Consider the following 125,000-nt stretch of genomic DNA (forward strand, 5'->3'; position numbering starts at 1 on the left):
AGGAGGAGGAGGAGGAGGAGGAGGAGGAGGAGGAGGAGGAGGAGGTGTAATTGAACCTGCCCATTCCATCCTCCTTCTCCTCTTCTTCCTTTTCCTCTCCCTTCTTCTTCTCTTTCCTCTCCTTTCCCTCCTCCTTCTCCTCTTCTTCCTTTTTTCTCTCCCTTCTTCTCCTTTTCTTTCCTCTCCTTTCCCCCATCCTCCTCCTCCTCCTCCTCCTCTTCCTCTTCCTTCTAGTCCTCCTCCTCACACATTTGTCGTCTCTGTGTAAGTGGTTTAGTTGCTTTATTGCTGTTGTTTTGGGTGTTTGTTGAGTCCATATCTATACTACAGCGACAGCAATGGTGGTGGTGGTGGTGGTGGTGGTGGTGGTGGTGGTGGTGGTAGGAAAAAAAAATATGTCGAGAAAAAAAACGTCAACAACAACAACAACAACAACAACAACAACAACAACAACAACAACAACAACAATAATAATAGTAACAACAATAAAAACAACGTAAATAAGAGAAAACCAAGAAAAGATTATCGAATGTAGAAGAAGAAGAAGAAGAAGAAGAAGAAGAAGAAGAAGAAGAAGAAGAAGAAGAAGAAGAAGAAGAAGAAGAAGAAGAAGAAGAAGAAGAAGAAGAAGAAGAAGAAGAAGAAGAAGAAGAAGAAGAAGAAGAAGAAGAAGAAGAAGAAGAAGAAGAAGAAGAAGAAGAAGAAGAAGAAGAAGAAGAAGAAGAAGAAGAAGAAGAAGAAGAAGAAGAAGAAGATGAGGAGGAGGAGGAGGAGGAGGAGGAGGAGGAGGAGGAGGAGGAGGAAGAGAAAGAGGAGGAAGAGGAGAGGGAGGAAGAGAGGAAGAGGAGGAGGAGGAGGAGGAGGAGGAGGAGGAGGAGGAGGAGGAGGAGGAGGAGGAGGAGGAGAAGAAGAAGAAGAAGAGGAGGATAACAGGTAATAATATGGAAGAAGAAAAAGAAGGGAAAGGAAAGATAAGGAAAAAACATGAAAAATAAAACAGAACGAGGAAAATAGAGAGAGAGAGAGAGAGAGAGAGAGAGAGAGAGAGAGAGAGAGAGAGAGAGAGAGAGAGATTGTTATAGATTTCACAGTGATGCTGAAATTTGAAAACGAAAAATAATTTGTTGTCTCTCACCCACTTCAGTCACATCTACACTCATTCTACTCTAACAAGTAACTGTCGACTGTGCTTTAGTTTGCAAATAGCGCGCCCGTGTGTGTGTGCGTGTGCGTGTGTGCGTGTGTGTGTGTGTGTGTGTGTGTGTGTGTGTGTGTGTATGCAGTAGTAGTGAAGGAGGCCAATCTTGTCTTCTCTAATCACTTTTCTTTGACGGACGAGACCCACCAGCCAGCCAGCCAGCCAGCCACACCAGGAACCCATTACACATTCACTGCTCACATCACTCACCTTAAAAATGAAAGAAAAACAAAGCATGCACACGAACAACCTATCACTCAACTTTAAAAGAGGTCACGGGAGAAGGAGGAGGAGAAGGAGGAGGAGGAGGAGGAGGAGGAGGAGGAGGAGGAGGAGGAGGAGGAGGATTACAAGAAGAGGCACAAGTTACAGTACAATAGTCACGGCCTGTACAAGCAGTGGTTCACCTGACTCCATCGCCTGCTTCCTGTCACGTTTTCTATTCCACCTGTCACTACAAAATTCGCTAAGTAGTATCTCTCTCTCTCTCTCTCTCTCTCTCTCTCTCTCTCTCTCTCTCTAGCTCTGTAATCTGCTTCCCCATAAATTCGTAATCAATGCCATTATTTCTCGACTCATTCCTTCAGGGGGGAGTTTTCTCTGCGGCAGTCCTTACTCTGTCGATCAATAGAATCCATAAGGTGTTATAGAATGCTTGGAATTTTTCTACTTCTTTTCTATTAAATACTGTTGTTTGTGTGAGCGAGCGAGCGAGTGTCTGGCTATCCATACAGTTTTAACCTTTGTACTAGCTATCCTTTACCTTTCTTTTTAGTTTTGCTGTATTGTTGTCTTTGTATCGTTACCTCTGTACACTTTTACTTTTTAACTCGTGTGGCAGTGTCGATTATCCATGTCCTCCCTGTGTTTGTACATCGGTCTGTTGGTAAACCTGAATGCTTTTCTTTCTACTCACTTCCCTGTCCATTTACATCACTGCTTATCTGTCCGTTCATGTGTATCTATTATGTCCTTGTAAGTTTCTCTGCCTCTTTACCCTAGAATCTATAACGTCTCTCGGTTTGTGTATGATGATTTTTAACCTCTCTTCTGCTTCTATTTTTATTATGTTTGCCGTTCTTGTCTATCTAATTACTCTCTCTCTCTCTCTCTCTCTCTCTCTCTCTCTCTCTCTCTCTCTCTCCACAACACAGCAGTAATAACGTCTAGTTCCAATGTAGCCATCTAATACTACTACTACCACTACTACTACCACCACCACCACCACCACCACCACTTACGCTCATATTTTAAGTTTCAAACCACTACACCATCTAATAAGGTTCGGGAGGCCTGCCTAATCCTCTCTGGTAATGCCCTGCTTCTGCTTCTCCTCCTCCTCCTCCTCTTCCTCCTCCTCCTCCTCCTCCTCCTCCTCCTCCTCCTTAGCCATTGTTCCTTTCCCCCACATTCGCTGTTCCTGCTACAGCATATGTAAACTATGCTGTCATCTATAATACCTCTCTCTCAATCTCTCTCTCTCTCTCTCTCTCTCTCTCTCTCTCTCTCTCTCTCTCTCTCACACACACACACACACACACACACACACACAAAGCAAGATTATTAAGTTTCATTACTCCACCGTAAGTTAATTTAAGAGTCTCTTTGTATCACTCTGAAGTTCCCTATTCCGTGTTAATTTTCCTTTTTTTTTTCTTGCTTTCTTACGTTCTTATATGACACACACACACACACACACACACACACACACACACACACACACACACACAGGTAACTACGCACATTCTCTTGGCAGTCAATCGATATCATAAATAATTCTTTTATATTAATTTCATAAACGACTTTCTGCCTACTTCTAGCTTTTTCGATTTATTATTATTATTATTATTATTATTATTATTATTATTATTATTATTAACTTAACACCATTCAATAATTTCCTCCTTCCGTGTATCGTGTTTATTTATTTTTTTTTTTTGCAGGAATTGTTGTTGTTGTTGTTGTTGTTGTTATTGTTCTTTTCCCTTTAAATTTGATTCTGACCAGTTAGATCCGGAGAGAGAGAGAGAGAGAGAGAGAGAGAGAGAGAGAGAGATGAAGGAAGCCCACACAAGCACAAAACTCAGCATAATTCTCTCTCTCTCTCTCTCTCTCTCTCTCTGTGTGTGTGTGTGTGTGTGTCTGTGTGTGTGTGTGTGTGTGTGTGTGTGTGTGTGTGTGTGTGTGTGTGTGTGTGTACCTGGGTTCCAATAGTTTTGATTCGTTAATTAGTTTCATGTAAACGCGACACTGAAAGAAATAATCAACATCTCTCTCTCTCTCTCTCTCTCTCTCAGCACAGACACACTCATTCTTACTGTCATTTCAAACATCTTTCCTTGGGACAAACCTGCAAACACCTTGTCACTTTCATTACTCATCCATACACTACTGAGGAGAATACTTTGAAACGCTTCTGTTTTCAAAGGCCACAGAGAGGACAGTTGGATTTTCATGGATGTTGCTTTCTTTTCATTGACGCAGAATCTTCGTTTAACTATCACGAGAAACACTAAAACATCCTTGTGAACCCCATTAGCTTCCACTCAGAGTCCGCTATAAGCAATCGAAATAAGGAGCCGTTCGAGAATGCGGTCCTATTCTTCACGAACCATCACTACCACCAGTTCACCAACACCACCATCACCTCTCCAGGAAGCGCAAACATACAACACTCGTACACACAACCACGTGTACCAGCACTTTACAACGTCGAAACAATTCAATACATCTCAGGCTTCACACACAGAGACGAACAAAACGAAGTAAGGCGATGTTATAATTCTCTTCCGTTGGTCAGTCCTCGCCTCCACGGAAACTTTGAAGCAGCGCAGACAAACACACTTCGAGTCGAGTTTCGCTATGTTTATAACGCAGCACCGTGAGGAAATGAAGTCATAGTTATAGTGGTGTTAATAGTTACTTGTTGAAGTGGAAGAAATTAAGTTTAAGAGGGAAACCAACCACGTGTCTTCTGAAGGGTATAGCGTCACTCACCGCCAGCCAGCAATACACCTCACACCCGTCTGTCGCCCCCACTGTCTGCTTGGCGCGGCGGCCCGGGGTTGTCGCGCGGCGGCAACCCCGCACCACCACCGTGCAATGCCAAATGTCGCCATACCTATTATATACTTGCCCTCCTCACATGCTTGCGCTCTCTCTCTCTCTCTCTCTCTCTCTCTCTCTCAGGTTTAACAACACACCACCTGCTTTTAGATCGAAAATCAGTGTTACTGAACTACAGTATATACTTATTTATTTACTTATTTATCTATTAAATTGTTTAATTATTTATATTCGCATGTATAATAGTGCTCTCTCTCTCTCTCTCTCTCTCTCTCTCTCTCTCTCTCTCTCTCTCCTGTCACATATATTTTCTTATATTAATACGAAATCATTGTTGTGTTTCTCTCCCTTTACTTCCTTTTCTCACTTGCTGTTTCGCCTCCCTCCTATTCCTTGCATGCCTTCACTCCTCCCGCGCTACTCACGCTATCCCATACTGACCTCTTCACGTGCGTAGACGCGCTTCCCTTGTTTCACCCAACCCACTCATTAATGTTACTTTCCCTCTTCCCGAAATCACGGCATTATGAGAAGTATGGACATATAAAAAACAATTATAAGTAATATCATGAAGGGAAAATGATAATAGTTGAAGAAATATTTCCTTCGACTAAGCCCTCGCTAATTAGGCGAAATGAATCTAACGGGCTATGTGGGGAAATCATATAGGAAGCAGTCAAACCTACCAAGAAATCATATAGAAAGCAGTCAAACCTATCAATAAATCATATAGGAAGCAGTCAAACCTATCAATAAATCATATAGAAAGCAGTCAAACCTATCAATAAATCATATAGAAAGCAGTCAAACCTATCAAGAAATCATATAGGAAGCAGTCAAACCTACCAGGAAATCATACAGGAAGCAGTCAAACCTACCAAGATGATTTTGTCGCTTATTGTAATAAAAGATACAACGTTGTTTACTGATATTCGTATGTCTTATTTTCTCTTTTCATTCTCTTCATTCTCCAAGTAAAGGAAGGGCTAAGGAGAAGTCAAATTCGCAATTGATAGTCTAGCACCATTTTCTCTCCCTCGATAACGTAAGCGTGAGGGTGAATTAATGAGTGAACCAGTCAATGAATGAATAGTGAATGTAGACCAAGAGGTGTATACATAGTGAGCTAAAATATGTTCCAGTGGTGTCGTTGTCCTCGATCCTGAAAATAGAAAGTCTTGAGAAGTCGTAATCGATGGGTCTGGTAATTTCTTCCATTCTTTTTTGTAGTTCCTTTTCGATGTATGAACGAACGAATGCAGAAAAAAATATCATTTGTGTAGTGAAAAATGTGCCTCTTGTTCACCTCCTACTGCCATTAAAAGAAAAATGAAGTCTCTAGCAGGTTAGTTTTTTTTTATTAAGTTCCATTGACATTCCTTTCCGTAAAATGTTCTAAAGGCGTAGGAAGCAAGGTGAAGTGCGTGTGGGGGAAGAGGAAGACTTGTTCCATGCTATACCGGTAAAGGTGAAGGGAGTGGGGCCGAGGAGTACGGGAGGTTTGTACTGTACGGTACAATACTCGAATTCTCATCCAACAGAACATGTTTACCACGCCACTATACTGCAACCATTCAAGTAAAACAATGATTTGAGAGGGATCAGTGCAGGTACACGGTACTGCCTGCATGTGGCGGTACCGTGATTGTTGTGTTATAATATATTATGTAAAGGACTTTACAGATAGGTAAATATCACTGCATTTTCAAATAAATATTCTACTATATCAAAGAAAAATAAACTTAGTATGCGTGAAGTATTCATACAACAACAATGAAACATTGCATACTTATTTTGCAATGTTACAGAAAAAGCTAATAGTATTGATTTTGCGGACTTTCTCCGCAGATATGTAGGTAGTGAAAAATAACATCTTTAATACAGCTGGGAGGAATATCGGTATATTGTGTACTCTTTTCGTGATGAAAATAAATATGTTTAAACCTGGGGGAGTTAATCCTACATGGCCCCTGTCCCGTTCTGCCCCTAGTGCAGAACTGTTCCTTCTCCACTGCCCGTGTTTCCACTCCCATCGCACTGCATAACAATCCCAACTCTCGCCCCTAAGCATCACAACTCTCGACCTGCCCACCCTCGTGGCGGCCTCAGGCGTCCACCCTTCACGCCAACCTGCCACCCTCCGCCTCAGTGGCCTCGACCGTATCTTTCTGAGGAAGACCAGCCAGCTGCCACGCCTGTGATAATGTCACAGGACTACTCCAGGCCTCATAAGAACCGCAAGGTCTTCATAGCCCTAACAACAGTAATATCAACTTAGTCCTACACACCCAGGCCTTACGAGTCACGTATCCTCAACTGGGATGAGTCGCGTCCTTCCGTCGCTCACTTGCCGAGTTTTTTTTTTTTTTTTTTTTTTTTTTTTTTTTTAGGGAAGGGCTAAGGGCAACAAAAAAAAATTAAAGGCTCACTTGATTGCAAGTTCCCTAATAGATTAAAAGAGTTAGCCAAAGTCTGGGACAAATGTGTTGAAGCCTCCCTCTTAAAATAAGTCAAGTTGTGGAATGATGGAAATACAAAAGTAGGCAGGGAGTTCCAGAGTTTACCAGAAAGAGGTATGAACGATTGACAGTACTGGTTAATTCTTGCATTAGAGAATTGGACAGAGTTGAGGTGAGAGGAGGAAGAAAGCCTTGAGCAGCGAGATCGCAGAACGGGAGGCATACAGTTAGCAAGATCAGAAAAGAAATTAGCATAAAAATAGCGATAAAAGATAAAACGGGATGCAACATTCCGGCGTGAGAAAGAGGCTGAAGACAGACGCCCATACAATGGTAACTTCAATTCACTTTTACCTACACAGCCATGCTAAACAAATGATATTTAAACACACACACACACACACACACACAATCAAGTGGGCCTTTTTTGTTATAGTTTTTCTTGCCCTTGACCAGCTTCCCCTCTTCCATAAAACACACACACACACACACACACACACGGCAACAAAAAATGAAAATAACAAACAGGATGTGAAAAATGAATATATTAGAGTAAGGAGAGAGGAAGAAAGAAACTTTGAGAAAGATGTGATGCGAAAAGGCGAAGATGAACCCAAGCTTTTTTACAAATTTATAAATGGTAAGATGAAGAATAAGGAAACAATAGAAAAAAAAATAATTAAAGGAGGTAAGACATACCAAACAGAAAAGGAAATGTGTGAAATAATGAATGAAAGTTTCAAAACTGTGTTCACTGTAGGAGAGGATTTTACAGAACCAAATAGGACATTGCATTGCCGAGGATTGCAGGAAATCATAGTGCACAAAAAAGATACTAGAAGATTATTAAATAATTTGGATGTCAGAAAAGCAATGGGGCCAGATGGTGTATCAGGCTGGGTGATAAAAGAATGTAAAGACCAACTGTTGGGTCCAGTTTGGGAAATGATTACAAGTTCATTAAATGAAGGGAGAGTTCCACTAGAATGGAAGAGAGCCAACATAATACCAATATTTAAAGGAAGAAAGGCAACTGAGCCATTAAATTACAGACCGGTGTCACTTACAAGTGTTATGAGGATTTTTTTTTTTTTTTTTTTTTTTACGTAGGGAAGAGGGCCAGCCAAGGCCAAAAAAAAAAGAAAGTTAAAAAAAGGCCCACTTGAGTGCTGGCTCTCTAAAAAGTGTAAAAAGTGCCAAAACCGTCAGCCAGAATTAGGGAAGCAAATGCCTCGATACTTCCCTCTTAAAAGAAGACAAGTTGTAGGAATTCGGAAATACAGATGCAGGGAGGGAGTTCCAGAGTTTACCAGTGAAAGGGATGAATGATTGAGAGTATTGGTTAACTCTTGCATTAGAGAGTTGGACAGAATAGGGATGAGAGGAAGAAGAAAGCCTTGTGCAGCGAGGCCGCAGCAGAAGGGGAGGCATGCAGTTAGTATGTGTGAAATAGTTATCAAAGAAAACATCTGGAAGAACAAGTTACATCGAACAAACAATTTGGGTTCAGGACTTGACTTTGTTTGGGCAAAGCATGCATTGGAAGGGAAGCCAGCCTGAAAGCTCTTAACCCACTAACACAGTTGTAGCATTAGTTTATTTATTTATTTATCTATACCATGTGGGCTTTTCACGGGAATTTATGGGCTAAAGGGGATATTTTTTGGGGTACCTTCTATCTGAAAGCCCACCCGCTAGGAAACCATTGCCTGAGTGAGGAAGCCCAACCTACACTCGGACCGTGGACAGGATTCGAACCCGTGCGCTTGGAGACCCATCGGACCCCAAAGCACACATGGTTCCACTGTGCCACTCGTTTGAGCATTATGAAGGGAGGGATTCCTAACAGGGTGGCCAGTTACACCCAGGCAATCTGGTTCCACTCTCTGCCCCGAGCAGGTTAATCACTTACTCGCTCATGAAACTTTAACAAATTTTTTTTATAAAACAGGGCTTATATATATATATATATATATATATATATATATATATATATATATATATATATATATATATATATATATATATATATATATATATATATATATATATATATATATATATATATATATATATATATATATATATATATATATATATATATATATATATATATATATATATATATATATATATATATATATATATATATATATATATATATATATATATATATATATATATATATATATATATATATCATTATCATTATTATTAAATTGCATACTGAGTCCGGTTCCACTCTCCGCCTTGAGCAAATAGAGACAGTTGAGCGTCATTGAAGAAAAGGGGACAGTTGTCTGGAAGGTTGTGTCAAGTTGTCAGGTGGATAAAAGAAGTTAAGATGTACAGTGTTAAACTAATTTCATTGACTAGAAAAGCATAATGTGGTATATAGATGGGGAAGAGACAGCTCAAGTTAGCAAGGTCAGTGACTTTAAAAGGATACGATGGTGTAATATAGTACATCCCTATGTTGGTTGACTATTTTTAGGAATTTTCCCAGAAAATCTCCATTTTTCCTTAGACTCGAGGTTTCCCAAATTTGGTCTATTTTGGGTCTCCCTCAGCTTACAATTCTGATAAATTCCCTTCTCCAAGCCCACTTGGGTTTTAATGACAATTAATTAATGTATGATCAGTAGATCATATTGTTAGAACATTTTTATTACATGATTATGTAAGGGTTGCCATGCTTCCAGACTTTCCTAGACATGTCTTACTCACACAGTTTTATTAGATAGGGTAGAATCAAAAGCTTTTCGTCTCATCAATTCCACTGTTGTGACTGACTTTCTTCAGCCTCTTTCTCAACGCTAGAATGTTGCATCTCTTTCTATCTTTTATCGCTATTTTCATGTTAATTGCTCTTCTAATCTTGCTAACTGCATGTCTTCCCTCCTCCTGCAGCCTTGCTCAAGGCTTTCTTCTTCATCTCACCTCACCATTCTGTTTGACTCGTTAATGCAAGAGTTAACCAGTATTCTCAATAATTCATACTTTCCTCTGGTAAACTCTGGAACTCCCTGCCTGCTTCTGTATTTCCATCTTCCTATGACTTAACTTTATTACAGAGGGAGGTTTCAAGACATTTACCCCTTTCTTTTTGGCTAAACCTATTAGACCTGTAAGGAGACTGGTAATTAAGTGGGGGTTTTTTTGCCCTTGGCCAATTTCCCTCTCTCATATGTAAAAAAAAAAAAAAAAGTCTGGAATCTATGTGTCAAAATCTACACCAGGGATTTTTTTTAATCCTTAAAATGTCTAGGATTTCAGATTCCATCATTAACTGTTTAAAAATACATCATATTTCTATAGGTTGAAATGTTAGAAGAGAGGAAGGGGAAAGAGTTTTTTCATGTAAGAGGGAAAAGCTGGCCAAAAGAAATATAAAATATAAAAAAGGGCCACTTAATTGCCAGTTCCCTTGCAGGTTCAAAAGGGTTAGCCCAAAAAAATATAAATAAAAGAAGGGATAAATACCTTGAAACCTCCCCTCTTAAATGAAGTTCTGTCGTAAGAAGTTGGAAATACAGAAGCAGGCAGAGAGTTCCAGAGTTTACCAGGGAAAGGTATGAATGATTAAGAATGCTAGTCCAGGGAAATTAGACTGATACCTGCAGCAAATTTGTAACAAGCTAAAAATGTGAGTATAACTAGCTGAAGTGACCAGCAATAACATTTCATCTGTCCACCCATGCAAGCTGCCAAAAATATGAGTCAATTTGGGAAAACCAAATCTATTAATAACTTTAAAACTATTAGCAGAAAATTCATGAAACTCAGATCTAATCAAATGTTTTTAACTGAAGGATTATAATAGGATAATTTTAGACACCTAAGACTAATTATTGATCCTCTTTGGATTTCATTACAGCTAATTTTGATAAAAAAATTTTAAAAATGTGGCCTTTTACTGTTTTACTTGGCCTTATGATATGTTGCATGGATATATGTAAGTTAGGTTTTTTATCTATAAGAAATTCATTAAACTAATTTCTTATATTCCTTCAATCACTTCTTTTAAGTTAACGAAATTATATTAATTGGGAATCAATAATTGGTTGATTTATTAAGAATCTACGAACTTCATGGAGGTGGGAGTTGTATTGTAAAAAAACAGAAAGGTAACAAATACATGTATATATAACATAAAGCATTGCAGAAGTGCTGAACTACTGAATCACTAATGTGTCCAGGAGAGCACTATACTTTCACTCATTGTCTATGCCATTAATTCATCTATATGCTGTGAAATGTTGCTGCATGCCTGGCCATGGCATCCACTGCATATCACAGTTCAAAGCATTAATAATTTTCTGCAGCCACAGTTTTTTTTTGGCATTGCACCTTGCAGCCACAAGAAACTAGCTTTAGCAATTTTTCATGAACAACTGGATTCTCAGTAAGTAGCTACTGACATTAGTTTATTTTATTTTTTTCATCAATTCCAGTTAGTTGCAGGAAGGATGTGACTTGTAGCTTGCTGCACTGCATGATATACTCAATCTGTATGAATGTTGCTTCAGTGCTGCAAATATAGGTGACAGAGACTCTAACTTGAATGTGGTTGAAAGATGTGAACCCCCCAAAGGTAGCACAATCTGTCCATACTATATATAGTGTTTCCTTTTTCTCCATTCAGTTGTGCTGTAAATGTTTCTTCCGCACTAGCAATTTCATCTACACGTGAGCTCTATTCTGTGAAAACTTTCAGTACCTCCAACATTTCAAGCTTTCTCTTCATAAAGCAATGGAAAACTTTTTTCTTTCCCTTATATACGGCAGATGTAGTGTCACAGCAAGGGAAACAATGCAGGAACAGGAGACCGCTCTGTGATTTTTTTATACTTTCCTTGGAGCTCTGGTATGTAATGCAGTACCACTGGGTCAGTTTTTACCATCACAGAGATGCTGTAGGATGGATCTCCAAGAGTGATGAACATAACAAGTAAGTTTGTATCATTGCCCACCAGCACCATGGGAATTTTTCCTATACTGGCTTCATCTATGACAGTAGATACAATCATAGCATCTGCATCTCCTGTGGCTTGTTTTACATGAATTCCTCTCCTTAACTAATGTGGTATCAGGTCTGTCAACAGTCTGCTTTCATCAGCATGATTTCTGAGGAAGGAATCCTTACTAGTAAAAATGTTCATGTCTGACTCAAAGTGAAGTCTACAAGAAGTTACTCGTAGTTTTTCACTCTCAGCAGATGGTTGTGGAATTTTGTATTGTTGGAAATATCATATCATAGCTATCAAGAACAAGACTATGGTTTTCTGCACAGTGCTGAACAACATAACTCATAGACTCCATACAATTTAAACTTCCCTGTATGTAGTATTAACTAGCCATCTGACTTTATGTAACAGGTATCCTCCATCATTATGGAATATTGCATAATTTAGACAAACATCAGTATGTGCTTTCTGTTCCCTCCTTTAAGATGGTACCCATTTCTGCTTTTGATGCCTTTCTCATCATACCTTGCTTGAATAAAGATGGTGGCTCAGAGGCAAGTTCATATGCAAAGAATGGTGTACCACAGAATATTTGGGTCACAGTCAACATGTTGTCCTTTCACTCTCACATTGTTTTTCATACTGCTGAAGGGGACATTTTTGTCTTTGCAATGGAGAGGCACGCTATATAGTATGGACAGGTTTTGCTACTTTTGCCAAAACAAGGCTATTGAGGATTCACATGAAGCTTTCAACCACATTCAAGTTAGACTCTCTGCCACCTACATTTGCAGCACTGAAGCAACATTTGTACAGAATATATCATGCTGTGCAGCAAGCTACAAGTCACATCCTTCCTGCAACTAACTGGAATGGATGAAAAAATAAAATAAACTAATGTCAGTAGCTACTTACTGAGAATCCAGTTGTTCATGAAAAATTGCTAAAGCTAGTTTCTTGTGGCTGCAAAGCGCAATGCCAAAAAAAAACTGTGGCTGCAGAAAATTATTAATGCGTTGAACTGTGATATGCAGTGGATGCCATGGCCAGGCATGCAGCAACATTCCACAGCATATAGATGAATTAATGGCATACACAATTAGTGAAAGTAGTGCTCTCCTGCACACCATAGTGATTCAGTAGTTCAGCACTTCTGCAGTGTTCTATGTTATATATTTGTTACCTTTTTGTTTTTCTACAATACAACTCCCACCTCCATGAAGTTCATAGATTCTTAATAAATCAACCAATTATTAATTCCCAATTTATTTCACTTCTTAAACTTCAAAAGGAGTAATTGAAGGTGTCTGAGAAATTAGTCTAATGAATGTCTTATAAATAAAAATAAATAAATAAATAAAAAAAACTTACATATTTGAAAGCAAAATTATAGAGCCAGGAAAAACAGTAAAAGGCCACATTTTTTTTTTTTTTTTTTTATTTAGCTGTAAGGAAATCGAAAGAAGATCAATAATTAGTCTTAGGTGTTTGGAAATGATCCTATTAGAATCCTTGGGTTAAAAACATATAGGCACAAGTTTCATGAATTTGTTTGTTTGTTTGTGGCTTTTTGACATTTTTACTGCAGCAAAGATAAATAGAGTTGTTGTTGTTGCTTTTTTTTTATTATTTACATGTTTTCTAATATTATATCAGGTGTTAATGAAGATGTCCTGAATTTTGATAGTTAATGTATAGTAACCCTAGATTACGTGGTAAAAAAAAAAAAGTACAAATAAATGAAATGATAAAAAGGAAATGCACAATTTTACAGGATATTTTAGTAGAAAAGGGAATATGCCTAAACGGTCTAGCTAAAGCCAAAGAAAGAAATGTGATACAATTGTAGAAATAGAGAAATAGATAAGTTATCCAGAGAAAAAATAAGAGACTCCGTTCTTTCTGAACATATTATGGTAGTACCATACACGAAACTGCTTAACTCTGTTTAGCATTAGTAGCTCAAAATGTTAACTTTTATGAAAAGAATGTTTAATAGATTGTTATGTGTATATAAAAATCTTCTGTTTTTAAACTATTTGAATATCATCAAATATATCACTTTTAAAAGTTCTATATTAAGCGTAAACACTGCCCACGCTATAAAATAATGATCGCTTTGCTGAACTCACACGCACATATATTGTAACAGGCTGAGTTCTATTGGTTGTCATGGAATAAGTTTAAATCTCTCTCTCTCTCTCTCTCTCTCTCTCTCTCTCTCTCTCTCTCTCTCTCTCTCTCTCAATAATTCCTGTTGATGAACGTAGTTACTTCTAAATAAGTACAGTTTAGACACAGGTATGGGACCACTACGGTGGATGTATTTGTCATAGCTTTTGCCACTTGCCTTTCAAGTTCACTAACCCACTTTTTTATTCATCTTAATAATTAAATTACAGTTAAAAGCACGTTATTTATCATTATTGTAAATGCTTTGAAGTTATTAGGTTAATAAACAACTGTGACATCGTACATCGCTACAGTAGCATACCTAACAATGAAGATGCTTACTTTCTTCTGACACAAACCAATAATATTTATGCACCAAAAATATACATTTCTACATATGCAGTATTTTTTTATAATAAAGTATAACATTGTATGGTTAATATATTAACAGTTGCTATATGATTTGTTATCAACATATCACAAGGAGAAAGCCTCAACGCAGATCGCTTATGGCAACACTGGTCCCTCCCCTCCCTCCCTCTATCCCTCCATCACGACTACCCTTCCCCAAAACGAAGGCTGGTTGGCTAGCTACGCTTCTTTCTTCTTCGAAGTGATTGCTTGAAGCTGTGTCTGAAAGCCCCTGTGAGATGAGGCAGGCTGTGGTTTGCACCAGTGCACATTGGAACACAAGATCTCATGTTCAATACAACCTTTTAAACTCCAGGATTTCTAGTCTTCTTAAACTGAGAGAATAGAAGTCTAAGAAGGCAGTTGTACAAGTAAGTTGATTAGTATGGATGATAAGAGTTAAATTTAGCATGCAGAGAGATTTAACCCAAAAGCTTGTCTAGTTTCAGGATTTAATGACTTTGGCAAGATTCTATTGGTCTTCCGACATTTTGTCGGATTTCCAAGATTTAGTCGGATTTCCGACATTTAGTCGCTTCTTCGACATTTAGTCGCTTCTCCGACATTTAGTCGCTTCTCCGACAGTTAGTCAGTTCTCTGACATTTAGTTGGCTCTTCAACATTTAGCCGGTTCTGCAACACTTAGCCGGTTCTGCAACACTTAGTCATTAGACATTTAGTCGGTTCTCCAAGATTTACCTAGTCTTCCCTGACATTTAGTTTGTTCTTCGACATTTACTTAGTCGGTTCTTCAACATTTACCTAGTTTGGTTCTTTAACATTTAGTTGGTTTTCCAACATCATTATTATTTTTTGCTAGCTCCCAGAACTAGTGATGAAAATGAGCGACAAATTAATTGTGTGCTAAACATGCTGAAATCAGCTAAAAAAAATATTTTACATTTTCTCAGATAATACATGCATGATAATATCATTGTTATCCAAAATCCTCTTTGGAAAGGGATTTGTCAAGAAAACAGTAATCAATGAATGCAAAACATGCCAAATTAGAGCAAGGGAAAATGGTTTCATCCTCATAAAAGACAAACATTGTGATCTCTTGATGCAGAATGTTCCACAGGCGTCACACTGCAAGACTGTTAGTTATTAAAGAAAATTTAACTAAACCTAACCTAACTTTATCCAAACCTTAGCAAATCTCACTGAACTTAACTTAACCTAACCTAATCTAATTTAATCTACAGGTTATGATATGAATACAAAAATATACATATGAAGATTAAATATGCTGAAATATAGCTGATAAGATGTAATATAAACACTGAGTATCATACAGTGTATGTATAAACAGTTGTTTTGTGTTTTCTGGCTACTGTTTTTGTATTTTATTGGTAATTTACACTCAACATTTGCATTTATATGTTCCCTTAAGATCTTGAGGCAATGAAGAATTCATTTTAGCAGATATGCAAAATATACATAAATGATGTTAACAATGACCAATCATCAGCTGTGTGTGTAGGCAGTTGTTTAGTGTGGTTTCATAATAATTGTTACTTTACCGTACCAGTCTATATGTTCTTAGTAATTTTTTTTTTTAGTAAATACCATGTGGGCTTTTCATGGGAGTTTCCTGGTTAAAGGAGGCAGCCTATCTGAAAGCCCACTGATTAAGGAACTGTTGCCCTGAGTAGCTAAGGAAGCCCATTCTACTCTAGAATTGTGGCCAGGATTCAAACCTGTGTGCTTAGAGTCCCCTCAGCCTCCAAAGCACACGTGCTTCCACCGTACCATGGCAGACCCTGATTTTTTTTATATTATTTAAAACTCTTTTGGATTAGTTATCTTCAGTTATTTATACTATATATATATATATATATATATATATATATATATATATATATATATATATATATATATATATATATATATATATATATATATATATATATATATATATATATATATATATATATATATATATATATATATATATATATATATATATATATATATATATATATATATATATATATATATATATATATATATATATATATATATATATATATATATATATATATATATATATATATATATATATATATATATATATATATATATATATATATATATATATATATATATATATATATATATATATATATATATATATATATATATATTAGTTTCATGAGCAACATCTATACAGAACTTTCATGATGAACTTGCCAATCATGAATGATGACCTTGAACTCACTGCCCAGTACCCTGTAAATCAGTTGATGTGAGGGTGGGGCATGTCAGGGAAGGGGGGTAGAGTTGCTATAGCAACTCCTGCTTCAGTCAGTATAGTCTTCCAAATCTAAAGGCTGCTTTCTAGCTGGGCTCCTTAGGGAATAGCAGGCCTTCCAGCTCTGCCAAGTCTACAAGAACTAGCAAATTAGAGCTCTGTTTACATAAGAAAGAGGCGTATAAAATGCTTTAACGAAAATCCAGTATCATCAAATATTAAAAGAAATTAGTTAAAAGAAAAATTAACATTCCACGCTTACGATATGCACATCACAATAACAAATACCGGCAGACCTTTGTAACAGTGTTGCTGTGAAAACGTTATAATCTTTATTCAACGTTCACCATAGTCCTTAATAAGACAAATGGTGCAACAACTGTGTTCCAAATACAATACGAATGAACATCTAAAAGAAATTAGGTTATTCATGTATAAGATAAAATATTTTTGACTCCATTCACGTGGCAACATTCATTACTGTCCAAGGCACAGCCTGCCTGCGAGACACAGTGGGGGCAAGGTCACGTGTCACGCTGGTAGATACCTATCCACACACACACACACACACACACACACACACACACACACACACACACACACACACACACACACAGTGTGAATTTAAGGATGGAAATTGAATATAGGAATAAGGAAGGATTGTCTTGGAGAGAGAGAGAGAGAGAGAGAGAGAGTGGAGGTGAGGGAGGAAGGGAGAGAGTGATAAATGAGAGATGGGTCAGGTCACACACTTAGCCATCCAAATTCTGGGTAAAACGTGGCAGCAGTGGAAGGCCTGCTATTCCCTAAAGAGACACGCCAAAAAACAACGTTTAGATTTGGAAGACTAGAGTACTCAAATTGAATCCATCAGGAAGTGGGAATTAACTCAGACATGGATAGTGAACAGCTAATAAGTGAAGTGTCCCTTACACCCAGTATTTGGGATGCATCATATGATAAAAATAGTGACAGGGCATTTGCAGCATTACAGAGGAAAAGAATAATTGAAAATTTTGGAGTTTCTGGTCAGTTTATTTCCATACATGGTAATAATTTCTCTCTCTCTCTCTCTCTCTCTCTCTCTCTCTCTCTCTCTCTCTCTCTTCCCCAAAAAAAAAATTATATGGTTTAGCCAAGGCACTGCTTGACAACGGAATAAATATGTAGAGTGAATTCCTCTCTCACTGTCTTAGCAATATTTGAATAACTTTTTTCCCCATGTGGTGGCTGAATGTTCTCTTCAATTTCATCACCAAAACTGTTACTTGATAATCTAACTCATTCCTCCTTTAGCATCATGTTATGTAAGACACAAACAGCTTTAGTGATAGCCACTGTTGTGTCAGCAAATGTTTCAATGGCCTTTGTTAGTATCCTAAATTTCGAAGTCCAAATTTCTGAAGTCCAAAAGCACACTTGACACATCTCGCTCTAAATCTAAGCTGTGTTTTGGGTATGGTCACATTAAAAGGGAAGGAGGGGACAGACTTCGTCACCCAGAAGCACATACGGCAAAGTTTGAGAAGAATTTGGAAGTTTACAGAAAGACAATGTAGCATCAGAGGATGGTATTCGCTTAATTGTTGCCTTTATTTATTTTGTGTATTCACACATTCTCGAATCTGGATAAAATATGGTATTTCATGATACTGTTTTCAAGTATCAGAAATTTTTGAATGCAAGCCCTGGTGTAAGTTGATAAATATTCGTCAAGTGTCAAGCATCAACTGACAATACGGATGGAAGCCTGTTGCCATGGTAACTCGCCTGATATTACTTTTAGTGTGGCCACTGAAATTCATCCACACTGGCTCACTCTTGCACTCGCCCACTTTCTCGTTCCCAGTGTGGATGCAGCCTAAGACCAATTGAATTATTGAAATAATTTTTTGCAATATCAAAAAAGGATAAACTACTGAGCAAGGCAAAGGGGGTGTCTAAGGGTCTCATAGACAAACTGCTTTCAGTAGCGGACAATTCACAGTAACAGACAACCCCTCATCCCTGAAGTGTGATAGATAGATAAACATAAATGAGAAAAATTATTGTTGTAGGTAGTCTAAAAACTTTTTATTTAAGTTGTAGGGTAAGACCTGTCTCACTTAGGTCAAAGTGGACCATAGTAACTTTTTACCATTACATACTTTCATTAAAACAAAGATGAATTGTTGCTTGAGATGATGTTCTTTTTTTTTTTCTGCTGTGTCAATCAGTGAAGTGTTACTAGAGTCACAGCAGATGAACAGTAATATGGAGAGTAATTTGGCCATATTTCTTATTATGGAGATGTATTGGTCAAGACCATGATGTGAAGAGAGAATGAGACAAGTTTGATAAAAATTTCCATGGTCATAAATCTATTTATTCTGAAATTCATTATTTTATGACCAGAGATCCACAGAAAATTTTCATAGAGTAAGCCCCAACACTTGGCGAATCTCAGCTTGGCGAAATTCACTTTTGGCGTTAGGGTGGCCATGGACCACCGAGTGCACGCTTGGCAATTTGAATTCAAACTTGGCGGCCACACGGCAAACCACGTGGCTCCCCGGTGATGTCAGACCTCTCTCTAAACCTATCACATCGCAGTGTGAGCATCCCCTTCAGCCATTTTGTTTGTGCTACCCTCTGTTCTGCTAGAGTGGGAATGAATTCTGGCGATTTACTACCAATATGGCCTCTACCAGCACAATAGGTGGTACCGGTGGGGGTAGGGACAATGGTGGTGGCGGCAAGGACGAAAGTGGGCTAGGGAAACGGGTGAAAAAACGGGAGTTACTGCCTTTATAATAATATTATGACTTATTAGCTTTATTTATTGTTTATTGGTCTGTTTTGTACATGTGTTCTAATATGTGAAGGCAAAAGATTTTATTTCAGCTCGAAATATGGTATTTTAGGGGTCAAAAAATGGACTTCGGCAATGACCAAAGACTGATTGAGGGATTTTTTAGACAATTTACATGGTATAAAGAATTCATGCTTGGCAAAATTCGCATTTAGCAGGAGTTTCGCCAAACTAATTAATTCGTCTAGTGCGGGGGCTTACTGTATTGTGGTTTGCCTTATGTGAAAACAAACTTGGTAGACTACAGCAACCATTGATATTTTGTGATGGCAGAGAAACTCCATGGATTGCACTATCCTCACAGACACCTCACCAAGCAACTGAGGGTTTTGTTCTTTCACTAAACTTGCAGTCAGCCCTTTTATCATCTTATAACCTTCAAATTGTGGGAGCCATTTGATGGGTCTTGTTAGGACAACCTTGGTGCTGTGCTATTGCCACCTCTCTACCATTACAAAATTATTTGGCTCATCACTGCACATTTCTTTCACTCATGCCAACAATTCTGGCCATATCCTTTGTGATAGTACAGCAGTGCAAAAGCAGTTGTTCATGTGTGAACCACGAAGAGTTGGGAGCACCTAAACAGGCAGCACATGGTGCATTGGTGTGGCCCACAAAGAGCAAGGATGGCCTCGTGAAACAGTAAATAGGCAGCACATTGTGTGTTGGTGTGGCCTGCAAGGAGCAGGGACAAAGTGACATAGCTGACAGACAAGGTAGCAGGCAAGCAGGCAGGAGATGAAGCTTGAACACTCCATCACATTGCTGTCACCATTTTGTACTATTGAATAATATCTTCTTGATAAAATTTAAGAGAATATGTTTTCAGGCCCCACTCTGACATAAGAAGACTGGGAGGAAGGACCTAGTTCCTTTCATCCTAACACAGGCAGTCAGGCTGGGCTGCCACAGTGCCTCTGCAAAGAGTCAGACTGCTTGTTTTGGACCATCCCCTGTCGTTAAACTTGCATGATTTAAGCTCTCTGGTTCTGCTCTGACAGGATGTTGAGGAGGCTGCCAATCAGTTCTGCCCCAATAGTGGGAGTCAGAGAGTGCTTGACTAAGGCTAATCTGGAAGTGATGCAACTGTCAGAATTACTTCAGCTGCAAATGTTGCTTTCACATTAGCAGTTGATGGTGGGCTTGCCTGCCTAAGACGTGTGGTGACAGGGAAAGAAGGCAACTGATGTCCTTGTCTATGGGTCAGTTTCTTTTTTGAGGGCCAAATGCTTGTAGCTGTTGAGCAGAAGGAGCAGGTTGCTTCTTGGCAGGCCTTTGTCTCCCAAATTCCTCATGGCTTAGCCTTTACTGGCCGTGGTGAAAAGGTTGTTAGAGAAAGGGGCTGTCAAACTAATGGAGGATTGTTGGGTCAGTTGCAATGCCTGCATCTTCCTTATGTTCAGAGTTACAGCAGGCTGCAGGCTTCTCGAACACTGTACTTTGGCTTTGCCTCCACATCTCAAGTTTTTACCAAGGTGATGGCTCCCATTTCAGCTTGGGGCCATCGCTGCAGCATTCCCTTGCTCCACTAGCTGGATGACTGGCTAGTACCGGCTCCCTCAAGTGCATCATGCATTGAGAACAGAAGGGCTCTGCTAATTCTATGTATTCAACTGGGAAGTCAGGTCAACTGGGAGAAGTCCAACCTAGTTCTTGGCCACCTTAGAGAGGCTGGTTCCAGGTGGTTGCCTACAGGTGCATTCCCTTCAGTGGTGACTGAATGGAAGGCAGCTTCCAACCAGGACTGTTGGAAAGTGGCTTCTAATTGCCACTGTTCCAATTGGATTGGAAGCAATTGGAAGCCGAAATTGACATCTTGAGTAAGCAGCCTTCACAACAGAAATTATTTCCTGATCTATAGGTTGAATGAGGGACATGGTGTTAGGCAGCAAGAATTTGACCCTTATATTAGGATCAAGGCCACTCATTATTGAAGAATGGCCTGGTGCATTGTCTAATATTAAGAGAATATTAAACATGATTATTATTCCTTTCACTGAATTTCTTGACCTCAGGAATGAAACATTCTTTGAGCCAGTCCAGAGAAAGTTGGGTTGAAACATATCCTTTCTTGGAGCTAAGCCAGTGCACATTTAAATTTTTCATGTCTTTATCCCCTCCTCCATGATAAGCGTCGGTGGACAAGTTAGGTAGAGACAGGAGAAATTTGTTTTGCCTTTTTAGTTACGTACACATGCATACTTAATCATTGCATGAAAATATGTAAAATAGCAGCAAAAGTTTATTTAGTATTCTTACCTTGGAGACAGACATTTTTGGCTAATGGTGGTGAATGGCAGAGGAAGAGGAGCGAAGGAGGAAAGGATGCAGGCATCATTCACATGTAAACATTTAACATAAATTAGAACTGCACTTTAAGACAAAAAAAAAAAAAAAAAAAAAAAAAAAAACCAGTAAATAGTTTGAAAATTATGAAAAAACAATCACACTGCATGAGATCTACAGGAAACACATAGATACTAGCTCAGCTAAGGCTAGACTGACGTGTTGAGTCGTGGGTCTGCGGCAACATCCCCAAGTATGACTCGTATCTCAAAAAAGTTTTGCTCACATCTCAAAATAAAAAAATGCCCAAATCATAGCTCGTACCTCATAAAACTCGTATCTCAAGCAGCTTGCATCTCAAGGTATTACTGTATGTATATATATACAGGCAACCCCGCTTAACGAAGGTTCACACAATGAAATTTCGCTACAACAAAGGTTTCCTTTTACTACCATCTGCTCGTTTAATTCACTCGCTTTAACGAAATTTTATCCTGGTAGTTTTTTTCAAAGTTTGAAAGCCTCCCCGTATCATGCAAGCCGACAGGCTTTTGAATACACCGGCACCTCTCGTGGACAAAACGCACACCACTCACTCCCCCATGTTCAAAACAATAACAGCGTCAGCAGTAGCTCGTCTTCCCTCACTCAACTTACCACCAAAACGCCCTGCAATGTTGCCTAGCATTGCTAAGAAAACCAGGAAGTCTCTTACTCTCGAAGTAAAGCTGGATATTATTAACAGACACGAGAGAGGCAAGAAAACTAATAGCATTGCTTCCCACCATGGCTTGACTCCATCTACTGTCTACCATTTTCAAGTCAGCAGACTCTATTAAGAAGGCTGGTGAGATCATACCTTCCTTGCAAGCTAAAAGAACTACCTGAACTCGTGACTCTGCAATGGATAAAATGGAAAGCCTTGTGGAAATGTGGTACATAAGTTGTGTATGTGATACAATGATGCGCCCTTTGTTTACATTCCACAGGTTGCCAGCTAGCGTATTTCCCACTCCACTCTCTCTCTCCCTTCATAAATTTAAGATCATCAACATTATAAAGTTACCATTATAATGACTTAGTCTTAAATTAAATTGCTTAAATGTTTAACTTCATAATTTCTACTTTCATTAAACCTTTCACTGTACTATGATGCACTCTCACTTTGTTATAATGTTATAATTGGTTCACTTTTTTTTTATACCATGTGGACTTTTCATGGGAATTTCTGGGCTAAAGGGGGTACTTTTTGGGGTAACTCCTATCTGAAAGCCCACCCAATAGGAAACTGTTACCCCGAGTGAGGAAGCCCAACCTACACTCGGACCGTGGACAGGATTTGAACCCATGCGCTTGGAGACCCCTAGGACCCCAAAGCACGCATGGTTCCACTGTACCACGGCGGCCCCTTTAACTCTTAACAAAGTTTCGCTTAACGAAGGGTTTTTTAGGAACGTAACCCCTTCATTAAGCGGGGCTTGCCTGTATATACAGTGGAGACTCAATACTGGAACGTCTAAATAGGTGAACTATTCAATAGCCGAACACAAAAGTTCGACTTAATACTCGAAAAAATACCTATTAGTAGAAAGTCCATCCACGTGGCTGTAAACAAAGGGTCTCTCCCTTCCCGCTGCCTCACGCGCCCCACTGGGCCACCGCAGCCAGTTGATCCTTTGCTGTCATAAGAACAACATTAGAAAGTTTTTTTTTTTTTGCATATGGAAGCTTACAATGGCACCGAAGAGGATTGTTAATGGTGAGAATAAACCTACAAGGAAGAATGTAGTGACAACCATCAAAAGCAAAAAGGAGATTATTGATAGATATAAGAAAGGAGGAAGAATAACCAATCTTACAGCTGAGTACTGTATGGCTAAATCTACAGTAGCCACAATACAGAAGAAGACAGCTCATTAAAAGAGCTGATGTGGTAATTGGTGTGAAAAGGCAATTTAAGCGACCTGCAGCAGTGGAAGAAATGAAAAGATTGTTGATTGGATAAGCCTAAAGGCAGATGGCTGGTGATTCTTTGTCAAAGGCCATAATTTGTGTGAAGGCTAGGCTGCTGGATTGTAATCTTACTTCTGATACAGGCAACCTCTGCTTAAGGAAGGTTCACATAACGAAATTTCGCTACAATAAAGGTTTCATTTTACTACCATCTGCTCATTTAACAAACACCAAACTTGCTTTAACGGAGTTTTATCCAGGTAATTTTTTCCAAGTTTGAAAGCACCGCCATATCACGCAAGCCGACACGCTTTTTAATACACCAGCGCCTCTCGTGGACAACACGCGCACCACTCACTCACCATGTTCAAAACAATAACAGCGTCAGCAGCAGCTTGTCTTCCGTCGCTCAACTTACCACCAAAACGCCCTGCAATGTAGCCTAGCATTGCTAAGAAGACCAGGAAGTCTCTTACTCTCGAAGTGAAGCTGGATATTATTCACAGACACGAGAGAGGCGAGAAAACTAATAGCATTGCTCACCACCATCTTGACTCCATCTACTGTCTCTACTGTTTTCAAGTCAGCAGACTCTATTAAGAAGGCTGGTGAGATCATATCTTCCTTGCAAGCTAAAAGAACCACCTGAACTCGTGACTCTACAATGGATAAAATGGAAAGTGTTGTGGAAATGTGGCGTATCATTGTATGTGATACAATGATGCGCCCTTTGTTTACATTCCACAGGTTGCCGGTTAGTGTCTTTCCCGTTTCACTCTCCCTCCCTTCATAAATTTAAGATCATCGACATTATAAAGTTACGTACATACATACATTAGTGTACATTATAATGACTTAAATTAAACTGCCTAAATGTTTAACTTCATAATTTTTACTTTCATTAAACCTTTCACTGTACTATGATGCACTCTCACTTTGTTTACTCTCAATGGAAGTTCAAGTCAGGGATTAAACTTGTTATAATCAGTTCACTTAACGAAGTTTCGCTAAACAAAGGGTTTTTAGGAACGTAATCCCTTCGTTAAGCGGGTTTGCCTGTACTACATCAGACTCCAATGATAATTTTAAAACAAGTAAAGGGTGGTTTGTGAATTTCAAGAAAAAAATTGGAATTCATTCTGTTGTGAGGCACGGCGAACCCCCAAGTCAGGAGTAAACATATGCTATACGTCACTGTGTCACCAACTCCCACGATGGATGGTGGGAGCGACAGTGATTTCACAGTGTCCGATTCCGCCACCTCTCCCATGCATCTTACTTCTACACCTCGAGTCTCTCACCATGTTGCAGGGAGACAACTTTTGAATGAGAGTGGTATCAGAAGGGCTTTGGAATTAACAGTTTCTACAATAATAGAGAGCGAAGATAGTGATGTATATGGATATAGGAGGTTCAACAACCAAGGGGAAGGACATTCCACCACCACTACCAGCAACTCCTATTGTATGTATTTTATATGTTTTTGCAAAATATATACAAACTGAATAACTTTGCGAACATTTTGACTCAGAGAGAGAGAGAGAGAGAGAGAGAGAGAGAGAGAGAGAGAGGATACAAAGGGCCCGTTTTCTATCGCTCTAGCCAAGGCCGCTGGACCCAATCGGACGCAAGGCCATGTACACCGATGATACTACCTCATTCAACCTGTGATATATTGGTAACCATATCATCTAGAGACTTCTGGTTTTTTGCATTGCAAAGAGGAAAAGTTGCTTGTGGGTAGAACACCATTTGTTCTCACTCATTTATTGAATTTCCAAGTGTAATCAGTATGTGAATACAGGCTATTTTGTGTGTTTCTCGCTAAACCTCCTGAGTTAGCGTGAACTAAAAATCCCAACATCCCAAATTTTAGGGGTGATGAAACTGGCCTGTTTTGGAAAAAAAAAAAAACTACCAAACATATTCTATATAACAAAGGAAGAGAAGTATTTGCCAGGACACAAGCCCATTAAAGACAGGCTAACCCTGCTTCTGTGCACCAATGCTAACGGCGACTACAAAATTAAACCGCTGCTTTTTTCTAAACTTGGGTTTGGCAATGGCTGGAACAAATTACCTGATTTATAGGTATCAATAGTCAAACTTTTTAATACTCGAACGGCAATTTGGAATGAAGTTCAAGTATTGAGTCTCCACAGTATATATATATATATATATATATATATATATATATATATATATATATATATATATATATATATATATATATATATATATACAGTGCTCGACAAGGAAGTACAAATGGGGCTGCTACTGTTCATACTTCCTTGTCCAAAATGGAAAGACCTTAGCAGGAAGGTAAGTGATGTGGACAAGGAAGTATGAATGGACAAGTGGGAGAAGCTAAGGGTAAGGTTTATGGTACATGCTACCAATCATCCCTCAGTTGCCTCTTAGCCTTCGTGGGGAGAATTTTTTTTCACGAGTGTTCCGACAACGCCACCTAGGCGGCCAGTGTTTTTTGCAAACAGATGTGCTTTCTAGCCTTAATATGGGCAAGAACAAGTATTTATCACAAGAGACAATAGCCCAGATCATAGCTTTACATAAAGCTGTTCACCAAACAAAGGAAATAATAGAGCTGGTTGGAGTTGGCAAGACGTCTGTGTGCAAGTGGGTTGCCATTTTTAAAAAGGAAGGGGACTGTGACACACTGGGTTACAAACCAAGGAAGACATCCCATCATGCTACTAATCTTATCAAGAGACAGTTAGAGCATAATCCATGTGTTACTGCCAGAAAATAAAAGAAAGTAACGCAGGACTCTTTGGGGAGGTTAGTGTACGAACTGTTAGCCGCCGCACACACAACCTGGGGTACACAAACCACCACCCAGTGAAGAAGCCTCTTCTCACCCTTAACCAGAAGTGCTGTAGGATCGAGTTTTGCAAGAAATATCTTCAGTGAGATGCTGACAAGCGACTGGATGTTCTCTGGACCAATGAGTCTACCTTTACTGTGGAAGGGGACTTAGGAGCCTTGTTGTACTACCAAAAAATGTAAAAGTGAATCAATATGTTTATTATGAACTCTTAAATTCTTAAATTCTTAAATTCTTAAATTCTTTTAATAGTTCAGGTGCTACCATCTTTCAGCAAGATCATGTCCCAGCCCACACTGCTCGTAGTGTTACTCAGTGACTTAAAGACTGTCATATACCTTACATAGCAGACTGGCCAGGCAATAGTCCTGATATTAATGCAATTGAAGACCTGTGGAACCATATTAAAAAGATCTGCAGGGTAAAGATACCAGCTCTGTGCCCAAGCTCGAGGCAGCCATTCACCAATCCTGGGCTAGTATAACCCCTGCACAGCTTGCCAAGTACGCCACTTCCATTTCAAACCGTCTTCGTGAGATCATCACACGTAAAGGCCACCCATCAAAGTACATATTAGATGTAAGGAGTGAGCTTTTCTTCATTGATTTATGACTTGTTCATTCTCCTCATGACTCATCTTTGCTAACCGTTCATACTTCCTTGTCAAGCGCTGTATATATATATATATATATATATATATATATATATATATATATATATATATATATATATATATATATATATATATATATATATATATATATATATATTTTTTTTTTTTTTTTTTTTTATGAAGACACGTAAAGAGAAAAAAGATGCTTTTTATGGGGAGGCTGGAATAGATCAATGGCATTTCGATTAACTAAATTGTCCGAAGTTAAGAGGTCTACTGTAGTTTTTATTTATTAGTACTTTTTTTCTTTTGCTTTTTTTCTGTCTAAAGCATGTAAAGAGAAAAAAAGGATATTTTTGGAAGGCTGGAAACAGATCAATGGCATTTCATTTAATTTCAATTGAGAAAATTAATTTTAATTGAGATACCAGCTCTGTCAAAGAATAAGTGAAACTCTTAAACTCAATGTACCACTGTATGTACACAGTTTTGTTCTGCAAAATGTTTGAGTTCAGTTGAAGAACATGTGTAAGAGGTTAGAGGCTGTGTCTACACTTAGTTGTGTGTATGTGAGTGTAAAGTCATCTGTGTAAGAAGCTATATAGAGGTCTTGGGAACACCCTCCAGCTGGACAAACCCACTCAACTGCTGAAGAGCCAAAATGGAACAACTTTTTGCTGGTCAGAAAGGAGACTTTCAGTGGGAGTCAAACCATCACACTTTACCCCTACAAGGTGTCTTAATTCTTTAATGTTTACTACTTTATTGCTTATGTATAGTGTTTTCAGGAATAAATCCTGATTATTCAATGAAACCAATAATCTGATGCACTCCTTGCCCTTTGCTCAACAGATTAATAGGTTTTTGCTGCATTATGAATTCCCTCTGGAATGTTTGTCATAATCATGCACTGCACCGTGCTTAAAGGTGTAGGATTATGCAAGTACTGTTATGGATTGATTCTTGGATGCATATCCTAATTAAGCAAATATACAGACACTGACATACACTTCATAGTGTACTGGTTAGTATGCTTGGCTCACAACTGAGAAGGCCTGGGTTCAGCTCCCAAGCATGGTGAGACAAATGGGCAAGTTTCTTAATGTGCATCCCATGTCCACCTAGCAGCCCATATGGGATGTAACCCAATGAGTTATGATCTCACATTCACAGTGTGTAATGTATGAGTGGTCTCAGTCCTACACAAAGTTTGATCACTATGACATCTGAGTTTCCATAAGGTAATAGCTGGCTGGGTAACCAGCAGACAGCCATAAGTGAATACACTTACACAAACACACATACATGTATCTAATTACTGCTACATTTTCAGGTAACTGTATGTTGAACAAAAGAAGCCTCAGTTTCCCAAGGAAGATATACTTGCAAAGACTCAAATATGGAAGAAGTTTCAGACTTTGAAGGTTTCACAATTGAAGACTGTTTATTTAGTATGAGGTTTAAAAGAAACAGTGAAGAAATGCTCAAAAGAAATTGTGTCAGCCATCACTCTTCCATCACTGAGATGAGAAGGGGAAGACCAAATAATCACACAATTAAGCGAGAGACCTGCACAGATATACGGAAATTTTGGCAGATCAAAGAGCAATACACATTTGACACCCCACACACAGTATGTGATCATGGCAGCTGGTTTGAAAAAATCACAGCTGATCTTTGCAATGATATCCACCAGAAACTTGAACTCAATTACAAGTGTTACAAAAAAGTTGTTAACTTGGAAAGTTGTGCAAATATAACTATGTTCCTTAATGACTGCAGTGAGATCACCACCCAGCGCTTGTGGGAGCATCTTGTTCAGCAGATCAAAGGCAGATTCACTAAAAGTTGGCTGGAATTAACACTGATAATAAGTCCTTTGTTCTTCTTTGATGATATTCACAAAGTCTGGAAAAGAAAAGGCATCAGTAATTGTGAAGGTAAGAATGTTATATATTCCAACCATAAAAAAAATTTGGTTTTAATTGTTTTGGCTTCATTTATTCTCAGAGTTGAATATCACACTCTTTTAGGATAATTTTATCAGCTAAGATTCACTGAATATATTACTGATTATTCTAGGAAAAAAGGAAATATACCCATTCATCCACTGGCTGGGTGTCCTGGACCAGCGGAAGGCATGGGCAGACCTTGGTTCACCGGAACAAAATGCAGAATTAAGGATGGAGACCATTAAGGCCATATTGTTAAAGCAAAGTCTCCTCACAGTAGAAGATATTGCCAAGATTATTTCCAGCACTTTCAGGGTTCCACAGTGTCAACAACTCACTGAAATGGTGCTCCTCACACTTACGTCATGCAAGATATTCTACAAAAGTCAAGATCAAGGTGAGAGGTATTTATAGAAAATTTTTAGCTGTAGGATATTTTTTCCCCATATATGTTATAGTAAAATGGCAGAGAACACCTTCAGTACATTGTTTTCCCTGTAATTGTGATTTCACCTCTTGTGTATTAGCATATTCTTACTAATGGCACTTATCTGCTTATTTTCATCATTTAGCACACATTTTTTTATCTGTGAATGAACAATGAGGAAGGCAGTGATCTTATAAGTGAAAAAAATCACTTTCATTTGAGAAAATGGAAAGAGTTTAATAGATGTGTAAGTTGATCATTGGCTAAGAATCTCTATGGTAAAGTTGGCAGCAGTAATGATGGATGTAGCCGAGGTGTTGTGACAGCATTATTGGTTCCCTTGTCTTAGGGACTCCATAGGAACATTGTTGGAACATTAAGGAATTGATCTGAGATCAGTAATCAAATCTTCTGTTCAGAAAAACCAGACAGTACCTCAGATGTTGGACCATAATGATTATCAAGTCCCAAGACTAGTTTGGGGCAATTGTCCTTTTAGTTACTTGTCACTACATGACTTTATTGTCCTTAAGACTGAGCTGCTTCAGAGAGAATAAGAGATCATCCACAGACATAGAGGTATTCAAGGTGTAATACAAGTCTCTATGTATATTGCTGCAGGTTAGAGTACATGTAAATTTAAGTTGAAAATGCTCTAAGCATATGTGTGTTTTGAGGCATTGTTAAGCTATAGTGTGAAATTCAAATGTAGCCTGGTGACAGATACGACAGCTGGGCCAGGTAGGTCTCCGTGGTATAATGCATAAACTTAGATGTCCATTGGTGAAATTGTACATTTTTCAGTCATGATTTCTAAAAGTGTTTGAGGTTTACAGTGATATCAACATAATGATGATTTACTGATAAACATTACACAATGGTGGTATGAATATAATGAACAACAAATAAAGACAATAGTGTACATGGCACCATCTACTGCCTGCCCAGGTAGGGAAGGGGAAAGTTAGTTGCAAATCAGCTGACTGCTAGTCAGTAATGTGCAGTTTTCCTCTAAAATAGTGACAGTAAATATATTCAGACTGTATTGCATAACTTAATGTGGAGAGTGTGAGCATAGTGTTTCTCCATCATGGCCTAGCTGTTGTATCTGTTGGCTGGCAAACACTGGAATTTCACACCATGGTTAAACAATCCCTCAAAATACATATGTGCACAGAACATTTTTGATCTAGATTAACCTGTGCTTTCATCTCTGGCAATAATTGCAGAAACTAATCCTGAACCCTGTATTATACCACAACATAGTATATTCCATTTTCTTTTAGGTTCAAGTTTTATCAGAAGGGTTGATCTTAAACCACAGACATATAGAAAGATGAATGTATTATATCTTATATCATTACACTATATTTACAGTGCTCGTCATGGCATTATGTGTGTGAACACCATGGCATAATGCTGTGATGAAAAAAAATGGCCTACCATACAGAGTCTTTTTCTGTCGGCATTATTCCAGGTACCAGCCATTAGCATGATGTTACTGCCTCCTAGCACACACCACAGTGCCCGCATTGCTGTTGTGTTAAGAGGAAGTGTTGTACCGTTGTTCTTTCATTCACTCCATCTTTTGTCCATGTTTCCCTTCATTTCTGGGTTACACCTTGGCAAGTGTGGGTAAAAGGAAGTCATTAATGCCTGTAACTATGGCTCAGATTATAGGGCTTCACAAAGCTGGGCTCTAGACAAGAGAAACAATGGCAAATGTTGATGTGAGAAACTTGATGAAGCATTTGAAGGACGACAGTGGTGTCAAGTTACAGTCTGCTAAACCTCGACCTGGCCCCAGTCAGAAAGCAGATGTGGCTTTTATTCTTTCAATTCTCTGGCAGTTACATTAGGTGTACTCTCTAGCTAGCTGCCTTTTGAGCATAATTAAAGAATGTACAGATGTCTTTGATGGGCCAGGCCGAGATTTAGCGGGTAACTGCTAAATCTCGGCAACGATAACTCAACATCATTGTTGTCCTTGGAACACTTCACCCAGTTTCTCACAGATCACTCACTCACACCAACATTCACCACTACTTCTTTTGTTTGGAGTCCAGCTTTGTGAAGCCCTACGATCTGAGTTGTAGTTACAAGCATTAATGACTTCCTTATGCCCATAGTTACCCAGAAACCAAGGGAAACACAGACAAAAGATGGCATGAATGAGAAAACAAAGGCGCAACACTTCATCTCACCACAACAGCCACGCGGGCACTGAGGCAGTACTGTGGTGTGTGTTGGGAGGCAGTGACGCCAAGCTAACAGGTGGTACCTGACATAATGCCGTGACGAAAAAAACCCTCATATGGTGGTCATTGTTTTTGGCATGGCATTATGCCGAGGCACTGCTGTGATGAGCACTGTAGAGTTGTAGCAAAAAAAAAAAAAAAAAAAAAAAAAATTACCAACTATAAACATTATTTGGTTTACAGCCATAAGAGAGACTAAAAAGCAGTACATTCTCTCGCCTACTACCCATGCCTGTTTCATCCTTGCTGCAACCATCCCATTTCACTATTCATATTTAATTCCTTACATTATAATGGTTCTTTGCAAGCTTGAAAAGAAGGAAAGATTGTTGTTATGGTGTTTGTTTGAAAGGGGTTCAGTAATCACAAAACTGAAAGGAAGATAGGAATATCAGAAGCAGGTGTCTTATAGATGGCAAAGGCTGCACTAACACTTGGTAAGAGAAAGGAAAACTCAGGTGAAAAGGAAAAAAGGTACAAGAAAAGGTAAGTTGATAGGATATATGTCTTGTAAACAATAGGAAGTGACAGCTGCTTCTAATCTTCCTATCCTCCTTCCACTCTCACAATTACTGAGCCCTTTTCTGAGCCCTCTACTTAATCTAACTTCCTAACTCTCAGGCAATCCCAAGACTAACGTAATCAGAATGTATGCTTGATCTTCATGTCAATGGCCAAGTGTGAGACAGCAATCAGCCAGTTAATCCATACAGAGTTGAGATTTGTCCGAGATAGAGGTCTTATCTAGTTATATTTTTTTTTTATTATTTTTTTTTTACCTTTAAAGTGAGAAAAAAATAATAAAATTGTTTGGTATGTGTATCATTCCCATACCATGAATGAAAGTGTGGCTACCATACGATTTTGATTCTCAGATTTTTTTCCTTTCTCAGGGCTCATGATATCAGGCTAGAGATGTGGAACTTTATTTTATGTATATTTTTAAACTTTCTATTTTCACCTTTACATACACTTTTCACAGTCCTATAGTGTGTAATAAACAAGTACTTTACATTACAAATATCTTTACATAAACAAATGTACATTCAACAAAATGATGATGTGCATGTGGCAACATCCCCCTATCTCAAGGCTGTGGCTACTACACCCCTAATTGTCAAAGAATAGAACACACTACGAATTTTACGACTTTAAGTTTTCTTTTTCCATTACACTGAAGCCTTGTTTTCTATTTACTATGCTTTACTGATTAAAGATTCAAGAAGAAACTTTTTGTACAAAATAATTGATGTTTTGATGTGATTTTTCAAGACTGCACTGTGTAGCCTAATCCTCAACAATTTCTGTTCACTCAACATTTATAACTGAAATCTTTATTCCTCTCTAATACCATACATTTGAATTTCATTATATTGCTTTGATATTATATGCATGTTGATGAAGGTACTGAAAAAAAAAAAACTAGGTAATCTCCAAGTATGTACTAAAATACAGGCCAGAAAGCTATTTGTGCAATTATTCAAGGTCTGAAGATTTTCTCCTCATAAGGCAGTTGTTCTCAATCTGTGTTTCATGGAACCCCTTCAAGGGTTCCGTGTTAAAAATCTATATACATTTGACAAACCTTACTTTTAGTTATTACTACAAACAGGAATGGATAAAATTAGATATGAAAGAGATTAAATCATTTGCATTTCAGTAGAAAGACAGAGACCAAGTGACTACGTGAAGTCTACATCCATTTAGCGCCTGTAATTACACATGGGGGGTTCTATCTATATTGGGTGATGGATATGTGAGAGGGAGGTTCTACCGAATATCAGAAATTTGAAAAGTTTGATAACCACTGCCATAGGGAATAATGTAAATAAACCTCTCATAGGACTCTCTCTGCTCTCCTCTTTCATCTTGCCTACATAAAGTTGAATTTTTTTTCTATGAATGACATTTACAGCGTTTAGTACAGGGTTGTCAATGAGCTCTTCTACAGTGAAAAGAGTAACCAGTCTCCTATGGGCAGGCATTTTTGTACACTCCAGCTGATCAGCTGTCCCAAGTGAAATGTACCTATACAACAACAGCCTTTTTGATCCTAACTAGTTTTGACTCCTGTGATGGAGTATTTGCTTAGACATTAAAAGGATCCTTTGGCAACATCAGTTGTTTTAATAGTATCTTTAATTTTTAATTATGGTGCTAATGATTAAATCAGCCATGGTGATTACACTTGACCATAACAAAACAGAGACAAGCAACTGATGCTTCTGGACCTTAGTCGGCCAGTGTCGGTTGGTTGAGGTCTTGATTTTGATTGACCTCCGAGGGTATTATTTATTGAATTTCTGGTACAAAATTGTACTAAATTGTATGAGATCCAAGAAGTTTGAGGTCTGAGGATCCATATATATATATATATATATATATATATATATATATATATATATATATATATATATATATATATATATATATATATACACACACACACAGTGGAAACTCAATACTCAAACGTCTAAATACTCAAACTTTTCAATACTCGAACGCAAAAGTTCGATTTAATACTCGGAAAAATACCTGATAGTCGAATGCCCACACATGTGGTTGTAAACAAAGGCTCCCTGGCGTCCCCGTTCCCCCTCCGCCAGTTGTATTCTATCTGTAGTTTTTCATTTATAAACTTACTAGTGGTGAAAATATCTGATAATCAAACGGCCACACATTTGGTTGTATACAAAACTCTGTCATCTCCCTTTTTGCAGCCGCTACTGTACCGTTCTGATACCGTACTACTGGTAATACTGGTATACCCCACGAACCCTGACAGGATATTGATACAGCATGTTGGCCGGGGCCCCACTATTCACTTGAAGGCGCACCGTCCCTTTTCCCTCACACTTCCACTCTTCATCGCTTATAGTGACCATGCTGACACCACCCTCTTTCCATGCTTTGCAGCACGACACATGCGCTGTACTCCTGGAACAGGACTAGGTAGCGTTTCACTCACAGACCGCCAGGAGAAGAGGGTGGCGCTGATTCCCTCTCTCTGCGCTGGTTTTCCCGAGCAAGCAGAGGCGATGTGATCGGGGCCTCCACACTAGAAGCATCTCACACATCACCGAGTGCTGCTTCAGCCACCACGCACTGCTCCTCTATGGCAAGCCAAACAATCCCTAGCGAGGTGATTCAGGCCCCAGCATTCGAAGTACAGGTTATTGGCAGCAGCCGGTGAGAATCCGGCTCCAGGACATGCCGCACCAAGGCACACTGCTACTGGCTGACACGGGCCATCATCCCTGATCACCGCCCTTGCGTGCCAAAATCTGGTCCAGCTCAAGCGACTCCATGCACAACCCAGCCCTCAGTAGCTGGCGGACGTCCTCTGGCAATCCAGCAACAAAGGCATAAGCAAAGGCCTTGTCGCTCATACCACCAAACAGTGATGAGAGGCGCCACAGCTCCGCCAAGTACACGTCCGGTGTTTCTCCAGTCTGCAACTTCCGGCCAATAAACTGTTCGTAAGCAATGAAGGGATTGACAGCAGTGCCTCTTTTATCTTCTTGGTGGATTTCTGGTCCTCAGACAGCTGCAGGTACACAACAAAGACACCACAAGTCAGGCGAAGAAGGATGACGCTTGCCACATCCTTGACATCTTGGAGTTTGCACACTAGCTCCAACTTCTCAAGCCACTCAACCACAGACTGAGTGGCACTACCATCGTATTCAGGAATCAACTTCAGGTCAACATAGCTTTCCCCATACTGCCTAGATAGCTTGTGGCAGTAATCAAAGCAGTCCTTTGTTTTCCACTTTATTATAACAGGGGGTAGGTGGGCAAACACAGAAGCCAGGCTTGGAGTAATGGTGTCAGCAACAGGATCAGCGACAGGGCGAGGTAGGCAGTTGGTGCTGTGGCACGGTCAGAGCTGCAGCCGAGGTAGTGGTTCTTCTCGCTCTTCTGCCTCTCAACCTCCGCCTTCATTCCTCACCTCCGCTTAAGCTCATATGAAACGGTAGCGCATCACTCGCACACTCTCCCCCAAATACTGTTACAATGATTTAAAAATATAGCTCAACATACATACATCCTAATGAACAAAGATTTCACAGAACCTAAAACGACATTGCTTTGCCAAGGTTTACAGGAAATCACAGTGCACAAGGAGGATATTGGAAGATTATTGGATAAGTTGGATGCCAGAAAAGCAATGGGGCCAGATGGTGTATCAGGCTGGGTGTTAAAAGAATGTAAAGAATAACTACTGGATCTAATTTTGGAAATAATTACAAGTTCAATAAATGAAGGGAAAGTTCCACTAGAATGGAAGAGAGCCAACGTAATACCAATATTTAAAGGAGGAAAGGCAACTGAACCACTAAACTACAGACCAGTGTCACTTACAAGTGTTTTGGGGAAATTGTGTGAAATAATTATCAAAGAAAATGGGTTAAATATATAGAAGAGGAATAAGTCATATCGAACAGACAATTTGAGTTCAGGATGGGGCAGTCATGTGTATCAAACTTATTAAGCTTCTACTCGAAAGTTATTGCAGGACTGGAAAACAGAGACGGATGGGTGGAGACAGTATACCTGGATATAAAAAAGGCTTTTGATAAAGTCCCTCATGGAAGACTGCTTTGGAAACTAAAAAACATAGGAGGACTGTGAGAAACTTTTCTAAAATGGACAAGAGATTATTTGAAGGATAGAGAGATTAGAACTGTGATCAGAGATACATACTTATCTTGGGGTAAAGTAACAAGCGGAGTGCCACAAGGGTCAGTGTTAGCCCCCATTATGTTTCAGATTTGTGTAAACAACATTCATATTGGGGTAAATAGTTATATTAATCTATTTGCTGATGAAGCAAAGCTCTTAGTTATCAAAACCAGGGAAGACTGTCTGCTGTTACAGGAAGATATAAATATGATATATGAATGGAGTAAGGAGTGGAAATTGGAGTTTAATACCAAGAAATGTCTTATAATGGAACTAGGAAAGAGCAGAAGACAGATATAGAACTGTTTGATAGGAGAGGAACAAATAATGAAGACTAAAGAGGAAAATCTGAGCCCCAAAAAACACATAAACAAGATATTTGGATTATCATATAAAATGTTGACTAACATAAGAGTGGCATTTCAATACATGGACAAAGATATGATGAAAAAAATCATCACAAGCATGATACTTTCAAGGCTGGAATATGCAGCAGTGGTGTGGTCTCCGAGCTTTAAAAAGGATGAAGAAGATTAGAAAGGATACAGAAGATTGCTACAAAGATGGAGCCGGAACTAAAGGACCTAACATGAAAAACGAATGAAAGAAATGAGTCTACCAACCTTACAAGATAGAAGAGAACGAGGGGACCTAATAACAATGTACAAGGTAGTCAATGGCATTAAAAAGATAGACAAGGAAGACCTGGTGCTGGTAACAGAAGATCATAAAGCCCAGGCCCTGTAAAACTACAACTAGGTAAATACAACTAGGTAAATACACACACACACACACACACATGCCACATGCAAGGTTGCTGTGAAAATTAGAGGAGAAGGGTGGTTTAAAAGGAAGCACATTGAGATGAATGGAAAATTATTTGAGAGGGAGAGAAATAAGGACGGTAGTCAAAGATATGAAGTCCAAGTGGAGAGCAGTAGAAAGCAGAGTGCCACAGGGGTCAGTATTGGCACCAATACTTTTTCTCATTTATATAAACTACATACCAAAAGGAGTGAACAGCTGCATAAATCTGTTTGCGGACGATGCGAAACTGTGCAGAGTTATAAAGCAAAAAGAGGATTGTGAAATACTGCAAGAAGACCTAAATAAGATCTGGGAATGGAGTAAAAAGTGGGAGATGGAATTCAATGTGGACAAAAGCCATGTCATGGAAATGGGAAAGAGTGAAAGACGACCAGTGGGAATCTATAAGATGGGAGATGGAGTAGAACTGGAGAAAGTAAAAAAGGAAAAGGATTTGGGAGTGACGATGGAAGAAAATAATCAACCGGCAAGCCATATTGATAGAATTTTCAGAGAGACATATAATTTGCTAAGGAATATTGGAATAGCATTTCACTACATGGACAAAGAAATTATGAAGAAACTGATAAGTACTATAATAAGACCCAGATTGGAATATGCAGGAGTAGTGTGGACCCCTCACAAAAAGAAACACATAAGAAAGCTGGAGAGACTACAAAAAATAGCTACAAGAATGGTCCCAGAACTTGAAGGGATGACATATGTGGAGAGACTAAAGGCTATGGATCTTCCAACATTGGAACAGAGAAGGGAGAGAGGGGATCTGATACAAGTTTATAAATTGATCAACGGAATGGACCAAGTGGACAATGAGTATCTGATCCAGAGAGAAGAATGTGCCAGTTGAAGAACAAGATCACATAGCAAGAAGCTGAGGAAGGGAAGATGTCTAAGAGATATTAAAAAGTATAGTTTCCCGCAAAGATGTGTTGAGACGTGGAACAGTTTGAATGAAGAAGTAGTGTCTGCAACGAGTGTACACAGCTTTAAGGAAAGATTGGATAAGTGTAGATATGGAGACGGGGCCACACGAGCATAAAGCCCAGGTCCTGTAAAACTACAACTAGGTAAATATACACACACACACACACACACACACACACACACACACACACACACACACACACACACACACACACACACACACACACACACACACACACACACACACTAATAAATAGTTGGTTTCCTTGAGTGCAAAGTGTGTGCAAAATATTCTTCACACAATGCCAGGGAAGGTTTGGTCAAATTGAGTAATTTGTTTTTAGGTGGTATCTGTCAGCTTTGGAAGAATAGATGCTGCTCCTGTGATGCCTGCACCCTCAGTGCTTCCTTGGTAATAGGAGAGGGTGAGTGGATGTTGAGCTTCAGCTTTACACCTTGCCTTACCTAATTATCAGAAGCCTGAATGGGTTCCAAAACACTCACAGATCGAGAATAGGGTCATATTCTAGTTCTAAGGGAAGAAAAGTCCCTATATCTGAAATATGCAGATGATTAGGACATGGTAGGACAACCATAAAAGAAGGCTTCTTGTTGCTGTGTTTATATCCTCTGTGACATATTCATGAGCTCTGTGTACATTTCCTTCAGGTTTTTGCCTGTCAAACTTGGGTTTTTCTTGACGGCAATCACTGACTCTGTCGGTGCTCCTTGAAGTCTTTCTCTTAGTAACTCCAAGGGAAGCCTTATGAGCAGGACTTAAATGTGCACAGCAACAAGAAGCTTTTTTACAATTGTTCTACTACATCCTAATCACCCATTGATTTCAGAGATAGTGACTGTTCTTCCCTAAGGACTCAAATGCAACCTTTTTCTGCACCTGTGAGTGGTTTGGGAGCCATGGTGGGTGTAAGGATAAGTTTGCAGTCTTGTGATGATTAGATAAGGAAAACAAGGTGAAGTGTAAAACTGGACATCAACATGCATCCACCCTCGTCTATTACTAAGGAAGCATGAGGGTGTGGACATAACAGGAGTAGCATGTGTGTTTTCTGAGTTGCCAGATACCACCAAATAACAAATGAACCAACTTAAAGGAAAACTTCCACAATATTGTGTGACTACTAATTTGCACACTTTGTGCCCAAGGGATCCAACTAAATTTGTTGTGACAGTACATTTTATATTAAGATCAAAGTACACTTTATATTAAACATATACAACAAACAATTTGTACTTCACATAGTTAATCTGCTGTGTGAGATGTGCTCTTTTTATACATAACACTCTAGTTGTCAAGAGTTAGCTTGGTCTGTAAGGAAACAACAGATTTTAGTCTTTATGGCATCTTTTCCTGTGTATTCAGTGTTTAAAGACTTTTCTTTCTTTCTTCAGAGGATGGAGTTGCAAACTCAGTGCACCTCCAACAGGTAGCTCCTCGATTGAATGAAACTAAGAGAATCTCCAAACCAAGCCAACACTATAGAAGAGCTGCTAGGACAGCAGCCTTGTATGAAGAACTAATGCTTGATGGCAATACCTCTGAGCCCCCGATTGACCTTGAAATGAAGAATTTTTGGTTGAAGAGTAAATGTGCATCTACTCAAAATTCATTTTGTGAGGAACCTGTTGAAAGAGAGAGAGAAAGTTGTCTTATGTGTGAAAAACATGAAGAAACTGAATCTAATTTTTTTCATAACCAGGCTTATCTGTTAACCAAAGGTGGCATGTTGAAAGAAGAATTAAGACAGGACAGTGACATAGTGCAGTGTTCAATGAGTAAATCACATAAACTCAACAACCACAGACAGTTCATGAATAAACGGTATAAACACACATTAAAAGTGTCTTCTCAAGATCAGGCCCCAAAAGAAGATCTAACAAGAAAAAACATTTGTCATAAAACTACACATAATAGTGAAAAGGATCTGTTTAATGATTGTCATCAGTATTTGCAAGGAGAGCAGGGAAAAAATTCTTGCACAAATGATAATGAACACTTTACATCAGATCAGATGAAAGTGAAAAATTCTCAAAAGTGTCAGCCTGAAGAAATTACAGATATGGAAGACTCGTTATCCTTATACTGTTCAGAAAGTGAACATGATTCTATGTTTTTGACAGATACTTCAGATGATGATTTTGAAAGGGAACAATCATTGCTGCTGATGGAAGATTCCAATTCTGAAATATCACAAAAGAACCCCCTCATTTCATTCATCCCATTGGTGAAGAGGTCAAGACAGTGTAAAGACAATGAGGAATACAGGTGCCCTCTCTTTGCAAGAACAAGTTATTACATATCAACTCCAAGTCAGACTCTGAAGGATGCTTTGCCAAACCAGCTGCACCTGGGGAGCAGGCATGATACTTCTCCACTGATGGTTGTTAAGAAAGATGGAGGTTTGTTGACACATCTCAAGAAATCTGATATTCATACCCAAAGTAAAGACACTGGTGCAGAATTTGGGAATATTCTCAACAAAGAAGCAAGTAAAGTTTATAATACTAAAATTGCCATTAGTAATAGAACTAATATGTTTCAACAGAACTCAGATACTGTTAAATCTACTTCTTCCAGTATTCATTCTGAAAGTATGCTACCAGTGAGTTCAAAAGGATCATTTATATCAGAGAGGTTTAACAAAGCAAAGAAGGGAGATGACTTACCAAGATACCATCCCCATGAATTAAATGTTGTCCCAAAGAGAGAGCTTCTTGAAGTATCTGAAGAACATCTTTTATCACAATCACAAAAGAATATTGAAACTTTAAGACAAAATCCTCTCCCTCAGGATTCTCCCAAAATACAAAATCTTACCAAAAACTTGAGAATGTTCAGAATGAGTAGAAATATTCAGTCTTCTGCATCTATGGAGTCATCACATTTGGTTAACAAGAGCCAAAATAAGGGGATCAGAGAGCCAAGTGACTCACACCAAACACTGTACATGTCTAAGGAGAATGCTGGAGACAAGCAATGCATAAGCCTTCCAAGCCAGAGAGATGAAATAATAAAAGATGCAAGTACAAAAATCTTATCAGGTCAACAATATGGGCCTAATGAAATTGATCTGAAAATAGAAAGTGAAGAATTAAAACAACAGAATACACATGCCACTGTGAGCCCAACAGAGGAACACTCATATGCAATGAACATTTCAAAGAAACCAGTGATGAAAAATAACTTGAATAGACAAAATGCTGTCAAAGAATCACTTAAGCAAAATGAACTAAGTAGAATTTTTGTTATTAAGGATTCAGAAGCTCTTGGTGTGGCTCAGCAGTGTGAGAAGCAGACTGTTAAAAACAGTCCAGAGGCATGTAATGTATCCCAAGAGCACTTCACAACCAGGTCCTCTGATCAACTATTTGCTGGTACCTCTGCAGTGAAGCAGCAAACAAATGAAGGGTATGTATATTTTTTTGTGCAATGATGTGTTATGTGTTTATTTATTTATTTATATACAGGTATTTCTCAATTTAAGTGTATTCAGATTATGCAATTTTGAAATAAACCTAGTAATTTTTTTTCAAATTACATGAATTATTTAGAATAACACGATGTCAAGATGTCTTGCTGGTATGGCAGATCTTGGGAATCACAAGATTCCGTTAGATGTTTGTTTGGACTGCCATATTGTCATCACAGCTAATTGCAGCACAGAGATGCCTCACCTTCAGGATAGCTGATGATGCATGACAAATGTCTTCAGGAAGGTCAGCATGTGTTGTCTTGCTGTCAGGTAGATGCTGTTACTATAGCAATTAGGTTGATGTAGTACTGGCTGAAGTATCACTGATAGCTCTTAATGTTGTCAGTGTCATTGAGTTGCTTGAGCCTGCAGAGACATGAAACAGGTTCATGTGCTGTGACTCTACACAAATGACAGCAGCCGTGAGGCAGTGTCTACCTCAGCTTTCATTTGCACAAGAGATATATTTTCAATGCACATATGTGTGTATGTGCGTACATGTGCCATTTCTTTAGTATTATTTATGTAATACAGTACATGTGTTAGTGGTAACAGGCATGCAAAAACAAGAAAAGAAATCTTGGATTGGCCTTCCCCCAATTGATCCAGCTTATGCAGTGGTTACTGTATGTCAAATTTTCTATGAAAATTGGGTTATAGAATATCATATTTCACCTTCCTTTGAGATCAAAGGAAAAGGGTAATAGGGTGCAAGAGTAAGAATTTGAATGGACCCCATTTTTACTCCCCTTTTCAAAATGTGTAACACACTCTTTTAGCCAGAGAGTAGTGCACACAATCACACACAGTCTTTTAGCCAGAGAGTAGTGCACACAATCACACACAGTCTTTTAGCCAGAGAGTAGTGCACACAATCACACACTCTTTTAGCTAGAGAGTAGTGCACACAATCACACACACTCTTTTAGCTAGAGAGTAGTGCACACAATCACACACACTCTTTTTAGCTAGAGAGTAGTTGCTCACTAATTTCTGTAAGCATGAATACACCATCTGTAAATTGTAATATCTCTACAAAGGTAGCCGGACTCTAATCTAGTTCTTATGGCAAGGCAGCTGAAGGGAAGCAGTGAGGATGCCATCACTGTGGCTGTGAAGAGAGTTTCTCACTGTCTCCTTCCACAAATTTTTTCTATGAGGTCTTGGAAATTTTACATTTTCCAATTTACATCTTTTTGCTATGTTGACATCATTCAAGATCTATAGTTGATATCACCAGGATTTATCTGCCTTGCATTCATCACTGCAAACACCACAACATGAACAAAACATAATGTTTCACTGTGAGAAAAAAGCTGATTATTTGTCACCAAAGATGCAATGAATGCTGGCACTGGTGATCAATGCTGGTTGTTGTTGCTATGGGTGTGAATGAGAAGAGATGAACTATGATTCCAAGAAGGCAACTTGTCTCAGCTCATTATTTTATGCTATTTGAGTAGTGTGTGTTATCACAGCACAAAATTTATGTTTGCTGATTGTATCATATACATATTTCCATTTGCAGTTCACATACCTCAGCATGCTATTTGTTTTATTTGAAAAAAACAATTGTTAGCAACAACACTAATCACATTGACTTGCATGTGAGAGAAGGGTAGAAGAAGGCTGGCAACAGTGCTGCCACATTGGCAGATGTGATAGCACTGCAGGATTGCCATGTCATGCCAGATAGGACAAAACCCTTACATTCACACATTTATGGGCCACGGGGCTGAAATAAATAAATATTTTTCCATTGTTTTCAATACCTAGAGTTTTGCAATCCCTGAGTTTAGCATTATGCCATCAGGAAAGAACATGTGCAAAGCTCACGCCGGTACTGTTGTGTCATTTCACGTCCTTCAAGTTAGTAGATTTGTTGAACCAGGAACATATTGTTTCAGTTGGTCTAAAGGCAACAATACAGTTTGACAGAACAAGCTAGAGGTACTGAGTTAGGAAAGATGTCAGGAATGTTAGGCACATCTCCAAGGCAGTTAGAAATGTGGGTAGAATGCTGCATTACTTAAACCAGAGGGTTTACGCCAGTCTGCGAGCGTTGTATACTGAACACAACATTTCACCTTGTACTGTTTCAGAAGTACCACTCCCCTCAAGAGACAGAGATGGAAATCCTTCAAACTAAGAGATGATTATGAAGAAATTGCTTATCAAATGAAGGTAAAGATGGTCAAGAAGCCAAAGACACAGCCTTTTGTTGAAGAAACTATGCAGAAGGTCAAGAAGCCAAAGTCGCAGCCTTTTGATGAAGAAACTATGCAGAAGGTCAAGAAGCCAAATATGGAGCCTTTTGATGAAGAAACTCTGCAGAAACTGAAGAAACCACTCCTGATGGGTAAGACATGCATCTGTCTGTCTATTGTTATCTGCCTCTAATCCTATTTTCATAGTGCACTCTGAAAACACAAGGCCATGTCCTTCAAATTATACTATTCTTTTTATTTATTTGTTTATTTATTCTTATTTCATCACAAGTACCTAGTCTTGTTTTGTTTTATTGATAAGTATTTTACTTTTCATACTAATGTAGAGAGAAACACCATATGTATTTTCATGCATTTACTGTGGTTTTAGTGAATATAATGAATGAATATGCTTCAGATATGGTTGACAGAGTACAGTGGTACTTCATTCAGTATACATTCTAAAACTGTTCTAAATTCTTGGAAAAATATTAAACAGGATGTACACCAAATAGATTTTTTCCCTTAAGAAAGATAAGGAAATTGATTAATTCGTTTCCACAAATTTTTTTATTATTATTGACATATTATACAGTATGTGAAGAAAGTTTTGACCCCCTGGGGTTGATGTCTTTTCTTTTCACAATAAATGGTAGAAGCTCACAACTACCTTCCCGGAAAGGCAAGATATTCTGATGCTTTTGGAACACTAACTGGTAACCTTTTACACTGTCCAGGGAGTAGGCAACAGTGTGTGTCACCTCAGTGAGCTATTCAGCTAATATAGACGAAGCATGGCTTGTTGTTTGGTGTGCCTGACAAAGAGTAACTGTTCTTATATTTTGCTTGCTCCTTAATATGCCTTAAATGACTACATGCAAGAAGAGACATAAGCTTACATTATAGAAGGCTTGCCACAACTTCCCATTTACTGTGGACGCCCGGAGCTCAAACTCCTCGGACCTCCTACAATTCAGAGTCCAACCAAAAGATTTAATAAACTCTATCACCAGAAGTTGACCGAAAATTAGATCTAGACGGGCTGACACTGGCCAATGGAAGTCAAGAAGCATCAGTTGTGCGTCTTTGTTTGTTATGGTCAGGTGTAGTCTCCTCTGACTACTTTGAAAAATACATACATAAAAAAAAATTCTGCATCTCTAGTTTGATACCACGAGCTCTGAGATGGGATAAAAACCAAAAATGAAAACCATATGGTAACCACACTTTCATTTTTGTATGGGAGTAATATACATATATATCAAGCAATTTGTTATTTTCCTCATTTTATTGGGATAAAAAATATGTATAAAATAATGCAACCTGACAAGACCCCCATCTCTGACAAAGCACAACACTGTATTGGTTAAGAATGAGGCACATGTTCTTGCTTCATCCCTGGATAAAGCCTAATAATGTTTATGAGTGTGAGTTTAGGAAAAAAAATTCATGACAATGATTAACTTCACTCCCTTACTGCAGAAGTTTCAATAAGTTTACCTTCATGTTTGAGGTATGCAATAAGATTTTCATTCATTTTGCATAATTTCAAGCAGTCTCTTTATTTTTGCATATCTACTGATCTTCATCTGTTTATCTTTTTCTTACAATAGCTTTGGTGTTAAATCTGGTTCAAGAATAGTTTGTGCATTTTTAGTCTTAGTATTGATTATTCTTCATTCTTCCTTTCTTTATAAATAAAAATACATTATATATATATATATATATATATATATATATATATATATATATATATATATATATATATATATATATATATATATATATATATATATATATATATATATATATATATATATATATATATATATATATATATATAGATAGATAGATAGATAGATAGATAGATAGATAGAATACTGGAATGACATTTTCTGAATTACCTGAACATTGCTTAAACTAATGAGTACATGATTTCCTATCAACAGGATGGATAAGGGAACTTGTACAGCGAAAAATCTGTTCTTCTTCTAATAAGGATGTCTATTACCATACACCCGAAGGAAAGAAGCTACGATCATCTGTAGAGGTTGATAGATATTGTGAGTTGTTACATTGTATAGTATATCAAATTATACTGTAAGGTAATTTAAATATAGGCTCTCAGGCTAAATCATTTACCCTTTCCTCATCAGTAATGCTTCAATCTTGCTGAAAAGCTTTCTTCAGGGAACTAGATTTCTCAGATGTTTCTTGAGTTATGTAGAAAGAGATCTTAAAACTGAAATGAATGGTGAAGTAATCTTTTATAAAGATATTTACACAGTCTATTTTGTCAGTATGAAATAACTGTGATAGAGTGTGGTCATCACAAATACAGCAGGTTTAGCTCTGCAGAAGCTCCACATCAGACACAATTCCCAACAGACTTATAATGAAAGTATTGGCAAAAAGTTACCACATTTCTAAGCATATAGCTAAGATAAAATAATTCACATGTCTCTTATACTTCAGTGGTTAGATTTTTGTAGGTCTAGAGATCATGTTACTGGTATGAATAACACCCAAAGCACCTCTGTTTGGCACTCTAGCTCCCAGAAATATTGATTTTTATAAATCATCAGATAATGGTTACAAATTAAGATAAAAATAGAGTTTTAACATTAATATAAAATCTGTTAGGTTATTCTTTTATATGGAGGAAGCAGTGAGGACAAGATGGATGTGTTGGTACATAAGCTATTGCTAGTGGTGTACTATTCAATGTAATGAACATATCTCCGTGTTCCTCTCATTAAGCGTGTTCACACTATTTCTCCTTTTCATATGTACTTCATAGTGGCGATGATGGGAATAATGGATCTGTCACGAGAAAACTTCACTTTTTTCCGTGCTGAATTGGGATTTGGAAAGCCCTTAGAAGTTACCCGTGATGCTGCTGTCCGTGATGCAAAACTGAAATTGAAATGCCTTCAACACACATCAGACAACCAGGGTCATACTTCATCCAGGGTAAGCTTAATGTTATATTTCTATGTTCTGAATAGATGGCTGTAGTTTATCTTTTGCCTTGACTAATTGTGGAAATCTGAAAAAATGTTAGTATGATTTTTCTTAGAATAACTAAGTACTGCTTCTGTGTCAAAGATCCATCTCTGTGTGCAGAGCATAACATAGATGATATTGTCTGACATGGAGGCATAGATTCGTCATTCTTTCTGTCACCCTAAAGATTCCAAACCTTGGTTTAACATATATGATAGAGAGATGGCCCACAAAGGGTATTTGAGCCTTCCATCGCCAGGGTTTCATGCACTTTATATTTCTTCCCAGAATATGCCAAACTTATTATACAACAAACAGAACTCTTCCATCACTAGAATATATCAAAATTTTCCTAGATCTGACACCCTCATGACTTGTGGCACCTTGCCAGAAATGTCTATAATAATATTGTACTTTTAATCAAGTACAATATCCAGTTTGTTAGTGTAATCTGTACACAGTATATTTGGTAAGTATAGATTTTGCTTTTATATATATATATATATATATATATATATATATATATATATATATATATATATATATATATATATATATATATATATATATATATATATATATATATAGCATGTTTCTCACACACCCATTTCATAGATGCACCTAAAGCAGGCAGGGGGTTCCAGAGGGACAAAGAATATTGGTTAACTGTTGCATTAGAAAAGTAGACAAAATAAAGATAAGAGAAAGTATTCTTGTGCAGTTAGGCTCTGAAAGGAGGGAAGGTATGATGTTTGTATGATCAGAAGAGTAATTAGCATGAAAATAGTGCTAGAAGATATTTAGATGCAGCCTTTAGATAAAGAAAGTTAGAGAGCAATTGTGAAAAAAATCAATGCTTTTGATTCTATCCTGTTCAGAAAAGTAGGTTCCATATTAGTGAAACATACTCAAGAAATGGTTGGATGAGGCCTCTGTATAAAATAAATGTGTGTTTAGGGCAAAGGGGTTGAGAAAAACTTGCAGAGATGGCTTAGAATGCCCTAATTCATAAAATCTTTGTTAGTAAGAGAACAGATGTGGAGTTTTCAGTTTAGATTCTTATTAAAAGACTGAGTAATGATGGTCAGTGCAAAAGAAGGGAACTACTGAATGTCAATGAAGAAGGGGGAATAGTTATCTGGCAGATTGTGTTGAATTGGTTAATGGAGGAATTGAGTTTCTGAGGAGTTGAATAACACTGTTTGTTCCATCCTGATCAGAAATTATAGACAGATCAAAAGTCAGATATTCAGTGGCTTAAATGCATAAGTTGTTTAATTCTTGAACATCTCAACTTCTTTGAATGGAAAAATGGCATATTCATAGTAATATCAATATAGATATCACAATAAATATGCAATTTATCTATAACTAATGCTATGTAGCTTGACCCATACTCTATCTTGGGTATAAAGTGACAAGCAGTCTGTCTTTAGATGCATCTCTTTGATCTTGTTCTTTTTACCAAACATTCATACTAAATATTCTGTATACAAATACAGCAAATCACAGGATTTTGCACATCTTAGAACTGTAGTACAACTTGGATTCAAAGATCTGGTTAAAAGAAATCAGAAATCGTAAACATCCATAGTTATAATTTGTCAATTAGGTCATGCTTATCTACTAAATATTATATGTATACTGATATTTGGAAATCCCATGAAAATGTTAGAAGAGTATTAAACCAATATTTCCAGAATTCAATTATTTTTGGGTTGATAATCTTTGGTTAACAACATTCTACCAAACTCTGTTATAGTAAAAGATTTCTTTATATTTGAGTTTCATTCTATAAAACAACTATTGACTTAAAGGAATTGTGCTTTAAGAGTACATGATAGTATTTGTGATGTACATAATGGGCAGATTATATGTTATGTTTTATGGTTCTGTTTACTCTCATGACTTGTCTCTACAACAGATACCTAAAAGACGGTTCCCAAATGACAACACCATCAACAGCAAAAGTAAGGTGGGGAAAACCTCACCAATTTGGACATACTTCCTAATGACAGATTCTGGATCACCTGCTTTGATGACTTGGACAACTCTATGGAGACAGGTAAGATGCAGTGCCATCACTGGCAGCCACATCCACAAATATTTTCTAAAACACAACTTTTGCTTAACATCCATTCATTTCATCAGATATTGTGAAAAAAAAAAAAAAATGGAAATGCTTCTGGGTGATTTAGTATTGTATTGCATTAGTGCTTTCACAACATTAAAATAGGTTTGTAATACTCCATGCTCCATGTGTCAGTCAGTGTTAGCACATTACATATTACATAAATAGAGTAAACGACACTTGAATACCAAACAACAACGAGTAAGCAATAAAAGAAATTTTGTGGTGTCATAATTCACTTGGGTCTGGCTGGTGCTGGCAACACTGCTTGGGATGTTGCCTCATCTGTCCAGATCACTGCTTATGAGTGATGTGAGGCTTCAACCTCTGGTGCAATGTTCAGTAGCATTGCTAACTGAAATACCTGAAAATTAAACAACAACAGGTAGATCTAACCATGAAAGAAAATAACAGAATGTTGATTATACAAAAAAAAAGTATTGGGTAATGTAAAAAACATGAGATAAGATATGATTATAGTTGCCAGATGTCGATTGTCAAGTGTTACATACATACAGTACATATGTGCAAATGATAATCAATGTCTCGTAAGTCTACTTATCATTATTAAATATGCCGTTATGTATTACCATTGATAATCAGTGTCTGACAACTTTACTCAGTCTTCCCCATCCAATGCCACATTACATGATGTTTTTTGTACAATTGACACTCGTTCTCTTGTTTTCTTTCATGGTTAGATCTACCTGTCATTGTTTATTTTTCATGTATAGGAGGATTTAGGTAGTTTTCTTCACACGGGCTGCCACGGGTAGGCCTGGCAGCCTCTTGCAGCTTTCTTAATTTTATTATGTTCATATGTTCTTATTTCAGTTAGCAATGCCACTGAATACTGCACTAGACCCACATGAAATATTGATTTTTTCATTATTTCTTTCCTCTTTTTCTTCCTTTTTCAATAAAGAATGTTTCCTATATATTTGTATTTATAAAAGCATTATTCACTGACATTGCAACACATCCACCAATTTAAAGGTATGCATTTTGAAATATGGAAGAGGAGAGGAGGGAGAGGGATAGCTTCATAATTGGCTGGAACAAATAAGCATTTTTTTCAGTGTTTTCAAGACCACAAGTTCTAGAATCTTCGAGTTTAGCGCTATATCTAAGGAACCAAACAAGTGTGAAACTTGAGATGTGGTTGCATATATAAATATACAGTAAACCTTTATCTGTCGCTAGTATTATGTTCCAGAACCTCTTGCAGTTGGTGAAAATCTAATACTTAATTTGTACTTAATTACCCTTTAATATAATTTTACAATTTATATACAATACAACACAAACCAATAATACACTGATATTACGTGTGATATCACATAAAATTTCCATTAACTACATAATAAATTCCATGAAGAATACAATAACGTTTTTTTTTTCTTCTGTTTCAGATACAACTGAAATTGTGAATGAAAATGGTGAGCTGACTGGTTTTGAGGAGTGGTCTGTAGATGGTGTGGTTCATACTAGTGTTGCTTCCACAAGTAATTCCTCTGTTCCTATATCTAAAAGTTTAAGTACAGTTACCACAGCTACCATAACCACTACGGCCAGCACATCCACTATGTATGATACTTTTACCACTCCTGGCACATCCACCACACCTAGTTCATCAGTTACATCTAACACTTTTACCAAGCCTAGGAGATCTACCAAACTTAAAACATTCACCAAATTTAAATCATCTTTCACACCAAACATAACAACTACATTGAACACACCTATCACACCTACAATATCCATCCCACTTGATATATCCAGCACACAAAACATACTCCCCACACAAAGTACATCCTCTACATCCAACATAGCTAATACATCAGCATTTACATCTAGCACATTTGTTGCAAATGGCACCATATCTGCTAAGCCTCACACAACCACCACACTTACCAAGACAAGTATTGCACCTCACAAAACCATTGTAACTAGCACATGCACTACACTTGTCAGCAAAACAAAATCTTGCAGTACAGCTACTTCCACTTCAACCTCACAGACTAGTATACCCATATCACTGATGTCAACATTTAGTACCATTACCACTACACAAGCTGGCTCCACAATATGTGATAGTATTTCTACATATGGTTGTAAAATCAATACTGTTGAGAGTAAAACCACTGCACAGACCTCCATACCCAAAATACATCGAGGTTTAACCAGTACTGCAGCAACAGCCCTTACTGTTGCTGCATCAAATATTGACCTTACCTATACATCTCCCACATCAGTATCACCAGACAGTTCCATCCATATATCTCCCTTAATATCCTCAGACAACACCACCCATACACTTGTTCCCATAGCATCTCCAAACACAACAATGGAAATTCGTGCCAGAGCATCACCTAGTAATACAACATCCATTGGTACTCTTCCTGATTCTTCTACACATACATTTTTTTCTATTCCACATAGTCACTCCAATATGTCTGAAGATAACAGACCTATCAGTCCAATCCCAATGTCCTTTGAACCTAAAATTCTTCAAGTGTACAACCCTGCTGATGCCCAAAAGCTGTATGACATGCTTGATTCTCCTGATCCTGACTCTAAGAAACCACACAAGAGTGTCTCTGTCATGACAAGTCAACTTTCTAACAGTGAGTTGGAAGGAGGAATTACAAAATCTCCTGACTGTACAAAAGCAGAGAACAAGTCCGAAAAAATGCATAAACAGACCAACATAGATTTTACATATGCAATTCCAACCTGTAGGATGGATAAAAATAGTGTAACAAAGATAAGGGTTAAGGATTATTGTAACTTGTTTCCACACATTTCAAAACCAAAGAATGCTAACAGTATTAGTCAGCCATCAACCACTTCAGATATGAACAGTCATCAACTGTCAACTCCATTTCTGGAGAACAAAAAAGAGGATATTTCATTTGCCATAAAATTCCTGCAGCAGCAGCAGCTTCAATATAAAAGAAACAATCAACAACCTACACAGATTAATAGCAACATATCACAAAGCTTGAAATACAGCAATGCCCAACAGTCAACACTCACTGAAGACCATGAACAACATTTAGTTGTAATTGACAACAAAGAGCAACAACCAATTTCAGTCTCTACTAACATACAAAGTTTATCTACGCTTAACAAAAGCAACTGGCCAGCATCGTGCAATATACAACAGCCGGTTGTACCCTTTGGCAGTAGTCAACAATCATTATCAGTAAACAGTAACCGGCAGCAGCAAATTTCAGGCAACAGTAAAAGCCAAAAGATACCAGAAGTCATTGGCAGCACTAAGCGACAATTCCTTGTCTTGAGTAGTAATGCACAATGCTCAGCATTGAACAGTAGTAACCAGCAGCCAACACCAGGCAACAACCAAGACTCAACTCCAGTTCCTAACAAGATTCAACAGTCAGCTCCGCTCATGAACAATAAGCAGCCATCAATTTCAGTTGTCAGTAGTAGCAAATTGTTAGCTCAACCCACAATTTGCAGACACCAGCCAACTCCTGTTACCACTAATAAACAGTTGTTAACTTCGCTTGGTATTGTTAAGCAGCAGTCAAGTTTAATCATCAACAACAAGCAACAGACCATCCCAGTCTTCAGTAGCAGGCAACAGACAGACCCAGTTGTCAGCAGAAGACAACAAACCACTCTAGTCTTCAACACCAGGCAACAGACTACCCCAGTCTTCAGCACCAGGCAACAGACTACCCCAGTCTTCAGCACCAGGCAACAGACTACCCCAGTCTTCAGCACCAGGCAACAGACTACCCCAGTCTTCAGCACCAGGCAACAAACAGGCTCATTTGTCAACAGTAGGCAACAAACAAACCCACTTGTCAGGACCACCCCAGTCTTCAGTACCATGCAACAGGTGGACCCAGTTGTTAGATACCTGTCAACTTCAGTTACCAGCAGCAAGGAACAATCAGCTTTACACATGAACTCAAGTTATAATCAACAGCCAGCCCCAGTCATCAGCAGCAGGCAACAGTTGACAGCTTCTCTAAGCTCCAAAGAACAGTCAACTCCAGGGACAGATAACAATCAGTTCATTCCAGTGATGAGTATACAGCAGTCACTTACAGATGTAAGAGATCAGGACCAATCTTTGCCATCTCCTGGTATAAAATGCCAGGCAAGTCAGTACAAAGTCAATGATCAGCAAATCAAATATGTTATGAGTAATTATGAACAGATGACTACAAACAGGAGTGATGACAATAAGACTTATCCAGACAACCATCATGTAATTAGAACCATAACTAAAATCCCCCATGCAACTTCAGCTGTGAGTAATCTCCAAGAATCACCTCCAGTGATGAGTAAGGTCCAACAAAAAAGTTCACACATGACCAGTGTTTATCATACCATTCCATTAGTGGGTGAAAACCAGCCAAAAATCTCACATACGGGTCATGTTGAGCCAATAATTCAGCACACAAGTATTGAATACTTAATTCCGGAGAAACAAATTATTCCCATCATAAGCAACACACAACTGACATCAATACCTACAACCTTGACAGAACCAGTACTGACTGTGAGTAACATGCAGCCTGATTCTTCTACAGTGCCACAAGTTAGCTATAGTATGTTAGCACCAGTAGTGACCTCACATACAAATGAAAGTCTTAAAAAACAATCTGCTTCTGCACCATGGCAATTTATAGCTTCACCTCATAGAAACACTGAGCCACAACAATATATGATGATTTTACCCAAGGAAATAGAACACAAGACACCAGAGTTAACAGTAAAGTCAATGGAAAAAGTGAAGTCAACAATGCATGTGAAGGATAGTACAAGTTATGGGAATAAAAGCAATCGTGCAAAAGTGGAAGGTAGACAAATTAAGCAGACTGCCAGGAAGTCTACAAAAGCCCGTCCCACCAAAAGTAAACTTGCTGCACAACTTGACAAGCTGTTTGTTGATGTTGGGATATTAAGCACCGAGACACAGCATTCCATGACAGAGAATAATGAGATTGTTTCTGAAGCTGACAGAATAAAAGGTGGAGTAACTGATAATTCAGCAGGTATGCCAATGACTTGGGATTTCTCATCAAATGAGACTAATTGTGACAAAAATAATTTTCTACAGCCCCAGGTATTGAGTGGCCTTCCTGAAATGGCAAATGCATCAAACACTGTACAAAGTTTCAATAACATTTCAGATAGCACCAAGGTCAGACCACCACCTCCTTTGAAGCAGTTCTTTCCCCAAACTAAAAGAAAGGTAACCAGGGTTACTTGTCCCCCACTAACACCTTTACATAAAATGACTAAGCTTTCACCAGAAGCGTCTGAATATTGGCGCTCATCCAGTACCAAAAAGACAGACATCATCTAATCTTTCTGACAACAGTTCCAGGTTCCTTCCCCCAGCTACATGATTAGGAACACTATATCTCAAAATATGGACTAGTGAGCATCTACTATGTATTATACTAATACTGTACGACACATTTCCCTATTGTAAGTATGTAGTACAGTCAAACTTTGCATTACAAGTTTAATTAGTTACATGACTAAGCTCATTCTGCAAATCAGCAAGGAAGACAATAGAGTTGATTGTTATCATTTGGAAGGAAAGTCTTAGGGCCACACAACTACAGTAATTATTGTAAAATGATTAAAAGAAAAATGCTGAGAAAGCACAATAGGGATGTTTCTCCAATGAGATATCCATGTAGGCTGAGCGAGTGGTGGTCATGTTTGTCAGGAGAGTGAGTGACAGCCTAACAGTCACTGTATGAACCTTGCTCGCAATATAGATTTTCATTCATAGAACAAATAGATTTGCTCAAGTCTTGACTTATATCACAAATTACTCATTATCTGGTGATGTTTAATGAGGGGTTCCACTGTAGTTTAGGGCCACATCTATGCATCTGTTGCCTAATAGATAAATGAATGCTGCCAATTTAAATGCAATTGAATTTGAATTCCAATGGCAATTTAAAGTGAAATATTTGAGGTTATTTATTAACTTTTTGTGTACCAAGTAATATTTTTAGATAACACTAAAAACTATAAATTCAAGTTTTCTTTAATATCATGAATTTCATCATGCTGTCCTTCTTTACATTATTTTCATTTGCCAATAAGTAGCCCAATCATTTAATTTGTCAAGGTCTTGTTGTAGGGCATCACAGTCTTTCTAATTTATCACTCCATTATTTTGGCTTCATTTGCAAACATACTTATATAGCCTTCCTTCTATGCCTTCAACCATGTCATTAACATATGCATATTGCAAACATAATTAGTGCCAGGACACATCCTTGTGGAACAATGCTTATTACCTTTTTTCCAGTTTGATTTGTTATTCTGAATTACTGTCGTTATTTCTCTATTACATAAAAGTCCTCCATCCATTCTAAAATTGTTTACCCTGATGTCCATCGTGTGTGTGTGTGTGTGTGTGTGTGTGTGTATTTACCTAATTGTACATTACAGGGTTCAAGCGGTGACCTGTCTCCATATCTTATTTTATTCAAATTTTTCTTAAATTGTGCACACATTCTTCTGCTACAATGTCATCATTCAAGCTGTTCCAGATGTACACCATCATATGTGGAAAACTAAACATTTTATTGTTTTTCAAACATTGACTTTTCCTGATCTTTGAGTCCTCTTGTCTGTCTATCTCCATCTTCAATCAGTGATACCAGATCTTGTCTAACTATCTTTTCCATACTGTTCACTAACTTGTACATCATTATTAGATCTCTCTCCCATCTATTCTTCAAAGTTAGTAGTTCCATTTTCTTTAGTCTACCTAGTCTACCTTCATAGGGAAGGTTCTTTATTTCTGGCACCATCTTTGGGGCTATCCTTTGGATTCTTTCTAATTTCCTGATGTCCCTTAGCATTTGTGCTGGATATTCAAATCTAGGTCTTATAATTGTGGTTATGATCTTTCTCATCATAATCTTGTCCATGTAGTTAAATACCACACTGATATTTGTTAGTCTTATATGTTGAAGCAAGTAACCCATTCATGTGCCTTTCTGGTTTCAGGATGTCTTGTATAATCACTCCCACGTCTTTCTCTTCCGTCTTTTTCATTATAACCTCTTCTCCAATTTTGTACTCCAACATAGGCCTTCTATTACTTTTACCCATTTCCATTACATGACATTATTTAGCATTAAATTCTTATTTCCACATCCATTCCCAGATGTTATTGATATCCTACTGCAATTCCATACAATCCTCATTGTTCCTTATTACTCTCAAGAGTTTTGCATCATCACCAAACAAATTTATGTAGCAACTCAGGTTCTCCTGTATATTGTTAAAATATATTTGAAACATTGGTACCAGCAATGACCCCTGTGGTACACTAGTTACTGTGCTCCAACTTGATAGGGTGTCTCTTATCAGTCCTCATTTGTCTCCCTATTAACTAGTCCCTCATGATACTTCCCAGTATTCTTCCTATATGTTCTATTTTCCATAGGAGTCTTCTATGTACTATGTCAAAAACATTTTTTATATCTAAATACACTGTATCCACCCATCCATCTCTCCCTTGTACCTCATCTGTTGTGTGTGTGTGTGTGTGTGTGTGTGTGTGTGTGTACTCTTACTCATTTCACTTTCTGCTATATAGTAGTTTCCATATTGCCAAATTATCATCAAATGATTTACTCCCATCATCCATTCTCACACCAATCTTAAAATATTTGATATGAATTCAATGTGCAGGAGATGTTGCTTCATTATTCACAAACCTGTATTAAGTGTGATGTCAGCAAATTAGCCTCTTGAAAATCAAATGATGCTTACACTGTATTATAATAATCAATACATATACAGTGGATCCTCTAATTATGAGAAAATTTTGAGATGCGAGCTGTCACTTGGTTCATTTGACCACAAGTTCCAGGTACATATACTGCTGCAAATTGGTGAGTCAAATGCGACATCCACCCAACACCCCACTTCCAATGTGTTCAGTTCACGTCTTTTACCATGAAAGTATTTCTCGTGCTGTGTGAACATCTCATGTTTTTAATGAAATTTTTGGGGAATAAATTTCTTTTATATCACCTTGAATGCTAAGCCCCACCTCCACCCTCCACCTTACACCAGCACCTTCCATTACCCCAAGATGTTTCATCTCCATGTAAATACAACTAGTTTATTTCTTTACTTTCTCTTTTGTTATTTCTTATTACCTATGTTTTTATACAATATTTTTTGTAAATAATTTTTCTTGTCTAAAAAACATAAAAAAATGCTTGTGTGGAGGGTTGGGACAGATTAATGGGATTTCAGTTAATTTCAATGGGGAAAATTTATTTGATATATGAGCAAATTAAGTTATGATGTCTGCCATGGAGCCAATGAAACTCATAAGTCAAGGTACCACTGTACGTATTTAATGATTTACTTCAAAGAATACTACTATAATGCTACAATGTTAAGTCATTGTAAATTGATCTATAACAATATATATATTTTTGTAAAGACAGTTTTCATTGATAGGCTCTATTTTTATACATATTGAAGTGAAAATTGTTTAGCAGAAATACTTTAGACTGAGAGTGTCATGAAGTCTGGTTTTCTCTACATTTCATGATATAAACTCACTCATTTCATGATGGAATTACATTCAGGTAGAGAAAAATATGAAATACTGTATACTGAAAAATACATTACTCAACATTTGAATATAATATTTCTAATAATGTAATTCAGTTACATATGCATGATATAACTGCATTTATTCTATGTTGTACTATCATGAAAAATGTGAATTAATTGTAGAAAATATCATAACTTGAAGAACTTTCAGATTTTGTATGTTTATAATTCTTAATTTGGATGAATTTATCTTGGTGTTATATGAATTTATTGAGACCTCGGCAGCTGTAACAGATTGTAGGATAAATGTTTTACTTGCCTCAGGGACTTGATGTAAGAATGTATTATCTTATACAGTGAAGATGTTACAAATAAATATTACCATATTATGATGATTGGATGTAGTATTTGATTTTCTAAGAGCTACAGCTATCCGAGAATATTTTGCCTAAATAAAACACTGTACTACAATGTTATAAGATTTATCCAATTTTGCAGGATATTCTTCTCTTTCTCACTGTAATTTTCATCCCCATGGAAATAAAATTTACTGCTAATGCACAATATTTTCCTATGAATCATGTCTTACAAGAGGGATCAGTTATGATTCAAGTCATACTCCAATGCAAGAATTTCAACCTGTACAATGTTTAGTACATACATGTATACTATATCATTTTGAGCCATATTATGCCCTTCAATTTTGTTTGTATACATATAAGACTTGTCATTAACAGTAACAAGGAATATGAGTATCTATCTAGTAATTTATTTGTTTTTATTTAAGAGGGGAAAACTGGCCCTTGCAGATCAGAGTTAGACCCTCCAATCCCCTCAAAACAATGGAATAATTGTCTTGAAACCTTCCTCTTAAATAAAGTCAAGTCATAAGAAGGTGAAAATACAAAACCAGGAAGGGAGTTCCAAAGTTTATCCAAGAAAGGTATGAATGATTGAGAGTACTAGTTAACTATTGCATTAATGAGCTGGACAGGGGAAGGGTGAAAGGAATAAAGTCTTGTGCAACAAGGCCACAGGAGGAGGGGAGGCATGCTGTTAGTAAGATCAGAAGAACAGCATGAAAATAGTGATATATGGCAAGAGATGCAATGTTTCGGCGGTGACAAAGAGGCTGAAGATGTCCCGAGTGGGTGGGGAGGGGGGAATCCAATTTCAAAAATTTTTGTTGAAACTCATCCATAGATGCCCTCTGTTAAGGCCTAATGTATGGACTGGCAACAAACAATAACCAAATAGAAAAAAATTACTTATTTGCATCTTTAGTACACCCTCACATGCATAGGTTGCCAGGTGTCAACATTCATTGAGTCTTTGGTGACATGATCAGCTCTGTTCTTGGAATAATAAAAATATTTCATTCATAGTGTAGTACTTGTAATGATGAGTGCAAGGCAAACAAGTCACAGTGATATCATTCAATCATAGATATTCATGTCTCAGGCTTGAATGGTGTAAACATAGCAAATCATGTAAGGGGAAATGTCAAACATGCAGAAGCCCATATGAAAATTTGTCAAAGGAGGCATTGAGGATTTTTCTTTTCATCTCCACTGCAATACTGATGATAAATCTTTAAACACATGTCCACAGGGAAAATTGTAGTGTCTTTATAACACTATCATTGCAAAAGGAGAAAAAAATTAAAGCCAGTGCCCAGATATTGTGAAACACATTATTCCAGTGAACATTTGCCTTGCTAAGGATGCCATCCTGTAACTGGAAACAAAATTCCAAGGCAGACTTTCATAATGTAATTCAGGGTCACCTTTCCAAGACTAAGATGTACAACCCAAAGTGGCTGCAGTATTCCATTCAACCATGGTATATAACATCTTGAGAGGAAGGATAAGAAGAAAGATTTGATGATGTCAAAAGCAGTAAATACACATGGTAAATTGTGAAAAGAACTAAAATTAAAGAGGAAACAGAGGAAGTCAGAGAGAGAGAGAGAGAGAGAGAGAGAGAGAGAGAGAGAGAGAGAGAGAGAGAGAGAGAGAGAGAGAGAGAGAGAGAGAGAGAGAGAGAGAGAGAGAGAGAGAGACCTACAATGAAAAAAAAACATTGAAATTATGATAAGACCATCTTGTCAAGGGATTGTTCTAAAAGGAAGGGAATGCAGCCTCTGCTGGTAAAACGAAATACTTTTTCCATTGAAATAGTATTCCTGATAATCCTCAGCAGGGAAGTGTGCTTGAATACATTTGAGATGCAGGGGCATAGACTAGCTGAACTAATCATAGGGGTCTGCATATATTTATTCTACTTTTTACTTTTTTTTTTTTTCTTTGAGAAGTAATCAATAATCTAAGGTATATATTACCCACTGAAGCACTCAATATCTTTCATCAAAGTCATAAATCTGATACAAAATGTAGGGAAGACAAGATCAAATAACACTATGAATGCCCAATCTCACAATATTTTTAGTTACAAAATCATGTACATATCATGAAACCATCACTTAACAGTTTTACAAGGAAGGTGATTGCATGATTACTTTCAAAAGTCCTCGTATGTTTGTGAAGTGCAGAAGAAATTTGAAGGCAATACGCATAAGTAGTGAGCTCATTACTCATATTGTGACATAATGATGAAGTGACATGGTGATATAACTTGATGTGTGCTGTACAGTACTGGTAACAATGAATTATTTCATACATCATGATGCCACCAAATAGAATGTTCATACTCATAACAAAGAAGAGGGAATAAATGAATTTGTAGCTTTAAAGTTTCAGTCCATAATTATAGTAGAACCAAACTAACTTGGTACTTTAGGCATTGGCTGCACCTGTCCTGCATTATTGTCACATTTATACTCAACATCCATATGGCAATCTCTCTCTCTCTCTCTCTCTCTCTCTCTCTCACTCACACTTTCATCTTTTGGCTTAATTCATCTAAAATTCTGATACTTTATATACAACTGCATCGCTTATTGAATGTTTTTTTATTTAGAAATGGAGGAATGATGCTGCTCATCTGCTACACTTGGCAACGTGTATAGGCCGTGTGGCACTGCTATTCCGCTCTCTTTGACACATGATTCCCCCCTGGTTATGGTCAAGTCACTCACGGGCTGAGGTGGCAACAGCACAAAAAAGTAGAGCCAATGCCAAAAGTACCAAGTTAGGCTAATTTCACTTTTGTAATACAATATCTTAATATTTTTCAAGTGTTCAGCAACACCTTGAGAATTAAATTACTCTCACTACTGTGACAAAAACTTTTGGCTTAATTTGATACTTACTACTTAGAATAACTGCAGGGTTGTTCTTATGCACAGTGAAGATGTCAAAATATTTTGTTCTTATATCTGAAACCACTAAAATCATGCATTAATAGTTAAAGGTAACATATGTAAATGTAATACTCATTGGGTTTCATAAGAAATATTTCAAATTATAAAGTTCTTTAATAATAACATTCTCATTTAACATACAGCCTGCTAATGCTAAAAATAAGTTTTACATTGATTGATTTGCGAGCACCTAGAAAATGTACTATATTCTGCCCTGCAAAGGATGAAAGAGTAAAAATACAAATATATTAAAGTACAAATAAGTAAGGCCACAGCCTGAGCACAAAACCCCTTCCTTCCCTTCCTTTTCTGTACCTTATCACAACTCATTTATTCACTGATATTTCTGGAACAACAAAGGAGAGGGAGAAACCAGATGAGGCAAGAGAATAATATAACAAGAAACTAAGATGGACTCTGTGGATCTTTAAAGAAATCAAGAAGGAGCTGCTTCTTATTGACTTTCCCCATATTGTTGCGGGGAAGACTGTCCTTCACCTGCACCACCTCTGAGGGTACCTTGTAATGGGGCATGCGCTCCTTCCCCCATTCTCGCAGAGCCATAGGATCCAGCTCTCCCTCCCCATGCCACACTATCACAGCTGCCACCTGGAGGAGGGGAAGATGTAGCTACTAAAAGACACATTCAGTGACATGCAACATACAGCAAATCTTTCTCCACAAAATTTTTACCTTTGTAAAATATATTGAACACAGGGCTTACTTTATATCCACTTCACCAGTTTGTCTTCTCTTAGTACCAAGTGAGCTATCTGATCCAAGAGGAAGGATGATCTGGTGGGTAAGCTGTGTACTAAATGCCAAAGCCTGAACTGTGGGATCATAACTTTGAGTACTTAACTGCTGCATCAAAGTGGTGTTCAGCCTGAAGAATTAAGGTGAGGATCTGTTGTGAACTTAAAATTGCATCTACAGTTATGAATAATCTGCATATTATGTAGATATCTTAATACCCTGGTTATCACACAAATATTTCAGGAAAAAATTCATATACTTTAGTAAAATTTTTAATTTTATAACAAAGTTAGCTGTAAAAAAAGGCAGTTTTTTTCTATAACATTTCATCTTGTGCATTCATATGAGTTTCATCAAAATCAAGCAAAGAAATAGAAGCAGAAAATGTTTCCAAGTTTATTTTTTACCATCATCACCTGAAGCTTTTTATGCTTTCTCAGCATCAGAATAATTGTAGCATGACTCAGTATTGCTAGCCTGGGAACTGAAGAAAAAGAAAAAGGTAAGGAGAAGAGCAATGGAGATTCTCCCTCCAGTGTATCTTCCCTGTCATTAAGCCATGTGGTAATGGGTCACCCTAACTCCCTCCCTCAGTCATCCACATAAAGCAGTCTAGGTGGCAGATTCACAAGTATTATGTATCTATATGTGATCATTTTAGAAAATTTACTGAAAGAAATGGACATCACTATCCAAATGTGTGAGTCACATCTATGAACTAGCTATTTAAAATCCCTTTGCTGGGCATTTGTATTTCTGTCTGACTGAAAAAACTACCATTCACTAACCACAAAAGGACAGCCAAGAAACATTTTTGGACATCTGTGACCACAGCAAACCCATATAGCAAGGATTTAGACTCTAGTTTCACTTCAAGATATTTAACTGACAGTATTCAACCAAAGCATTCAACGAGATGCCTGTGTTACCAATCTTGCATCAGCTGGCTGCTAGCTCTCACCAAGTCAGTGTGGTCCTCTTCAACTTAGGTCTTGGTCTTAGCACCACTGACTGCTTTTATTCACTTTTCCAAGGAGTTGACCTAGTAAGCTTTCATCTTTTCTTTTCCTGAAGTTACAGCATGCTGTCAGCAGTATGGTGAAAGTTATACACAATCCACACATTATTTTTTAAATTACAGTATGCTGTCCTGAAAAAGGCTGTGTGTACCAGAGGAACCTGCTGAGAAGACCTTGAGGGAAATTATTAGACTAGCCAGATGTGACTATGCTCCATAGATTTTTAGTGGTGATGGAGATATTGATCAAACTCCAAGAATCAGAAAGAAAATTTAAAAATCAACTGTAATGTAGATGAGCTGAAAAAAAAAGAGCATCAACCTGAAATTTTGGAAAAACTTAATGCTGCACCTCCATGACAAATTTGTCTATAGGACATATAGTGAGAGGACACACCCAACAAAAGCTACTGCTACTGTAAAGCTTTGACTTTATACATTCTACACAAAAAATCTATATATAATTTAATGTCACGCAGCACCACTTGAGTATGCAGTGAGCCGAGGAGGAGGGAAGGTGGGGTTGGCAGAGGCCCACCCAGGGTTGGAGTTCTGGCTACACACAATCTTGCAAAATAAAGCAAAATATAACATATGTGTATAGAGTATTTCCAACTTTTACTGAACTATCACATCCTGAAGTATGTACCTTAACTCCTCATGGGACACCTTACATAGACATTCAAACACAGAAAATGTAATGTAAGAAAATACTACAACTATTGGCATTATTCCCAATGCTACAAACAACAGCTGTAGATCATACACACACCTTCTGACCCCATGTGAGATCTGGCACACCAACCACGGCCACATCACTAATGTTTGGGTGGGTCAACAGATGCTTCTCCACATCAAGGGCAGAGATCTTGAAACCTCCACTCTTGATAATGTCTACAGATGTTCGTCCAAGTATCCTATACGACCCATCTTTGTATACTGCCGTGTCTCCTGAAAGTTAAGGTTACAAAGATGAGAAATTCCCGTATCATTATAGATATGGTATCCTTTCTAAGACTGCAATCTTGTCCTTTGTGTAGTTAATTATTCATATTCACAGTCAAAGAGATAAGTTGTGTCAAGTTTTTAACTAAATAAGAAATGTAACTTGTGAAATGCTATGAAAACCTGAACACAGATAAGTGCTAGCAGTTGGCAAGCCTTGATATTAAGCTCCTATCATTCAGATAAGGGTTCAAAGCTTCATATCTGCCACTGATGAGATAATGACAAGAACAAACCCAGGGAACTTTGTTTCTTGTTATAATAAGAGATTACTTTCAAAATGAACTTAATCTTCCAGTTCAAATCCAATGATCTAAACATCTCTACTACTGTGTATCATATGGCAGTCTTAAAATTCAACAATTGTGTATTTCACCCATTGCTTAAAAAACATAAGTTAAAAAAAAAGGCATTGAATCTATTAAACAGATACAAGATACAAACTATTATGATGCATGAGGTGTAGTGATTATCAAAACCCCCATGGCAGTGTTACCAACTGTTTCTATGACATATAGCAGAAAACATCAGGTTAGCCTTTTACCAGACCTGGTTGTAAGAATAACAGAGAACGCTCACCTGTCTTGAACCACCCATCATGGGTAAACTCATCCACGGTGGCATGGGGTCTGCACCAGTACTCCTTAAAGACATTTGGGCCACGTACCAACAGTTCACCTGGCTGTGGTGGAAAAAAAATAGTAAGGGAATACCCTCAATTTGGTTTATTATTGTGGTATGCAATGCTGGCAGCTACAGTCTGGATGAGTCACAACACTACTAACTCTGTTCATGAACTTGGTTAAATTTGTTTCTATAGGAATTATAAATTCAAGCATCTGTATACAAATAAACCTAAGTTCTCAGATTAAATTAATTCTTGAATACCATTTGAAAATCAGCAATGTTAGAAAACTGAACCATTTTCTCCATAGGAATCAATGTAAAATTAATTACTCTTCCCAGATACCTGCTCACTCTGTCTTAACAATTTACGACACACTCTCTCACTGCCAAGATGGTCACTCCACAACATTTACAGATAAGAAATTATTCATCCAGTAGAAATTAACTGAATGAACACAAAATTCATCAAAATTTATTTTTTAAGCCATGCAGGTATTTTCTTTCTCATTGATCTAGCAAGGGAAGTCTCACAAAGTGACACAGAGAAGCAACCCAATTACCTTCATAATGAAGGTGATCATAATACTTTAGCTGGGGTCACATATTCATGTGTCAAGCCACATATGCTTGCGTTTTTTTTTTTTTTTTCTTCTTCTTTTGTCATACGTGGGCATATATGAGGTGAGTGACCAGATACATGTGTTGTGGTGACATATGTGATGGTTGTGCAGTCAGCACAATGATGTTATAGGGTAAGTACGAGCTATGGCTATGCACTACGCTATAGTGAAGCAACAGTGACTGGAATGACCAACACGTAAATGTCACGCCCACACATGATTTGCACAGTAAATCACGCAATCCCAAGTCCATGTCTTCTTAGGTCTTCCAACTGGTCTCTTTCTACCAACCTCCATATTTTCTATCACTTTTGCTACTCTGTCTTCTCATCTCATTACATGCACTAACCAGCAAAATCTTCCTTGTCTGAGTTTCACTTCACTCCTTGACACTACTACACCTCTCTGCCACCTCCTCACTTGCCACCCAATCCTGTCATCTCATGCCAGCCATATAGTGCAGCATTCTATGATCACATGCTCTTAGAACCCTAACAATCTCTCATTTAGAAGCCATGTTTCAGAACTATACAACAAAACTGATTTTATGAAGGCCTCTTACACCCTTACATAAATTTTTAGAGGTACTATATATATATATATATATATATATATATATATATATATATATATATATATATATATATATATATATATATTTTTTTTTTTTTTTGGGGGCAGGAGGAGGCCATTGAGTAGGCATGTGTTGTTGAAGTCTATAGCAACTTGAGCATTAATCTTTTCCAAAAGAAGCTTTTGTATTTTTTGCACAAGGGTGTGTTTGTCTAGATGTAGATTCTGGAGGAGTGAGCCAAAATCCATATTGCTCTCGAGACATCTTTCGGTCCTGTCTGGACCATCTTCAGGATAAGAGTGAGGAGACTGCTCATGGCGGACGCGGTCAGTGTGTGGGGCTGTGAGAGCCAATCAGCTTGCAGCTTGGCTGGGGCTAAGGGGTGGCCATTTGGAGGGCAGAGAAACTTCTGGTTGCTGTTGGATGTTGATAGTAGGTTTCTCTAAATATATAAGCGTAGCTTCCGTCATCTTGAGGAAGAGAAACCTACTATCAACATCCAATAGCAACCAGAAGTTTCTCTGCCCCCAAAATGGCTACCCCGTAGCCCCAGCCAAGCTGCAAGCTGATTGTCTCTCACAGCCCCACACACCTACCGCATCTGCCATGAGCAGTCAAAAGAGGCTCTACCTGCCCAGTCTCCTCACTCTTATCCTGAAGATGGTCCAGACAGGACCAAAAGACGTCTTGAGAGCAATATGGATTTTGGCTCACTCTTCCAGAATCTACATCTTTGAGAAAAGAATAATGCTCAAGTTGCTATAGACTTCAACAATACATATTATATATATATATATATATATATATATATATATATATATATATATATATATATATATATATATATATATATATAAACAAACAGTCATGTCAATTCTAATATGGAGGTTTGGTACCATTATCAGCCCATGTGGAATGTAAGTCACATGAGAGTTTTAATGAAAACAATAGCAAAAAAACTATTATGCTTTCATTCTGGCTGAGACAAGTTTCACACAAATTTGAATAAAATATTTCCTCACTATCAATGAATTCAATGATAAAGTAAGTTGTTTTGTTTTTCTTGAATTTTAGAATGCACTCACCTCATTCTCACTCCCAGGCACCAACTTGGTGCCAGCACTGCTGCCCTCACACAGCAACTGGTAGTCCTCTTGCCCTGGTAAAAACTTCACAATACGCACCTCCACACCAGGCAGAGGGGTACCCACAGACCCTACCAGCAGAAAAGAGATTCAGCAAAGAGCACCACAGTGTGGGGATATTCTAGTTGTTCCACACACATCTTTCCCTACATCAAATCCCAAGATGAAAAATGAAAATGATCTCAGTAACTGCAAAGTTAAGGTGTGATTTCAGGATCACATCTTGAACATTCAGCAGTTTGACATTGGTACCCCACAGGAAGGAATCCTAATCCCCACATTACTCTTCAGAGTATTCCTTTACACCAGAACATAGAAAGTCTCCTAGGCTATGCTGATGATTTGGCCCTCGTTTCTACAAGCCAATGAAACAGAGTTGCAAGAGCACAGACTGGCCTTGATGCAGTCACCATTACATGCATTGACTGAGGACTTATGATATCTGTGGACAAGTCACAAGCCATGGCCGGGAAGTCTCCCACATCTAATAGGAGCCTAAGCATCTAAGGCAAATGCCTCTAGTGGATGATTGCTTACACCTTAGGGTATGGGTGGAGCAGAGACTGAACTTTAGGAAAGATGCTGAACATCTCAGAGAGAGAACTAGGATGTGACTGAGTGTCATGTGAATAATGAAAACCACTTGAGCTGGGGCTCAACACTTTGAGTTGCATTTGTATTAAATAAAGGCTATCTGATCCTTGACTGACAATGCAACAGTGGCACTAGTGTTTCTCACTGATAGCAACAAGAAGAGCCTGGACACCATACAGAACAGTGCATCATGATACATTGCTGCCAAAATAGTGAATAGCTCAGCCCTAATAATAACCCAACACATTGGTGTGCTTTTGCTATTCACCCACAGAACTATAGGCTTTTCGTGGAAAAGACATGGGTGTGCAGCATGACACATGCCGTACAAGTCATCTTGCAGAATGTAGATCTCGTCAGAAGAGGTGAGAGCTACACAGAACCTCTATTGTGGACAGCATCATGCCACTACCATGTAAGAAGACAATGTGCTAATAAAAGATGCTTCTCACAAAGGCTAATGATGCCTTTCTCCAGACAGGTACAGAAGTTGCATGTGTGTATTTACCTAGTTGTACTGTACAAGGTTTGAGCAACCCTCATAGTGTCTTGTCTCCATGACTCCATTTACCCAATTTTTCTTCAAAGTTATGCACATTATGTGCTGTAACAACTTCATTACTCATTGCATTCCACTCTAACACCGTTCTATGTGGAAAACTGTATTTTCCACTATCCTTCACACACTGCCTCATCCTAATCTTCTTTACATGTCCTCTTGTCCTTCTAGCTTCTGTTACCAGCACCAGGTCTTCCTTGTCTATCTTTTCAATGCCATTAACTATCTTGTACACTGTTATTAGGTCTCCTCGTTTTCTTCTATCTTGTAAGGTTGGCAGTCCCATTTCCTTCAGCCTTTCTTCATATGTTAGGTCCTTTAGTTCCAGCACCATCTTTGTAGCAATCTTTTGTATGTGTTCTAATCTTCTTATATCTTTTTTAGAATTCGGAGACCACACCACAGCTGCATATTCCAGCTTTGTATGTATCATGCTTGTGATCATTTTTTCATATCTTTGTCCATGAATTCAAATGCCACTCTTATATCAGTCAACATTTTATATGATAATCCAAATATCTTGCTTATGTGTTTTTCAGGGTTCCTGTGTAATCACTCTTTAGTCTTCATTATTTGTTCCTCTCCCATCAAATAGTTCCATATTGGTCTTCTCTTACTCTTTCCTAGTTCCATTATGTGACATTTCTTGGCATTGAAGTCCAATTTCCACTTCTTACTTCACTCGTAGGTTTTGTTTATATCTTTCTGTAACAGCAAACAGTGGTACTGGGTTTTGATTACTCTTAGTAGCTTTGCATCATCAAATAAATTAATATAATTGTTCACCCTATTGTGAATGTCATTTACATAAATCTGGAACATAATGGGGGCTAACACTGACTCTTGTGGCACTCCTCTTATTACTTTACCCCAAGATTAGTATGCGTCTCTGATTACAGTTCTCATCTCTGTCCTTCAAATAATCCCTTGTTCATTCTAACAAAGTTTCTCGCAGTCATCCTATGTTCTCTAGTTTCCAAAGTAGTCTTCCATGAGGGACTTTATCAAAAGCCTTTTTAATGTCCAGGTATACTGTGTCCATCCATCTATCTCTGCTTTCCAGTCCTTCTATTACTCTTGAGTAAAAACACATGACAGTCTTGTCCAAAACCCAAATTGTCTCTCCTATATAACTTGTTCTTCTTCCAGATGTTTAACCCATTTGTGTGTGTGTGTGTGTGTGTGTGTGTGTGTGTGTGTGTGTGTGTGTGTGTGTGTGTGTGTGTGTGTGTGTGTGTGTGTGTGTGTGTGTATTTACCTATTTGTGATTTACAGGGCCCGAGCTTGGCTCTTTATGTCCTGTCTCTTTGTCCACATTTATCAAGTTAGTCTTTCATCTGACTGACACTCGCCACACACACCACTTCTCTACTCAATTTGTTCCATTTGTCAATACCACAATATAGAAAGCTATACTTCTTGACATCTCCCATACAACTGTCCTTTTGTATTTTCTTTAGGTGTCCTCTCAGTTGACTGTTGGAAGACATCCTTATCAAGTCTTCTCTATCTAGGATATCCATTCCATTTACTATTTTATATATTGTTATCATATCTCCCCTCTCTCTTCTTTCTTCTAACGTGGGTAAATCCAGTCTTCTTAATCTGTCCTCATACGGCATCTCCTTAAAACCTGGTATCATCCTTGTTCCCAACCACTGCACTCTTTCTAGTTTCTTCACGTGTTTTTTTCTTTCTTCATATGTGGTGACCATATCACCACAGCATATTCCAACTGAAGTCTAATTAAGGTGGTTAATATTTTCTTTATCATATTCTCATCCAAGTAGTTGAATGAGAATCCAATATTTTGGAGTGTGTTGTAAGTTTTTTCAAAATATTCTGTTAATGTGCTTTTCTGGTGATGTTGTTCTGTATAATCACTCCTAAGTCCTTTTCTTCACTGACTTCAGTTATTATCTCTCTCCCCAGCTGGTACTCCTTATAGTCTATATTTGCTTTTGCCCATTCTCATTACCGTACATGACTTTTGTTAATGTTGAATTCCATCTGCCATTTTACACTCCAATTATATATCCTGTTCAGATCCTCTTGCAACATGTTACAATCTTCCACATTTCTTATTCTCCTCATAATCTTTGCCTCATCTGCGAACACACTCATGTAACTTTTCACACCCACTGGCATATCATTTATGTAGATCAGAAACCTGATGGGACCAAGCACGTAACCTTGGGGGACTCCACTGGTCACTCTTCTCCACTCCAACTTCACTGTGTGTGTGTGTGTGTGTGTGTGTGTGTGTGTGTGTTTCACTGTTTGATCTGCTGCAGTCTCTGACGAGACAGCCAGACGTTACCTTACGGAACGAGCTCAGAGCTCATTATTTCCGATCTTCGGATAGGCCTGAGACCAGGCACACACCACACACCGTGTGTGTGTGTGTGTGTGTGTGTGTGTGTGTGTGTGTGTGTGTGTGTGTGTGTGTGTGTGTGTGTGTGTGTGTGTGTGTGTGTGTGTGTGTGTGAGTATGCACAAACACACATAACATAACAGGAACATAAATACATAACACAAGTCCTTTGATCCAATCTATTTCATTCATTAATCTCTCTCTCTCTCTCTCTCTCTCTCTCTCTATTATACACCTTAATTCATGGACTTACCTGGATGGCGGGTGCCCTTGAGAGGGTTGGAAAGAGCCATGCCAATCTCCGTCATACCATAGCGCTCCAGCAACACATGACCAGTGGCCTCCTGCCAGCTGGTGAGTACTGATTCTGGCAGAGCAGCTGACCCGCTGATCATCAGCCTGGAGTGGATCACATATTCTAGTAAGTTGTTATTGCTCAACCCACACCATCATTATCATGCTGAGAGCAAACCCGGTCCATCATAAATACCACTCACATAACAAAACACAAGATATAGGAAAGTTTATAACAATGTTCAAGCATCATGAGCTAACACCTAATATTAACACTTTACAGATGTGAGAAGCTTTTTCTTTAAAAGTCTTTGATTTTGTCTATTTTAAATATTAATCATTTTGGGTTAATATATATATATATATATATATATATATATATGTGTGTGTGTGTGTGTGTGTGTGTGTGTGTGTGTGTGTGTGTGTGTGTGTGTGTGTGTGTGTTCACTACTATAGATTGTATACAGAAAATTATCGCTTAATGCTATGCAGCACCACTCAAGTACACAGGAAGCTGAGGAGGGAGGGAAGGAGGGGGAGACCCATGCAAGCAAGTGGCTCCTGCTATACACAACTTACATGTTAATTTCTTGCTAAATACAAAAAAAAAAAAAAAAAAACTCAGCATATGCCTTTACAATATTTCTTACTTGGAATTACTTAAACTATTAAGTTCTGAAATTTATACCTTAACTTGTGGGGCATCCTGCATACATTGGATAAATAACCCCTAACATAACCTTCCCACATCCCAAATATTTCAAAACCTTTATCTAAATGTGTATTAGCACTAAATCATATGCCAGGCTGAAGTCAATGAATAAAACAAATACCCTTTCCTTTCCTTCTGGTTGAATCCCTCAAAAGCAGTACCAACACAATATGTTCTTAGCTCCTGCTTCTTAAAATGGATGGGTTTCTCCTTTAGTTTTATTCCATTCAGTAATATTATATAGTAATTAAAGGAATTATTTTGTTTAAAAATATAAATTTACAAAAAAAATTGTTCATTGAAAATCTATTACGTCAAGTGAGTGCTACGTAGTTAACTCTTCACAATTTTTTTTTGGGGGGGTCTCATTGATGAAGGGTGTCTTCAGTGATACATACTAGAAAATATATATATCAGTGTTTGACTAACTTTCATTTGTAAAAATGTGCTATTGTACTGCTGTTTATGTATTCATCCTGTGTTTTTAGTTAGTTTTAGGGTTACCTCTTGCTATCTAGAGAATACTTCAGCGATGAGAGGACCTGTATTTCTCCATGTTTTAACTTTTTTATCTTTTCCACTTCTTGTGTTCTTTCTTATACTTATGTAGAAAGATGAAAATGTAAGGATGCCAGAAAATTGGATTATAGGAAACAAAAAATCAAGAAAGAAGACCGACAAACAATCAATGAAGAGAAAATAGCAAAAAGGAGATGCTAGAGTAAGGAAAAAAGGACTGTTTATAAAAACATGAAAAGACAGATGGAAGTGTTTGCAGCACCATCGACACCAACCCCCATTCAGACAAACCTACCTGACATTTTGTGTGCACACTGAACGCACATACTCTTTGGTGCGAGAGGTCTTTGCAAGACTAGCATGATATTCCTCCAGCAGCTTGACATACATGGTGGGTACAGCCATAAAGAGGCTGACTCGTGCCTCCACTGGGACATTCAATGCAAGTAGGTGACTCCAAACTTCTGCAGGAGAGAAGCTTGGCAGCATCACTACCCTAGAACACCAAGCAAAGAGAAAGATATCAGTATATTCCAAGTAAGCATCTGGCTGGAAAATGTAGACCTGGATATTAAGATTACATATTAAGGAAAAATTAATAGCAAATCACAGAAGTAAAATAGTAATGGAAGCACATGCCATGTAACACTTTGCAGTGATCTCCCTCCTTTGGCATTTTGGTGTGCAAAGAGCTATTTCATCTACAATGTTCATACATGGAACTGACTGTAATCCAATGGTAAGACACAAAACATGAGCCAATTCAGTACTTGCTGCCATCAAAGGTGTAAATGAGAATGAAGTTCCCATCCCCAAACCTCACCTACCAAGCAAAGAAAGACTTCCATGAAGACTGATGCACTCATATGGCATATTTTAATGAAAAAAAAATCCATTCTTCACATCCAATGAAATCAAGAAAGAACACTCATAACTGTTGGATTATGTGTCAGAACTGTGAACATAAGTGAAGAGCAGAAAGTTAACTGAAAGAAAGCAATGCAGTGTGGAGCACCTGGCACCTAGGTAGAGGGGGCAGAGGAGAGCATTAACAATGCCATGGGTGTGATGGAGGGGCAGGCAGTGCAGCAAGGTGTCCCGCTGTGTCCATCCCCATGCCTGGTGGAGGCAGGATACTTGAGATTGTACATTGCTATGGCTCAGCAACACACCTGCAATGGCAAAGGCATCCCAGTGACATATGATGCATATGCACACACACACATGCACACACATACACACATACACACACAAATATTATATATATATATATATATATATATATATATATATATATATATATATATATATATATATATATATATATATGGTGGGCCAATAAAATGTTACCAAAATGTTTTAATTTTCATGATATTAACAATGAAGCACTGAATTTTCACTCCAATGGATTGAAAGCAAATTACTGTGGAGGAGAGAGTGAAGATTGTGGAAGCATATTTTGAATCAAAATTGGTAGCCCACACTCAGCAACAATTCATAATTGACTCTCGGGAAGAAATCTTCCAAGCAGACTCACAATAGGCGTATTGTGCAGTAGTTCAGGAAAACAGGATGTGTGACCAAAGCAAATAAAGGACAGTGGTAGGCCAAGGTATGCAAGGACAGCCATCAACACTGAGACCATGAGACAGTGTCTGGAGAAATCACTGAGAAAATCAACCAGACGTTTGTCACAACAGACTGTCCTCTCAGGGACTTCTGTTAGACTCATACTGGACAAAGACCTTCATTTCTTTCCCAACAAAGTTCAGATTTTGCAAGCTCAGATAGAGGGCAGTCTCCTGTGACAAAGGTGTGACACTCGACCCTCGTTTATCCGGATTTCAGTTTTTCTGGACAGTGTCCAGATAATAATCTAATAATTTGAGTCAGGATGGCCAACAAATTAATTCAAATATTACATGCCTTGCACACTTCCAGAAATGGCCAATAGATGGCAGCACCACTGCGCCAGGCAGTTGTAAACAAGTCAAGCCGATGCTAGTGAACACTGTGTATTGTCTGGTATCAGTGAACATGCTTGTGCATTTTTCAGTACCTTAGAACTCTTTATTATGTCTCCCAAGGATGTTAATCATAAATGAGTGGTCTTAGTTGTGACTTAAAAGCTGAAATTAATAAAAAAAAATTAGAGAAAGGAGTTAGTGTTTTGAATGTTGGTGAGGAGTGTGGTGTGGCCAAGCAAACTGTGTCAGACATTAGTAAATCAAAAGATAAGCTGGTAGAAATTTCTGCCAAATACTGTGAGGATGCATCATCAAGTAAAAGCTGTGTGTAGGTCAACCTTCTATTCTATGGGCCTTGGATACAACAAGGAAAGATGTTGGGTGAGGCTGCATATGTATACGAACAATACATGTACAGTGCTTTCCGTACATTGTCGTCGTTATTACACACCAACTTATTGAATTACTGTACGTACAGCATTTGTAAGTGACGCCACAGACCCCGTGATATAGCAAAAAATCCACAGAACGTATCTACGATTATGTATAAAAACCACGAAACAGTGAAGCCGTGAAAGTCGAACCGCAAAATAGCGAGGGAACACTGTAGTATACTCACTGTATTTCACATCTATGAAGCTTTTTTTTTTAGTACACTCGGCTATCACTGTTAGGTTAGTTTAGTTTCAGGTTAACTTAGAATAGTTTGCTTTGGTTTAGTTGGTCAGGGAAACTAAAATAGACTAAATTTCACAGTTTCACAAAAGTCTATAGAGACAAACAACCACATTTGACATATGAAGGATTCATTTATGTTATCTGGACTTTTTCATTATCTGGTCCAGTGCCTGCAACATTTAGTCTAAAATAACGAGGGTTAAATATATATATATATATATATATATATATATATATATATATATATATATATATATATATATATATATACACACACCTAACCCTCCGTTATCGCACCCTTCCGTTATCATGTTTAGGCGTTATTGCACACTTGTGAAAATCTGCAAAATTCAGTTTTACCGCATCTGGAAAGTCGTTATCATGCACCCGTAGTAGTAGTAGTAGTAGTAGTAGTAGTAGTAGTAGTAGTAGTAGTAGTAGTAGTAGTAGTAGTAGTAGTAGTAGTAGTAGCAGTAGTAGTAGTAGTAGTAGAAGCAGTAGTACTACCCATATCCCAACAACACACCGACAAAAGTTTAGATGGGGGAAAGAGGAGGAGGAAGAGGTGGAGGGGAAGAAAGATGATGATCATGAGGATGGTAGGATGGTTAATAATATATTACCATATATTATTAACCATGCCATTCATTTCAGATTGTCAAATGTTAATAAACTACACCATGTATTAATCGTAGTAAATTTAGGGTAACAGGAACATTTTTTATGAAAATTTTTGGGTTGAGGCACCAATTTATTTATTTTCTATTTATTCTTCACTTCCATTATCGCATTTTCTGTTGGCCAGTGGTTTTTTAGGCACCAATTTTGCATGATAACGAAGGGTTAGTTTTTTTTTTTTTTTTTTTTTAGCTTGTACTAAGATGTAACACAATGATACAATGTCTTCATTCAACAAATTGTATACATATTGTTAGAAATGGTAGAAAGTCACTAGACTCTGAGCAACACATGGGCACAAACACTGAGCATGGCACACATGGGTGGTGGTAGTGTTAATATAGCAAGGCTGTGACTGCCCCCTTGCATTGTGAGACACAAAGAGAAATGTTCAGTGATGTCACAGCTGACTTTAATTATAAGTTCACAGTATCCCCTGAACCAGTGCTATTAGACTTCACAGAGAGTAATTATCGTTTCAGCAGGTTTCTACTTTCTCCTCCTGGTATGATGCCTGCGGCAATTTTGAGCTCAAAATTTTGTTTGGCAACCAGTTTGTTTGAAAAGAAGACATTTGGCAACCAAGATTCCACTGTACAAGATTCTAATTCTTTCAGACTGATGTGAGATATGACTGAATGGAGGTGAGTTGGCAAAGTTAATATGCTTCTGTGCTGGTGACACTTGTTCATAACAGCAAAGGCAGGACAAAAATTAAGATCAGAAAGATACCAAGATGAGGAGAAAGTAATAAGACAGAGATAGAGAGGAGAAATGACTTACCTTTGGGTGACCCAGTGGTGCCACTTGTATAGAGGATCATGGCATCACTAAAGGAATAGAAGTGGGAATCCCTACCATACTGTGCTGGCCGAGTGGTTTCATCTTCTGTTGATGGCTTGAAGAAGAATTCTTCCAGCACAATGACCTAAAATGCAACAGAAACTAAATAATTCACCTTATATGACTAAGTCTGTAAAGAGCTCAAGAGCTACTGAGAGAGAGAGAGAGAGAGAGAGAGAGAGAGAGAGAGAGAGAGAGAGAGAGAGAGAGAGAGAGAGAGAGAGAGAGAGAGAGAGTATACAATGCAAATGTATGGGAAAGAGATTCAGTTTGGAGGATGAAGGATATGGATCAAGAATACATGAGTAATAAATGTTAGTAGAGGAAGAGAGAGTGAAAAAGTACTGTAACAACAGAATGTCTGAATAGGGAAAGACAGAGACTTCTGCTGTGGTCATCATCTTGCAAGATCCATCCACAGGGATCAAGGCATCAGAGATAGACAAGTAGATACAGATCATGATTAATAATATACTTACTAACTAAATATAGAACTCCCATGAAGACAGATCATGTATCTAGTGCTAACTCATGATGTTTCACAAGTGGCAAGCTGTAGCATCACCTAAAAACTCACCTGCTGGCCAGAGAGAATCTGCTTCACCTTTGGAGCATACTCTGAAGTAGTAATGATCACAGCTGCCTTGCTGTCTCTCACAAAATACTCTAGCTCAGGAGGTGGATGTCGGGGGTAAAGTGGCACCGCTGTCAGGGGAAAAGTACGAAAGATGTCATTACTCTGCAGCAATATGAACATTAAGGCAGAGAGAAAGAATCATTCTACTAATCATAGCAATTGCAGAAGAACCATATCATCAATTCAAGACTATGTACTATAAGTAGGTGCAATGAGGCAGTGCATATCAAAGATATAATTTTCTGCATGTGGATAGCATGAGAATTTGGTTCATGTATTACACATATCAGAAAAGGATCTCAGTCATCTTGTACAAGGAAACATTATTTTTTTTTCACAATGAAACTCTCAACATTATCTTTATAAAAACTTCCCTTCCTGATTTTGATTACTTCAGAATATGGTTCAATAAAACTTTAAATATTAGTAGTACTACTCTGGTAAACCTGTAACTCCCTGCCTGCTTCTGTATGTCCAACTTCCTATGACTTGACTTCATTTAGGGGGTTTCAAGATATACATCCCTGTATTTTGGCTAACTTTATCAGACCTGCAGGGGGTCTGGAACCTAAGTGGTCATTTTTCTATTATTTCTAGTTGCCCTTGACTGGCTTTCCCCTCTTACATAAAAAAATAATAAATCACAAGAATATTCTAATAAGTGACCAATAGCAAAGATTATTCTCTTTACAGTTTTAATTTATTCACTTGTAATCTGTTATCAATTAGCAGTTATTTCAACTTTGATGCACAAGATTCAACAATACTTTGTGAAACAGATCTAATATGTTTCAAACCTCACATAGAACTTTTCTCCAAATATATGAGAGACCCACCAATGTGGCCTGCCATCCAGGTGGCCCACTGGGAAATGACATATGACACATCATTGGGGCAGAGGAAGGCAACACGCTCCTGTGCTGTATCCTCACCAAGGATATTTTGGATGAGCCATGCCAGATGTCCACTGTGGAAAGGTGCAAACATTCACTGTGCAAGAAAATAACCAAGCTATGAGCATCAAGACACATAGTTCTCCAGACTTTAAAGATCCATAATAATCCATATAATGAAAAATAAATAAAATAAAAAGAATATAGTAAATAAAAATTATTCCATCAAAACTTTCTGAGATGGAAAGATGTATCAATTAGTCTGGAATGGTACCTTGCAACTCTTCACAAAAGTACACCTTAGTGCCTGCAAAAAAAGTTACTTACGTTATAAATTCTACTTGATAATGACATGATTATCAAGTATTATAAACATCCATTTCATGAAATTTTTATATTTTATACCTGGTCATTAATGAATGTAATACAGATTTCCTGACTCATTCATACATATTTTTTCTCACAACTGAGACTTTAATGTGATGATCACCAGTTAGGTCTTAACAATATCTCATGAAACTCTCCAACTCACTGAGTGTAGAATCTTTAATTTCTTAATTACTTATTTTCTATGTGGGAGGGGAACCAGCCAAGGGCAACAAAAATAGCTACTAAAAAAGTCCCAATGAAGTGCCAGTCAAAAGTGCTTATCAAGAGACATGAAGTATCAGTGCACATCATGGGTCATCAAAGCATACAATTTGACATACCACTACCATCATGGCATGGCTCTCTCTCTGTCCTGTCCTCCTCCCCCTTTCTTCTTTCCTTCCGTCCCTCCATTTCTTTTCCTCTCTTTGTGAAAGCAAGAAAAATCTTGAGAATCGCTAAATAAAATGTGACTGATAAAGAGTGAAAATTGAATTCTATAAATGAGAAACAATAACAAAGGATGAAGTGAAAATGGCAGAATGAATGAAGGGAAGAGAAAGAGAACTATTACTCTCTCTTGTCCCCTATCTCTGAAAGATAAGAGGGAAGCGGTGACAAGGAGGGAAGTTTGAGATGACACAAACAGAAATTTCATGAAGATCAGAAGTCACATTTCCTTGCGTGATGTTTACTTCCTGAAGGGTTGGTTGTCTATGAAGAAATTTGGAGGAATGCAGGATGGTATCATCAATATAGGAGTGGAAAGGATGAAGGATAAGAAGTTTGGTTTAGATCCTTAATGAGTGGCATGAGAGGAACACCATTATTAATAGATTTAAGAGAACAGTGACCATCTACCACAAAAGTATTAGAATGGTCAGACAGGAAACTTAAGCTGAAGTTGCAGAAAGAAGCATAAAAGCTGTAGGAGAGTAGTGGAGACCAAAGCTTTGTACCAAACTCTATCAAAGCTTCTGATATTTCTAAGGCAACAGCAAGTTTCACTAAAATCTATAAAAGAGGATCACCAAGACTCGATATGAAAAGCAAAATCTCCAGTAGAGCAGCCTTGATGGAAGCCATACTGGTGATCAGATGAAAGATTGTGAAGTGACAGATGTTTGAGAATCTTCCTATTAAAGATAGAAAAAAATTTAGATAAGTAGGAGATTAATTCAATAGGATGGTAGTTTGAGGTCAGCCTAATTTATGAACAACTTATGCAAACTTTCAGCAAGAAGGAAAGATAGAAGTTGATAGACAGAATTGAAAAAGTTTGACCAAGCAAGGTGCAAGCACAGAGACACATTTTCTAAGAACAATAGAAAGGATCCCATCAGGTCCATAAGCCTTCAAGGGTTCAGCCAGCGAGGGCAAGGAAAACTATTTATTCCTTTACACAAGACAAACAAAGATGCTATTTCATTAGCAGTACTGGGGAGTCTAATAGCTATTGGAAGGTGATATGGAAAAATATGCATCAATAATTTGCATAAGTCAGTTCAGGAATGCACAAATAAAAAAAACACCTTATCAGTTGACTGCCAAACTATACATAAACCACATATGTGTGAATGTAACCAAGGCCACTGTCTATCTCAAGTTGTCAGGTCAGATATTATCAACATTTCAGTGTTCTACTCTCCCGTGTAGCTGGTTTAAACTACCTGAATAACATGTGAAAGCTGATACCACATTTTCTCTCTCTCTCTCTCTCTCTCTCTCTCTCTCTCTCTCTCTCTCCTTTTCTATTGTGGAAGTCATAATTCACTCAAAGTCAGAATCCCAACTTGGATCCATTATGGCAAGACAACCACTTCTGTATCAGATCCAAGTCTATCACCATCTACATATCATCATCAAATTAAAAATGATTTCCTTAATCTTATTCACTAAAAACTATAGCATAATGGTGAAGCAATGATATTTTATTGGATATTATATCAAATAGATTCTCTACTGCCAACAAAATGCAAATACAACCTATTGTAAATTCATCACCATTTTGCAAAGACTGTAACTATTATTACAAAAGACACCAATGCAGATTTCATGTTTTTACTATAAAGACATAGGACACAGATGAAGAAAGCTGCATATAAACACAGGTCATTACCTTAACCTATGAATCTGTTCATATGTGTGTTCACCATGTTGGTCACTGAGGGCAATATTATCCTTGAACCTCTCAGCTTGTTTGAATACTGGCAGGATAGGAGTGGTGGTGGTGGTGGAAACCAGGGATCTCCTGAACCATTTGACGGAAGGTTGGCAGCGAGGTAGCAATTGGAGATAATGGAGAGAATAGAGCTGTGTTCTTCTCACAACTACCCGTAACATTTTCCTGCAATAAAGGAATATTTAGACACACACCCACACACACACACACAAAAAAAAAAAAAAATAATAATAATAATAAAAATAAAAAATAAATGTCAAAAGTCTCTTTCTATACATAATTCTAAAGCCTTTCAGAAGTCAATATAGATAAAAAAAAAACATGAGGCAATAATACCAATCATGTTTGTTATCCCATGCTAACACATATACACACAAGTAGAAAACTACAAATCCAAAGTCAACTTAAATTTTGCAAAACCTGAAAACTCCTCTTCTGAAAACAAAATCAAGTACTATTAGATCAAAAAATTTTCCCATTATAAAGCTAGCCATGTTTTTTGCTCATCTTGTACAGCAACGTCTTTCATTCGAAGACTAACTAGTGCCAGTGATAAATCATGAACTGTGAATAATCAAACTAACAAGAAAAACTAATTTGTAACAGAAGCCTAGTCAATCTTTTTAATTATCATCATTTCATAACTTGCAATATCATTTTTAGATTAGTCATCATGATATACCAAAGACAGAATGAAGATGAGTCAATAAAAGTTTATTTAATATGTAATGAGCATGGCTGAAATGCCCTTCTGCTACTGAGCCAGCTGCACACTGGTTATGTGCTCCTTCCATCCTAACTTCTCTCCTACACTGCAAATGACAAGTTATACTCACTGACTTTCATTGCCTAATCATCAACACCCCCCCATCATTATTCAATTGTCACAACCAATTATTACAGGACACATGAGAAAATATTTGTCAAATGCAATATACAGTCACCACAAGTAACCTACTGAATGAAGTAGGTTAACAAATGTGACAGAACTTATGTTGGTCAGTTGGCATGGTGTCAATATAACAGCTGACCAGTAAAAAGCAGAATCACAATATCTCAATACATTTTTAGATTGATAACTTGTTGTTGAAAGACATCGAGAACAGTCAAAAAGTTTTCTGTCATAAATATTTGTCAGATGCAGAAAACAGTCAACACATACAACCTTGGCCTACTGCATGGAATGAAGATCACCAAATTGGATACTATGGTCACCAAATGAGAATATGGATAGTAACAGATTGGGACTATCAAACGGTAATTCGTCAAATCAAAATGCCCAAATATAAGACGTATAAAAGCAAATGACCATTTGAAACTGAATAGGTTTCAATGACACCAAAAGAATTCTTAATTTCAGCAAGGGCAAATCATGTCACTAGCCAAGAGGAATTTTTGCCTCCTATTAATATATATATTATATATATATATATATATATATATATATATATATATATATATATATATATATATATATATATATACACACACACACACACACACTTGTATATTCACTGCAACAAATAATCTTTAAGAAATTCCCTTTTCTTTCTTCTTTTGACTTGAACTTACACCGATATGAATAGCTTTAGAAATGTAAACATGCATTTGAAATGCACCTTAATGATGAATCAAGTAGGACAATATTAAACAATAGATTAACAAGAGTTGAAGAGTACATTACCATCCATTAGTGTATGCGTACTGGCGGATTTAGCGGCATGACAAAATACTGAACAAGGTATGGGAAACGATGCCATGAAGAAATTGTACCAAGCTCACCTATTAATCCAGGAGCTGCTCCTCCTGTTGCTGGCTTCCCACAATATTACATAACACACGCTCCTCGACAGTCTCCCTTATCTACGGGATAAAGAAACTTAATAGTTCAAAGTGCAACTACTATATCTTCGTTGCTAGTTTTACATGTTACAAATTCTTTAACTTCCATTAACATGAGACAAGGTGAGAAAACAAAATGTAGCGGCAGGAGACCTCCTCACGGCGGCGGCGCGGCGTCCACGTGTTGTTGTTGTTGTTGTTGCTGGTGACATTCATCAGCTGACAGTCGTCCTTGTCCTCGTTCTCGTCCTCGGCAGTCTCTGATGATCTTATCTGATTATTATATAATCCACACGGAACTTCTTAATGGTAACGGCTAATGAAAAGAAATGTATATTGGAAGCACTGTTAGGTAGATTAGTTTCCCAAATAAATAGTGACCTCTATGTAAAACTATAACTTCACTTGATACAAATAATAATTTCAGAATTGCATTAGTGCGACATGTTCCCCTAATATGAAAGTACGCAGATGTTTAAAGAATGAGAGAAAGTGACCTTGTAAATTGATGGCGAGCGGGATGTGGTTTAGGTATCTAGGTAGTAACTATTGTGTTAATCACATTTACTGAAGCACTGATGTGTCAAGCTGAGGTCGTACGTACATAAGAAACAGTATAAGGCGTTTCAGGTGTCAAAAATATGAATATACTAGGCCAGTATATATACATAAATAAGTGAGACTGAGTTCCATCGCAATTACAGTTATCTTCATAAAATAAATAACCTACCTACCTAAAAAAAAAAAAATGAAACTTATATCGTTATTTTCACTCTTGGTCATTTACTTCCTGCTGTGCCTCGTCCGATACGCAAGTTGGCAAGCGACAGGTTAGGAAGGTACGCAAACCAAACAGCCCTATTTCTGATTATCTTACTTATTCACGTATTTAATCACCGACAACAGGTGATTTCTGCTTGAAGTTATGAGCATGAACAAATGTATGGTGCATCTTCCTGTGCCGTATCCCACCAGAGGGCTGATCCAGTGACATATGGCTGGCTTTTAGGTTAGGTCCGTCTTGTCCGGGAATCTTATTGACCAACTTTGAGTTTGCAAGTGACTAGTTACAAGCGGACACAATTTTAAGGTACGTAGAATGTGAACGTGATTATTTACAGTGGTAGGGATACTTTTCACTCTCCTCGCACAGACAGTTTCAAGAGTAAAGCATCTTAGCAAAGTCAGGAGGTCGTCATCCATGTCGCAGTTCACTCGTCCGCCCTAACTCATTTTTTTTTTTCTCGTGATTACTGTCGGCGTGTGTGTGTAGCTATTAATTACTAAAAAAATGTTAGTAAAATTTCACTATATTAGTCCTTCCGCTAAATTTCTTTTTTCTTATTTGTTTTTGCATGATGGACAGGAATTCGAGACACATTTTCGTTTAAAAACGCCTAATTTTCCTATTCCCCGCCCCCTCCAGATCCATAGGTAGGGAGGATGGGTAAATAAAGGGTTTCTGAATTTATGACAACAATGAGGCCCAAACCTAATGCATTATAAAAACATTACAAAAAATTGGTTAGAATGACAAGAAAACATTGAACCTCACCAAATGTAACAAACCTAACCGAAACTGTACTCGTGCACTGAACCTCACCAAATGTAACTAATCTAACTTAAACTCTACTTGTCCTCTGAACCTCACCAAATGTAACTAACCTAACAAAACTGTACTTGTTCACTGAACCTCACCAAATGTAACTAATCTAACTTAAACTCTACTTGTCCGGAATAAGTATTAACTCCTACTTTCTTGGCACATCTCACAGGACTAGAGCTCCTTGTGATAAATATTTTGAACCCCATTTATGTTTTAAGTGTCAGAAATCAATGATTATAAAAAAAAAGAATTATTAGTTTTCTTTCTGTGTAATTAGGTTAGGTTTAGTAAGTTTTGGATTTTGTTTGGTTCAGTTAGATTTAGATTTAGTCATTTTTTTGTTGGGATTAGTTAGGGGGGGGATGCATTGGGATCAAGATCAACAATTAGGTGTACATCACACAAAAAAAAGTACTGTGAATGTTGCTTTTGTGTTTTGTGTTGCCTCTTCAACTGGTTGAGGAGGATGACAGAGGGCAGTGGATCTACAAAGCAATGAAATGTTGAAAAGGTGACAAGAAGCAGCATTAGCTCCCTATTTATTTTAGTTATCTCAGCTCTAGGCTCTAGTTAAACAGCTCATATCCCCTCTGCCCCCAAAGTAATGTATAACTCTTCTTGATATACATTCTCTGTTCCTCGTATAATGAGGGAATGAAAATAGTGACTTGTGACGGGAAGTGACAGCAGAATTATTCAAAAGTACATCAAAAGTCATGAGAAGAAAAGTTTTGTTTGCTAAATAGTTGGTACTTACTTACTCTGGACATTTACCACCTGAACAGAAAAATACCTAACTAATCTCATCAGATATTATTATATAAGTAAACTATCTCACAAAAAAAATGCTTTGTTCTCAGTGAAGTACAGAAATCAGATATGATACAGTAGTGTGCATTTATCTTTACTGCTTCAAATAGTTCATTCCAAAGATATTAATATCTTTCAAATTTATTGTCAGGAAGAAAATTGAAGAAGAGGAGACAGTGTAGCAGAGGAAGTTGAGGGTAGAGGAGGGGATTTCATACTACATGTATGAAACAATGCCATGGCCAATCAAAAGATTTTTTAAACCAGCCAATAGGCAGATTATATTCCATTAGGCATTAGGAAAGACCTTGACTTTGAATCATTCTTAGGAGATGGCTTAGAGAAGTGGTTGTGAGTGCTATTATTTTTAAATGCTAAGAAACTTGCACACCAATAACAAAGCTTAGTCTATTCTCACTGAGGACTCCAGTAACGAGGAACTATCAGAGGACCAATAAAGTAGATGAGATTAGGTTAGGTTAAACTTAGTTTGGTTAAGTGACATTAGGTTCAGCAAAGCTGTTTTTATTTCATTGTCATTCATGGAGACAAATTTACTTTTTTCTGATAGATTTTTGTTTTTATTGGATGCCCTTGTTGGTGTAGCAAATCATTAGTTTATGTGTGTGAAGGGTAAATATTGAAAAAAAAAAACTTTTTTATTTATGACAAACAGTTCCTAGATTAATTCAAAATACATCAAAATCTACCTGAAAAATGTAATTTTGGCCAAAAAAAAGTGTGGCAGGTGAGATTATATACAAATTTACCAGTAACCTAACTTGGCTAACTTAACTTTGTGATGTGCATATCTTATTAGTTATCATTATTGCTGGAGTCATTAGCTGGAGGTAAGGGAACTGTGGCAGGCAGAACATGTTGTGTTTAGAAATTTCAATGAGGATTTGTTACATGTACTTATAGGACAGCTAAATTATATCATGTGGAGTAGGAACACACCCTACATAGAATTTGGGCATTGTGTAAGTGATATTTCAAATCTGCTTCACACATACGGTTGAATTTGCACATATACATCATGAGAGATGATTGCTCATGACTGGGTATCAAATACTAAATAAAATGACTGGAGTATTCAATATAGTGTTTATGCTTCCTAATTAGGTCAGTTATAGGAAGAGCAATGGGTCTATTGTGGTGTAAACTAATTTTACTTATCAAGCTAATAAGAGAAATGTGACCAATGTAGCTGATTTTCATACATTATTGGTAGTGAAAATCAATCTTTTGTAAGGAAATATTTTGGAAGTTTCTATACATATACGTGCAATAGAAAACACACAAAAAAATTAGATTACCATTACCATTCTGTAAAATTAATCAAGGAAATTTTTCTTTCTTTGAAAAAGAGAAAAATGTGAATTGCTATGGTTTGAGGTTGATAGCATAAGACTGTTTACTTAATCATTTTTCATTCTTGTTTCAGAGCCAAAGATGGTGTCACAAAAGTTCATGGATATTTTATACCAGCAGCCAGACTACACAAACCCCAGTACCAGCAGTAGTTCCTCCAATGCAGACAGTAATGAGCATGCCATGTTCCAAATGAAAAGGAAAGATGATAATCACATGGTAATGCCCAGCACCAGTGATAATTTCATTATAGACAATACTATTCTGGAACCACTAACAATTATAAAGGAAGATATTGAAGATATGAATAAGGAAGATGAAGATAAGAAGGAAGAAGAAAATAAAGATATGAAAAAGGAAGAAAATATAAAAATAAAGGAAGAGAAGGAAGATAATTATGATGGTTTGCATATATTTAACAGAGAAATAAAGAAAAATGACTCAAACAAGCAGATGTTAACATCAAATAAACCTACAAATGATGATAATAAAAATTTACTCAACCCTTGCATGTCTCCCACATCCCACATAAAAGATAAGGAAAGTCTCAGACCTCCTAGCAAGCGAATTAGAAGAGAAAAAATTATATTTGATCCTTCAGACACCTCCAACCCCATGCAAAAAAATCACAAGAGGAAAATACCATCAGAAATAAAAGATTTGCCCTGCATTTCAGATAAAAGCAAACAGTGCACTGAGATTCCAATAGATGTATTGAATAAATACAAAGAGCAAGGGGATCGAGACCTTCACTGTGAATATTGTGGGAAATACATGCAAAGATTAGATTACTTACGGTTACATCTCATGAAACACACGGGTGAGACTCCATACAAGTGCCCACACTGTAAGAATGCATATCGTGCACGTTGGCGTCTTAACCAGCATCTCCGCACTCACACCAGAAATCTGCCCTATCACTGCCCCTACTGCTGCTATCGAGGGAACAGATCTGACTACCTATCTTCACACATAAATAGAATACACAAGAACCTACGGAAAGAGGGCAGTAAGAAGCCAAAGAAAGACAATATTGCTAATGATAACAAAGAAAGCAAAGTTGACGCAATTAAAGAAGAAAATTTTTCGGAAAGTGAACTTGACACAATAATTAAAAAGGAAGAGGAATTCCCATTATCTTGTCTCACAAATGAAGAATACACAAGCAACAGTTGATGAACAACTAAAGGGAGAAAAAAATGCTAATAATGTCTATAAAGAAAAAAAGTCATTTTGATCCAGTGATAGAACCAAGAAGATATAACATTGAGCAGCAGTCGTTTTCACATGTCATACTGAAAACTGACATGAATAAGAAAATGTCATGAGGCGAGGCTTCTGCAGAGAAAAACTTTCGGTCATTAATTTACAAGCAAAAAATACTGAGATCCCATAAGATATTACAAAAATCTACAGGCCTCAGCATACAAGAATTGACTCCTAAATGTCAAGCAGCACAATAGTGCACATATTGGTGGACCAATGAACAATACATATATCTGTAAAAAGGATCCCTGCCTTGAATGAAACAAAAGTGTATGGGAACCATTTGGAGCATGATTTGACAACTCCAACAAAACTGCTCTATGGCAGTATTCCTTTACCAGTACACATGCTGCAGGTATGGTAAATATGGTAAAGAAAAGCCAACTGAAGAGGCTTAGAAAAGAGGTAGATATTGAAGTTTATTTTGATATGTGTCCATCATGGAGTGCTGGTTAAAATGATACTAAAGAGTTGAACACCTTTTATGTACAACAATAGCCATAACCAAATGCAGTGACCAAGTGGTTGAAGAATGCCCACACAGTTCCTATCAGCCTTATCTCTTATCATGATACATCAAGGAGTGGCTTGCAGTTGTGCAAAGCCATCACTCAAAACTTCTTCATGCAACACCACAGGAAGGAGCCAACCATCTAAGTGTGCAAAATAGAAGAGGAGAATCATAGGCTCCAAAAAAGAAGAATTACAGTGTAAATATCTGTTCATGCTATATGTCATAAACATGGAAGAAAAAAAAAAACTTGGGTAAGCAGTTAAGTGGATATATTATTTTTCCTTCTTTAGTAATGTACAATTCAAGAAATATATTTACAATTCTGCCAGTAATACTTGTAAAGCATAAGAATGAGTGAATGATTTTTTTTTTCTTATTTTTTGTTTAATAATTAAGAGAAATATGACTGAAAAAAAGGAGTCATTTTCTTTAAATCCTTGTCTGACATAATTCATTATCAACATCACCATCACTTAATGGATTAGAGTTCTCTTTGTTCACAGAATCCAAAAATTATATGAATATCATTAAACTTAAATCATTATGTAGTAAATAAATTGTGCCTACACAAGACATCACATGTAAGGCTGTAATGACAGATAATGAAATGCTGAGTTTACCAGGAAAAAAATATATATATATATATATATATATATATATATATATATATATATATATATATATATATATATATATATATATATATATGTGTGTGTGTGTGTGTGTGTGTGTGTGTGTGTGTTTGTATGTAGGTGTATATATATTAATAGCCTAATGAATGTTGTTATTTCCACTATATCCACATAAACCTATTTTGCATGAAGCTACTTGCTTCAAGCTATGTCATGTATTGTTATGGTGACACCATTATTTTGGGATAAATGTATATTAATATCATGAAGAATAAACTAATGAATGAAGTCAGATTTGTGTTTGTCAGTGACATTGTGTAGCAAGATACTATGCAAATGTATATGAATATTTTACCCATGAGTACTTATACCCAGCATAAAGCATTAGTTTCAAATGTAGGTGACTGACATTTAAGGCCCCTTCCACAACCAGTGGATGCCACTGGTTACCACAGTGTGAAAGATTCAAGTAAATGCAAGCAAGAAGTAACTACACACCACTGTTGGTGGTATTTACCTGCCAGCACCACTGCAGTGACCTCATATGAAAGGCTTCACTGCAGACTAGGAAGTAACCAGTGGTGGTCACTGGGACATCAAGTAAAATGAGTCTAAAAGGCAGTAAATGTTTACCAAACAATTTTCAAGTCTTCATTATGTCGCTCATTTTTGTAGTGCACCTCACCCCATATAATTCTAATTTCCTGTGTACCATCTTCATTGCCTTTTATATTGTATCATTGTTTTCCCATTTTGTTGACTCCTCTCCTAGCTTGCTTGTTTTATCTACATTCTTCTCCTTCAGTTTCTTTGGTTTCTTTACTTTTCCCTTGACTTGTAGCAGTACAGAGGATTGTATCCATTAGCTGCTGTTTGTGATTTATCCTTAGTAAAACTTTATAGTCCATGTTATGTTCTCTGTTGCTTTTACACCTGATTTCATAGCTGTTTTGTAAGTCTTTCAGTTTTCTTATCTTTCCTTGCTTTTCTATTATTTTAATTCTTGTTGTAGTGTGTGGAGTTTTATGATTTATATTTTTTTGTATAGAGGTGATCTGTCATTTTTTACACTGTTGTCTGATCTTGGCTGTTTGCTTCTATTGCAAAAATCCTATTCCTGACACCCATGTCAAGGAAAGGCTACAAAAAAATTCAGAGGTTTTCTCAATGATATAACTTTTATATAAGAATTCAACTAGCATTATTCTTGACTCAAGGTCCTGAAGTACCCTTAGCTTGTCCTAACCTCATGTCTTATTGTTGTTCACCTCTGTTCTGTTATTCAAGACTCAGTCTCTCTATAGCTCACTTCCAACCCACACCTGTGCCTATGCAGACAGTTTCCGCTTCCAGAAGTTTTAAGAAAGTGACAGAATAGTAACATTTACAGCATCTTGGAAAAAAAGCATCACCTTTGAGAGAAGCTTCACCTTTTCTCTGGAGAAGTAAAAGAAAGGGGCCACCTCACTTCAGCTATACCTAAACCTCACTGACACAGCCTTGTACTTTCTTATAAATTCTAATACAACCCTAATACGGTGATACCCTGTGCATAGTATTTACTTATACATTCATATATTTGTTATATATAAGGGAAACAAGCAAAGGGAATATAAAAAACAAAGTCCATTCAGTGTTGCTTCCAAGAGACAGAACCAAAAGAGTTGGCTCATTTAGTCTGAGGTCTCTTGAAGTTGAAATCAAGCAGGAGAGAGAGAGAGAGAGAGAGAGTTCCAAAGTTAGCAGTAAAAAGTGATGTAAAAGTGAAGATTCTGAGGGACAAGTAAACAAAGCAGTATTGTGCAGCAAGACCACAGGAGGTAAGGAAGACATGGAGTTAAAAAAAAAATAAATAAATAAAATAAAAAGTTGACAGCAGAAGTAACCATTGAGAAACTGGTAAAATGTAGTATTGGTATGGTAGTGACCAAGAGAATCTAGATGGCCTTTTAGATAAAAGGAATCAATGAAATAAAGAGCTTTTTTACTCATTGTTTAGGAAAGCTGCAATGTAAATCTCATAATGAATCCATAATGAATGACCTAGTAAGGCTCTTGTCTAGAGTTAGATGGAAGAATTAAAAGTACCAAGGAGGTTATATTGAAGGAGATGCCGTGCGCCTATCCCGCTGTACTAAAGAGGTGAAGCCAGTGGGCGGAGCTTACGATCGTAACTTACACCCCAAAAATTGTCCTCTCCTGTGTTAAACAATAAGAAATTGCCGCTTTCTTTTTCATTTACTAGAGGAAAACTAAGAAAGAACTGATAGTGGTTTAATTTATGTAAACCACATTATAGTTTCCTAAAAATGTCATGTAGACCTGTTATTAATGGTGTTAGACCTAAATAGCTGCAATATTGAAAGAAATACAGCAGGACGTTTCCGGGAGAAATTATGGCAAAAAGATTAGCTTTTCTTGTTTAATGCATGCCAAAGAACAAATAGTGAAGTAAAAATTTCAGTGATTGATGCTTTTTCAACACACAGTGACATGAAATCACACATCATTCTAAATAAGAGAGAGAGAGAGAATTTTGACGTGTTAAGTAATTGCTATACCAAGAAAAATCAACCTTCAGGCCAAGTTTCACCTGATATACAGTTTATTTATCCTTCATTTAAATGCGCATGTATACGTACATGTTTACATCTACATGAACATATGTATATTCACGTGTGTACATGACCTTTTTTAGTCATACGTTTGCCCCAAAGACAGCTTCCCACCTCTCACCCAAGTCCACCAAAGCTAGAAAACACTGTATTATCTCATTTGTATGTATGATTTGCCGTCTAAATCTTCGTGGCACAGTATGCCACGACTATTTCGAGTCTATCAAGGTCACATATATAGTAGGCAGCCTCGAAACATGGACATAAGACTGAAAATAGGAGCGTAACTCGGGCGTTCCCTGTATTTTCAAAGGGCGGTCGGCAATGCTTTGGGTATAAAGGGCGTAGGGCAGCAGTGGACCAGGCTAGCAGGTAAGCGCTGGCTACACTTTTGTGACGTCATGCCGCCGCCTTGCAATTGTAACCTCCTTGGTTCTATATGTTTTCTGCAAGAGCAGTTCAGTTATTTCTGAGTACGACATCTGATAATTGAAGTTTTGAAATAAAGGATAGCTATTAATATAAGACTTCATAGAACAATAAATTACAATGAGTATCTATCTAAATGGTGTACATACTATCTAGCCAGTACTCTCTCTCTCTCTCTCTCTCTCTCTCTTGTGCGTATTTACGGTCGCCTGCTGGTCACTCAGCCAGCCGTGGCAGCCCTCCTTATTACGGAACGAGCGCAGAGCTCATAGACCAATCTTCTGGTATGATAAAAACCACACCTCACTCCACACACCGGGAAAGCGAGGCCACATCTGTACCTACTTGTTGCTAGGTGAACAGGGGCTCACACAAGAGGCTCGCCAAATTTGCCTCGCCGCCCCCGGGATTCGATCACAGGAACCCTGGCCTTCTCGGCTGTGAGCCGAGTGCGGTAACGAATAGCCTCCTTGTGCTAACCATTACGTAAACTACACGGTGTGTGTGTATTTACCTAGTTGTATTTACCTAGTTGTAGTTTTACAGGGCCTGGGCTTTATGCTCGTGTGGCCCCGTCTCCATATCTGTGTCGCTCAAGTGTCGCTGCTGCCACATCCTCCCTAAACCCTTCCCTCACCACCAATAATCACGCCGCAATCCAAGTAGTACACTGCCGTGAAAGTGTAGCCCGTGATGGTTTCGGCAAGTGACACATTGCTACAAATGATTCTCAAATGTTTTCAATATATGGAAATTTATCTGCATTGTGATCACACTATCGTTCTCTCGTATGTCTTATTTTCATTCAGGCAGCCATAATCCCTTTGTGTATGACGCCTTAGTAGCTAAAAAAAAAAAAAAAGGGTCGGTGACAATACATAACCTTGACCAACAGTAACTCCTCTCACTCATTACCCAGTCTGTTTCTATATCTGTGGTCTATATTCACGGTAGCCCTTGTATCCAGATACATACTTCACACTGTATGCTGACTATCTTTACACTCACCGAATCTTTTCTAATTTTGCATGACATTTTTCTATTCACCCCATCATAGGCTTCCTTTATTATATATGTCTACAAAATTTAAGTATAATTTATCACCATCCCTCTCCTTTCTTTCATTCAATCAATTCACCACAAACATTTTATCTTCTGTTCTGTCCACAAGGAAACCATTCTGCCTCTTACCTAATATTCCAGCTTCCTCAATCCATTTACACGATATGTCTCATTCAACGCTACACTAAACACATACCCTGCTGTACGAATATTATTGACTAATGTAATTGGTCCGTTAAATAGCTTAGTCATCCTGTCAATCACAACTTTCCCTCCATTTTTGTACATCTCCAAAAATCTCAGCTATCTCATCCGGGTCTGCTACCTTCTTATTCTTTTGCCTTTTTACATATTTCTCTATCTCCTCTTTGCTGATTCTTTCATTTAATTCATCTGCATTCTACCTCTCCTATGTCACACATCAGTTATCTCGCCTATATCTCCAATCTTTTCCCAAACTCGAAATTTTATCACCGCTTCTCATTTCTTCCTTATCTGCTACCGCTGTCCTGTTCACTTCCAGGTTCTCCACATTCTCAGTCAGACATCCCCTCACCCCTCAGAAATCACTGGACCGATATCGACTGCCTTAATTCCACACCTTTCCTGGGACTGAATCATGCTTCGTCACTCGCTGCTGGCTGATGCATACGTTCACTGTGTCTCACTCTCATGCCTCCTCTTCTCAATTATTTGCACACTAGTCAATATCTCTTTCTCTTTCCTAACGTTCCATTTACCATGAGCTGTCATTATAATGATCTCATGTAGGCTACTCAACATTTGTATAATAGGCAATAACAACTCCCTAAGATAAGTTTCGCACCCCGAATCCAAATACGCTGCCATAAAAATTAATCCAGTATCTCCATGCCGGATTGTATATATCTTCTTACTCTTGTTTTTAATATTATATATGAGAGAAAACCTGCCCTCAAAACCAGCAACAATTACCGCAGCTGGAAGACAACCGATGTAATTAGCGTCAGTAGCTCTGATAACGTTCAGCCACCGGACGAGGATAATAAAACTATCTCCTAAATTTTGTGGTAAGGCACGCGCACAACTTGCCGCTCCGTCTCCTCTGGCCTTCCAATAAAACTTTCATCCATATTGCGCCGGGCTGTCGTCCGCGCTGTTCCTTCATGCAGCGCAAGTAACAAGTGGCCAGATTGAAATCGAGGGAATGGCTGTCCACACGAGCTGCCTACTGCTTTTCTTAGGGTGGCTGAGGGCAGTGGGGGGATTCCCTTACAGATGGAGGTGGGGGATGTGGGGGCAGTTGGAAGCACGGAGAAGTGTTGTGGTAGCAGTGTGGTCATGGGTGTTCGTGGTTACGCTCTCCACCCTTGCATTGGCCTGTGTCTTCAATACGCCCGTGTTTAAGGAAGGGGTCGCTGATACCAGTGCTCGCATCTTGAATTATGTCAATTACAGTACCTCGATACTCTTTTTAGTTTATCTACGACTCCGGCATTCCCGCCTGGCTTTAATCCTCCGCCACCTGGAGGATGCTGGTGTACCTCTACGCCGCCGGCTGGTTCACTGGGACGACGCTGTGCAGTTGACTTGTACCACAGGAATGCTCGTTGGGCTATCAGTGGCTACGTTCTCCTCCGTGAGTGACTTTTTCGTGCGCCCCCTGACGAGGCAGGTGGTGCTGTACCACATCCCTGCCACCACTTGCGACATAGCCATAGAAATCACTGCCCTCGTCCTCAGCCTTCTGCTCTACTTCATACTTAAGGTTGTGAGTCTGGAGGGCGACGCTGCGGTGACTACAGCCACAGCTTCTACTCTCACCTGGAAAGCCGGGCTGGCAGGACCTCGCCTGCAGGTTAGTAACAAACCATGAGATGGCCATCTGCCAGTCATGTAAGTTCATTTTACTGGTAACAACCAAAATATACAGATCGTGTCAGCACGCAACATACTCGCACCGTTCTTTTGTGTGAAGTATGAACCAGTAAGATTAAAATATAAGAGGATCACGTATTAGACACGTCACCGACAACCATTCCCTTCCGTAGAGAGTATAAAATTCATGATCACCCCATATATGGTTAAGCTGAAGCTTTTCATATGCTGCACAATTCATCCTCTACCATGGGAGGTCAGTCACAGCTTGCTGATCAGTAAACCATCCTTAACCGAACTCTGGCCTGTTAGGTTGACACCCGAAGACGATAATCGCTTGACCAGTGTGTGTGTGTGTGTGTGTGTGTGTGTGTGTGTGTGTGTGTGTGTGTGTGTGTGTGTGTGTGTGTGTGTGTATTTTTATTCACGGTCACCTGCTGATCACCCACCCAGCCTTCACCATTATGGAGCGAGCTCAGAGCTCATAGACCGATCTTCGGGTAGGACTGATACCACAACACATTCCATATACCGAGAAAGCGAGGCCATAATCCCTCGAATTACACCCCGTACCTATTTACTGTTAGGTGAACATTAAAAGGCTCGCCCATTCGCCTCGCTGCGCCCGGGACTCGAACCCGGGCCTTTTCTGTTGTGAGCCGACTGTACTAATCACACTGTGTGTGTGTGTGTGTGTGTGTGTGTGTGTGTGTGTGTGTGTGTAATTCACCACGGTCGCCTAATGGTCACCTAGCCAGTCTTTCCCATTACGGAGCGAGCTCAGAGCTCCTTCGGGTAGGACTGAGAGCGAACACGCGCGCGCGCAGCACTTTAATATGGTCAATATAGTTCAGGGAGTATGTGTCAATTCTTACATAAAAAAAAAAAATCTGAAAAGTTATTGTTGCTATTCTTACGGAGATCAATCTTTGGTAAACAATCTCTTGTCTATCCACAAGCACAGCCGGTGTTTGTCGATGTAACAAATGCACAAATACTTTTAATCCTCTTTCCATGCTTTCCAGAGATATACACGATAATTGTTTGAAGTCCCACTCTCAGGATGGATACTGGCGACTGCATTGCATGTCGGGGGGCAAAGCTGCTTACAACTGCATCACAAACATGTCCAATGAAAACCGAGTGACTGGCGTATCCTCATCAACATTGTTACCGATGACATGTGTGCCGATACATGCAAAGCAGCGCACTGTTATTTACGATGACAATTCTGTGCTTTAGAATTTTCTTCACGAACTGATTTAGTATAACTAGTAATAGTTATGATGATGATGATGATAATAATAATAATAATAATAATAACAAATCATCAATCTACATATCTTATCGTGTACTTCCTTTCGCGCCCCGAATGATGTAGTGGGTATAGCGCACCAGGTTGAAAATTTACGAGCGCTGTCTTTAGTCCGGCCTGGGGCAAGTAGCACGCCACACAACTCACCCATCACTTCATCATTCACTTAGGTACATCTATAAAAGAACACCTGGGGAGAGTGGAGAGTGGAAAGCCGGGTCTCACAATGGCCCAGGGTAAGGAATGTGATATATCGTCACCACAGGCTCATACACCAGTGAGATGAAAGCTAGCGTCAAGACCACGCAGCTATTACCGTAGCTTTATTTTTGTCTTCTCTTTTATATCCAGCTCCGAAATGGTCGTGGGAGGATGTGGAAAGGTTGTTCGGGACGTGGTCGCCTGCCCGTGGAAGAGGTGTTACGTCTGGTGTCCCGGCGCCTCTTGGAGCTAGACGACATTGTGGAGCAGCTGGTGGAATATGGCGGGCCCCCAGCTGGTATGATTCTGTTGTGCAGCGCCTTGAATGCCACTGTAATGCTCTACCTTACCATTTCCAAGTTCGACTACTACTACATGGCATTCATCACCCTCAAGGTGCTGAGCATCGTGCAAGTCACCTTTATCCCGGACTGGTTGTGGTGCAAGGTGAGTCACGCACATGCCTTCCTCTACTTCACCGACCAAACTGAAACATACAACCCCATTTTCAGCTTTACATGGTGAATCTTTATTAAATAGTTCGATAGGTCTTACTGAGTATTCAAGATGTGATGATATTCTTCCCAGTATTTCATCTCTCCACAGAGAGAGGAGCATCTGCGATTAATGCGGCGGCAACTCTCCACCAATATATATTGTGCCTCCGTCGAGGTAAGTTTTAAACCATCACCATAATAAATAATGTACCTTTTTTTTTATCTATCAATCCTTCCTTGTAAACTAAACTAAATGATGAATCAAAGTAGCCACACATGCGATTGGATAAAACGATTATGTTTTCATGAAGTTATTGAAAACTGCTGTCGTCTTCTTCCATGCAGGCTGCACTGAAGGACGTGGAGAAGGTGGTGGCTGGAGGAACGACCTTCAGGGTGTGTCGCCTCTTCACGCTGGACAGACACATCATCCTCTCAGTGAGTGGATCGCATTCATGCTTGTCATGGGGGAAAAAAAAATTGTATTCATTCCACACTCACTTCGATATACGGAAGGGATTGTCTTAACTTCTTTAGCAACATTCTTGATTCAATCAGCACATATATGCAGAAAATGCATTATCAAGTTTTATGTGGTTCAAATTTGTTATTTCATCCAGGGACACTATTCTTATTTTCCTTTTTGGTTTTATTTTTATCTTTTGTATAAGTTATTGTAGTGGTCAAGAATATTCTCATTGATCTAGTGCTGGTTTAATAAGATCTGTTCATCATCACTGGTGAAAATGCTCATGAAAACATGATTTATGGTCTATGTGGCGTTTAAAAGTAATCGTAATTACAATCCAATTCAGTTTAAAATGTGGCTTCAAAGGCACGGAAACACAAGCTTCTTTTTAGTCTTCCTGTGCAAGTTTAGTTAAAGCGGGTAAAGATTTGTTAGAAATGGAAGGATAGGATGCAAGTACACAAATAGGGAAATATCTACGACGAATATGACAAAGACTTGGCAAAGGTACAACTCTTCACTGATTCCCACTGCTCAATATGCTTCTCTGCACGGTATTGGTTAAATTCACTGGTAATTCTCACATCATTCACCACTGGCTTCATTTAGAAAAAAAACAATACATTTTTCAAAGGTCACAAAATAATTGGTCTGGTTTTCACTGATGTTTTCTTTTCTCATTGTTGATGTAAACATACTCTTTATTTAATCTCTTAAATCATTGTAACATCTTTGAAAAATGCAGTAACTCCTATAAGAGCCTCTTGAAAGTGGTCGAGATAAGACACCGTTGTAATATTTGAGAGTGTGGTCTTTTTGGGTACGTAGCTACCTGACGGTGTGGCGAGGGGTTGCGCCTCAGTTATGGCACTTCAGTGATGAGTCATGCCAAACAATGTAATGACAACAAACAAATCTTATAAAGCCTGAATAAGAATCATTTTTTTTATCCTAAAGTCAGTCTCTCTCTCTCTCTCTCTCTCTCTCTCTCTCTCTCTCTCTCTCTCTCTCATCAACATTTTACACACACACACACACACACACACACACACACACACACACACACACACACACACACATATATATATATATATATATATATATATATATATATATATATATATATATATATATATATATATATATATATATATATATATATATATATTTGTCTATCTATCTATCTATCTATCTATCTATCTATCTGTCTATATATATATATATATATATATATATATATATATATATATATATATATATATATATATATATATATATATATATTTATTTATTTATCTATTTATTTATTCATTTATTACGGTAGTTTTACGGAATTGGTAATTTTGGAAAATGATCAAAATATCGATCATTATGCAAAATGCCCAAATAATTATGAAATTTCTAAAAACGACCTCGGATTTGGTTATTTTGCAAAATAATCTTTAGCATCTTTGGTCATTTTGTAAAATGACCAAACAGCTGTTGGTCAATATACAAAAATGTACAAACATGCTCGAATTATCATCCCATGCAAATATAAGTGTTTTGAAAACAAAGGTTCATTGTAAAGTCTAAGTACTGGTAAAAGTATGTATGTCATTTATTCAACATAAAAAAATCATACGAGTAGGTTACATAAGAGTATTGAAAGAACCATAATCAAACTTGAAAACTACTTCAACAATTATCAAAATTAACATTATCAGACTTGTTAGAACAAGAGACGCTGCATCTTCATCTACTGTTGCACAATTCTTTGTTTTCTAAGCATCTCCACCGTCTGTTCAAACATGACTGGGTGCAGAATAACTTACTGATCCCCTGGCCATGTCCCATCGAATCTACAATAGCCACTTCTCGCAGTGACATGAATTTTTCAGTACAAAGGATGAACTGATTACGGATGTACATTTGATTAAGTAAACCATGTTTTGTCCCAAGTTCATAAGTACCGCCGTTCTTTACTTGAACGGTAATTGCCTTTACATTCGCAAAATATGCTCGCCCGCGGTCAAAAAATGGAATGGGAACCATGACAGACTCCCCTGCGTGGGCTGGCTTGAAACGCTGTACTGACTTATTATTCTTTTTTTCTTAGCTTGCTTCTCCTGTGTTCAGTCTGAATGCTCCGGTTCCTATTACATAAGCAACAGAGTGCAGGTTCATTAACATTGCCATTCACAACTGGACAAGCACCAGAAGGATGACATGGAATATTTTAACCACACGGGTTGTGCGTAACCTACTAAAGGTTATTTTGCAAAATGAGCAAACCCGTTGTTATATTTCAAAATATCTGCGAGTATGTGTAATAATTGCCTGCGTGTGTGTGTGTGTGTGTTTGTGTGCTAACAACCCTTCCCTCCCTATCTCACAACACTTCATTTCAACACTCAAGCACTCAGTAGCAAAGGGTTCCCTAACGAGAGTAATTCTAACATTGATTATTGGCAGCGTGGCAGTAACAGTTAACAACCTGCCTCCTTCAGTGTTGGCCGAGGCACTAATATTATTGTCCACAGATCGATCCTCCCCTTCCAAGGTCTTCCCCTAAGCTAGTAAGATGACAGCAACCTCAAGGCTTACTTCCACATTGTACATCACCTCCAATTACAGGTGGCCAGCTCAGTGGTAACTTACCTGGTTATCGCGCTGCAATTTGGAGTATCGGAGACGCCCGGCCGCCGCTCCTTCTCGGCCAACTGCTCTCAAGTCTAGCCTCAGATATCTCCTCACCTACAAAAAGAAAATACCAGTATATACGTACATATATGTAGATAAATAGATAGATAGATAGATAGATTGATTGATTGACAGAGATAAATAGGTGGATGGATAGATGGATAGCATGATCGACTGATGATTGGATGGATGGATGGATGGATGGATGGATGGATGGATAGATAGATAGATAGACAGATGGATGGGCGGATAGATAGATAGATAGATAGATGGATGGGCGGATAGATAGATTAATATATATAGACTGGCAAATGGATGAGTAGATTGCTAGATATATGGATAGATGGATGGAAGATGGATAGATAGTTATATAGATGGATAGATGAACTGGTAGACAGATAGACAGATGGATAGATAAGCATGTAGATAGCTGGATCTCTGGTGGCAAAAGATATAATATGTTTAAAGAGTAAATCCTTTAGTCCTTGATTATTTTGCCGCCTTCCATGTCTGGAGGGAAGGATAATGAATCTCAAAGGTACTGTACAGCGTAACACTTTACTCGCTGACTGCCGCAGACTCTTCTTCCCTGTGTTAGGTGTGCTGGAAATTTTCATTTGTACTTTTTTTTTGTAGCTTTAAGATCAGTAAATGAAACTTTGTGAATACAACCCGTAGAATTTATCTTGTTTTCTTTTATGAACCTTTATTATCTAGTTTATGCTGGTGTCACACTACAGCTTTTTTCTATACTAAGATGTCCCCGATGGTCGTAGAAGGGCTGTCGCTGGCAGCAATGACATCTTTTTAACGGGTTTTGGCCTGCCGTAAGATGTCGTGAGTCAAGTCGTACGTTAACGCGGCGATATCGTACGATGTCGTAAGGTGTCCTTGTCACACAATATCGTAGAAGCATTATGATAATCAAGCGCTGCAATCGACTGTCGAGAAGACAGTCACGACGAGCAAAGCCATTTCATCGGGCTTACGATTATGTTATAGAGAGATACGATGTCGTAAGTGCTGTTAACATCGTTCGACTTCGAACAAGTTGAAAATCGTTAAAATACTGAGTTACGACTGGCCTTTGAACATACATTTGGCAGTGACGCACAACAACATTGTTGCTAGAATAGTCGTGACCAGTGTGACAGCTCGTGCGGTTTTTGTGTGATTGTAGTGACATATTAACATCATTTGTACATTACTGATAGGAGACTTGAAAATGTTTGTCATGAAAGGAAAGCGCTTGAGAATATTGTACTAGTTATAGTGAGACTTGTTAAATAGAGAGTGAGAGCTAACTTAACCTAACCTAACCTATCCTAACCTATCCTATCCTACCTATCCTATCCTATCCTAGCCTAGCCTAGCCTAGCCTAGCCTAGCCTAGCCTAGCCTAGCCTAACCTAACCTATCCAGCCCTAACCTAACCTAGAGACTATGAGTGCTGACCCATTGCTCCAATCACTTTATCGTCTTGTTTTATTTTCTTCACTTTGATATGAAGTGAAATGTTTCCTCGTCGGAGCAGTTTTGTCAAAACATGTTTAAACCAGATGGCGGCTCAACCGCCGCCGCCGTCACTCACTCACTCTTTCACTCACTCATTTACTGAAAGAAAAACACTGAGCAGTAGCAGTAGCAGCAGCAGCAGCACTAGCAGTAGTAGTAGTAGTAGTAGTAGTAGTAGTAGTAGTAGTAGTAGTAGTAGTAGTAATAGGAGAGACAGACAGACGAAAATTTTACATGACAAAAATATATAAATAAATAAATAAACAAAATTAAATAAAACACACACACACACACACACACACACAAAATCACTGTATGCAAATGTGTGTGTGTGTGTGTGTTTCACTGTTTGATCTGCTGCAGTCTCTGACGAGACAGCCAGACGTTACCCTACGGAACGAGCTCAGAGCTCATTATTTCCGATCTTCGGATAGGCCTGAGACCAGGCACACACCACACACCGGAACAACAAGGTCACAACTCCTCGATTTACATCCCGTACCTACTCACTGCTAGGTGAACAGGGGCTACACGTGAAAGGAGACACACCCAAATATCTCCACCCGGCCGGGGAATCGAACCCCGGTCCTCTGGCTTGTGAAGCCAGCGCTCTAACCACTGAGCTACCGTGTGTGTGTGTGTGTGTGTGTATAGGCCCGGCTAGACAAAGGGCACATATCTCCCTCACATGTTGCAGAGATGGCTCTGGTTTTACGAGGGTAAATCGATAATTTTTAGGTGTCTGTCTGTGTAAGTGTTGCCGCGTGATAGCTTATGCTGGGGTCACACTATAGCTTTTTTTTTTTTTACTACGACGCCCCCGACGTTCGTAAAGGCCAGTTTTCTGCGATTGCATACGACTGTCGTAACGATTGGGAGCATTTTAGTGCAAAATGGACACGCAAAACGAAGGATGTCCACCTTTGAAGGTGGATGTTCACTCCTGGTGTCGGAGGCGGCACTTCCATACTCATGTCCAATGAACCTGCGATGTCTGGGGCATCATACCCATCATGCCCTTCCTCTGTCCCATCGTTTTCGGTGGGTAAACCATCTTGAGAGCACGGTGTGAACTGGGGCTAGTTTATTTTCTATTTTTTTCTTTTTCTGGCGACAACGCACGAGCTGTCACACGACGATTCTAGCGACAACGTTTTCGTGAGTTACTGCCAAACGTATGTTTAAAAACCAGTCGTAATTCAGTATTTTAACGATTTTTGACTCGTTCAATGTCGAACGATGTCAATAGCAGCATGTACGACACCGTATCTCTCTATAACGTCATCGTAAGCCCGATGAAATGGCTTTACTTGTCGTGACTCTCTTCCCGACAATCGAAGTAGCACTCGATTGTCCTGTGACAATAAGGACATCTTACGTCATCGTGCGATAACGCCGCGTTAACGTACGACTTGACTCACGACATCTTACGACAGGCCAGAACCGTTAAAATGACGTCATTGCTGCCAGCGACAGCCCTCCTACGACCGTCGGGGACGTCGTAGTAAAAAAAAAAACTGTAGTGTGACCGCAGCATTAGGAACATATCTTGAATACCTTTTTTTTGGGGGGAAAGGGAGAAATAAGAGCATGTGAAATAAGCTTCATATTAATGTACCTTATTATAATATAATGAAAGGAAACATTAGTACTATGGTTTCAAGACATTTATCCCTTTCTCCTGGCAAACTACCTTGAACCTGCACGGGGACTGGCATTTTAAGTGGGCCTTTTTTTCTCTCTCTTACTCTTTCTGTTGTCCTTGACCAGCTTTCCCCTACTTACATGAAAAAATGAAAAAAGTTTTTATTCACATAGCTTGTGTAGTACATCTGGGACATACACATTATATTTCCTTATGTTCCCAATATTCCAAAGTCATCAATATTAATAAAAATATTATTTTGATTAATACTGATTAAGAATAAACAGGCCTAGTCTCAATAAAATAAAGGATTGTATGGGTAGTGTGTAAACCTGTCATAAGCACTCTTAGTGTGTAGCATACCATCCAGGGCATTGTTCTGCCTTCTACATCTCAGCCTACTTCACAATCCTTAGCTTCTACAACAATCGTCTCACACTGCCCTCATTCCATTGCCATGTGCAATGAGTAGTGTAAATGATTGAAGAGAAACAGAGAAAAAAGGAAAAAGGAGTCAGAAAATGGAAAGGTAAAGAAAATAAGATGAGAAAAAAAAGGCAAAGGAACAAGAAGCTGAAGCAAGGAGAAGAATGAAGAAAAAGGAAAAGCAGAAAGAAAACAAAAGGAAAGAAAGAGAGGAGAAAAACAGTTCAGGGCACTTCTGTCTGCTTCCCAAAAGCAGAAAGGTAAGGAGACATACTCTACAGACATAAAATAAATGGTAAATGTTTCTAATCCAGCTGCACTGATCAAATAAAAACACAAAACTCACATGGTATGTAGAATTGTCAGTGAGTTTGCCACAAATGTAGAGACATTTCACAGCATATGTGTAGTATAGCTGTAATAGCTCAGCTGATGCAACTGTCTTTACAAACACTGGTATCCCCAAATTCAAAATAGCCATATAAAAGGGCTGGGAAATTTATCATAAACAGCAATATGAATAATTAAGTTAGATAACAGTACTAATCCTAATATAGTGTTCATATAATTTCCCAAGATGAGGACGAGTAACCAGAGGCTGTGGGAGAGAATTCCAGAGAGTAATACTATTGTAACATAACATAATACAAATAATAGGATAACAAAGGGCCACCAGGGCCCATCTAGGTTATCCTGTATCAGTCGCACAGCGACCTCGTCATCAGTACTTAAAGATACACTTACAAGTACACAATACATTATATACTAATTCTAAATATTTGGCCCATTAACAGAGCTAAGTCCTGCAGCAAAATCCTCTACAATTTGTGGTCCCCATACATGGGGATCATGTCTTGTTTAACTATAGTAAATTTCTTATAAAAACTATCATGCAGTGCTATACATAATTATAAATCTAATAAATTTAAGTGCTTATCTAATCTGTTTTAAACATTGTCAAACTAGTGCTATTTACAACCGTCTCTAGCAATGCATTTCAGAAGTCTACCACCCTATGACTAAAGAAATATTTTCTTATATCTAACCTGCAGCCTTGCTTTCTAATCTTCCTGCCATGATTTCTAGTCCTATTTCCTCCTCTAAGGTAAAGAAAGATCTCACATCTATGTAGTTTGTATCTGAGAACATTTTAAATAACTCTATCATATCCCTCTTATACATCTCCTCTCAAATGAAAACATGTTTAATTCCTTTAATCTATCTCTATACTCCAGGCGCTTTAATGCTGGTATCATCCTAGTTGCTCTTCTCTGAACTGCTTCTAACATGTTGATATCCTGCCTATAGTGGGGTGACCAGGCCTGTATGCAATACTCTAAATGGGGCCTAACATAGGAATTATATAAGCTACGCACCACTTCCTTACTTTTATAACTAACATTTCTATTTATAAAACCCAGGATCCTATTTGCCCTATTTCTTGCTTCTAAACATTGCTTTGAAAATTTCATAGTCCTGTCTATCACTACTCCTAAATCCTTTCCTTCCTCTACTGCCTCTAGCCAACATCCCTCCATCTCATAGTTAAAGTTTGTGTTGTCTTTACCTAAATGCATAACCTGACACTTTTAGAATTAAACTCCATCTGCCACCTGTCTGCCCATGCTATCAGCCTGTCCAGGTCTCGTTGTATTCTGTAATTGTCCTTTTCACCCTGTACTGCACATGCTATCTTAGTATCATCTGCAAACTTTGATACTTTGCTACTAATTCCTATATCTAAATCGTTAATGTACACCAAGAAAAGAAGAGGTCCTAGCACTGATCCTTTGGGTACCCCACTAACCACTTCCTTCCACTCAGACATTGCCCCATTTAATACTACTCTCTGTTTCCTATCAGAAAGCCATTCACTAATCCAATCAACTAACCTACCCCATATCCCATGTAGTCTCAATTTGTACACTGTTTGTGAACAGCTAAGGAATGTTTCTTAATGTCTAAGTTGGTATGGACATTAGCCAACTTATGCTGATGACCCCAATTAATAATGAGAGCTGAATGGCTGAAGAAATCATGAAAAAATTCACCATGAATAGTTTGCCACATTTTAATCAAATTGTCTTAATAATAGCCCTTATAACAGAAAATCTCTTCGATAGATTCTCTGCTTGACAGTTGAACTTGTACATACAATTATGAATCAGTTGCAAATATCTAAATAGGACGTTGAACATCATTGGTCAAGAAATTAATATAAAGTAAAAACAATTATGGTGCAAGTCTAAAAATTTACCTACACGGAATAGATTCAAGGCTCTTGTTCTTGTTGGATATTTAATGATCCTGTAGGCTGTGGTTTCACAGCCTCTAAGGTGGTTGTAGCAGGCAGGTCACCTGGGTAGATTGTGGTGACTGGTGAGCTTACCTTACTGATGAACACCAGGCGCTGTGGGTCGATTCCCGTCCCATGTCAGCATGAAATACTTAGACAATGACACCTGCATCCACAGCCTCACACGTGCACCTCAACTCCACACCTACACATATAGACTCAAACAGCACGATAAATTCATTAATCTTGTCGGTAATAAAACCCACAGGAGCCGGCCAGCTTACCGCCCACTTAAATGCCGCCGCCATCCTGTACACCAATGATGATGACAGACCGGACAGACAGCTTTTTAACGGGCCGACGGAACGAATGAGCTTTTTTTTTCATTAATGCCAGAAAAATGTTTCGTGTTGAAAATGGGAAAAAAAGTAAAAAGAGATGTAAAATTGCAAAATGAGAGACGGGGGGGAGAGATGTGGCATTGTTCCTCACATTATTATTGTGACTTGTGAGATGTGACACGTGTGGGATGTAAACACAGCGGCGACGGCGAGACATCACTACCACCACAAGTCAAGCTCCTTTGGTAGGCTGTCACGTGATGATTGTGCTATTGTTTTGCTTTTGGCTTGCTTGTGACAGAATCTGAGGTCCCGTTGGAAGGTACAAGAGCATTATGTGTACATACTGATATAGTATTTGTAACATGAGGGTTACTGCAGTGGTGTGTGGCGCCCCATGGTTTTGGGAGTTATCTCATTCTTATTAGTTTTTATAACCAGGACTGTATTGGAGATTATCCTGTTCCATTTACTAACCTTGGCAAATATTTGGGGGCAATGATTGACACCCACTTAAAATTTCACTATATTTGTGCTGTGGCTTCCAATTTATTTACAGCAATACTGTGGCATTCTCGTGATTTCATGATGACAATATATACTACTCATGACTTTCTTTACTTGAACTCATCTCAGTTGTGTAGAACACTGGCTATATTGGAGACACTAAGTTATTAGAGTCTGTTCAATGATGGCGGGCCAGAAACATTGTTGGCCTGATAATTTCACCACTTCTTGGAATTATCTTCCCCCTTAAGTTGTTGAGATGAGAGATTTTCTTTTAAACTCCTCTTAAATATTCTTTGAACCATAAGTTTAACAAATGTTTTCCCTGATCTTATGATTCCGAACTCCCAGTCCACTTTCCAGCCTTTGTCTTTATCGACTAAGTTTTGTTGCTCATTGATCTTGTTAAGCTGGTGCATTGGTTGGGAAGACCTTTCAGTTTTCTACTTGTTGATTTACCCAAGCATGGCTCATAGGGAAAGGTCATCCAGATATGAACTTCAGGTATAACACCCAAGCCAAGTCACAGTTCTGCCTGGTATGATGTTTCTGCAATCACTCAACAATTGGGTATTATTAGAGATCTTCCACAATCTCACTGACATTTTCTGTTTTGGTTTACCATTTTACCATAGGCAGATGAAATTCAAGTAGCAGTGTTATCTTACTTCATTTGTGTTGACCAGTTGTCCCCGGCTGCTACAACCGCATGTGGCAGGTCTGAGTACAGTTCAGTAGTAGGTGTGGGATATGCCTTAGCGCTCTCACTGGGCTGGTTTCTCTGGTCTTATGATTCCTGTGTTTTTTATATCTCATTTTCCAGATTGTCTTGGTTTATTCTTTTCTCTTATGTATATCTTGCCAGTATTTTCCTTGCAGTGTTACCATGTCTGGCAAGGTCACAAAGTGCTATTGCTGCTAGTATCCCAACATAACTAAACTTACAAAGCCTAACCTAACTAAACTGGTAAACAAGTCAATGAAAAGAATTGCCACCATAATGAATTTGTAACATTTAGTGGCTCTCTTTGTCTTTATTTTATAAGTGTAGTTTGGTTAGGTTAGGTTTAGTATTGTTGGTTGCGGGATGTATAATGGAGGGCGTGTATGCCTAAGTAAGGGGCAGACATACACGCAGTACACGTAGATTCTTTACTTGTCCTTAGAGCTACAAAGGGTAGGAATCGCGGCCAGTAGCGACTCGGGAGCACAAACTCATGCGCTACCTGAATGCGCAGAGAAATACACAGTGTTGCCACATACATGTAATATGCATTAATACAATACATAACCCACATCTCCCCCCCTCCCTTCTGCGCTCAGAAGTCCACAGGGACTCGAGCGACTGCAGCTGCGGACGCCTTCTCCTGGAGTCGTGGCGACCTGCGGGGCACCACCGTATCAGGTGCCGCCAAGGGAGCAGTGGCGTCCTCCATCGTAGAAGAAGCGTTTAGGGGTGGAGCAGGGCGGAGGAAGCGCCTGTTCCTCCACCACACTCGGCCACTGGGCATCTTGAGCAGGTAATCCCGTGACCTGCCAACGCCCATGATGGTGCCAACCTTATCCCACCGCTGCGTAGTCGGGTCCTGGATCCGAACCACGTCACCTCGCTGCAGGGGTGGAAGAGGCCGAGCGTGAGCGTCGTAGCGACTTGTGGCATCACGGAGACGGGCAGCAGCTCGACGGTCGCAACTCGTCCCTGGCCTGCCACCGTTTCTGGAAGGCGCTGGCATGTGCGGGGACGCAAGAGCGTAAAGGGCGACCATACAGGACTTGAGCTGGAGAGCGACCCGTCTGGTTGGGGGTGTTCCAAAGCTCCAGGAGACCCCTGTCGAACGCCTCACAGTCTATATTGCCAGACGGTGCCACCTTCTGGATGAAGTGCTTCACGGCCTTCACTGCAGACTCGGCATGGCCGTTAGACTGTGGGTAATGGGGAGTCGATGTGTCGTGACGGACTCCCCAGCGCTCGAGGAACGTAGAAAACTCCCGGCTGGCGAACTGTGGGCCACCGTCCGTGCACAGGCGTACAGGAACACCCAGGTCCCTGAAGAGGCGGCAGAAATGGCGAATGGTGGCAGCAGACGTCGTATCAGCGCCACAGGACACGATGACAGGCCAGCCGGAAAGACGATCTGCAATGACTAAGAAAGCCTTCCTGCAACTGAGAAGTAATCAGCAGAAATGGACTCGAATGGTCGAATTGGGTTGTCATCACAGAGTCTTGGTTCTTGCTGTTGACTGGGCTGCAGAATCTGGCACGGCTCACATGCTCGAACAGTGTTGGCAATGTCTGCATCCACGCCTGGCCAGAACACAGCCTGCCTAGCACGGCGCTTGGTGGCTTCGACACCACGATGGCTGTCGTGCAGGCGGGCCAAGACACGGCGACGTAGAGCTGTAGGCACCAACACTCGTGCACCGTACAGGACGAGATCCTCATCACAGTAGAGGTCCTCCGTAACTTCCAGTACGGGCGGAGCACGTTGGGGAGGGCGTACCTGTCCATAGGGAATCCGTTCTTCACAAAATGAAGGAGCTGGACGTACTCGGGGTCCTCGGTTGCCACCTTACGAAGCTCCTCAAGGGCAAGGTCACTGCCAGGAGGTGCTTCTGCAACATCAGGAGGCACCAACGGAGCAAGAGACTCCATCGCACGTAGTGTAGCGATACTCTAACTTGGAAGCCGGTATCAGTGCCAAGGACTTCGTCAGCCTGCGTTGGGTAGCCAACAGGAGAGCGAGATAGAGCGTCCGGGATACACAACTCCTTGCCCGGGCGCCATACAGCTGTGAAGATGTACGGGCGATCTTCTCCTTGAGGCGTTGTAGACGTGGATTCTCTATAGCGTCAAGGGAGTAGCTGTTTAGGATGGGAACTAGAGGGCGATGATCGGTGACGAGGTTAAAGTGTTGCAATCCTGTGAGGTAGAACTTGGTCTTCCCCATGGCCCATACGACAGCTAACATCTCCAACTCGATCGTCGCATATCGGGTCTCTGTATCCGTCAAGAAACGTGAGCCGCACTGGACGAGACGCTGCTGTCCACCACCGTGGTCCTGCAGTAGGGCATAACCCAGCCCATACAGGCGGGAAGCATCGGTCTGCAGAGTCGTAGGGAGAGCAGGGTCAAAGGCAGCTAGGACTGGTGGGCTGGCCAAGGCCATCTTCACACGTTGGAAGGCTTGCTCATGGTCGGGCGTCCACACAAACGACTTCTTGGGGCTCAAAAGTGGGCAAAGAGGCGCAGCAGTGGCAGCGAGGTCGGGCGAGAAGCTGGCGAGCTGGTTGACAAGGCCCATGAAGGACCTAAGATCGGTCAACGTAGCAGGCGTAGCAAACTCAGTGATGGCCCGAACCTTGTCAGGGTCTGCTGCGATGCCGTCATGGGAGAGCCTGTAGCCGCAGAAGGACACTGATGGAGTCCCCCCTCGCCAACCTTCACCCACTCATCGGGCGCCTACCTCCTGCAGCAGCTGCGGCAGGCGAGACCACGGCCCGAAGGGCTGCCCAGCAACAGGTGTTACGTGCAGAGGTTGTGGGAAGACTGGCCATTACGCTTTGATGCCCAAGTGCCCAGCCAGGCAGTTTACGTGCACTGCTTGTAACCGTCTGGGGCACCTGGAGAAAGTCTGCAAGCAAACCAAGGCAAGGAGTAAGTCCCAGCGACCCGAGAAGCCGAAAGGGAAAGAGGGAAGACACCCCACCTTCCACGTGGTGCAGTTACAGTATGGCTAGATTTTGGTAGATTAGGATGTTAGCAGCAATAACAAGATTCAAGAACAGTTAGCAACCTTGCTTGATGTAGTAGCACTGCAAACTGGCATTTGAGACTGCGAGACATGACCCAGCCACCCAGGAACCTCATAGAATAAGTTTTGCTTTAGGTTGGATCTAGTTAGGTGTAGAATGTTTTGAGAAAGAAAGATCAAGTTATTGATATCCAGTAGAGTGCATGATATTCTGCAGCCTGAATTCTGTCTGGTATCTTTTCATCAACCTGAGGAAAAGACGTTTAAATGAGAGCTGAGAATGATTTTTTTTTTTTTTTTCTTAGTGTAATATATTCTATTTATTACCATCACCTGCATTTTATTTTTAACTGATGTATTTCTTCTATTATTATTGTTTTCATTTATTTCTTTTATTTATTTTTTTAAATTCCAAGACCAACATTGTTCTGAGAAATTGCATCAGAATGACTTACCTCACTTGCTGGATGATCTTCAAGTTACCTACTCTTTTTCTCAGATTGCCAGAGCAACAACATGAAGACCAACACACCTCCAATGTCCCCAGGTCCTTCTGATGACAATGAAGACGATGAAAACATTGACTTGGGAGAAATACAAGAGGTGAGTTAGTCCCAGCTTAAAAAATTGTGAAACATTTCACATGTACTCCTTTACATTATTTGTTACCACATAAGTGTACTTATTTGAAAAGTATCTTTTCAACTATCCTTCATTTTTGGATGGAGAAAAAGATGGAGGTGAGATTTAGCATGAATGGGAAAAGAAAAGTATGGAGGATCATGAACAGGATATATAGTGATAAGTTGCTTGGAATGAATAGAAAGACAGTTGCATGAAAGACTTAATTGTATGGAGTCAAGATACTAAGTATAGAACAGGTAGGAATAAACAGCTTTAGTTAATGGAACTAAGATTTTTTTTAATGATGTACGTAGTGTGCAAGTAATAAGTAATAAGTGTGGGTTGAAAAAATGAGGAGTGTGAGGTAATGGTAATGGAAAAGGGTTAGCTGACTGAAGCTTCCAGAGAGTACTACTGTGGTCTGGATATGTAGAGAGGAAGAGGAAAGAGTGTGGTGAAGATAGTTGATTGAATGGATGAAAGAAATCTATAGCTAAAGAGACGACCATGAGGAGACAGATGGACAGTGGGATGAGCTTCACACGAAAGGGTGGTGTGTTTGGAAGAGGAAAGAGTGGCTATACTTGACTGGGATGGGATGGAAAGCATTTACTCCTAAATATCTTAAAAATGCCACAGTTACTTGAAAGCTGTGTTCTCACATTCACCTCCTTTTCATAGTGCCATCAATGGGTGAAAAGGTGCCAAATTTTATTTATTTGATTTTGTATGAATACTTTTCCTTCTGAATTATTTTTGTTGTTGTTTGTTGGTATAGGTCAGTGCTATTCAACCTGGGTGGACAGTCCACCTTATAGTGGACGAGATTAAGTGAGGGGGTGGACAGCTGTCTAGGGGTGGACTACTGGGTGGACGAGATCCTCACCTGCACGTGTCTGTATAATATACAAGAGACTCTCTTTCTCTCTCTCTTATATTTCTTAAAGTACATACTACATATTACATAGTCATAGAAATGAGATATGAAACATATTTCTACTTAATCACCGCTAGGGGTGGACGACATTAAAAAAAGTTGAAGACCACTGGTATAGGTCATAATACACTAGTTGGCTAGGAATCCTTCAGACAGCATATGCATACTGGGAAAGTGGCAACTTTTTGTCATGGTATTATCATGTGCACTCCTTGCTGTACGTGTACATGTATTGTCTATATCTTATTTGTTTCTTTGTGATCAGGTCATTGATCTGAATGAGGTCAACCTAGAAGAAATGACTGAAGAGGAGGATATGGAGGAAGAGGAAACAATTGTTGACATGGCAACCACAGTTTTCTCAAAGCATGAAGGTATGACCTTGAGCACTCAGGTTATTAAACACTGATATTTGCTTGGAAAGCAAATTGCATTCATATGAAGCCACTGAGGTCAGCAGTTGTAACAAGTCCATTGCTTAAACATCGACTTATCAAAAGGAAGAGCATATTATATAAACATGACTTATAATGACATCATTTCATATTGATAAATCTACCTAAGAAGGAAGAACATATTACAGTACATAAACATGACGTGTAATGACATCACTTCATATTAATAAACCTCCCTAAGTAAATATTTGTGCTGGTGTCTCTGTTTAATTTTTATCTATATTTTTACTCTGTCTGAGGTATTTTTCAAGAGATTCCAAAAGTTATTGCATCATAATCTCTATTTGTGAATATACTAGAACTCATTGTAATACAATATGTATGATGTTCTGTTATAGCAGTGGTTCCCAAACTGGGGGCCATGGCCCCCTGGGGGGCCATATAGCAGAATGTAGGGGGCCATAATCTGAGGCTATGCATAAATAAAACCAAAGGAGTTTAGCGGGTAGGTAGCCAGTGGAGGGAACTTACAGGTTCAGTACAGGTTTGTGCAATGCCTTGCTGCCAGACACATGGGTAATACGTCCCTTTTTTTCTTTTTATCTGATTCTGTGTTCTTGACATAAAACAAGACATGGGGATGTATTAGGGAAGCAAGATAATTTTAACTCAACATAATTCTAATCTAAGGCTTCCTAAGCTGTGTATTCTGTATGATAACCTGGTCTTGAATCTTACGTATCAGCAAGGATGTTCATATTATTCAGTTAACCAGACATTCACAGTTACAACATTGATCACCGTGTGTGCCTCCCCATATAATCAGTTTCCTCCCACCTGTGAATACTTCAGTATTATATGAACTTAAGCCAACATCAATACCACTTTAATGGTAAGTAAGCCCTGCATCATGAAGTATATTAAGAAGGTAAATAATATCTGCTGTATTTATGCACATTCTATAACTTTTTTGTAACGTTAAATCTAACTTCCTTTCTACCTCATATTTATCATTTTATTATTCTAATCATGGGTGATGACATATGTTTGCGGTGTTAGAAATAGCAGTTTTTTGTTTGTGCATTGCAGGTACAGTGATGGCTTCTAATAAGAAACGCAACTATGATGACAACTACCTGGATTTTGGATTTACAAGCATCACTGATAAAGGTGTAGTGAAGCCTCAGTGTGTGATTTGTCACAAAATACTCACAGCTGAATCACTAAGGCCCAGTAAGCTTAGATTACATCTGGAAACCAAGCATCCTCAACATGTTGGCAAAGATCGTTCCTTCTTTAGTCGACAAGAATTGAACATGAAGAGACAGCGACTTGATGCCAGTGGTTCCTTTCATCAACAAAATGCTGCCGTAGTGGAGGCATCATTTCTTGTAGCCCTTGAAATAGCAAAGAAAAGAAGCCTCACACAATTGGGGAGGAATTAATTTTGCCATGTGCCAAAACAATGGTAAAGCTTGTTTTGGGTGAGAAAAGTGCTGAAAAGCTGAATGCTATTTCACTCTCAAATAATACAGTGCAACGCCGAATCTCCCAAATATCTGATGACATCAGAGAGCAGGTGATACAGGAAATCAAAAGAGCTGGATTATTCAGTATTCAACTCGATGAGTCCACTGACGTCCAGTCCTGCTCACAACTCCTGGCTTTTGTAAGGTATGTTCATGATGAGGATCTGAAGGAGGAATTCTTGTTTTGTGAGCCTCTTGAACAATCTACAAAAGGTGAAGATGTAATGCAGAAACTTACAGAATTCTTTGAATCTGAAGGTCTTGACTGGGGCAATCTTTGTGGGATATGCACAGACGGGGCTCCAGCCATGTTGGGTTCTCAGTCAGGTTTTGTTACAAGAGTTATACAAAAGCACCAAATGCTATCCTCTTCACTGCATGATCCACAGGCAAGCTCTTGCATCAAAAACGCTACCCTCAGAATTACAGGACACTCTGAATACAATTATAAAGACAGTTAACTTTGTAAAGGTAGTGCTCTTAACACACGCCTTTTCAAGAGACTCTGCCAAGATATGGATGCAGCTCATGAGACCCTCCTATTTCATACAGCAGTTCGCTGGCTATCAAAAGGAAATGTAGTTCAACGTGTATTTGAGCTCAGAGAAGAGATCAGCCTCTTTCTCAGAATACAGAACAAGCAAGATTTGCTGTCAGCATGGTCTGCAGATAGCTTCGAAATACGGCTAGCCTATCTTGTTGACATATTTAGACAGTTGAACACACTGAACCTGGAACTCCAAGGGAAAGGAAGCTTGATAATCGATTTTGTGGACAAAATCAAAGCTTTCATTCGTAAGATGGAGAATTGGAGGCGCAAAGTTGGAATGGGAAACTTGGCAATGCTGGAGACAGTGTCAGAAATTGTAGAGAAGTGTGATGCTGCTACGCAGAACTTGATTACCCAACATCTTGAGGCCTTGGAAGGGGAGTTTAAAAGATACTTCCCAGATATCCAAAGCCTAACTTCTCGGCTAGTAAGGGCCCCCTTCACTGCTGCAGTGACATGCATTCCTGATGACAATGATGATGGCCAAACTGAGCTGTTGACACTTCAGGAGGATTCAGGAGCTAAGATGAAGTTTGAAACTGAATCTCTCACAGTATTTTGGTCATCAATGGCAGCTTCATACCCAAACTTATGTGACTTAGCTTTTCGCCACCTCCTACCATTTTCATCAACTTATTCCTGCGAGGCTGCATTCTCTCAACTACTCCACATTAAAACGAAATATCGCAACAGACTTGAAGTGAAGCATGACCTACGGTGTGCTTTAAGTGAAACAAAACCAAGAATCAAGAAGCTTGTTGATAATCTGCAACATCACCCTTCACACTGAGTGGAATGGGGATTCAAAAGTGAAGGAAACATGAACGTGGCGGAAAACAAAGTGTTGGAAAAAAAAAATCCCGCTGGTTGCCAGGCCCTGTTAAGAGGAAAGTAGGAGAAAGAAAAACAAAAAATCTAAAAGGAGGGTCCAGTTAACGTAAGAGGTGTCTTGACACTCCTCTTTTGAAAGAGTTTAAGTCATAGGCAGGTGGAAATACAGACACAGGTAGAGAGTTCCAGAGTTTACCAGTGTAGGGAATGAAGGAGTGAAGATACTGGTTAACTCTTGCATTAGGAAGATGGACAGAATAGGGATGAGAAGAAGTAGAGAGTCTTGTGCAGCGAGGCCGCAGGAGGGGAAGGCATGCAGTTAGCAAGTTCAGAAGAGCAGACAGCATGAAAACAGCGGTAGAAGACAGATAAAGATGCAACATTGCGGCGGTGACTTAAAGAATCAAGACAGTCAGTTAGAGGAGAAGAGTTGATAAGACGAAAAGCTTTAGATTCCACCTTGTTTAGTAAAGCTGTGTGTGGATCCCCAGACATGAGAGCCATACTCCATACACGGGCGGATAAGGCCCTTGTACAGAGCAAGCAGCTGGGAGGAGAGAAAAATGGACGAAGACGCCACAGGACACCTAACTTCTTGGAAGCTGATTTAGCAAGAGTAGAGATGTGAAATTTCCAGTTTAGATTTTTAGTGAAGGATAGACCGAGTGTGTTTAATGTAGAGGAGAGGGAAGTTGAGTGTTATTGAAGAAGAGAGGATAGTTGTCTGGAAGGTTATGTCGAGTAGATAGTTGTAGAAATTGAGTTTTGAGGCATTGAACAAAACCAGGTTTTCTCTGCCCCAATCAGAAACAAGTGAAAGATCAGAAGTTAGGCGTCCTATAGCATCTCGCCTTGAGTCATTTAATTGTTGTTGGGTTGGGCGTCTGTTGAACGCTGTTGAATAATGCAGGTGGTATCATCAGCATAGGAGTGGATAGGGCATTGAGTCAGATTTAGGAGATCATTGATGAATAATAGAAAGAGAGTGGGTGATAGGACAGAACCCTGTGGAACACCACTGTTGATAGTTTTAGGGAAGAACAGTGACCGTCTACTACAGCAGCAATAGAACGATCGGAAAGGAAACTGGAGATGAAGGTACAGAGAGAAGGATAGAATCCGTAGGAGGGTAGTTTAGAAATTAAAGATTTGTGCCAGACTCTATCGAAGGCTTTCGATATGTCAAGGCCGACAGCAAAGGTTTCACCGAAGTCCCTAAAGAGGATGACCAAGATTCAGTTAGGAAAGTAAGAAGATCACCAGTAGATCTGCCTTTACGGAAACCATACTGGCAATCAGAGAGAAGGTTGTGAGCTGATAGATGCCTCATTATCTTCCTATTAAGGATAGACTCAAAGGCTTTAGAAAGGCAGGAAATCAAAGCTATAGGGCGGTAGTTAGAAGGATTGGAGTGGTCACCTTTTTAGGGACAGGTTGAATGTGAGCAAACTTCCAGCAAGAAGGATAAATAGAAGTAGAGACACAGATGAAAGAGTTTGACCAGGCAGTGAGCGAGTTCGGAAGCACAGTTTTGAGAACAACAGGAGGGACTCCATCCGGACCGTAAGCCTTCCGAGAATCAAGGCCAGAGAGGGCCAGGAAAACGTCTTTATAAAGAATTTTAATTTTAGGGATGAAGTAGTCAGAGGGTGGAGGAGTAGGAGGAATATGCCCAGAATCATCCAAAGTTGAGTTGGTAGCAAAGGTTTGAGCGAAGAGTTCAGCTTTAGAAAAAGAAGAGACAGCTGTAGAGCCATCTGGATGAAGTAAAGGAGGGAAAGACGAAGAAGTAAAGTTGTTAGAGATATTATTGGCTAGATGCCAGAAATCTCGAGAGGAGTTAGAATTGGAAAGACTTTGACATTTTCTATTGATGAAAGAGTTTTAGTAAGTTGGAGAATAGATTTGGCATGATTACGGGCAGAAATATATAGGGCATGAGTTTCAGCAGTTGGATGGCTACGGAACCGTTTGTGAGCCGCCTCTCTATCATTGACAGCACGAGAACAAGCAGAGTTAAACCAAGGCTTTTTAGCTTTAGGGTTAGAGAAAGTATGAGGAATGTATAGCTCCATGCCAGAGATAATCACCTCTGTTATGCGCTCGGCACAAAGAGAAGGATCTCTGACATGAAAACAATAATCATCCCAAGGAAATCAGAATAGTACTGCCTTAGTTCCTCCCACTTAGCAGAGTTAAAATGCCAGAAGCACCTCCGCTTAGGCGGGTCCTGAGGCTGCACTGGAGTGATAGAACAGGTAACGGAAATTAGATTGTGGTCGGAGGAGCCCAACGGAGAGGAAAGTTTAACAGAGTAAGCAGAAGGGTTGGAGGTTAGGAAAAGATCAAGAATGTTGGGCGTGTCTCCAAGGCGGTCAGGAATACGGGTAGGGAACTGCACTAGCTGCTCTAGGTCATGAAGGATAGCAAAGTTGAAGGTTTGTTCACCAGGTTGGTCAGTGAAAGAAGATGAAAGCCAAAGCTGGTGGTGAACATTGAAATCCCTAAAATGGAGATCTCAGCAAAGGAAAGTGAGATAAGATGTGCTCCACCTTGGAAGTCAAATAGTCAAAGAATTTTACATAGTCAGAGGAATTAGGTGAGAGGTATACAGCACAGATGAATTTAGTTAGAGAGTGACATTGAAGTCTTAGCCAGATGGTAGAAAATTCTGAAGATTCAAGATTGTGGGCACGAGAGCAAGTGGTGTCGTTACGCACGTATGCGCAACATCCAGCTTTGGATTGAAAATGAGGATAGAGCAAGTAGGAGGGAACAGAAAAGGGGCTGCTGTCAGTAGTCACAGACAACTGTGTTTCAGTTAGGAAGAGAAGATGAGGTTTAGTAGAGGAGAGGTGGTGTTCCACAGATTGAAAATTAGAACGAAGGCCACGAATGTTGCAGAAATTGATAGTGAAAGTATTAGATGAAGTGTCAAGACACCCAAGGTCGACAGCAGAGGGCAGTCCGACCTGGGGACATTTATGGTCCCCTCCCAGAGGGGACTCCGAGGCAGGGCGTGGTGAAGCCATTATTAAATTTTGATTTGAAGAGAGTGTAAAAGTGTAAGGTGTTGTAGTGTAGTGTAGGAAGTAGTAGAAGTTGTCTTTAGAGGGCAGGCTGCAGCTGCTCAATTGTATAAATGAGACCACAAAGGGAACCGGGAAGAGAGGACACGGGGAATCACTCAGTCTGCAGCACTGCCTACATCCCCGTAAGTACCTCTCCTGGAGTATTCCACCGGGCGGCAGGTTATTTTTTATTTATTTTTTTTTATTTTATTTTATTTATTTTTTTTTTTCTTGTGACCTGTGTTAAGAATATTCAATTGGCCTTTGACAGGACAAAGATTCCCCATCTCTGTTTTAAACAACGAAGCAGTTGATTTCATGGTAAGCTGTTAGTTACAATCAATAATAGACTGATTTATAACATTAATAAAAACTTTAACTTTTGCTCAGGTTCTGTGTTCACGTGTTCCATCTCACCCAGTGGCAGTGTGGCTGCTACTGGTGGGGAGGATGACTTCGCCTATGTGTGGAAAGTCAGTGATGGAGACATCCTTTTCACTTGCACTGGCCATAAGGTAACTGTTTCTTGAAGTCACTGCCTGGTTCCACTGCCTGCAGCTCTTGAAATATGACTGTGCCAGCTTTCATGATTGCTGATAAACCAACCTATGATATTGGAGCTATTTATGATTTATTTATTCAGTTCATGTTGCTCCCTGGTCTTCTGGGAAGATAAGAATGTAATAATCTTGTTTTTCTTGAACTTGTTTCTTAGGATAGTGTGATATATGTGTGCTTCAGTCATGATGGAACATTACTGGCAACTGGTGACTATGCTGGCTACATCCAAGTGTGGGAAGTGGCCTCCTCTAACAAAGTGTGGGAGTTTGAAGTGGGAGAGCTGGGGGTAAGTTGTTGTTATCATCATCATCATCATCATCATGAACATCTTTCTTCAGTTATATATGCTTTGTCATTTTTGGGATGAGCATTGCTTTCTGACAGCGTTTCCATATTAGCATATGTATTGTAATGAAAAAACAAGAAACCAAAGTTAAAGTACTGTACCTAAATTTTGCAATATATAAGGAAAGAAAAAACAAGAGTGACAAGGATGAATGAGAGAAAAGAAAATTCAAGGACAGTGGAAATTATCTTCATTCTGCTTGTATAGAAATATTTACCTGCTGTCAGTGGTTGAATTGGCACCATGCATCCCACGTGTTGCTGGCGGGCACGGCTGATGGGGAGATGTGGATGTGGCTGGTGCCTCATGGGAACACACGCACCTTTCCAAGCTACGGCTCACCTTCCCTCTGTGGTGCTTTCCTTCATGATGGTGAGCTGAAATGTATTATTCATTAAGCAGATCCAACAAGGATATTGAGAGTAGATTAGTTGGGATAAGAGGAATGAAATGATAGTGGGCAATGTTGTGGATGGTAAAGAAAGAGAGACCTCCTGTGATGTGGAAGAACAGAGAGAGAGAGAGAGAGAGAGAGAAAAATGTAAGGGAATGGACTGAAGTTTCTTAGAATGAAGTAACCACCTACCACAGCAATCCTCTTTTGGAGACAGATCAATCATTGGACCAGGCAGTGGGTGACACACACTGGACACATGGTCAGGATTTCTGAATGACTGAGTCCTCAATTATATGTTTCAAAATACTCTTGGCTAATCTAACTCTGTTTTTGGTGAAATGTGATTTTCAAAAGCATCAATGCAGGTCCCACAACAAAAAACTTTATCAATATAAAGTATATTGAGTGTACTACCACATGTAGTCATTTCATAGGTAGCTGACAAGAACTAATAGTAAACACTAACCATTTGATTTCCAGAATTTCTTACTTTTCTTATCACATATCCATTATCGTTTCAAAATTGTTTTAATACCGTGGGATAATTTGTCTCGGTTAGGAGAGCACTGGATCAGATATTTTTCATCAACAAGAATCTAATATACATGTCAGCTTATTGCTTGTTTGTCTTCCACCCCAGGAAAACGAGCTGTGGCAGGCTATGAGGATGGCAGTGTTCGAGTATTTGACCTCAAGAGTGGACAGATGTTGCATCAACTGACTGATGACTCAGAGGATGTGTCTCCAGTTATCAACATGACAGTACAGAAGGATGATTCTCTAGTTATTCTTGGAGCTACAAATGGCAAAGCAAAACTGTTCAACACTAATAATGGAAAGGTTAGAAGAGGAGTTCATAAAGTATAATAATAAATGCCCCATTGTGCACAGTATCTATAAACTTGTGTCTGAAGGTATCATTAAATAGTTTAGAGCAGTGGTTCTCAAACTGAAGATTGTGAGAATCTTAAAGGACTAGAAAGTAATTCCTAAATTCTTGGTATGAAGCTTTAGGAAGTTTGAGATCCGGATCATATGCCATCTTTTTATTTTTCTCTTTCTACTCTGTCAGTAAGAGTGATACTGGGCTAGAGATCAGCCATCTTGTCCATTTTTCTTTTTCCAAAAATGGTGAAGGAGATTGACTATTAAGACTGATTTGCATTTTAAAAGTAGCTGGGTTCCTGTGCATGCAGTGCATAGCACAGAGTTGAACTCAACTTTATTTTATTCCATTTGTGGGAATAATTCAAGTTCTTAGGATGGCAGGATTGGGTGGAGGCCTCAAGAGATGTAATGCTCTTTTTTTTCTTTTAGAGTTAATTCTCTAGACATCTATGAAGGTTCTTGTAGGCAGTGGGGGAAATACCACATCCAGCATTCCATTCATGATGGATAACAGTGATGTAAGGTGACAGCAGGTGAAACTCAAATAGCTTGGCCCAACCAACACTGAGTATCAGCTGTTGATATAGCCACAGCATTAATCCCTGTTATCTGGGATTACTGTGGTCATTATCATCCTATGCAAATATTGATTCATTAATTGATATATTACTCAGTTGAATCCTTGTTAACACTCATCTATTAAGTATACATAGGTTCATTAGAAAGCCATAGGATACCATATGATTTTTATTCCGAAAGCCTTGTACTGTACACGAGATAAAAAAACACTGCACAATTTAGAACATCAGCTTTGATGCCTGGATGTCCTTGTGGGATATGTGAAGAGTTATGCTGTGATTCCCATTTGACATCATTGACTTAAGGGCTTAACCAATGTGCCATTCCATTAAGTTTGCCTTGAAGGATGGTCTTTATTGTTTGCTTTCTTTCCATCACCAATGAGTTTGCTCTTCATGTATCCATTCATAGCTTGCTGTACTTCGATCTCATCAATTTGAAAGTGTCATTTATTAAATGTCTATATAGCTAATCAGTTTATTGATTTCAAAAGTGAATTCATAATGCTAGAGATATATATTGGTATTTTTATTGTTTGAATTTTTTTTTGTACAGCTTGTTGGAAATCTGAACTGTGAAATATCACAGACGACAGAAGAGGGAGCTGATGCTGATATAGATAACACTGTGGAAGCTGTCTCCTTCTGTCCCCAAATACCTAACATTGCTGTCACTGCCACGTTGGCTGGCTACGTAACTCTGTGGGATGTTTCTTCAAAGGTACCATATTAATCTATCCTTGAAAGTATGATGACAAATTGACTAAATAAAGTGCTTCCATTTATGAAAACTCATTTATTACATAATACTTTGTAAATTAGTAAAAAAAATTTCATTGTATCCAGTTTTAATGCCATGAATTGCTGATACATTTCTTTATATAGACCGTTCGACACACACTGAGCCAAGGCTGTGGCACTTCACACCTTGCTTGGCATCCTCAAGAGCCAGTGCTGTTCAGTGCCGGGCTAGACGGTGTAGTGCGTAGCTATGATGTGCGCTCTGGGGAACCTCTCTCCAAGTTTACAGGACACAGTGAGAGCATTCTTTATCTCTCTGTCAGCAAGTAAGTATTGTGTACTTACTAAATACAAATGTTTGAAGTTAAATGCTTAATTTGTAATCAGTTCAATACTTATCAACACTTCCACAGATTCTGTACTTTAATATTGTTCATATAATCCATCTCCATGTCATTTTTTCCATTTTTTAGCTTTCTCCTTTTTTATCTAAATTTCATTGGATAAATACGTACCTTTTGATGTAATTGGCTTGTATCAGTACTGTCAATCTCGACCTGCTAGCTTTTTTAAAGATTTTCCCTAGGTGGGTGTGAGTCAGTCCTTGCAAGGATACTTGTGAAGCAGCACAGTCAAGGGTTTTCTGCTCTTTATGTTGTGAATGCAATATGCTGCTGTCACTGGTCTGCCTTCCATTTGTACATGCTTCATCCAGTTATTCTCATCTTTTCCATAAAACAGACAGCATATTCTACTAGTTCCCATCCCATCAAGGGGTTTTACATTTCAAATCTGTTTCTCAGCTCCACATGTGCTCAGCTGCTCTTGTAATTCCTCTTGCATGTCGTTTGGAACACTTCATCCATTTCACATCACCTTCCAAAGCTTCACTGATGTATAAATCATTGTAGGTATTTGTATTTTATTGTTTCCATAAGTGTTTAGGAAGAAATTGCTTGTGTGAAAAATATTCTAAAAATTAATATAACAGTTTCTTATTTCATGTACAAAAAATATGCATTTTTATATTTACTTTAGTTATGGAAATGAACATTTATGCTATTTTGCTTTTCAGTGATGGCTCAGCTCTCCTCACAGTCTCAGATGATGGGACAGCTCGAGTGTTTAAATTGTCCTGATTTGTTACATTAATTATAGATAGAAAAAAATATATGAGCTTTGTAATAAATAAGAAAAATATTGAAGAAATGAATTGTCTCTTATTCCTTACAAGTCCGTAGTATGAAAACTGATGAGCTTATGTACACCACTCATCATAATGACAAGTGACTCCTCAGTGCAGGAAGAAGATCAATGTTTGTAATTCCTTTCCCCTCTTTATTCTGTACAAGACCGTATGGTTCCTTGAGACAAACTATCATGCTTAGTCAGGATTCGCAGGGAAACAAGGTCGTGTCATAAATATGTACTGATCTGGATAATAATGAAACAATGAACAAAAAGAAACAGTACAGATGAATGAAGCTTCTTGCACTCTTCTTCTTGCCCAAACTCTTCTTAATCCACTAGGAATGCTCTTACTTGTATAGAGAATCCTTGAGTCACACCTGAAGGCAGAAATAATGCTTGTTGAGCCTTGTGTTGCCTTAAGTGAGTGAGGAGGGGGAGGGAGGGAGAGAGGGAACATGAGTAAGGAGAGGAGAGAACTTGAGAGATGAGAAGAGGAGAGAACTTGAACGAGGGAGAGGAGGAAGAAACTTTGGAGGGGGGAGGGAAAGAGAGAATGTGAGAGGGGGAAAAGAAGGAAAGGGGGGAACTTGAAAGAGGAGGAAAGAAGGGAACTTGAGAAGGGAACTTGAGAGAGGGTGAGAGAAGGAGGAAACTTAGGAGAGGAAGAGCAAAGGAGGAAACTTGAGCAAGGGAGAGGAGGAAGAAACTTGGAAAAGGGAGAGGGAAGGAAAGAATGTTGGAAGGGAGAAAAGGAGAGAACTCAGGAAAAGGAGGAAAGGAGAGGACTCAGGAGGGGGAGGGAAGGAGGAAACTTAGGAAGAGAACAGAAAGAGGAAACTTGGAAGGAAAAGGGAAGGAGAGAAATTGAGCAAGGAAGAGGAGGAAAAAAATTTGGACGGGGATGGAAGGAGAGAATTTGGGAGGGGGAGGGAAAGAGGAAACTTGAGAGGGCAGGGGTAACTTCATGATTGGAGGGAGAGAAATATGGTTGTCAGCTCTCAATGCAGCAAGGAATACATAAACACATCCTTGGTCCAGCCCTATGTATGTGCATACAACACTGTAACATTATATATCATTGCAAGAAGTAAATATAATGCATGAAAACACATTTAAATCAACAATAATGTAATAATGAATAGTAGTTAACAAGCCAATTGATGCTTGCTATAATGAACAAGCTAAAGAGGATAATATATGGCCATCATAGACACACCAACCAAACATTCATACAAACAACCTCTAAAACATTTTTAATTCTCACCATAGCAAACTTAACCACACACCAATTGGCAAAAAACTCCCTGCCTGGTCAGCTTATTCATATCTCACCTGCATTCTAATCATCTGTTCAACCTAATCCTGCCTGGCCAACCTAATCACTACCTGATCAGTCTAATTACTTTGCCTATCTTAATAAATCACCTTACATAGTCAACCTAATCATGTACTTACGAGTGTGTGGTTTGGGTTTTGGATTCGTGTTTGTGTGTGTGTGTGTGTGTTTGGTGTTACGAGCGTGTGGTTCAGGTATTGAATTCAGGTTCGTGTGTGTGTGTTTGGAGGTGAGATGGTGAGGTAGCTGCACAGGGCTAGTCAGTGAGGACAGGAGCTTGAAGTCCTCACACTACCTCCTCACCTCTCGCCCTACAAGCTGTACCTGTGCCAGAACTTGTACATGAATTAAACACAAAGGAGGAAGAATAGTGTTTTCCTGTGCCTTTGTTCTTCCAGGCCAGCCAATATGTCACACTAACGAATCCCACTCCTGACACCAAATTGTTGCGCCGTCGGCCTTCCCAAGGCTCCACAACATGGACCCACTTCCCTGAGTGAGACTGGACTCTGTGTGTGCGTATAGGCAGGCCACTCCTTATTTTTTCTCTTAGGTTCCCCAGCCACAGGAAAACACTATTCTTCCTCCTTTGTGTTTAATTCACGTACAAGTTCTGGCACAAGTACAGCTTGTAGGGCGAGAGGTGAGGAGGTAGTGTGAGGAATTCAAGGCTCCTTTCCTCACTGACTAGCCCTGTGCAGCTACCTCACCATCTCACCTCCAAACACACACACATGCACACACACGAACCTAAATTCAACAACTGAATCACACGCTCGTAACACCAAACACACACACATAAACCCAAATCCAAAACCCAAACCACACACTCGTAATTACATGAATAAACAATCACACCAGGACAACGTAATTAGCAACCTCATGTATCTGGCCCATTTACTCACAATCTCATTAGTTACTCATTTATTTCACCCACTGATTAAGTTAGCATTCCTTCCACTACCAAATGTTTACTTACCCTCACTCCTTCAGTACCTCATCTCAGGGGTTGATGGCATCTAGAGGGAAATTATAACTTGCAGGTTACATGCAGTCCACCAATGTTAGTAAATTTGAAAGAAAGTTACCAAGTAATGCCAAATAATACCGTGAACATTTTGTTTTCTTCCTACAAGTGTGCATGTGCATGGGAGAGTGATTTTTCTTTAAAACCTTTTACTTTGTCTATTTTAAATACTAATTATTTGGAGTTGATAGACTGAATTTTTGATGTGGCCCTTGTTCTGAAAAGTCCCACCACTGATCTATACAACAGAAAATAACTCAGGATGGGTTCAGTGTATGTATTCCCTGGATGTCCTAAGACATCCTAAACAGGACAGAACAGTGGGCAAGGAACTCCTATTCTCTGTGTTCATTCTGCAAAGATAAACAAAACAAGTTAAAATACAAACACAAG

General features: G+C 38.7%; 6 protein-coding genes across 17 annotated transcripts in view; 4 read left to right on the forward strand and 2 right to left on the reverse strand.

Annotated features, from left to right (window-relative positions):
• Nucleotides 1–4,299, reverse strand: part of LOC123504635 — a 383,953-nt gene extending 379,654 nt beyond the window's left edge. Inside the window, 1 exon segment of the mRNA XM_045255348.1 lies at nucleotides 4,196–4,299. The gene's annotated coding sequence lies outside the window, so the exon portion shown is untranslated.
• Nucleotides 4,300–14,395: 10,096 nt separating this feature from the next.
• On the forward strand, nucleotides 14,396–58,145 carry LOC123504644 (uncharacterized threonine-rich GPI-anchored glycoprotein PJ4664.02-like). Of its 4 annotated transcripts, none has more exons than XM_045255360.1 (9): nucleotides 14,396–14,644; nucleotides 28,412–29,018; nucleotides 29,161–29,427; nucleotides 39,567–41,583; nucleotides 43,750–44,006; nucleotides 45,804–45,917; nucleotides 46,655–46,827; nucleotides 48,785–48,925; nucleotides 50,404–50,931. In XM_045255360.1, the coding sequence occupies exons 2-9, from the start codon at nucleotides 28,478–28,480 to the stop codon at nucleotides 50,419–50,421; spliced, it is 3,528 nt and encodes a 1,175-aa protein (XP_045111295.1). In that variant the 5' UTR covers nucleotides 14,396–14,644; nucleotides 28,412–28,477; the 3' UTR covers nucleotides 50,422–50,931. The 4 variants fall into 4 exon arrangements, with proteins under 4 accessions (XP_045111295.1, XP_045111294.1, XP_045111297.1 ...); XM_045255359.1 differs by lacking the exon at nucleotides 50,404–50,931 and adding an exon at nucleotides 50,071–50,136; XM_045255362.1 differs by lacking the exons at nucleotides 28,412–29,018; nucleotides 50,404–50,931 and adding an exon at nucleotides 50,071–50,136.
• Nucleotides 58,146–61,002: 2,857 nt separating this feature from the next.
• On the reverse strand, nucleotides 61,003–82,043 carry LOC123504645 (malonate--CoA ligase ACSF3, mitochondrial-like). 5 transcript variants are annotated; one of them, XM_045255366.1, is made up of 13 exons: nucleotides 81,948–82,040; nucleotides 81,735–81,815; nucleotides 79,890–80,117; nucleotides 77,345–77,475; nucleotides 76,449–76,576; nucleotides 75,812–75,956; nucleotides 72,721–72,877; nucleotides 72,001–72,201; nucleotides 70,434–70,579; nucleotides 66,594–66,724; nucleotides 64,267–64,369; nucleotides 63,455–63,633; nucleotides 61,003–62,732 (listed from the first exon to the last, which is right to left on the reverse strand). In XM_045255366.1, the coding sequence occupies exons 3-13, from the start codon at nucleotides 80,111–80,113 to the stop codon at nucleotides 62,718–62,720; spliced, it is 1,560 nt and encodes a 519-aa protein (XP_045111301.1). In that variant the 5' UTR covers nucleotides 80,114–80,117; nucleotides 81,735–81,815; nucleotides 81,948–82,040; the 3' UTR covers nucleotides 61,003–62,717. The 5 variants fall into 5 exon arrangements, with proteins under 5 accessions (XP_045111301.1, XP_045111298.1, XP_045111299.1 ...); XM_045255363.1 differs by having other exon boundaries at nucleotides 61,003–61,517; nucleotides 81,948–82,038; XM_045255365.1 differs by lacking the exon at nucleotides 61,003–62,732 and adding an exon at nucleotides 62,739–63,249 and having other exon boundaries at nucleotides 81,948–82,043.
• Nucleotides 81,976–88,288, forward strand: LOC123504648 (zinc finger protein 431-like). Of its 3 annotated transcripts, none has more exons than XM_045255373.1 (2): nucleotides 81,976–82,103; nucleotides 85,658–88,288. In XM_045255373.1, exons 1-2 carry the CDS (start codon nucleotides 82,058–82,060, stop codon nucleotides 86,758–86,760), a joined length of 1,149 nt encoding a protein of 382 aa, XP_045111308.1. In that variant the 5' UTR covers nucleotides 81,976–82,057; the 3' UTR covers nucleotides 86,761–88,288. The 3 variants fall into 3 exon arrangements, with proteins under 3 accessions (XP_045111308.1, XP_045111310.1, XP_045111309.1); XM_045255375.1 differs by lacking the exon at nucleotides 81,976–82,103 and adding an exon at nucleotides 82,539–82,633; XM_045255374.1 differs by lacking the exon at nucleotides 81,976–82,103 and adding an exon at nucleotides 82,606–82,884.
• A 4,458-nt stretch (nucleotides 88,289–92,746) lies between these two features.
• On the forward strand, nucleotides 92,747–99,289 carry LOC123504647. The gene is made up of 5 exons (XM_045255372.1): nucleotides 92,747–93,939; nucleotides 95,626–95,922; nucleotides 96,082–96,147; nucleotides 96,318–96,410; nucleotides 99,058–99,289. Exons 1-5 carry the CDS (start codon nucleotides 93,289–93,291, stop codon nucleotides 99,157–99,159), a joined length of 1,209 nt encoding a protein of 402 aa, XP_045111307.1. The 5' UTR covers nucleotides 92,747–93,288; the 3' UTR covers nucleotides 99,160–99,289.
• A 6,192-nt stretch (nucleotides 99,290–105,481) lies between these two features.
• On the forward strand, nucleotides 105,482–122,258 carry LOC123504646 (angio-associated migratory cell protein-like). 3 transcript variants are annotated; one of them, XM_045255368.1, is made up of 10 exons: nucleotides 105,482–105,591; nucleotides 110,105–110,208; nucleotides 111,432–111,540; nucleotides 117,933–118,057; nucleotides 118,258–118,389; nucleotides 118,677–118,821; nucleotides 119,487–119,686; nucleotides 120,869–121,033; nucleotides 121,198–121,379; nucleotides 122,129–122,258. In XM_045255368.1, the coding sequence occupies exons 2-10, from the start codon at nucleotides 110,122–110,124 to the stop codon at nucleotides 122,190–122,192; spliced, it is 1,209 nt and encodes a 402-aa protein (XP_045111303.1). In that variant the 5' UTR covers nucleotides 105,482–105,591; nucleotides 110,105–110,121; the 3' UTR covers nucleotides 122,193–122,258. The 3 variants fall into 3 exon arrangements, with proteins under 3 accessions (XP_045111303.1, XP_045111304.1, XP_045111305.1); XM_045255369.1 differs by having other exon boundaries at nucleotides 105,547–105,668; XM_045255370.1 differs by lacking the exon at nucleotides 105,482–105,591 and adding an exon at nucleotides 107,186–107,373.
• The last annotated feature ends 2,742 nt before the right edge of the window (nucleotides 122,259–125,000 follow it).

This window comes from Portunus trituberculatus, chromosome 16, assembly GCF_017591435.1.
Source record: "Portunus trituberculatus isolate SZX2019 chromosome 16, ASM1759143v1, whole genome shotgun sequence".
Lineage (NCBI taxonomy): Eukaryota > Metazoa > Arthropoda > Malacostraca > Decapoda > Portunidae > Portunus > Portunus trituberculatus.

Bases quoted from the DNA above. Each gene is read 5' to 3' on its own strand.
- LOC123504645 (XM_045255363.1), bottom strand. From the start codon at position 80,113: ATGTTACGGGTAGTTGTGAGAAGAACACAGCTCTATTCTCTCCATTAT. The intron at 75,957-76,448 runs GTGAGTTTTTAG...GTTGCATTTTAG, and splicing joins AGATTCTCTCTGGCCAGCAG to GTCATTGTGCTGGAAGAATT. The intron at 64,370-66,593 runs GTGAGTGCATTC...TTTCCACCACAG, and splicing joins TGCCTGGGAGTGAGAATGAG to CCAGGTGAACTGTTGGTACG.
- LOC123504648 (XM_045255373.1), top strand. From the start codon at position 82,058: ATGATCTTATCTGATTATTATATAATCCACACGGAACTTCTTAATG. The intron at 82,104-85,657 runs GTAACGGCTAAT...TTCTTGTTTCAG, and splicing joins CCACACGGAACTTCTTAATG to AGCCAAAGATGGTGTCACAA.
- LOC123504647 (XM_045255372.1), top strand. From the start codon at position 93,289: ATGGCTGTCCACACGAGCTGCCTACTGCTTTTCTTAGGGTGGCTGAGG. The intron at 96,148-96,317 runs GTAAGTTTTAAA...TCTTCCATGCAG, and splicing joins TATATTGTGCCTCCGTCGAG to GCTGCACTGAAGGACGTGGA. The intron at 96,411-99,057 runs GTGAGTGGATCG...CTCCAATTACAG, and splicing joins ACAGACACATCATCCTCTCA to GTGGCCAGCTCAGTGGTAAC.
- LOC123504646 (XM_045255368.1), top strand. From the start codon at position 110,122: ATGAAGACCAACACACCTCCAATGTCCCCAGGTCCTTCTGATGACAAT. The intron at 119,687-120,868 runs GTTAGAAGAGGA...TTTTTTGTACAG, and splicing joins TCAACACTAATAATGGAAAG to CTTGTTGGAAATCTGAACTG. The intron at 121,380-122,128 runs GTAAGTATTGTG...TTTGCTTTTCAG, and splicing joins CTTTATCTCTCTGTCAGCAA to TGATGGCTCAGCTCTCCTCA.